Below are 144,179 nucleotides of genomic sequence, written 5' to 3'. Positions count from 1 at the left end.
TTTTGGCAAACAGAAATTGCCACACTTTGTTTCATGTGAAGGTTTCCTTTCGGTTTCGCTTTCAACCAAGCTTGCATCGATTGATGATTTTCATGAACAAAGACTAGCAGCAAATTAACGAAACCAAAGAGCCCTTTTTTGGTAGGGCTGAAAGATGTCGTACCCCTGTTATTATATAATCTTCAGAAATACAGAACAGTTATACGTTCCTCCTAGTGGCAAGTAAACTGTTGCCAGCTAGCCACACACCCAGTGGCCGTGAAGCAGTGTAAAACTATAATTTTCCGAATTATGCTCATAGCAGGCAAGTGAGGAGCGGCGATTTCGTACGTAATTTGAATTTCACGTTCGCTCTTTTTGCTCCCTTTCCATCTGGGTCGACTTTTCCCTTCCCATACAACTTTCATTCTTGTCAATCGGACAGCACACGGGGCAGAACGGAAAGAACGTGATCCCGGATTCACTTGTGCGGTTTGATGAGTTTGATTAATTCCCGATACGTGTGGGATTCGGCGTACGAACCTGACTGCAGGCAGACATGTCATTATGCGGTGGATAACCGGAGATCACGCACCCCGAAATCCACCTGATTACGGTCATTAGGGTTCAGACGGTTTTCGAATCCGATGCAATGCGGAGATAAACGATGGAAACTTCAAACAACGCTGCCCCTCTCCGTGTTGTTGTAACTGTTTCCGCTTGCACGGCTTGATGCACGGATTCAGTAGCGGAAACTTTGAGCTCTCGATTTAGCCGAATGGCGTATCAATCGTTCGGCTTAATCTGCGGTTGCAATCATTGTGCGCTTGTGATGCGCTCTAGCTGCATTCGTTTTTGGGGTGAAAGTAAACCGATAGGAAGAGAGATTGCACTTGAAATTAAAGTTTTACCTAGCACAAAGAAAAGTGGTTTTCCGTCGGACCGTATCTCCTATTTTTCTATTTTGACGTTGGAAGTCAGGTGCCTGAATTTTAAAATCTAGTAAATCAACCATAGTAAAAGTGGTCAGGGTTTGAGCGCTTATATAACAGTCATTTCTTGTCAGATTGTCGAAGTTTGACAGCTACCGATCAGTTTTTGTAACAAAAACAACCAATTGGTTAAAACACTACTGAAAAATTGGTAAGTAATGGAGTGTCTAGATCATACCGAGCAACCAATCACTTCTTTTCTTCCCCAGCACAGCCTACACTAATGTATCTGACTTTGTAAACGATTTGTTGTTGTTGTTGTTGTTGTTGTTGTTGTTATTGTTGTTGTTGTTTGCTTTTTTGTCCTCCCTAAGGAACAGCTTGGGTTCCGCAAGGGCAGATCCAACAACTATCAACTCAATCGAGTTACCAACATCATTCAGCGGAACATGTCGGTGTCCAAGACGACAGCAATGGCGCTCTTGGACATTGAAAAGGCCTTTAATAATGTGTGACTTTATGGCCTGGTGCTCAAGCTGCATCGACACAATTTTCCAATATATCTGAATAAGATCATCAAAAGCTGACCAACAAACAAAGCGGTAGCAAGGTAGCAAGGTTATGATAAGCGACTGAGACTCAATTCAATCTGTTCACACATTCGAGATCACCCAGATTTGTTTCTGCTGCCGATTGCAGGATACGGCTCGTTAGCTCCCTCATAGAGTGGTCTCTCGTGACGCTTTACCTTGGAATCATCCAGAACAGTAATCTGTAGTGTGTGTGTAAAATGTAGTATTCTAGCAGTGCAGCAAAATATTATTCATAACAAATTTTCCGCAATATTGTGTAAAGGGAAGTAATTACATATAATGAAACCTAATGTGAAATATAAGAGTGCGGAAGAAGGAATAGATCGTCGACATTAGACAGCAAATCCTTCGGTTGGAGTATGAGATCATGCTCAATTCTGTCGTGTTTGTTATTGGATTCATAAACATTATAATGAATGACATACCATACATACAGACCAGTCTTAGTTAAACTTTGTCGAGGACACTATACCGATCAAACAAACCGTTTTAGCTCTAAAAATATGTACGAGTGCCTATCAGGCTTCATCCATTCTCTTGATTTTTGCTCACGTTTCCTCCTCTACTTGTCAAACGCCTGGAAGAACTACACTTTCTCTATCACAGAGTGCGCAACTAACTACATCCAGTCGTCGAGCATTTCTGTCGCAGAGTTCATTTTCACTCACAATTATAGTGTGCGAGGAGTAAAAAATGTTTCTCTCTTAGTTTAAGATAATAGATTTTGAATACGTATACTGCAGAACGTCCGATTTTATATTGTTTTTGTCGCACCTCAGGACGATAAGAACAGTAACGCCATTCTCAGCTGTTAAGGTGAAACGGGTCTTTTCCAATACAATTTTGAGGTTAGAGTTCTTTTTACTTTTGTAGTTTGAGCGTAAAAAAATCGGCTTCCACTAAATAAACAGCACTCAAATTGCTACTTCAGGCATGCAACAGTTGTGAAAACAATTAATAAAAGTTTCATGTACGGAGTCTTCATAAATCAAGAGAAAATTAGACTGCAAAATTCGAGTTGATCGCGACCACGTCCCGTTTAACCTTAACTGAGCAATTCATATCACTTATCTTGCGTGTGAGGATGTGCTATTTGCAAGATTTATTTCAACCTTTTCGTTATCCACGATCAAACAACCATTTAGCCAATCTTTTGTAATTTTCATTAAAAAATAAATAAATGTTTTAATAAATGAGCTTTTTGAGAAGCTAAATTGTCTATGTTTTTAAATTTCCTAAAACTATTTTATTTTCATATTTTATTTTCATATTTTTCGGAGAAAAAAACAAGATTATTATGTACAACTTTGCTGTTCTGATTCTAAAATTATTGGTAATCATTTTCATTTAAAACTTTTTCAAAAAATAATCGAGATTAGATAAAATATTACACAAAATGACACCTTTAGCCCATAGGAACATAGGTTCAAAGCCAAATCACACATTCATGACATTTAGGACTCACTTATTTTAGAGATGTCCAGCTTCTTCTGTCTTGGGAAGCCGTTTTCCAGTCTCCTCGTACACCAGCAGATGCATCTTCTTCCACCGCGCACATCCACCGCGTGCGAGGCCTACCACGAAGCCGACGGCGAACTCCTGGTTCTACCGAAGATAGTTTTGGCGGCTCTCTCGTCAGGCATTCTGGCCCACTGAAGCCTGCCCCACTGTATTACCTTCACTATATCAGCATGTTTGTATACCTGGTACAACTCGTGATTCATGCGTCTGCGCCACACTCCATCTTCCAAGTTACCGCCAAGTATCGATCGCAGAACTTTACGCTCAAAAACTCATAGCACTCGTCGATCAGCTTCCTTCAGCGTCCATGCTTCATGTCCGTAAAGAGCCACCGGGAGTATCAGCATCCTATAAAGCGCTAGTTTTGTGCGAGTTTGCAAACTACGGACCTTAGCTGGTTACGTAGTCCGAAGAAGGCCCTGTTCGCGGCTGCAACTCGTCGTTTCACTTCACGGCTCATATCGTTGTCACATGTCACAAGTGTACTAAGATAAACGAATTCGTCAACCACTTCAAATCGTTCCCCATCTATCTTCACCTCAGCACCAATACCACGGGGACTTCCACGCTCTCTGCCAGCTACCATGTACTTCGTTTTGGCAGAGTTAATGACAAGCCCCAATCTCGCTGCTTCCCTCTTAAAAGGAACGAAGGCCTCCTCCACGGCCTTACGGTTGATACCGATGATATCGATGTCGTCTGCAAAACCAAGAAGCATGTGAAATTTCGTGATGATCGTAGCGTTTCTTTCCACGTTTGCTCTTCGTACTGCACCCTCAAGAGCGATGTTAAACAGTAAGTTGGAGAGCGCATCCCCCTACTTCAGTCCATCCAACGTTACGAATGCGGCTGATGTTTCGCCAGCTATCCGCACGCACGATTTTGATTCCTCCAGCGTCATACGACTCAGCTTAATTAGTTTCGTAGGGAAACCGTGTTCCAGCATGATCTGCCACAGCTCGTTTCGTTTCACTGAGCCGTATGCCGCCCTGAAGTCCACAAACAGATGGTGAGTCGGTAAGTTGTACTCCCAGAACTTATCGAGGATCTGTCGCAGTATGAAGATTTGATCCGTCGTAGAACGCCCCTGCCGAAAACCAGCCTGGTATTAGCCAACAAAGGATTACCCTAACTGTCTCAATCTGAAGAACAGGATACGGGAAAGCACTGTATATGCGGAGTTGAGCAACGTTATGCCTCGATAGTTGCCACAATCCAATCGATGGCCCTTCTTATAAATAGGGCATATGAGGCCTTCCAACCAGTCGTTCGGCATTTGTTCATCCGCCCAGATCCTTAGTATTATCTGGTGGATCGCATAGTACAGCCGCTCGCTTTCCGCTATAAGAAGTTCGGCCGGGATACCGTCCTTCCCAGCGGCCTTGCCGTTTTTCAGCTAACTTATCGCCTTTTTCACCTCCTCCTGTGTTGGTGGTGACATTTAGAACACTAATGATATTTATGACAATAATGACCTCAACGACATTTGTGACATTTGTGACATATATGACATTAATGACATTTATGACATTAATGACAATAATGACATTAGCGACATTTATGATATTTGTGACAATTCTGAAATTTATGACATTTATGACATTAATGACATTTATGACATTTATGACATTTATGACATTTATGACGATTATGGCATTTATGACATTTATGACATTAATGACATATGTGACATTTGTGACATTTATGACATTTATAACATTTATGACATTTATGATATTTATGACATTTATGACGATTATGACATTTATGACATTTATGACGATTATAGCATTTATGACATTTATGACATTTATGACATTTATGACATTTATGACATTTATGACATTTATGACATTTGTGACTTTTGTGACATTTATGACATTTATGACATTTATGACATTTATGACATTTATGACATTTATGACATTTATGACATTTATGACATTTATGACATTTAAGACAATTATGACATTCATGACATTTATGACATTTATGACATTAATGACATTTATGACATTTATGACATTTATGACATTTATGACATTTATGACATTTATGACATTTATGACATTTATGACATTTATGACATTTATGACATTTATGACATTTATGACATTTATGACATTTATGCCATTTATGACATTTATGACATTTGTGACATTTATGACATTAATGACATTTATTACATTTATGACATTCATGACATTTATGACATTTATGACATTTATGACATTTATGACGATTATGGCATTTATGACATTTATGACATTTATGACATTTATGACATTTATGACATATATGACATTTATGACATTTATGACATTTATGACATTTAAGACATTTAAGACATTTATGACATTTATGACATTTATGACATTTATGACATTTATGACATTTATGACATTCATGACATTTATGACATTTATGACATTTATGACATTTATGACATTTATGACATTTATGACATTTATGACATTTATGACATTTATGACATTTATGACATTTATGACATTTATGACATTTATGACATTTATGACATTTATGACATTTAAGACATTTAAGACATTTATGACATTTATGACATTTATGACATTAATGACAATAATGACATTAGCGACATTTATGGCATTTGTGGCTTTTGTGACATTTATGACATTTATGACATTTGTGACATTTGTGACATTTATGTTATTTATAACATTTATGACATTTATGACATTTATGACGATTATGGCATTTATGACATTTATGACATTTATGACATTTATGACATTTATGACATTTATGACATTTATGACATTTATGACATTTATGACATTTATGACATATATGACATTTATGACATTCATGACATTTGTGACATTTATGACATTTATGACATTTATGACATTTATGACATTTATGACATTTATGACATATATGACATTTATGCCATTTATGACATTTATGACATTTGTGACATTTATGACATTAATGACATTTATTACATTTATGACATTTATGACATTTATGACATTTATGACATTTATGACATTTATGACATTTATGACATTTATGACGATTATGGCATTTATGACATTAATGACATTAATGTCATTTATGACATTTATGACATTTATGACATTTATGACATTTATGACATTTAAGACATTTAAGACATTTATGACATTTATGACATTTATGACATTTATGACATTTATGACATTTATGACATTTATGACATTCATGACATTTATGACATTTATGACATTTATGACATTTATGACATTTATGACATTTAAAACATTTATGACATTTATGACATTTATGACATTTATGACATTTATGACATTTATGACATTTATGACATTTATGACATTTATGACATTTATGACATTTAAGACATTTAAGACATTTATGACATTTATGACATTTATGACATTAATGACAATAATGACATTAGCGACATTTATGGCATTTGTGGCTTTTGTGACATTTATGACATTTATGACATTTGTGACATTTGTGACATTTATGTTATTTATAACATTTATGACATTTATGACATTTATGACGATTATGGCATTTATGACATTTATGACATTTATGACATTTATGACATTTATGACATTTATGACATTTATGACATATATGACATTTATGACATTTATGACATTTGTGACATTTATGGCATTTATGACATTTATGACATTTATGACATTTATGACATTTATGACATATATGACATTTATGCCATTTATGACATTTATGACATTTGTGACATTTATGACATTAATGACATTTATTACATTTATGACATTTATGACATTTATGACATTTATGACATTTATGACATTTATGACATTTATGACATTTATGACATTTATGACATTTATGACATTTATGACATTTATGACGATTATGGCATTTATGACATTAATGACATTAATGACATTAATGACATTTATGACATTTATGACATTTATGACATTTATGACATTTATGACATTTATGACATTTATGACATTTATGACATTTATGACATTTATGACATTTATGACATTTATGACATTTATGACATTTATGACATTTATGACATTTATGACATTTATGACATTTATGACATTTATGACATTTATGACATTTGTGACATTAATGACATTAATGATATTTATGACATTTATGACATTCATGACATTTATGACATTTATGACATTTATGACATTTATGACATTTATGACATTCATGACATTTATGACATTTATAACATTTATGACATTTATGACGATTATGGCATTTATGACATTAATGACATTTATGACATTTATGACATTTATGACATTTATGACATATATGACATTTAAGACATTTAAGACATTTATGACATTTATGACATTTATGACATTTATGGCATTTATGACATTTATGACATATATGACATTTATGATATTTATGACATTTATGACATTTATGACATTTATGACATTTATGACATTTATGACATTTGACATTTATGACATTTGACATTTATGACATATGACATATATCTATGACATTTAGGACATTTATGCTATTTATGATATTTATGACATTTATTACATTTATGACATTTATTAAAATAGTTATAAATATTGAACCTAATAAAATAATTTGTATTGTTAAGATTGTTTTGAATTATTGAATTTCTTGAAACTGCTCAAATTGATAATGTTGTTAAAATTTTTAAAACAGCTAAAATTGTTTAAATTGTCAAATTCGTTAAATCTGTTAAAATTTTTAGAATTGTCAAAATTGTTAAAATTGTTAAAATTGTTAAAATTGTTAAAATTGTTAAAATTGTTAAAATTGTTAAAAATGTTAAAATTGTTAAAATTGTTAAAATTGTTAAAATTGTTAAAATTGTTAAAATTATTAAAATTGTTAAAATTGTTGAAATTTATAAAATTGTTAAAAATTGTTTTAAAGTTGTTAAAATTGTTAAATCTTTGATATTTGTTGGAAATTGTTGGATTAAAAAAACTAGAAATTTTGATGTTAAGTAATTTGCGCTTGTTGGGTTGAATAATTAGTAACCCAACACTTCTGTGCTAAAGTTAAGCACTTGGCATGCGGAACCCACAGATGCGAAATCTCAGCAGACCGCACACCAACGTTACGGACGCTTGTCAATCCTAGGAGGCCAATGTGTGAGACTTGTTCCAATTGCGTTCACTCATTAATCTATGATGTGAATTAAATCGGCAAAGCCTACTACTGGTTGCTTCACCTTGCTGCAGTTAAGGTGAGGCAGCTTCTGGTTGTCCATAAAGTAACCGCACGGAGGATGAAAGGTCAACAACTGGCTAGCATGGCAGTCCAAAAAATTGCACTGCTTTGACGCACTCTTCAGTTCGCTCTAATGAACCGAACCAACAAACGAACGCGCGGTCTGCTTCAAGTGCGTAGCGGCGGCAATTTTTCGGAGCAGATCCAGTTTGGGCCACGTTAATAATTGCCAAAGATCATCGCCATCACTCGCGAATTCCTTAGTGTGTACATACTCTACATACCGTGTGTGAATGTGTGAGCCTTCTCTAGAATGAGTCTTCCATCATGTTTACCATTGGTAAACAAAAAGCGTGAATTTGAATAATGAAATCATTATTACCCTCTCATTATTAATGTTTGCGGATTTTTTTTTCCCCGTTCCGACACTTCACCACTCTAGACCTTGACTAATCAATATTTCGCTCTAACGAAGTTTGACTCAACCCTACCACCGAGGGGGAGACGAACTTCGCCTAGGGTGGTCAGCTTTTTGTGTTCTGTGCTGTCAGACACCGATCGGACAATGTTTGCATTTCACGTGCTCCTCCACTAGCAGATAGCAGCGCGGGGTTGAATCGCTTAAGGTTTTATATTTCAAGGATATAATCTCGGATAGCGTTTAGCCGCGCGCACTGCTGGCGACGGTAGTGCTTTTGCACCAAGCTTAATGTTCGATTCTGAGCCATTTTTCATTCCTTCCATCTTATCTCTCGCTCGGTCGTAGTTAAACGACAAGAATTATATTACTTTACATTCCCATGCGCCGCACCAAACGACAGCGCGCGATCCTAGCAAGCCAGAGACGGCCAGTCTCGTAGTAACACATTCCACCTGGCGATATGTCGAACGATTGCCGAGTGCTGAAATTTATACCACCCGATTAGCTCTCACGCTCTCGTTCATGTCGCCATCACCATCGCAGCAGTGCAGCAGCCCAGCCAGCGCCAACTATGTTAAACGAGCCTGCAACTGACAGGTGTGAACTGCAGGCATTATCCACCCCGAAAGAGAGTGGTTCAATGTGCGCCTAGCAGCAGCAGCAGCAGCAGCAGGTAGCACAAAGTTGGGAAATTTTGTGTATTTTAATCCGAATTCCCTCGCCTATTCCGGGATGACCTAATTGAGTGACGTTTGGAGTCCATCAGCCGGAACGTGCAGAGACACACCATGAATCAACATCAATCATAGCCAATTCTGTACGGGTACCGCACCAGGAGCGGCCCGAATACAGTTTCTATATGGTCACATGAGCCAACGAAAACGCATCAAGCATCGAGAGAATTGATAGACTAACGTGTCGCAGGACAACACACTTCATCTGCATAATTTGAATTCAATCGAATTCCAATCCAAAATCAAGCACCGCGAAAACACTGATTGCACTTCGCTGCTGCTGGCAAGCAAGGAGGGAAAATTTGAATTGAATTCCTCGCGTACGCGAGATTCGATCGTGGAAACTCCACCGTGGATGGGCTTGCCGCTAGGGGAGGAACGAGTACAGAGGGTTTGCACGAAGAAATATTATTAGCCTACAGCTCAGCTGGACCCAGTTTTCGCTATCGTGAAAGAAAAGCTTCCCCTTTCCACTCTTTCTTCAGCCCACATGGAATGAATTGGTCTGTGCACAATACTGACACAGTAGCAACTCCTTTCAAAATGCAAATTTTCGCATTTCGTAAAACCTATGCTGATTTACTCGCACCATCCATCACTCTTCTCCTTTCATGGCGATTGCGCTCACCATTCCGATCGGTATTATAAACTCTCGCTCAACCCCGATATGAACTATTGGAATTTATAGCGTCCGTTTGACAGGTTGGCGTGCGAAACTTGCCCGCGCGATCATCGCAGCAAGCGCAGACATCTGAAGGGAACGTACAACAGTCCAGTATAAGCTTGATGTCACGCGTGTGCACTGGAGGTAATTCCCCCGCCCCGGTTTCCCGTTGTGTTGCCACCGTAAAGGCTGCGATGGCAAGAGACAAGTCAATCGGGCTGCAACCGGCGGCAGCATAATCCAGTTCCACGCAAGGTAAAAGACAAAGCCTCCCGGGCCGGCGAAGCAGACCGTAACTGATGACGATGATATAATACAGGAAGATTTCGCCCGGAGACAACGGCTAACAAGCCTCGGCTCCGTTACCGGGTGCAAATCACGCGAGTGGCCGGCGGCGGTGGGACACTAATAAAGCAGCTTTAACAAAAGATTAAAGACTAATAGTGACAAAGTATCTCGGGATGTTTTTATTACGCTATCGGGCGTTCTATAAATTATTGAGTGACCGGTCTGTTCTGTCTGCATCTGTCATTTTCGAACGCAATGGAATTAATCAGCTGTGACTTGCTGCAAGCTTTGGCTTTCCAAACCTCCGCGGATCAAATCGGATAATAGCTAAACTAATGTTAGGTTAGTTGTGCTGCCTGGTCCTGGTTCGATACACTCATAATTTCTCTGACCCCTCATCAAACCGGAATAACCTCGGACCGATGGGAAGCGATTGCTTTCAAGGAGGCAGCCATAGTCACATTGCCGATAAGAAAACCCAATGAGGTTGTTCCAGAAAACGAGTCCTCTTTTCCGATGAAGGGTGAACCGACCTTTCAGCGCATCATAAAATCGATGGATCCTGCCCTGGCTGGCAAGCGCAATCGTTCCGTTCCGCCACAGAATCAAGCACGGAGCAAAACTTATCCAATCAATTCAGCGTACCGAATCGTGCATTCACCGATCGTGGCTAGTCTCGTCTAGTTTCCTGCACTCGCTCGTTTGTCCCCACCAACCAACCGATCGCTGCACGCGAGGAGAGCGTGAATATCTGGGTACCGCTTCTTGGACGCGCACACATCTCTAGGATGGACTGTGCAGTACGGTCATAATCGCAATTTATTTCCAATATTAATTGTTTGACCTTAAACCTGTAACTTTCTACTGGTTCTTCCCCACCGGTTCTTTCCGTACACATTTCGAGATTGCTTCCTGTTTCTGACCCGGCCGCGGATCTACCGCCCTCATACAAGTCAGAAAGCTCACGTTACTCCTAAAATTAACACTCTCCAACGCAATGTATATTCTCAAGAAATCGAACGCCAATCGCCAAATCCGACGCGTACACATCTAATGAAATCAAAACCAATAAGGGCAAATCATCCGCTGGCCAGACCAGCGCAGCAACAGCAGCAGCACGCAAAGGCCAACCCAAGCAAATGACCCGAAAACAACAGAGGCGAACAACAAACAGCAAGCAGATCAGGGATAATTTGAAGCTTTGCTCGTAATGATCCCAAACAGATCTTCCCACTGCGCTTTAGGCCGTACGAGTGGCCTGACGGTTTGCGAAAAAATCACGCAAACTTCATCCTTGGGTGTCCATTAGCTCTAACTAATACTACTTCACCTACCGGACGCGAGTGACTACTAGAAGCACGACTTCTGCTCACTTCTCCGAGCACCAGGATCGACTTAGATCGATCAGAGCGTGGAGCGAGGAGCGAAGCGGGTGTGACCTGGTCGCGGTTGTGGTAAATCAAATCAAATCGAATCGAATATATTTATCTGAATGTTTTCGTTTTCCCTCTCTTTCGTCGTTGTTCTTATCGGCTGGGCCCTCTCACTCTTCCCTTCCAGTTGGCAGCGTCATCGAATTGCTGCCGTTGTTGCTGCTGCTGATGCTGTGGCTACTCTGATTGTGCTGCTGAAGCAGCCTCCTGAGAAGCCGGTTCTGACGTACGGGACGACGGCGTTGCTAGGGTTGCCAGTCGTGCTGCAACCGATTGAGACGGACGAACGAATCACCAACAGCCCTAGACGAAGCTTAATGACGACGCTGAAAAGATGGAACAAAGCGAATATACCGCGCGAGCACATATTTATGCTGGGTGGAAATAATACACTGACTCCAGACCATAAATACCTGTATGTTCACACGCACTCCGAGTAGCAGCAGCACAGCGGCGGCGGTGGCGGCGAGCGGCCGAACGAGAACACTCCGAACCTGAACGGACGCGACGGACAGTTGGATAAGAGTGAATCCAATCCGACGCGACGGAGTAAACGCTGAAAAGAAAGACGCAAAGAACTTGTTTTACAGTCAGTGTGTGTGTTTTTTTTTTCTTATTTTAGCTGTTTCTGTTTCAACTCCTTCCTCCATGCGCGGCCACTCTTGGCCGGAGTCCTTCGGTATCCGCTGGCTAAAGCTTGGAGGCAGGTTTTTGTGCTGTGTTCGGTCCGGTCAGGTTCAAACACGTCGGGCGAGCTCGGATCAACTTAACTTCCCCCCATTGAGAGCCGCCAGTTTATGGGCTTTCTTATTCACGTGTGTGCAGCAAGCACAGCATCTCCCCGGCTCTTGCCCAACCAGACCGGGGAGCCAGAAATCACGATCGTGATATTGATTCACCTCGATCCTAACCCAAATTGTAGAAGCACCACGAGTGACCGCAAATTTGCGGTTGCGAACGTTTAATTCGCGCCGATCAACGCACGTCCTTGGCGTCGTGTGTCCCTCAAGCACGATCCCCAGCCAGCGAACCTGATTGATTACATGGCACTCCGAAAAGTTCGAAATCCGATCAAGGAGTCGGGTACAGAAGTGATTACATACAAGTCATTCTGAAAATCGAAAGCAATTGAGTTGACGAAGTTTGATAGCCCAAAAAACTATTTCCTCTCGATGATCATCATCCGTTTCCCGCATCAAAGTAACCTTCGGTATAAATTCTTGTAAATATACTGCAACTCTACGGCAGCGAGTTTCCACATGCACCGCACACTACGATCGGTTAGCTTCCAGACTGGCTGTTCCGTGTGCCACATCAGGTGGTGTTCTGCTGTGTGGTGAAAAAAACGCTCCTGGCAAGGTAGACTAGTTTCCCTGTGACGAGAGTTAGTGGTTCTTTCAACTTTTGCTTACCAAACCCTCCCCCCACACGCGCACACACTCGCGCCAACAAAAACATACGCCTTTCAAGACGACGACAGCGATCGCGTGAGGGGGAGTATTTTCCCCCGGAACTGTTTGGGGCACATTCCATACCTGGATCGCGCGAAGATGATGCTCGAAGTCACTCGTCCGGTCCGGTGAAAAAATGTTGAATAATATTTTACAATCAAGCGCACAAACTTCGCCGATGAGAGTTGTGTTGCGCGGAGGAGAAAAAAAATCTAACCGTCAAACTTCGTGCATTGAACTGCGTGGATTTTTGTTAAATTGAATTGAAAATATGACAACTTTAAACCGCAAAAAAAATCAATGATATCGATGTTACTGAAAGTATAAAATTGTTAAAAAATCATCATCATCATCAAAATATTTATAAAATCTTTTCGATTGTTCCAGTCTACTTAGCATGAAATTTTTTGTAAAGAAACTCGAACATTCGCTCCCTTTACTCACACCCATAGCCTTGATGAAACGTCCGAAACGGTAACAATTAACAGCTCGACTTTCGCCGAGTGCGGCGCGATCGCCGAAATTTGTAGACGACGATTGCCTGCAGATCGTTTTGATTACTGCAAAAAAAGGTCCCTCGGTGGTGCAACGTCGAGGCCGCATGCCGTTTGCTGACGGGAGAATGAGTTTAATTTATTTCACGAGGCAAAACAAAACGACGACGACGACGATGGGTTGAGCGAAAGGGATAATCTTTGCGCAAAGTATCTACACCACAAAAGATGCAAGTCAGGGGCCTGGACTATGGCGGCCAGGGGTGAAGTGTGTCATTTGCAAGAGCTCCCTACAGCCAGAGCATCGCAAGTCATGTTAATCGGAGTAGGCGGTTCCGAATGCAGCAGCAGAACGTTACATTGTTGCTCGCGATTGTTAGCAAGTCACAAGGAGATGAAAAATTGATAACATTAATGAAGGGTGAGCTTAGTAGCTTAGTGCATGACATTCGACAGGAAAATATATTCCTTCGAAACCAGTCTATGGATTAGACCGGCAATTGGGCAATTAGGTAGCGGCGCACCAAACCCTTCCAAGTAAGCAACTACTAACGGAATTGACCTATCGGTACCCGTTATGGGGGCGTTTCACGCCAAAATGGCGGTGGCTGATTGGTTCGTGTTCAAAGGCATATTGAATAAACCGTTTCGTTACCCATAAATAGTTTCCATTGGACACGAACTTCGCCCTTCCAAAGCTGTTTGCTTCGAAAGGTTCGTGGCATCAATTGGTTAGCTCGAAAGTGTGAATATTCTTGCTCAAAGATAACCTAGATATTGCTGCAGCGCTTATATTTATTGCTTCCAATTCAGCATCACGAAATCTACAGACAGCGATCAGAATGACCCATTTTCCCACCACGTTCTGGGTTGATTCCCGTTGGCGGCGGTGGTGGAAGCCGGAGCAGTGTCCTTACCGTATAAGTTCGACTGGAATTCGCAACCGCTTCGCCCGCTTCGAGCTTCCTCGCGCAGGTGTGTGGCGTACTGAATTCGCGCAAACGAGAGACTCTCGAGTTGTATTGTTTTTGGTGGAAACTACGGCCACTCCATATTCGTGCTCCGCCTGTCATTTTCCCGTTCCCGTACAGAGCGGCTGCGGGTGTCCTTATATGGAACTCGTTGAAGCGGAGTGCATCAAGCGCGCTCCCTCGCACTCCCTCTGAACACTTGACTACGACTCGACCATAAATCATAAAACCGCAGATGGACGGGGAGGGTGTTACGGTGTCCGCGCAGATAAGGGTTTATCGTTGCATCAAAAACACGGTACCAGGCTGGAAAGATTCACCGGGATATCGTTTCGGGCGGCAACCGAGTGTGCAAGAAAGGAAGTGCGTGATTTTGTTTCCTTTTACGAGTTCCTCCCGCAAACTGCAACAACAGTGGCGGCAGCAACAGATGGGCTTGATCGGATTGTTATTTCAGACCGAGGGCTGCGCGACCAACTGCGATAATTTTGTGGGAAAAGTTGTTTTGTTCTGTTTGTAATTCGAGTCGATCATCTAAGGATAGGAAAATTTAGTCGAGCATTTTTTATTCGAATAAAGTTTTGCACACTATTTGACCTACTGGGAACCCTGGGAGAAAAAAATTGTTGGCCTCAGAAAAAAATTCTAAAAAAGCAACTTTCTAGGAACGAGTTTATATTGCAAAAAAAAACTTTTCCTAATTTTTTTTTTCGAGTTTTCTTATTTTCAATGATGGTTAATTAATGTGAAAGAGAAAAAAATCGGATAAGTTGATGATGATGATGGCCTCACCATTAACCTCCGTACATGGGAATTTAGATTTGGCATAGTTATCTTTTTATATAATTTATAGAATGTTCTTCACTGTTTTTGTCCTTGCAAGTGATTTTGTTTCATTCCATGTACGTCTATCATTATCCTTTTGCCGTTATGAATTTTGAGACATCACAGAGTACTGGGATTATTTCGGGATTTGATCCCGTCCCAAACACATGAGTCCAAAATAGGGATTTACCGCGACCATAATCGCGTACTTTTATTGCAGTGTCATATGCGGCCCAGCGAGTTTGTTTCGTTTGACTCCATTATCACCTGAAAATGGATAATTTCACAAAAACACTTAAAACTAATAAATTTTTCTATCTACATTATTCTTCACATACGACACACACTGACTGTTATGAATATTTACATTGTTTTCTTCACTTATGTCCTAGGTAACGTGTTATACAACTTAATTCCTTTCTTGTTCTATACACGGGGCTTTGCGTAGATGCCTTGGAAAAAGATGCAACTTGAACATCAATTCGTTTCATAATTCTGAATGTCTCTAGCACGTTCAATTCTGGATGAGAGATACTCGGACACAAGCCCTTTAACTACTTTATGCATTAACTGTTACACGCTGTTTTACCGAGAGCCATTTTAAATTTGTTATATTAGTTTTCTCCTATCATTTTTTAAAATCAGTCACTTTGTTTTGCAGTTTTGGAAGGCCTTTCATCTGTTGGTCACTTGCCAAGTAAATAATTGAAGGGCGAAAATCGAAATGTGGTGAAATCAACGCTTTGTATAGGTATATCATACTCCATTGCGTTAGTTCATCCCCAAGTCGACAAATTACACCCAATTTTTTTGCTATCTTACTGTATAGTTGATGTGTTTCATAAAATTCAAATATTCGTCAATGTAACGCCCAAATATTTGAACTCTTTCACACGTTCCAATGGAAGTCCATTTATTTTCACGTTTACGTTATTTACTAGTTTATTCATATCATATACTTTGTCTTCGTAATGTTCAATTTAAGTCTTTCGTACTCAACCATTTAGCTAAGCTGATCAGATCATAGTTTAAATTTTCTGTAGCATTGTCGATAGCAATATATATCACAGTATCATCAGCAAAAAAATATTATCACAAAACTTAAGGCTTTCTTCAAGTAGTTGAAGTATAAAATAAATGAACTAGGCCTTAGTACACTGCCTTGCGGAACACCAATTTTTGTTTCTCTGGCACTTAACATCACATTTTTTAAATTTTGTTCTTTGGCATCTGCAGTTTAAATACGATGAAAACCATTGTAGCTTTCACCAACACCATATTTAACTAATGTTTTTTTTAACTCGTATCTACAAATAGTTTCAAATGCTCTTTTCAAATCTAAGAACACAGCTATCACTCCAAATCTTTTTTCTAAATGAGTTTTCCTCTTTGCAAGTTCAACGCACTTTCACACGAAAGGTTTTTCCTGTACCCCGATTGTTTGAGATTATTTTTTCCGCAACATACTCCGGAAGCTGCTCTTCTACCACCAACTCCAACATCTTTTCATACATTAGTAACATGTTCACTGGTCGTTACTCCTCCGCCTTGATAGTTTTTTTGAACTTTTACAATAGAAACCATCACTGATTCCTTCCATGAGTTAGGAACAAACCCCGTCCTTAGAGAAGCGTTTATTATATCTAGTAAACCATCTCTAACAGCTTCAAATGCGTCTTTCAATATCTGTGCGCTGATTTCGCCAGCTCCTGATATTTCTTCCAATGACCACACTATTGATCTCAATTTTTCTTTGGTAATTCGTCTGAATTTTGACCACTTTTTATCCGTAAAACTTACTGCAAGTTCTACATTTATTAATTCAATTTTTTCAATGTTGCTATGAAATATTCATTAAATTTTTCAGCAATTTCAGTTCCATTCTTGTCCTTGGGTTAATCATTCGTTTCCAGATTTTCCACAACTCTTTGGTGTTTGTCTCATTATTCTCGATTGACTGTTGCACAAGTTCGCTTTTCGTTCTTCGTAATGTATGAGCATATTCATTCCGGTAAACTTTGTAGACTTCCCAAGTGTAATTTGTAGTCAACTGCATATGATTTTTATATGCACATATAACCTTTCCACAACTTTGAAACAAGTTTGAAAAAGACTTTGAAAGCAGCTGAATAAAACTCGTGCGTTCAGTGTATCCAAAAGACTATCCAAAAGAAGTAAGTAAGTAAGTTAGAAACATAAAGTAAAAAATATCATTAATTTTTATTTCTCCGAGTTTAATTAGCTGTAATCGGTGAGCTTACAATGTGTGGTATTCGTAGACAAAAAATCAGATTCTGAAAAGTTTTTTGAGATATTTAATTCATAATTATGTTTTTTTTTTTCAAAAAAATATGTGTCACGGTTTTTTTTGGATAACAACATTACTGTTTACAACTTTACTGAAGACGTTATATCAATTAAACAAACCGTTCAGATTTTTTTTCTTGTTTCTTGAAAATTCTAACTTTTTTGTTTCTCCATGATCCGACAACGATTAGTTTTTTTTATTCCGCGTCGAAGACTCGACAGAAACGGACGTGCAAACTTATTGTTCCATTATACTTCGGTCTGTGTGTACGAATAACCAAACGAAATAAAAGATAATCCGTGTTCAAGGCCAGCTTGCTTGTGTGTCGTGTAGCTACGTGAAGTGATTCCGTACCCGGCGCACTGCAGTGACTGTATTGTTGTGAATCTAACGGCTGCAGATCTGATCTTAGTGTTGTAGATAATATTGCGGATAATATATAGGGCGGTTAGTTAAAAAAGAAGGTACGATAAAATGTTTTAAAAATCGGCATAATAAAATTAGGATTAAACGTTTTCGATAAGCGTGTATCGGCCCTACGATTGAATAAATCAATCGTGTGAAAGTGAATGAATGGCAAGTCGCGTTGACGGCATTCAATCGTCTCGCTCATATGCGAGTATGAATTAACTCATAAACTAAACTTTTCAAGGTGGCAGCACTGTATCCCTTCTTGATCATTGAGTGTCCTTTGGGTTTCTTCTTTACCATCAGAAGTCCTTTAAAGAGAGCAGACCGGAAATCCGAGTCAGTTTTGAGACAGACGTGAATAAGTGTAGACGCGTTGTGAAGTGACCAGTCGAAAAAATAAGTTATCAAAAATGGAGAAATCCGACAAGTGTGTCTTTTGAAAAGATCATCCGCGTTCAAGGCCAACTAACAAGTGAGTTGTGTCGCTGCGTGAAGTGATTCCGCACTCGGCTCGCTGGTGTTTGGCTGTATTGGCGCTGCTGCTGCGGCTGCAGCTTTTGCTACCGGACGCTTGTATGAAGGACTGGAAATTAACATCGCCCGTGCGCTGATTGTGGAGGAGAGCAGCTTCAGGAGCTAAGTAGTTTCGAAGTAGAATACTTCTCTCAGGAAGTTCGGCTACATAGGGATGTGAAATGAAAATCTAAAACCGAAAAAGTGAAAAATATGTCCAATTTCAAATGCTAATAAATCGGTTAGTATTCGATGGATTTCCTTCGTTCTTGCGGCAATAGATTGGAAAATCTTCTAAGATTCTTCCCAAATGCAGATAATTGTAATTTTATTATTCAAGCTATTGTTCTATCGAAAATAGTCAAGCCTTGTCAAAACGAAAAATTCGGCCTCTGATTAGGCGTTATACGATTACTTCCCAAGCACGGTCGACAGAATCATAGACCTTGCCATTTGAAATGTGCAATTTGGCCTATATAAGAGCCTGTTTCACCCGAAGCCGCTCATTATAATACAAGACTGCGACAACAGCAGTCCTCCCTTAGCAGCAGCAGTAGCAGTGCAGTGGATACAGCAGTAGGATCAGCAACGATAGCAGCGGATAGCGGTCACAGCTGTGGTATGGCAACGAAAAGCGCAGCGCGTCTCAGCATCGATTGCAGTGCCAGCTGATGCAGGGCAGCGGATACCAATGGCAGCGAATAGCGACCACAGCTGTGGCAACGGATATCACCATCGATAGCAGCAGGGCCAGCTGATGCAGTGGAGCGTTTTAGTGAAATGCTGTCTCTGAACAACGTGCACACTAGTGAATGCATCCAATAAAACGAACGATCTGGAAAGCTGGCGTTCAAAACACATGAGTCGTCTAGTTTTGAGTGTCAAGCTTTTCAGTGTTTATTTTCCCCCAAGGAATACTTTATTCGCACTGCCAGTGATAACGCAAAGATGTGATCGGCATCTTATCAGATATTAAATTAAACAACAAATTGTCCTTTTCAGGATTAAATAAAAACCTAATTGAAGAGTTGATATTTTCTCTAAAATCAATTTGCTCTTTCAAGAAATTTGGTGCAGATATATATTTGGCTTGATGTTGAAGCGCAAAATTCGACTGATCTGATGCTGATGCAGGGCAGCCGATACCAATGGCAACGGAAGCGTCCACTGCTGTGGCAACGGGGATAGCGCAGCGGTTGCAGTTAATCTCAACATCAATATTAGCAGGGCCAGCTGATGCAATGAGGCATTTAAATGAAATGCTGTCTCTGAGCGATTGAGGGCACACTAGTAAATGCATCCAATAAAAATAACGTTCTGGAAACCTGGCGAAATTTGGAGCAGATATATATTTGGCTTCATCTCCGTGTATCAGAACGTACTGAATTATCTTTTCTTCAGTCATGAGCACAACATCCAGGAAGCTTCCATTATCAGCATAAAAATTAATTTTTCGCATAATCAAAATTCAAAAATTGTCAAGTCCAAATCATGACAAGCAACTTACTATGTTATTGAAAATGGTCAATCCTTGTTGAAGTGCAAAATTCGATTGATCTGATTGGTCGTTACTATGATTGCTTCCCAAGCACAGTCGACAGAAACCTAGGCCTTGCAATTTGAATGTGCTGTTTGTCTGTATAAGAGTCAGGATGGGAAATATCGACTGAAATGGCTATCAATAGTTATCAATGATTTCCTACCACTATCGATAGGTTTTTCATCCCTATATAAGAGCCTGTTTCAGTCGAAGCCGCTCATAATAGTTCTAGACAGCGATAACAGCAGTCCTCCCTCAGCAACAGCAGTAGCAGTGCAGTGGATACCAGGCGGATAGCGGCCACATCTGTGGCATAGCAATGGATAGCGCACTAGTTGCAGCGAATCTCAACATCGACAGCAGCTGGGCCAGCTGATGCAGGGACAGCGGATACCAATAGCAGCGTATAGCGGCCAAAACATTGGCATGGCTACGGATAGCGTAGCAGTTGCAGCGGGTATCAGCATCGATAGCAGCTGATGCAGTGAGGCACTTTAGTGAAATGCAGTCTCTGCGCGATAGCGGGCGTGAATGCATTTAATGAAAAGTTGACTCATTCTGACAACACATGAGCCGTCTAGTTTTGAGTGTTAAATCAGCTTTTCACTGTTTATTTTATCACAAGGAATACTTTATTCGCACTGTCAGTGATAACGCCAAGATGTGATCGGTAACTTATTCGATATTGAACAACAAATGAAAAAATTACTGACACGCAAGCAGCCGGGTTATCTTTCTTGTAAAAGTATTCTACTTCATTCTTGCGGTCGTGGCTTTGCACACAACCCTCCTGTTATTTTATTCTTCGTTTTAGGTTTACTCTTTTTCATTGTCGGTTTTCATTTTCTATTTCTGTCTCAATTTCAATCATACGCTGATATTTTTTTCATGTTCTAAAATTCGAACAACGCAAAATTTGTAATTCTCAGTTCTAACTCTCAGCTAACATCTCAGTTTTCTTTTTTTTTTTTTTTGAAGTTCTCAAATTCGCTGCTTGAATCTGGCTCTAAACATCAGCGATTATATTTTCATTTATTGAATTACAATTTTCACTTCTGAAATTTTTGACATTTTTCACAATTAAATATTTGCTAGTTTTTTGGACTTTTTTGATCATGGACAAATTTGATGACCTTATCGATAGTTTCGACGCTGTTTGTCGTTTTTTATATGAATGACTAAATATTGAATGTTTTTGAGATTTCTGAAATTTTGACCGTTTTAACATTTCTTACACTTTTGATATTTTTATGCTTATTTATCGTTTATGTTATTTTTAAATTTTTTTTTGTATGGACCCCCACTGCGACCAGTAATGTTGATCTTTGCGGCATTCTTTAGAAAGAAGTTCTGGTGTGGAGGAACCTGAGAATGAACCCATACTCTAGTGCTTTGATGTCGAATGGCCTGATTCTACTAAGTTTCGAACCCATGACCATCCGCGTGTCAAGGCAGACTCTGTAACCTCGCGACTGCGGAGCTACCCATTTTTATTATTTGGTATTTCTGAAATTTTCGACGTTTTCGAAATTTTTGTCAAAATTACACTAATTTGAAATTTTTCACTCATGAGCTACAACCGTCCCACTGGTGACACGGGTTCTTTCAAAAACGGATTTTTTTTAAATTTAAATGATTGAAAGTAGTGATGAACTGAGTAAACCACTTTGGTTAGTTCATATTGATGGATCCCTCGATTATAACCAAATGGATTGACCAGAATGTTCCACGTTACAGCGTCCAAAATATGTAGAAAGACAACAACGTGGAAAAACAGTGCTGTTTGTTCTTGTAGCATTTTTATCTTCACAAAATTAAAATCGCTCAAAAAGCCGTCATGATAATTTGTTATAAAATTTTAAGTAAAGCTTGTCGATTATCTTTATCTTAAGAAATATTATTCACCAAATAAAATGAGAGCAATTTTTTTTTGTATGTTTGTGAAGATACGCTTCATTTCGCATCAATGTTGTTTTTTTTTTTGAAATTGTGGAAATTTGATTGTAACAAGTATTTTATAGCTTACTTTTTCAATGAAAATTATTTCGAAAAACAGTACTTTCTTTGTCTTGTTCTACATTTTCTTGAGTAAATTATGTTTCTGCTGTTGGAGACAAAACTTTCATTATTCATATAAACAAGAAGCAAACATGGGAATTATCTTTTATTTACAAAAAAAGCATGCGTTTTTTTAAACATTTTCTCCTTAAGAGTGTGAATTGTCTATCCAAAAAATTAGTGTCTAAAAAATCTGAGATGACCTTTTTTTCAAATCATTTTTTAGTTTTTCATTATTTAAATATATCGATATATGGAAAAGAGGTTCAAACTTCATACTTTTTAAATGATAGTCTGGATGAATTTTCAATAAAAAAGTATGCAAAGTTTTCTAGTGTAGTAAGGCCTACACACTCACAAATGTTCATTAAATTCTAGGAGAACTTTAACAGCCTCTCAGTCGATTAGTCAAAAATGTGTCATATATTGTATGTATGTACACTAGTAGAGAACTATGAAGATTAGTTTTGAGCCGCCAATCACTCTAGCAGCACTCTATCTTAGAAGAAAAAATATTCTTTTCAACATTCACAATGGTCCAGAAACCTAATTTAGGAGGAAATTTGGGTCTAGAGCTCTATAGCAATGTTTCAGAGAAAAACTTTTTTTACAAAGTTACTTGAAATTATGGAGTTATAAAATTGTAGAACAAGGTTTTCTATCTACAAAAATAAAAAAGTTACATACTTTATTTCCCCCTAAATTTGGTTTCTGGTCCATTGATGAAAACCTTTCATTCTAATACAGCGCATTTTCTTTAATACGCGAAAAGGCAACCTTCTATATTATATTTAATTGAGTACGATTTAGAAGAAATTAAGCTTCCTTTTATATCTATTTGTCTTGTTGAAGTTGGCTCACTCACCGATCACAAAGCGGCAAAAATGTCACATAATTTTTTTTTCTGCAGTTACAAGCTCGTGAAAAAAATATCGATAACGAAGTACAGTTTTAGTAGAAAATGAATATTCATAGAAAATTTGAAATTGACATGGAATTTTATGAACATGTTAACATTCAATTCAGGTCAATTTAAACATTTTATCAGTATACAGAATTAATCAGAAAAAAATTGATCAGTTTCAAGACACCAAAGAACAACGAAGATACCATACTTGAAAGTTATATGTCCGTTATCTTCGAAAATAAACTTGGCTATAGTGATGCACAACATTAGCCTCAGCAATTGATGTTTGCATAGCGTTGTTCAATTACAAGTAAGGTTATGGAAAGTAATATTTTCTTGCAAATGCTAATTAAAAAAAATTCAATTGAAAAATACAAATACTAATGTCGGAACTCTAATATCATGATGAAATGAATTTGGTTTTCCTCTATACCGCCACCGCGGGATGCAACTAGTATTGTCATATTGGACTAAATTCATTTAGCTAGTAAAATATAATCATCAGTACAGCTCGTTGAACTACCTATTAAAAGATCTGTACGGAGCATTTTAATTTCTATTGTCTTTTAAATATCCTATATTCAGTTATTTACTTATCTGAAAAAAGCAGAGTGTAGAGTTCAAAAATAAACTGCGCATTTAGTTGTCCCCGGAGGCGCAGCATATTTTGCGGCACCCGAAAAATCATATTGAATTCTGATATTTGCTGCTATACGAAACAAGAAGAAGAAGAAAAAGAAGAAGACAATTCAAACGGCAATTCGATTGTGTTCCACACCCCACTGTGTGTTTCAACAGCGGTGTTATTAATATTAACATATTTATTAACAGCAGAACGTAATACTGTCTGATAGTGGAGGTGGTTACGAACTTTCCGAAAAAGCTTCACCTTCAAGACATCAAAATAGTCTAGGCTCATGGAAGCTAACATCAGTTGACCTATTGGGACGGGGAGATTCTGTCAATTTTTTTTGCCACTGCTATACAGGATATCACAGCAGGCAGTTGGTGTCTTACTATATGTTGTGTCTTACTATATGTCCACTATATGTTAATTTACCCTACTAGAACAACACGGAGAATGGTGAAAAGTGCATGTCTGATAAAGTGTTAAATAAACGACAAGTTTTATGTGAACATCGCAGCAACCTGGAATCTAAATATTATAATAAGGTTAAAAATAATATTGTTTATAACTTGGGATAAATTTGATAATTCACTGCATTCGCCAAAAACCTGTAATTTTTGAGTGCAAACCAAAACTATGCTTTCGCTGTCAAATCTCATATATTTTCTTCGTACCAAACATCTCAATGGTCCGCGGTTTCCCTGATAAATATGGAAAAATATCTGTCAAAAATTCCATTTAACTCAAAACAGTTGCAGGAATAACTCTCACACAGGGTGGACACCCAACCGGGAAAACCGGGAAAAAACCTGGATTCGTTTGGAACCGGGAAAAACCGGGAAAAAACCGGGAATTTCACTGAACATTACAAGCCGGGGTGAGATTGTGCCAGTGGGGGTGGGATTGTGCCATACAAACCCATTTTTTGTCAGCCATCTCATGGCGATCACGAGACCAAAATTTCTTAAGTAAGTTTCCTCGAATACTTAACCAAAAAAAGACTAGTCCTGTGACCCGGAGAAGATGGCTGACATATCTTACAGTGCATAAAACAGTTTTTGTTGTTATTCATCTTCCTCTTGGAAGCTAACTTGACCAAGGTAAGCTCCCCGGAGTACATTCAAATGGCTCGAATTTTGTCTAGAGCAAATGGTTCACAACGATAATCTCGCGGGAACTGTAGCTGATAGATGTCGCCAAGAATACTCACAACTATTGAGTATGCATTCGACGAAGACATTGCTGACTTCCTACCTTGATACTTTTTGTAGAGATCTGATAGATGCTTCAGGCAAGAAACTTCCTAACTTTTCTGTGTTTATTAGGAAGATTCTGATTCTATCGCATAGCAATGCCACGTTGGAGCGAGGTTTCTACGTGAACAAGGAGTGCGTAGTCATGAATTTGGAAAAAGACAGACTTGTAGTACAGCGCTTGGTGTACGATACAGTACAGATTGCCGGAGGAGGACACGAAATTGATATTGATGAAGAAATGCGTGAGCTGCTGAAGTAACGTGTTTTAAGGTTTATGAAAATACTCTTTTATATATTACTCTTTTATATATATTGAATCTTATCTGGTTGAGGTAAAAACGATTCCTTCAAACTTAATTTGGCCTAGAATTCCTCGGTAATGAGTATTATATGCGTTGTTTATAAGATCATCAGACATCTCCTCTCGGAAAGGTGACATCCGTCGCATTTTTCGATTTTTTTGCGACTATATCTCTTGATTTCGATAAGGCTGAACACGTCAAGAAGTGACTTAGAGCTTATTGAAATGTAAATCGAAAGCCACGCTTTTTTATTCCTCAACTGCATGGAAAACTACAGAATTCAAAAGTACAATTAACCAGGAAAAATATTTAAACGAACCGGGAAAAACCGGGAGAAAACCGGGAATTTAATTTCGGGGTTTGAGTGGCCACCCTGCTCACATTTACTCTCAAATTAAAAAGAGATAGCATGTTTGCAGTCTTTTGGTGCAAACCCTGCCGTCAACTGTCAGAATAGACATTGGGCGATCTCTTGTTGAGTGAGAATGGGCGATTTCTTCTCCCATCTTTCCGATTATCGACATTGAGAAAATACCTAGGCTTGAAATGTTAAAAATTTCTCTATTTGCTATTTTCGATTCTTCAACAAGTTGAATTTGATTCTATCTAACCCAGGCGCGTTATTGTTGCAGGATAGGAGGGCAACTGAAAGCTTTGCCATCGAGAAAGGTGATTCTATCGCGTCGTGGCCCGGAGACGTATCGCGAATAATGTTTTGCGCTGGGACAGAATCCGGACATACTTTTCTGGCAGATCAAATATCCACCTACTTGAATACTCCTCGCTTTCGTTGACCGTTACGCGATTCCGCATTCTTCGGGCTGTGTTCCAAAAAGTGCTCATCGATGTCTCCCTCGACGTCTCGGTCACGAACCGACGCTAATATTCGCGTTTCTTTGCCCGGACCAAGCTTTTAAGCTTGGTATCAAGCTCCGAATACCGCCTAAAGTCGTCGGGTTTACCTTTCTTCCAAAAGAAGGCCCCTAACGCGTCGGTTTTTTTCTCGTGGACATCAGAGCACTCGGAATGGGATGCCATTCTCTGATCATCACGCCGGGATATTTTTTCGTTTGGGCTTGCAACGCGGCGTCGAGAATCAAGCCCGCGAGGAGGTTGTATTCTTTAAGAGATGGGTGATGTTGAATCGACGCGACAGCTTCTGAAATCATTTCCTCGTAAAACTTCCAATCGATATTCCGTGTGAGGTCATACGGATTATCAACTGATCGCGTGTGAGTTGAACCATTATCAATTGAAATTTGAATGGGCAAATGATCGCTACCGTGAGGATCGAGGACTACCTCCCATATGCAATCCAGCCGTAGCGATGTTGAACATAAAGATAGATCTGAAGCACGCTGGAGGTTTTGAAACGCGTGTCATGTCCCCGTTGTTTAATATTGTCATTTCGAAGTCGTCGCAGAGGTTATAGATCAAAGAGGAACGGTTATCGTTGAAAGGGGAACCCCAAGCCACGCCGTGAGAGTTAAAATCTCCCAAAATCAAACGTGGCGATGGGAGAAGTTCTATTAAATTAAAGAGCAGCCCATCTGTGCTCTGGGGGGAATATACATTGAGGCAATACAAAGCTTTTTACCTTGTATTGTCATTTGACATGCGACAGCTTCGACGCCTGGGACCGTGGGGAGGTTAATACGATAGAAGGAATAGCACTTCTTAATCCCTAGAAGTACTCCTCCGTAAGGGGTGTCTCGGTCGAGGCGAATTATATTAAAATCTTGGAAGCTAAGATCTACATTTGAAGTGAGCCAAGTTTCACAGAGGGAAAATGCATCGCATTTATACTTATCAATTAAATTAATTAAATTAATTAAAATTAATTAAAATTAATTAAATGAATCAATTTGGGGGATGATACTTCTACAACTCCACTGTAAAATAGAGATAGAACCCTTCATCTCAGCCGATGAATTAGCCGTAGAAGGATACGATCGCTGCGAGGAGAGGCCATTTAGCAGTCAACTGCTTCAAAAACGTTTTAACTGTTGGTAGAAATGCCAGCAGAAGACTTTTAAGAGGATCAGTTATGTTGAAATTTTCAAAAACCCAGTCCACAATATCTGAAGTTCAGCAGTTCAGATTCTGGCTGAATATCGGACGAAAAAGAAGGAACAGTTGGGTTTTCTGATGTTCCTGGAAGTGCCGGAAACTCCTTGCTAGAATTCAATCTTGCCAATCCCGGAGGAGTTTGTTTCGGATTTTCTACAGCACTTTTTTGTTTCCTAGTATTAGCCATTTCAGATAGAGACCTTCTCTGTCTTTTCCTAGGAAGTCTAGGAGAAAAGAAGTCTTTTCTCTTCCTAGACTTCCCGGGTACAACAAAAGAAGGTTCCCCAACTGAATCGTGAGAATCAGACTCATCGGATGACAAGACCGCGAAGAGATTCAGGGAAACCAGTCTGGTGGCAGTGGCCTCTTTGAGCATTTCTACGAAAGTGCGCTTAGAGCGCTCTTTTAGAGTCCGCTTGATCTTCTCCTGGCGCTGCTTGTACGCCAGACATGCAGACAGCTCATGCGGAGTCTGCCCACAATAGAGGCACTTTTCAGCACCCTTATCACAGATGTCATCCGCATGTTGCTCTCCGCACTTGCCACAACGTGCTTTATTGCCACAGTGGGAGGCTGTATGGCCCAACTGTTTGCACTTGAGGCAATTCATTACCCGCGGTAAAACAAGCGCACGGGTAGACGCACCTTATCCACGAGCACATAGCTCGGCAGAGCAGACCCGGCGAAAGTCACGCGAAAAGAGTTTGATGGAGTGTAAGTTTTAACCCCTTGTCGAGCGACACTGTATGTTATCGCTCACATTCAAGTATCTCAGCTGGTTCAAGAAGGAATCCTTGAAAAGGCCTTATCCAGCCTTCAACAGGTCCTCGACGGTCAGACTCGATTCGCAGACCACACCGTCAATCTCAACTACGCGAGCAGCTTGTTCGGGCGTACTTTTGTAATAACAGTCACGGCTGAAACCCGTGCCAGATCCCTACAAATTTGCATTGTATTCAATGCTTTTACTTTCGACCGAAAAAACACAACCCCAATATCGCCCTCCGGATACTGCTTCAGCCGATGGGTGGATTTCTGCTGGGCTCCATTTTCACCCTTGGAACTTTGTATCCGGTAGGGCTAGGCGGTGGAACGAGCGGGTTTCCTTCCCGCATTCGGTCATGCCACCATCGTCGTCCATGTTTGACGCGAGAGCCACACACACAAAATGCCAATCAGCAAATAATATTGCAGAAAAAAAAACAGGAAAAATAACAGGAGGGTTGTGTGCAAAACCACGACCGCAAGAATGAAGTAGAATACTTTTACAAGAAAGATAACCCGGCTACTTGCGTGTCAGTAATTTTTTCATTTGTTGTTCAATATCGAATAAGATACCGATCACATCTTGGCGTTATCACTGACAGTGCGAATAAAGTATTCCTTGTGATAAAATAAACAGTGAAAAGCTAATTTAACACTCAAAACTAGACGGCTCATGTGTTGTCGAAATGAGTCAACTTTTCATTAAATGCATTCACGCCCGCTATCGCGCAGAGACTGCATTTCACTAAAGTGCCTCACTGCATCAGCTGCTATCGATGCTGATACCCGCTGCAACTGCTACGCTATCCGTAGCCATGCCAATGTTTTGGCCGCTATACGCTGCTATTGGTATCCGCTGTCCCTGCATCAGCTGGCCCAGCTGCTGTCGATGTTGAGATTCGCTGCAACTAGTGCGCTATCCATTGCTATGCCACAGATGTGGCCGCTATCCGCCTGGTATCCACTGCACTGCTACTGCTGTTGCTAAGGGAGGACTGCTGTTATCGCTGTCTAGAACTATTATGAGCGGCTTCGACTGAAACAGGCTCTTATATAGGGATGAAAAACCTATCGATAGTGGTAGGAAATCATTGATAACTATTGATAGCCATTTCAGTCGATATTTCCCATCCTGACTCTTATACAGACAAACAGCACATTCAAATTGCAAGGCCTAGGTTTCTGTCGACTGTGCATGGGAAGCAATCATAGTAACGTCCAATCAGATCAATCGAATTTTGCACTTCAACAAGGATTGACCATTTTCAATAACATAGTAAGTTGCTTGTCATGATTTGGACTTGACAATTTTTGAATTTTGATTATGCGAAAAATTAATTTTTATGCTGATAATGGAAGCTTTCTGGATGTTGTGCTCATGACTGAAGAAAAGATAATTCAGTACGTTCTGATACACGGAGATGAAGCCAAATATATATCTGCTCCAAATTTCGCCAGGTTTCCAGAACGTTATTTTTATTGGATGCATTTACTAGTGTGCCCTCAATCGCTCAGAGACAGCATTTCATTTAAATGCCTCATTGCATCAGCTGGCCCTGCTAATATTGATGTTGAGATTAACTGCAACCGCTGCGCTATCCCCGTTGCCACAGCAGTGGACGCTTCCGTTGCCATTGGTATCGGCTGCCCTGCATCAGCATCAGATCAGTCGAGTTTTGCGCTTCAACATCAAGCCAAATATATATCTGCACCAAATTTCTTGAAAGAGCAAATCAGGCTTTGTTTTGCTCATCTTCATCTTAAAAAGAAAGAGTTTTATTTCCTCTTAACAACTGCGAGCTTACATTCAATGTGCATCACACCATCTGCTGTAGAGAGAGCGCAGAGTAATAGTTTCTCTGACGAAAAAACGCTCCTAATTTGACAGAGCATCCGCGCACGCAAGAAAAACGAAATAAATTGCTCGGCGACCAACTGAGCATTGCGTTACCGTTCTCATCGCTCTGGGGTGCGGCAAAAACAGTATGAAATCGAACTTTCTGCAGAATACGCACCCATGGTGAGTTGTGAATCTTCCTATAATATTTAATTCGAAAACGGTTAGGATGTGGCTTCAATATGAACCTAAATGTTTTGATATTTGGCCAACTTCTCTTCTAGTAAAGGAGAAGCTAACGAAAACTACTCCCTCTTAAACTGAGAGAGCAAATAAAGGTTTATCCCTAACACGTGATGATAAAGAGTGAAAAGGAACTCTGCGACCGCAATACTCCACGCCTAAATGTGGATAATTACTCACTCTGTGTGAGAGAAAGTCTAGTTCTCCAAGGGGTTTGGCAGGTAGAAAAGGAAATTTGGGCAAAAATCAAGAGAACGGAAGAAGCCTGGAGCAAATTGATTTAGGAGAAAATATCAACTCTTCAATTAGGTTTTTATTTAATCCTGAAAAGGACAATTTGTTGTTTAATTCAATATCTGATAAGATGCCGATCACATCTTTGCGTTATCACTGGCAGTGCAAATAAAGTATTCCTTGGGGAAAAATAAACACTGAAAAGCTTGACACTCAAAACTAGACGACTCATGTGTTTTGAACGCCAGCTTTCCAGATCGTTCTTTTTATTGGATGCATTTACTAGTGTGCACGTGATTCAGAGACAGCATTTCACTAAAACGCTCCACTGCATCAGCTGGCCCTGCTGCTATCGATGGTGATATCCGTTGCCACAGCTGTGGTCGCTATTCGCTGCCATTGGTATCCGCTGCCCTGCATCAGCTGGCACTGCTATCGATGCTGAGACGCGCTGCGCTTTTCGTTGCCATACCACAGCTGTGACCGCTATCCGCTGCTATCGTTGCTGATACTACTGCTGTATCCACTGCACTGCTACTGCTGCTGCTAAGGGAGGACTGCTGTTGTCGCAGTCTTGAATTATAATGAGCGGCTTCGGGTGAAACAGGCTCTTATATAGGCCAAATTGCACATTTCAAATGGCAAGGTCTATGATTCTGTCGACCGTGCTTGGGAAGTAATCGTATAACGCCTAATCAGAGGCCGAATTTTTCGTTTTGACAAGGCTTGACTATTTTCGATAGTACAATAGCTTGAATAACAAAATTACAATTATCTGCATTTGGGAAAAATCTTAGAAGATTTTCCAATCTATTGCCGCAAGAACGAAGGAAATCCATCGAATACTAACCGATTTATTAGCATTTGAAATTGGACATATTTTTCACTTTTTCGGTTTTAGATTTTCATTTCACATCCCTATGTAGCCGAACTTCCTGAGAGAAGTATTCTACTTCAAAAAAACACGGCATAAATTAAGAATTCAAATTTAAGAATTGATATTTTTTTAATTAGAAGAGTAACTTTAGAAAATCCAACTGATTGCCTAGAGAAACAATTGCCAATGAATTAAAAATATGACCACCAAACGCATAGTTCAGGAGCGGCCCTTCGGAGAATACTTCACGGCCAAGTCATTGACAGCCACCGCATAGTGCCACGTCATCAGTGGTAACAACTGGCCAAGAAGGAACAGGGCACTGATTTTCTTCCATTTCGTTTCTATGAATCATTCTACTCTACTGCGTTGCTAGTTCGCAGGAAAAGAATGTAGGGAGTCCGAGCCGATATTCAAATTGGGCATCCAGCCAATAGAACCGATCCGTCCGGCGCGCATCAAATCGTGTCAATTAAAATGACAGTGATTCGGTCGATCGGCAGATTCTTGCTACTCCAATAAAAAAAGCACAGCATTATTGTCTGCGGCCCCTTAGTATAGGGCGAAGAACGGCAGGAATTTCACACGCATCTTCGGTTGAATCTAATTAAGTGAGATATAATTACCTGAGAATTTGGTTTTACTTTTTTTCTTTCTCTTATCCACCGGATTAGCCTTCGCTTTCTCAATAGGAATCTCTGTTTCTAAAATAGATGCTAGAAAATCCACTCGACTCGGCGCGGGTCGGCAGGGCTTACGCCCAATAAACCGATTCGCGTGTGTTTGTGAAGTGCGATTGTGTGATCGGATCGGTTCGAATCGGATAGGTAAGTTGGTTAGCCATTTCCTGTGCACTCCCTGCTCAAAGGTCAGCAGCAGCGCTTATGCATCCTTCGCAGTCGGTGTGATCCATCTAATCTGCGATTGCCATCTGGCTGGAGCTTTTGGGTACTTTCCAACTCTTAACCGACAGTCACCGGCAGGCAGTTTTGCCTTTAAGACGTGGTGTAATTTAAAGTCAAAGGTTGGCAGCGCTCTGATTCGCGCTAAACTCTATTGGAATGCCCCGACTAGAGAGACACCACGTAACACTTCATTCATTCATTCATCCAATCAGTCGGTTCTAATGTCTTGCACCGCTTGGATTGGACCCGGTGAACGGGACAGCATTCAGCAGAAGATTACGATAATTAATGGTTGGGGCTACTCGCAGTCAGTCCATCCGAGGTGAGGTGTCTGACGGACGATGCATGCAGAGTTGGATTTCGGTTTCATCCGGACAACAAGTCAACAAATTCGCACTAAAGAAGCGAAAAGATACATGTGGTCTCCTCGGTACGACAGACAGACAGAAAAAAAACGGCCTGCTAAAGTTCATCACAAGAGGCCTTTGCCATGATGGTTTCCCTAATGAATGATCGAAGATTCGACGCTGTTTTGGCGTTTGCAGCAAGAGCCAATCAGAAGGAGATCAACATCGAACAACAAACGAAACCGTTCACGGAAAACACCAGCATCGCGTCACGAACGCAAACTATTTCCTACGTCTTTTTCGGTGTGGTCACTTGGAGGGCCTACACCAGTGCCAGTTGGTATCAACCGAAATCCCAAAAAAAAAACACATCGCATTCCTTCTGCACACGGTGGAGATGCATGAGCAAATTTAACATTTTTAACAGACATTAATTTCTCATACTGGCCTGCCGAATTTTTTTTTTTTTTTTGTAATTTCCGCCAATAAACTACCGGACCATAAAGAAAGTTGAAAAATTTGTCGATCCTAATCTCAAGTAAACCAGCAAACGAGAATGTGCAACAAGAGCTTGTCCAGCGGTGAACCCGAAAAAAAAAACAGCAAAACTTGGTGGTATTCATCTTGCTCCGATACCAGCCGCCCACCTTCCCCTGTTTCTCCACGAATGTAATTGCTTGTTATATTTCCCTTCATTTTTGTTGTTTCCTGCAAAGACGTTTATGTTGTGGTCCTGGTCCCAACCAGCAACAGGTTCACTTTTTACGGTTGAAACTTTGTTCTTCTGCAAACCTGACCCCGTCCTAGGCCCGCCACCCTGCCCAACGCTTTACGATCCGTGCATTTTTTTAAGCTTTGTTGTTGAATCATTATTAAAATTATACGTTTGCCGCTGGATAAGACCCAGGAAAATAATGAGAAGGCAAACGGGGCGTCATGGACCTCGGTGCTGCGCAGCCCCAGAGTTCGATCGTTCGGCCCGAGTGCGATGGACTAGCTGATCTTTGGCCGAGTCCTAGGGAACTCGAACCAAGTGCTGCCGCAGCTGATTACGGCTCTCTACTGCTAGGACCAACAGCACCAGCCACCAGAAAGTGCGGAGTCCTTCAGTAATCCGATTAAAATATAATAATCATACTTTGCAGTTGTAGTCGTGCTCTGGCGTGATCTTTTCACCGCGAGGCGGTGCTGCAGCTGAGGAAGTTTGTTGCAACAAGATCGATCGGTTGCGCGTGAGGGTGCTGCTGCCACTGCTACGGTATCACTGCGATGCCGATTCACGCGTTTGATGCCTTATTTCATCGTAACTACACAGGATGAAACATGGCCAACTACGCGATGGCCGACAGCGTCGTCAATGATTTGTTTACAGTAACCGACGAAGAACAGGGTAACCCGTAAATGACGGGCAGCGAGTGATAAACAGCGCTTCGGAGCCGTTTTTTAGCACACCCTGCAGCAACAGCCAGACAGCAGCTTGTACAGCTTTACCGACAGTTTGACTGCTGTTGGGCAGACTCCAACCAATGCACCAAAATCTAGTACCTCTCAGTTTCTCGCGCACACTTTTGATTAATGGTTTCGGTTTGGCCATTAACGATTCACGATTCCGACATTTCTCTCAACTACCTACCGACCGGCAATGTTTCAGCCCTTACACTCGTAGCACACATGCTTCGTGCCGCCTGTTTTGAAACGACCATTACAGCTCACCTTCTTCACTTTTTTCCCCGGGAGTCTAAGCGAAAAATTAAACTGCAACCGGAAAAATGTCGGATCTCCCGGTAATAAAATCATCGACCGAAACAAAACTCATCCTGGCGGTAAAACACATCACTCTTGACTTGACGATCCTGCTCGCTTCAAAACCGTAACCAGGGTAAAAGCGAGCGTCCGGTAAATTAGGCTCGTTAATCCGGTGTTGAAACGATTAAAAATCGTTTCACTCATTCCGGTCACTTTATCGGTTCGAGTGCATCAAAATGTGATCTCCCTTCGTTGTTTTTGATGGTTTTTTTTTGTTTCGATTTTATCAGTTTCGTGGAATCAGCCTCGAGTCGAGTTCTTTTGGTCGTTACATTTTTCTTTGGGAGGAAATTAATAAACTGCTTAACATAACGTAATTGAACATCGGCGAAATGTGAAATCCGACACGGTTGACCCCGCCAGGTCACATTGGAATAACAACTGTTCCGATGGTGATGCATTCTGGGTGCATACAACAGGTTGGGACGATATAAATCAGGTGAAATTTCGACCCAATTTGGTGTTTATAATTTTTGAATAGTTTCAGAGTCGTTTTAAAGTCGATTTACAATCAATTAAGAATTATTTTGAAATCATTTGACCATTTGACACCAAATCAATATTAAATCATAAAAGAATCATGTTATTATTACTGCCGAATCATTTTAAAAACGTTTTAAAATAATTCAAGAATCACGTTAGAATCATTTTAGAAACATTTCAGAATTATTTTATAATCCTTTTAGAATAATATTTGAATTATTTTAGAATCATTTTAGATGCATTTAAGAATCATTTTAGAATCATTTGAAAATCATTTTCAAACTACTTGAGGAATCACGTTATAATCATTCTAGATTCATTTTGAAATAATACTAGAATAGTTTTAGAATCATTAAAGAGTCGTCCTAAAATCATTTTAGATTCAATTCGAAATTGTTTTAGAATCATTATTCAAGAATTTATTATTATTTAATAATTTCATTTTTTCCTTTTGGAATCATTTTAGAATCAATATAGAATCATTTTAAAATCATTTCAGAATTATTCTGGAATCATTCCAGAATAATTTTATGATCGGAATCGTTTTAAAATGATTGATATTTCTAGAACCATTTTTAAATCATTTTGGAATCATTTTAAAATCATTGTAGAAGCATTCAAAAATAATTTTGGAATCATTTCAGAAACATTGTAGAACCATTTTCGTTTTGTAATTATTTTAGAAACATTTCAAAATCATTTTAATGTAATTTGAGAATTATTTTAGCATCATTTTTAAATCGTTTTGGAATCATTTTAAATCTTTTAAAAATCATATTGAAATCATTTTAGAATCCTTCTAGAATTATTTCGAAATCATTTTTTTTTAAATTATAGACGCTTTAACCTTAAGGGTCATTCGCGTCTTAATTTCAAAATCATTCAAGAATCACTTTGGAATCGTTTTAGATACATTTAAGAATCATTTTCAAATCATTTTCAAATTAATTGCGAATCATTTCAAATTAATTTTGGAATCTTGTTATAATCAATTTAGATTCATTTTGAAATAATATTAGAATTATTCTAGAATCATTTTAGAATCGCCCCAAAATCATTTTAGATTCAATTTGAATTGTTTTAGAATTATTATTTAATAATTATACAATAATTTCAATCATTTTGGAATCATTTTAAAATCATTCGAGAATCAGATTGCAATCATTTTAGAATCCTTTTAGAATGATTTCAAAATCTTTTAAGAATAAGTTTATAAATTATTTTAGAATCATATCATAATTATTTCAAAATAATTTGAGAATAATTTTAAAATCATTGAGAATCACTTAAGAATCATTCTAGAACCATTCTTAGATCATTTTAGAATCATTCAAAAATTATTTTGGAATCATTTTAGAATCGTTTCAAAATCATTTTTGAATCAGATTTCAGAATTATTTAAGAATCCTTTTCAAATCATTTTAGAATTAATATAGAATCATTTTAATTCATTTCAAAATTATTCTGAAATCATTCCGGAATAATTTTAAGATTAGAATCGTTCTCGAATAATTTTAGAAAAATTCTAGAACCATTTTTAAATCGTTTTGGAATCATCTTAGAGTCATTTTTAAATCATTGTAAAATCATTCAAAAATAATTTTGGAATCATTTTAGAACCATTTTAGAATCGTTTTAAATTTATTTTAAAAACATTTCAGAATTATTTTTGAATCATTTTAATGTAATTTGAGAATTATTTCAGAATCATTTTTAAATCATTTTGGAATCATTTTAAAATAATTTTATAATTTTATGATTATTTCAGAATAATTCGATAATCATTTTCGAATCTTTATAGAATCATTCCAGAATCGTTTTAAAATAATTTAAGAAAAATTCTAGAATTATTTTTAAATTATTTTGGAATCATCTTAGAATCATTTTTAAATATTTAAATAATTTTGGAATCATTTTGGAATCATTTGAGAATCATTTGAGAATCACTTAGAACCATTTAAGAATCATTTTGGAGTCACTTTAAAATCATTCAAAAATCATATTGGAATCATTTTAGAATCCTTCTAGAATTATTTCAAAATTATTTAAAAATAAGTTTATGAATCATTTAAGAATTATTTTAAAATAATTTTAGAATAATTTTAGAATCGTTTAGAATCATTTTTGAATTTTTCTAGAACCATTTTTAGATTATCTTATAACCATTCAAAAATTATTCCGGAATCATTCTAGAATCATTTCAGAATTATTTAAGAATCCTTTTCAAATCATTTAAGAATTAATATAGAATCATTTTAAAATCATTTCAAAATTATTCTGAAATCATTCCAGAATAATTTTATGATTAGAATCGTTTTCGAATAATTTTAGAATAATTCTAGAACCATTTTTAAATCGTTTTGGAATCATCTTAGAGTCATTTTTAAATCATTGTAAAATCATTCAAAAATAATTTTGGAATCATTTTAGAAGCATTTTAGAATCGTTTTAAATTTATTTTAAAAACATTTCAGAATTATTTTTGAATCATATTATAGTGATTTGAGAATTATTTAAGAATCATTTTTAAATCATTTTGGAATCATTTTAAAATAATTTAAAAATCATATTGAAATCATTTTAGAATCCTTCTAGAACTATTTCGAAATCATTCAAGAATCATTTTAGAATCATTTAAGATGCATTTTAGAATCATTTTAGAATCATTTGAAAATCATTTTCAAATTATTTGCGAATCATTTCAGAATAATTTTGGAATCTTGTTATAATCATTTAGATTCATTTTGAAATAATATTAAGATTATTCTAGAATCATTTTGAAATCATTTCGGAATTATTCTGAATTCATTCCAGAATAATTTTATGATTAGAATCGTTTTCAAATAATTTTAGAATAATTCCAGAACCATTTTTAAATCATTTTGGAATCATCTTATAGAGTCATTTTTAAATCATTGTAAAATCATTCAAAAATTATTTTGGAATCATTTTAGAACCATTTTAGAATCGTTTTAAAATTATTTTAAAAACATTCCAGAATTATTTTTGAATCATTTTAATGTAATTTGAGAATTATTATAGAATCATTTTTAAATCATTTTGGAATATTTTAAAATCATTTAAAAATCATATTGAAATCATTTTAGAATCCTTCTAGAATTATTTCGAAATCATTCAAGAATCATTTTAGAATCATTTAAGATGCATTTTAGAATCATTTTAGAATCATTTGAAAATCATTTTCAAATTATTTGCGAATCGTTTCAGAATAATTTTGGAATCTTGTTATAATCATTTTAGATTCATTTTGAAATAATATTAAGATTATTCTAGAATCATTTTGAAATCACTTCAGAATTATTCTGAAATCATTCCAGAATAATTTTATGATAAGAATCGTTTTCACATAATTTTAGAATAATTCTAGAACCATTTTAAATCATTTTGGAATCATATTAGAGACATTTTTAAATCATTGTAGAAGCATTCAAAAATAATTTTGGAATCATTTCAGAAACATTTTAGAACCATTTTAGAATCGTTTTAAATTTATTTTAAAAACATTTCAGTATTAATTTTGAATCATTTTATAGTAATTTGAGAATTATTTTAGAATCATTTTTAAATCATTTTGGAATCATTTAAAAAGCATTCAAAAATCATATTGAAATCATTTTAGAATCCTTCTAGAATTATTTCAAAATCATTCAAGAATCATTTTAGAATCTTTTGAGATGCATTTTAGAATCATTTTAGAATCATTTGAAAATCATTTTCAAATTATTTGCGAATCATTTAAGAATAATTTTGGAATCTTGTTCTAATCATTTTAGATTCATTTTGAAATAATATTAGAATTATTCTAGAATCATTTTGAAATCATTTCAGAATTATTTCAAAATCATTCCAGATTAATTTTATGATTGGAATCGTTTTAAAATAATTTTAGAATAATTCTATTACCATTTTTAAATCATTTTAGAATCATCTTATAGAGTCATTTTTAAATCATTGTAAAACCATTCAAAAATAATTTCGGAATCATTTTAGAAACATTTTAGAACCATTTTAGAATCATTTTAAAAATATTTTAGAAACATTTCAGAATTATTTTTGAATCATTTTAATGTAATTTGAGAATTATTTTAGAATCATTTCTAAATCATTTTGGAATCATTTTAGAATCATTTAGAATCATTTTGGAATTATTTTGGAATCATTTTAAAATCATATTGAAATCATTCCAGAATTCTTCTAGAATTATTTCAAAATCATTCAAGAATCACCGTAGAATCATTTTAGAAACATTTCAGAATTATTTTAAAATCCTTTTAGAATAATTTTTGAATCATTTTAGAATCATTTTAGATTCGTTTTAGAATCATTTGGAAATCATTTTCAAATTATTTGCGAATCATTTCAGAATAATTTTGGAATCATTTAAGATGCATTTTAGAATCATTTTAGAATCATTTGAAAATCATTTTCAAATTATTTGCGAATCATTTCAGAATAATTTTGGAATCTTGTTATAATCATTTAGATTCATTTTGAAATAATATTAAGATTATTCTAGAATCATTTTGAAATCATTTCGGAATTATTCTGAATTCATTCCAGAATAATTTTATGATTAGAATCGTTTTCAAATAATTTTAGAATAATTCCAGAACCATTTTTAAATCATTTTGGAATCATCTTATAGAGTCATTTTTAAATCATTGTAAAATCATTCAAAAATTATTTTGGAATCATTTTAGAACCATTTTAGAATCGTTTTAAAATTATTTTAAAAACATTCCAGAATTATTTTTGAATCATTTTAATGTAATTTGAGAATTATTATAGAATCATTTTTAAATCATTTTGGAATATTTTAAAATCATTTAAAAATCATATTGAAATCATTTTAGAATCCTTCTAGAATTATTTCGAAATCATTCAAGAATCATTTTAGAATCATTTAAGATGCATTTTAGAATCATTTTAGAATCATTTGAAAATCATTTTCAAATTATTTGCGAATCGTTTCAGAATAATTTTGGAATCTTGTTATAATCATTTTAGATTCATTTTGAAATAATATTAAGATTATTCTAGAATCATTTTGAAATCACTTCAGAATTATTCTGAAATCATTCCAGAATAATTTTATGATAAGAATCGTTTTCACATAATTTTAGAATAATTCTAGAACCATTTTAAATCATTTTGGAATCATATTAGAGACATTTTTAAATCATTGTAGAAGCATTCAAAAATAATTTTGGAATCATTTCAGAAACATTTTAGAACCATTTTAGAATCGTTTTAAATTTATTTTAAAAACATTTCAGTATTAATTTTGAATCATTTTATAGTAATTTGAGAATTATTTTAGAATCATTTTTAAATCATTTTGGAATCATTTAAAAAGCATTCAAAAATCATATTGAAATCATTTTAGAATCCTTCTAGAATTATTTCAAAATCATTCAAAAATCATTTAAGAATCTTTTGAGATGCATTTTAGAATCATTTTAGAATCATTTGAAAATCATTTTCAAATTATTTGCGAATCATTTAAGAATAATTTTGGAATCTTGTTCTAATCATTTTAGATTCATTTTGAAATAATATTAGAATTATTCTAGAATCATTTTGAAATCATTTCAGAATTATTTCAAAATCATTCCAGATTAATTTTATGATTGGAATCGTTTTAAAATAATTTTAGAATAATTCTATTACCATTTTTAAATCATTTTGGAATCATCTTATAGAGTCATTTTTAAATCATTGTAAAACCATTCAAAAATAATTTTGGAATCATTTTAGAAACATTTTAGAACCATTTTAGAATCATTTTAAAATTATTTTAGAAACATTTCAGAATTATTTTTGAATCATTTTAATGTAATTTGAGAATTATTTTAGAATCATTTCTAAATCATTTTGGAATCATTTTAGAATCATTTAGAATCATTTTGGAATTATTTTGGAATCATTTTAAAATCATATTGAAATCATTCCAGAATTCTTCTAGAATTATTTCAAAATCATTCAAGAATCACCGTAGAATCATTTTAGAAACATTTCAGAATTATTTTAAAATCCTTTTAGAATAATTTTTGAATCATTTTAGAATCATTTTAGATTCGTTTTAGAATCATTTGGAAATCATTTTCAAATTATTTGCGAATCATTTCAGAATAATTTTGGAATCTTGTTATAATCATTTTAGATTCATTTTGAAATAATTATAGAATTATTCTAGAATAATTTTAAAATCATTTAATAATCGTTTTAGAATCGTCCCAAATATCATTTTAGATTCATTCCCATTTTTTTTAGAATTACTATTTATTAATAATTAAATAATTTCGTAATCATATTAGAATCATTTCAGAATCATTTCAGAATTATTCTAGATTCATTCCAGAATAATTTTATGATTATTTCAGAATAATTCGATAATCATTTTCGAATCTTTATAGAATCATTCCAGAATCGTTTTAAAATAATTTTAGAAAAATTCTAGAATTATTTTTAAATTATTTTGGAATCATCTTAGAATCATTTTTAAATATTTAAATAATTTTGGAATCATTTGAGAATCATTTGATAATCACTTAGAACCATTTTAGAATCATTTTGGAGTCACTTTAAAATCATTCAATAATCATATTGGAATCATTTTAGAATCCTTCTAGAATTATTTCAAAATTATTTAAAAATAAGTTTATGAATCATTTTAGAATTATTTTAAAATAATTTTAGAATAATTTTAGAATCGTTTAGAATCATTTTTGATTTTTTCTAGAACCATTTTTAGATTATCTTAGAACCATTCAAAAATTATTTCGGAATCATTCTAGAATCATTTTAGAATTATTTTAGAATCCTTTTCAAATCATTTTAGAATCATTTCAAAATTATTTCAGAATTATTTTTAAAACATTTTAAAATAGTTTCAGAATCATTCCGGAATTGTTTTAGAATTATTTTAGAATCATTTTAGAACCATTTTAGAGTTATTTCAATATCATATCATTTTAGAATGCTTTTAGAACTATTTTAAATTTTTTTTAGAATCATTTGAGAATCATTTTTAAAACATTTAAGAATCATTTTAGAATCATTTTAGGATTATATTACAACTATTTTAAAATCATTTTAGAACCAATCAAAAACATCATAATCATTGTGCAGCATGAGCTGTCCGACTGTTCGGTCATGTTTTCGGTTGCTTGTGGATTGGTCTTACACTACCTAAAGCTTCAAAATGTGTGGTTAGTGACAGTGCGTTTTTAAGGCTACCCGAAGGATAGTTTACATCAGTCTTTCTCAAGACTATCAATTGATATCGAAAAAAAAAAACAAAGCACCGCTACGAGAAGGAAAAAGAAAACTCTCTTTCTGACTATAGCGATTGCAGTGAGAATTTATTTGATATTTAGCCTGAGCAAAAAACTGGCGAAATTGAAATGACTGGTAGTAAAAATTTTTAAACTGAAACTGCTTAAAAAAAAAGAAAGTTCCATATATTGTTGAAACTGACTTTTGCAGTGAAAAATGTTTTTTTTTTGAGTTTGATACATTTTCCATAAAAAATTCCGAAAAAAATGCCTACCGGTAGTTAACCAAAACTTTCGCCATGGCGGTCAAAAACATGCGTGTATGCATGTTTTGAAGTTCTTTTTTTATTTCATTCATCAATTCTTTCTCTGTTTTCGCGACAACATTTTGGGAGTAGTTCTTACGCTTCAGGCTTGTTCAGAAATTCTCGATGGGACGCAGCTGGGGGGCATTGGACGGGCTCGGCTACTTGGGTACCACATCTCCTCCAACAATCAGAACACCGCGTCTTAGTACTTAAGGGATTTCTTGATGAACGACGCAACTTCCGGCAGACACTTCGTCCTTTAAATTTCCCCGTTGATGACGAGTCCAGAGTGAAAGTAGAGCGACTTTGACATCTTTGAATACGAAGTGCCCTGCCAGTCATTGCCATCCATGGTGAGATAGGTCTCGTCGTCCATCACCACCACCATATCGCGATTGACCGGCAAAATCGACTTAACCATCTTATTCAGCCGATGCCGCTGCGTCATAGCCTGCAGCTCCGAGATCAGTGGACAAGACTGCCACTTCCTGACGTGCATATCTATGTTCGCCAGGTACTTTTTCACTGTTTGGCCAGTTGTACCGACCTTCCGGCCAAGCGCACGCAGCGATGTAAAAACTTTTCCCTCGGTCTTTCTCTTCAGCATCCTTTGGAGCTTGTTGTCGCTCAGGGTCGTCGGCCGTCGGGAACCCGGCTTTCTTCGAAGCCCTGATTGTTGTAGTGTCAATAGTGTCCGTTTCGACGCGACGGGGTTCCGTTCTTTGAACGCGCACACTTCTGAACGGAGTAGCTTCACCGTTTTTGCCATCACGGTTAAAGCTCGGCTAATAGAGCTGTCAATTTTTTTTGCTGACTCATGAGTTACTATGATTGATGCTGCATCGGCAGCTTCGTTAGCAAAAATCGGCAATTTCAATTTTGTAATGCAAACGTTATTGCTTCTGAATTTAATATTTTCAAAAGCAACCTTTAACGTTTGGTGTTTGACTTCAATGGTGCCTATCAAATTGACCGATTAGACAAACGCCGGAGACAGAATCGTGTTATTCTATGCTATAATAATGTGCGAGTAAAGTGTGAGTTGTATAGGAAGTTTGGCGGAGGTAAAAAGCATATCACCTAATGCCATACCTGTCAACGTTATGGCCATGGATCTGAATTCTGTAACATGGATCAAAATTGCCTTACACTGGGGTCACTTTTTACGCGGGTTGTTATTATGCGTTTTATTAAACGGGACATTTTTACAATAACGCGAATTATTTTTACTCAACAATCATCATCAATTCGAAAGATTATTTGTACGCGGTATCAAATAAGTTCAGTATAAGTACAGTCATGGAGAAAATACTTATCACACTTGCAGTGGTATGTTAATTTTCCATATTTGGGCACTGATTTTAGTTGTTATATGATGTTATGTCACGTCATTACGATCTGCAGACACTCTCTTTCGAAGAGGAACGGAGAAATAACTGGAATTTTTCTGTGTCGGTGATTTCGAAATTTTTTTGCGTGAGTTTTTGTTTTTATGGTGGCGAAAGAAATAAATACACTATTGAAATATATATACAAAACATTCCAAACAAGTTTTTTCTCTACAGCAAACAGCAAAGTAGCAAAGTGACCTTTTACGTTACAAAACTCACTTTTTATATTTTGTGGCTTGCCCTTTGTTTTGTAGAACCATATTCAATTTTCGTGGTATGTTTATCACCATGTTTTCACGAGTAGAAGCTGGACTAGCATTTCACGCTGCCTGTACGACGTTCCATAAGTCTGTTTTATTCTTTGGATGATGCTTTGCAACGTAGGACTTAACAATCAAAAGTTCAAGTCTTGTAGTACCAATGTGTCTTCCCGATTCGCAAAAATTTTGTACTAAAATCGCTCAATAAATGTGCGAAATGCATAACGCAACAGTTGTACTACGAATCCACTGATAGAGATTGAAATCAGAATATATATCATATCCAGCTTTCCACGAGAGGTAATGGCGGATGGATTTGACATATAATGGAGGTTGTCATACTACTAGCTCAATGAAAATATCCAATGAACTATAGTTTGACAACTCACATTAAATGTCAACTCCATCCGCCATTACCATTACACGAGAATCGTGATGTTCCAGTAAACTTCAGTTCCGGGCGAACGATCGTTTTGGTGCGCCGGTTCACATGAACGACTTGCTCATCCCTAAATATACTCTGCAGCCAAAACAGCCTTCAGCGATTTATGTTCCCCCACACAACTTAATACGCTGGTGCCAGTAACGTGGAATCTTATGCATATGAACAAAACCAGAGTCATAGTTAAATCGTTTAACTATGTAAAAAATGTTTTGAACAAACTTAAGTCTCTTCAATTGTTAATGATTCAATGATGTTTTTAAATGACCGGATTCATGAAAGTTAATATTTTCATTAATCTAGTCAGTACCCAGATTATCAGAATTGATTGCTGGTTGCACTGTTTCAACAAGAGCAACCTTCTAAAAAAACCTTATCAATACCAGTACAAATCAACATGACGATACTAACACCAGTGCAAACTTTTTAAGTGTAGTAGTTTGGAGCTGCCAAATACACTGAATAAACACTAGAGCATGACTTGCGTTATTCCCAACACGCAATCATTGTACTGGTTCCAAACTACATCAACAATTGCGCTAAAAACACACAATTTTGTACTGGTTTCGCACCTTTCAACTTTTGCGTGCATAGAAAACTTCGAAATAGTCCATTTAAATAGGCAGATGGAAGTATGGAGTCTTCGACAATGCTGTTTCTCATAAAATGTGCCAAAACATTGGCAAACAAAGAATTTTCATTTGCAAAAATGAAAAAAATTAAAATTCGATTCTCACTTTTAGCTGAATGAATCACATAACTGTAACTTCTATGAAATAATTTCGTTCACGTTTCTTAGACTCTCGAAACAGTGTGCATTGATTGGAAACTTTTCTAATCGTAATTGTCGTTACTTAAATCTCTTCAAGATCAGTTATTTCACGTTTTCTGTCCAAAAACTGATACTGCAGCTTGACAAATTTGCCTATTAAAGGCAGAAAATACATTGTATGGTTAAACGCGCAAAGTCTCTCATTTGTGCTGTCACAAAAAAAGATATTTACCGTTCTGACGTGGGACTACGTCTTTCTTCACTATACTAAGGTACATTCTGGGAAAACTGGATTAAACATGTAACGTTTTTGGTTGGCGGAAGGAAGATTTTAGATGCTAATAGCGCTCAAACGACTGTTCCGATTTCAATAGTTAATATACCGTTGGAAAGCTAAAACATACAAGATTTGTATAACATGATAATTTTAGTTACCATTTTCTTATTACTTCGTGAAAATTGCGGGAAAGTTTGAAGGTCGAATATCTACATACATTTTTCATACGATTGGTATATTTCCCTAACGCAGACTTCAAAAACATAGACGAAATGATTTCACGCATTCAGTCATTGGCTAGCAATGCCAGCCAATTGGCATCGCATTCATCACCCAACGTAAGCGACAAAGAAAGAAAGCGGCAATGCTTCCACGTGATTGGTTCTTCCCCCAATCACCCAAGTTCCTTACACTGAGTGACGCTATAAAAGGACATTTCGTGTTGAGAGAAGCTCATTCCCTGGTCGACCGTCAAAGCGAACAGTTCGGCTTCCCTTCGATCTGAGTTGGACCCCACCAGTGGTAATCTAATTCAGATATCGTTGTTGGAGTACAGCCCGAAACTGGACGTGATCGGCACTGGGGACCATTGTAAGCCGTTGGAAGGGACCATTGGAAGACTTGGAAGCCGTTTGGATGCTGCCGATAGTAATTTGTGTAGGTATAGCGTGTCGTATACCAAGCGTGTTTATGTGTATGTGAGTAGCGTGTGTATGTGTGTGTGAGTAGCGTGTGTATGTGTGTGTGAGTAGCGTGTGAATGTGTGTGTGAATAGCGTGTGTGAATAGCGTGTGTGAATAGCGTGTGAATGTGTGTGTGTGAGTGTGTGAGTAGCGTGTGTATGTGTGTGTGTGAGTAGCGTGTGTGTATGTGTGTGTGTGAGTAGCGTGTGTATGTGTGTGTGTGTGTGTGAGTAGCGTGTGTAAGTGTGTGTGTAAGTAGCGTGTGTGTGTGAGTAGCGTGTGTGTGTGAGTAGCGTGTGTGTGTGAGTAGCGTGTGTGTGTGTGAGTAGCGTGTGTGTGTGAGTATTGTGTGTGTGAGTATTGTGTGTGTGGGAGAGTAGTGTGTGGTTGTGTGAGTAGCGTGTGTGTGTGAGTAGCGTTGGTGTGTGGGGGTGTGTGGGTAGCGTGTGTGTGGGTGTTATTTATTCATTTGTTTATTTGATCGGCCACTAGCACATTCCAAGGCTATCGGGCTGTTTTTTTTTTCTTCATCTATAATTTATTTGGCACGGCACAAATACAATTCAATGTTTAACGGCGCCAATTATATCTGGTAGCTTACTTTCTAAAGTATCTTAATAACTAAAAGCAAATTTTTTATCCTCGCTGCCGACTACGAGCTGAAACTAAATCTAACTTAAAGCTAGAATGTTTTGCATTAAAAGCACTAATTTGTTGTTTGATGGTTTTCCATCGCCATAGGTAAGCAGCATATTGAATATGTTTCGCTGCTGGGCCAAGATATTACGGACTGGCATATTGGGTTGTCTTCCTCGGGACCTGAGAGTATCGTGCGGGTCTAGTTGCTGTTTCCGGATCCGGGGTCTTAACGTGTTCTTGTCGTTTGGTTGGATGTAGGCGGAAGGGAATAGGATTAAACTGGGGCGTGGATGGATTTCAGGAAAACGTATATAAGGGACATGTAGGATAGGTCACGGCTCGCCAAGACATCACGAACAGGAACAGCCGGCTGCCTACTTTCGGCCTGCAGGGAAGCTATTAATTTAGACCTGGCGTCACGGTGTACAGGGAATGACCAAACAACGTGCTCTATGTCGTGATAACCTTCACCACAGGCACAGATACCACTTTTCCCGAGCCCAACACGCCGGAGATGCGCGTCAAATCTATAGTGATTGGACATAAGCCGGGACATCACGCAAATGAAATCCCGACCTACATCCAACCCCTTGAACCACGGGTTCGTCGATACTTTGGGGATTATGGAATGTAACCACTTTCCCAATTCCCCACTAGTCCAAGCATTTAGCCAACTGATGATCGTATTCTGACGTACAAGTGCGAAAAATTCATTAAAAGCAATTGGTCTTTCATAAATTCCACCGTTTGTTGCGCCCACCTTAGCCAAAGAGTCCGCTTTCTCATTGCCCGGTATCGAGCAGTGAGAAGGGACCCACACTAAGGTAATCTGATACGATTTTTCGGATAAAGCACTCAGATGTTCCCGTATTTTCCCCAGGAAATACGGAGAGTGCTCAACATCTTTCATCGATCGGAGAGCCTCAATGGAACTGAGACTGTCCGTAAAGATGAAATAATGGTCCGTGGGCATTTTTTCGATAATCCTTAGGGTGTACTGAATTGCAGCTAATTCTGCGACGTAAACAAAAGCAGGATTTTCGAGCTTATGGGAGACGGTTAAATTGTTATTGAAAATACCGAAGCCAGTGGACCCATCAAGAATTGATCCGTCAGTGTAGAACATATTGTTGCAGTTGATGTTTCGATATTTATTGGAAAACATTTTGGGAATCTGCTGCACGCGTAAATGATCCGGGATTCCACGAGTTTCTTCTATCATGGATGTATCGAAAAACACAGTAGAGTCAGAAGTATTTGATAAGTCGACACGATTTGGAATATTCGAAGAAGGGTTAATATTTTGGGACATGTGATTGAAATACAATGTCAGAAAACGGGTTTGAGAATTAAGTTCGATTAACCTTTCAAAATTTTCAATCACAGGACGGTTCAAGACCTCACATTTGATAAGAATACGAGAAGACAGGCTCCAGAAGCGGTTTTTCAATGGTAGTACTCCAGCTAAGACCTCCAAACTCATCGTATGGGTCGACTGCATGCAACCTAAGGCGATACGCAAACAACGATATTGTATTCGCTCCAGTTTGATCAAATGTGTGTTTGCTGCGGAGCGGAAGCAGAAACACCCGTATTCAATAACAGACAATATCGTTGTTTGGTAAAGCCTTATAAGGTCTCCTGGGTGGGCTCCCCACCATTGTCCGGTTATTGTACGAAGAAAATTCACTCTTTGTTGACATTTTTTCATCAGATACCTAACGTGACAACCCCAGGTGCCTTTAGAGTCGAACCAGACACCAAGATATTTGTGCACCAAAACCTGAGAAATCGTTTTACCCATTAATTGTGTTTGAAGCTGAGCAGGTTCATGCTTCCTAGAAAAAACTACTATCTCAGTCTTCTCCGGAGAGAATTCGATACCTAGCTGTAAAGCCCAAGCAGAAAAATTGTCCAAGGTATCTTGCAATGGTCCTTGCAAATCGGCAGCTTTGGCTCCTGTAACAGAGATTACACTGTCGTCTGCAAGTTGTCTTATCGTGCATGAATTTGCCAGACATTCGTCGATGTCATTTACATAAAAGTTGTAGAGAAGGGGGCTTAAACATGAGCCCTGGGGAAGACCCATGTAGCTAATGCGAAAAGTTGCCATATCACCATGCGTAAAATGCATGTGCTTTTCGGACAACAAATTGTGCAAAAAATTGTTTAAAATTGGAGAAAATCCTTGTCGGTGAAGTTTACCCGAAAGAATGTTAATAGAAACGGAATCAAAAGCACCCTTAATGTCCAAGAACGCAGACGCCATTTGTTCTTTGCGAGCATACGCCAGCTGAATATCTGTTGAAAGCAACGCAAGACAATCATTCGTCCCTTTGGCACGGCGGAAGCCAAATTGAGTATCTGATAGTAGACCATTTGATTCGACCCAATGGTCTAAACGACGGAGTATCATTTTTTCCATCAATTTCCGGATACAGGATAGCATTGCAATCGGCCTATAAGAGTTGTGATCAGAAGCTGGTTTCCCTGGTTTTTGGATGGCGATCACCTTCACTTGCCTCCAATCCTGCGGTACAATGTTTTGCTCCAGGAACTTATTGAACAAGTTCAACAAGCGCCTCTTGGCATTGCCGGGTAGATTCTTCAACAAGTTGAATTTGATTCTATCTAACCCAGGCGCGTTATTGTTACAGGACAGGAGGGCAACTGAAAATTCTGCCATCGTAAAAGGTGATTCTATCGCGTCGTGGCCCGGAGACGCATCGCGAACAATGTTTTGCTCAGGAACAGAGTCCGGACATACTTTCCTGGCAAAATCAAATATCCACCGACTTGAAGACTCCTCGCTTTCGTTGACCGTTACGCGATTCCGCATTCTTCGCGCTGTGTTCCAAAGAGTGCTCATCGATGTCTCCCTCGACGTCTCGTTCACGAACCGACGCCAATATCGGCGTTTCTTTGCTTTATCCAAACTTTTAAGCTTGGTATCAAGCTCCGAATACCGTAAAAAGTCGCCAGGTATACCTCCCTTCTGGAAGGCCAAAAACGCGTCGGATCTTTGCGTGTAGACATCGGAGCACTCTTGGTCCCACCACGGAGTGGGAGGCCGTTCTTTGATCGTTACGCCGGGATATTTCTTCGTTTGGGCTTGCAACGCGGCGTCGAGAATCAAGCCCGCGAAGAGGTTGTATTCTTCAAGTGGTGGATGATTTTGAATCGACTCGACAGCTTCTGAAACCATTTCCTCGTATAACTTCCAATCAACATTCCGTGTGAGGTCATACGGAATGTCAATTGGTCGCATGCGAGTTGACCCGTTATTAATTGAAATAAGAATAGGCAAATGGTCGCTACCGTGAGGATCGAGGATTACCTTCCATGTGCAATCCAACCGTAGCGACGTCGAACATAAGGATAGATCCAAAGCGCTTGGGCGCGCTGGAGGTTTCGGGATACGTGTCATTTCACCGTTGTTTAAAATAGTCATGTCGAAGTCATCGCAAAGGTTATAGATTAAAGAGGAGCGGTTATCATTGTAAGGGGAACCCCAAGCCACGCCATGGGAGTTGAAGTCTCCCAAAATCAAACGTGGCGAGGGAAGAAGTTCTATTAAATCAAAGAGCAGCCGTTGCCCAACCTGTGCTCTGGGGGGAATATATATTGAGGCAATACAAAGCTCTTTACCTTGTATTGTCATTTGACATGCGACAACTTCGATGCCTGGAATCGAGGGGAGGTTAATACGATAGAAAGAATAGCACTTTTTAATCCCCAAAAGTACTCCTCCATATGGGGTGTCTCGATCAAGGCGAATAATATTAAAATCATGGAAGTTGAGATCAATATTTGAAGTAAGCCAAGTTTCACAAAGGAAAAATGCATCGCATTCGTTTTTATTTATCAAAACTTTAAACGAATCAATTTTTGGTAAAATACTTCTACAATTCCACTGTAAGACAGAGATAGAATCCTTCATATACGCAGTTGAATTAGGCATCGAAGGATACAATCGCTGCAAGGAGGGGCCATTGGGCAGTCAACTACTTCAAAAATGATCTAACTGTTGGGAGGAATGCTGTAAGAAAAATTTTAATTGGATCGGGTACATTGAAAGTTTCAAAAATCCAGTCCACAATGTCAGAAAATTTCACTAATCCAGAGTTTGTTTCTTCAACTGGGAGTGCAAAAGGAACAACTGGGGTTTTAGATGTTCCTGGCAGTGCTGGGAACTCCTTCTGGGACTTTAAATTTGCAAGCCCAGGAGGAGTTTGCTTCGGTTTTTCCGCAGCAGTGTTTGGTTTGCTTGTAACTTTCATTTCACTTTGAGAAATCTTAGGACCTTTTCTGGGAAGTTTAGGAGAGGAAATATTTTTCCTCTTTCTAGACTCCCCAGGATTGGCGTAAGATGTTCCCGCTGGTGAATCGTCAGAATCGGTTTCATCAGAGGACAACAGATCATAAGGGTTTGGTGTAATGGGAGAAGTGGTAACGGTCTTCTTCAGCATCTCAGCGTAAGAACGCTTCGAACGCTCTTTGAGAGACCTCTTTATTTTATCCCTGCGCTGCATGTACACCGCACATGTCGAGAGCTCATGCTGACTCTCCCCACAGTGAATGCATTTTTCAGCATTTTTACTGCAGGAATCATCCGCATGATTCTCCCCACACTTGCCACAACGTGCCTTATTGCAGCAGTAGGCGGCGGTGTGACCTAACTGCTTACAATTCAGGCAGTTCATGACGCGAGGCACATATAATCGCACAGGGAGACGAACCCGGTGGATCGAGACGTGGCTTGGTAGTGCTGACCCGGCGAACGTAACTCGAAACGAGTCTGACGGAGTGTATACTGTTTTGCCGCCAATGATCGATGCTGACCGCAGTTGCTTGCAGTCGAGCACCTTTACATCGGGACATGTGTTGTTCTTAAAGCACCCTTTGGCATTTTGCAATATACACTCGACGGACAGACTCGAATCGGTTATGACACCGTCGATCTCCACGTCTCGTGCGGGTATGTAAACGCGATACTCGCGTGTGAAGAGCTCAGAGCAAGCTATATCGTTGGCCTCTTTCAGGTTACTGACCACGACACGGAGCTTGTTAGGCCGGACCTTGGAAATTTCGGTCACGCCCTTGTACTCTTTCGTCAGGTCTTTAGGAATCTGCAAGATGTTCAACTGTTTCGATTTCGGTCCCGCCTTTGGCCGAAAATAGACAGTATAGCTGCCCTGGGCTCCGTCTGGGTAAAGCCTGGGGCGAGGGGGTACTGAAGAATGAACAGGGGAGGGGGTAACAGAAGGGTCAGGGTCAGAGGGGTTCGGGGATGGTGGCGCGGGAGGCGAGGGATCTACATCCATCCCGCTAAGTCTAGCGCACTAGCTCCGACAAGAGCACGTACCTTTTTACTTCTCCCTTCCAGTAAGGTTGGTTGTCCGCTCGTTCGAAGTTGCAGCCGTTACAGCCAGCAGCACCAATACAGCAGCACCAAACAGCCACCAGCAGCGAGCCAGGTGTGAGATCACTCCACACAGCGATACAACTCAACTGTCAACTGATGGCTTCTTCTTTTTCCTCTTTTGTGTCTCGTCCACTGCTGTAGCACAATTCAGCCAGCAGCCAAATCGGCTTACGCACCAGCTGGCAGTCACGATGCGAAACAGTTGCACAAAGGCGCGACCTTGAACCCGGATTTATTTCACTCGACCAGGCAAACAATGCCAACACTTGTTCACACGTCTTTTGTTTTATATTCTATCGGAGCGATCACCAAACACGTCCGATACTGATGCGTGTTCGGCACAGAATGCTATCGGGCTGTTGGTATGTATACATATTTGATCACATTTATAATTTATTTTTATACACTTTATAATCAATGATAATTATATTCTTAACGTATGTGGGTGTGTGTGAGTAGCGTGTGTGTGTGTGAGTAGCGTGTGTGTGTATCTGTGTGTGTATATGTGTGTGTGAGTAGCGCGCGCGTGTGTGTGTGTTAATTTTGGTGTGTGTGTTAATGTGTGTGTGTGTTAATGTGTGTGTGTGTGTTAATGTGTGTGTGTGAGTAACGTGTGTGTATGTGTGAGCGGCGTGTATGTGTGTAAGTGGCGTGTGTATGTAAGTGGCGTGTGTATGTAAGTGGGTGTGTGTATGTGTGTAAGTAGCGTGGGTGTGTCTGAGGGGCGTGTGCTTGTGAGAAGCGTGTGTGTATATAGTGTGTGTGTAAAACGTGTATGTGTGTATAACGTGTGTGCAAAAATGCATTCATTCGAGGTAAATTTATTTATGACAGAATACTTTTATAGGCAACAAGTTAATTATTTTTCCTATTCGTTCGTATGCTATGGTTTATGACAGGTGTCTGTGTTTTTTTTTTTTTTTTTTTTTGTTAATGGATTGTTGTGGTATTTGTACGTTTGGTGTGTGTTATACACTATGGCTTTGGCAGAATTAAATCTTTACACCCACAATAGTCCCACGTCAAGCCTTCGTTTGTGCACTCAAGCACATACCCTTTAACTTTTTCCTTACGTCACACGGTAAAAGTACATGTGACGAGTGACTAGAGATGTCGAATCGAAGAGAACTGAACAAGTTGATGAAGCGTAACAAGAATATTCAAAAAATACTGTGGGATTTCAGGCCTGTGATCTTATTCCAATCTCCAGTTTATCAAAAACTATGCTTGATTGAATTCTACAACACAGAAAACTGTCCAACATTTGCCTTAAAAGTAAGGTAAGTATGCTAATGAATACAATTCCTTTCCGTTTCTCCATTTTATTCTATTTGTTTTCAAATGATTTACATTCTTTTTAACTAGATGTTGAAGCAAAACCATTGACCTGTTAGCATTTTCGGCTTATTAATTTATTTTGGTAGTTCTCCCAATCCGTTAGGTGTGTCATTGACTGACATGAATAGTACAATTTCCGGAAGCCTAATGTTTTTTTGGAATAATAACACAATGCTTCCCAGGGTTCCCAGGGATAACATAATATTTTACCGGCAATTTCCAACCACACTTAAAACCCCGGATAGGTATTTGTTTGTTGCGGTAGCAAACGACAACCGCATCGCTTACCGAACTGAAGCAGAAGATTATGGACTATTATTGTTCGGAAATAAAAATTCAATTACCATTCACTTCTGCTATTCCAGTTTTCAGCCCCCGCTAATCGGCGAGAAACGTGTTGAAAGCTAACTAGATTTATTATTTCACTAAATGTTAATCTACCATCAGACCATCAGAGTTACCGAAATAATATAGGGGAGCGAGGGGGAGGGAGATCGAAGGAAAGCATAACTGTTGCTAGGCTACTACAATGAATGGTGACGGTGCGTGGCACGCTAGAGTAACGAGGCACGAGATGGGAACTGACCGAATTACACCGAATGACAAGTTCATTTTCCGTTCGTTCGCTCGTTTGTTTGAACCCGCAATTTTTACCTCACCTGTCAATTATTTAAATTATTTTCTATTCTCTATGCGTTATTATTTTGCAAATAATTAGCTTTTCTCCCATAAACACAACCAGTATGAATGATTCATAAATTTTGGTGGTTTTTCCCTCTCTCTCTCGGAATCGCTGTGGCTTTCAGGATCGCATCGTGAATTTTCTTAGTGTTCGCAACAACATGTATTGTTTTCGATTGCCCCCCGCGAACGGTTATTCTCTCACGCTGATTCAGATATTTCTTCCCCCCTTTTCTCTTCTTTCCTTTATCCACCTTTTAGAAAAAGCATGCGCAGGCGGATCAAATGCGACTAAATAGACAAACGAAGCTAAAGGAAGCCAGTGTTTGTTCTGTCCAAACTAGCCCCAAATTGATTAATTTGCATTTTTTTGTCTCTTTCCGTGGTGCGCGCATTTCATGAGCCTCTTGGCTGATTGATTGATTTGACGGATGGTCTGCCGTTGATCGCCGCGCGGTCAACCCTCGTGCCGCGTGTGTGCAAGCTTGCGGGGCTCTGTCGCAAATAATGAACTAAGATGTCTCATTCACCTCCAGCAAAAGGTGGTGTCAGAGATCCGCCGATTTGCCGCAGCCAGCCGAACTGATCGTGCCGGGATTGCTGGAGGCGGTGACAAACCCGGCTTGTGTGTTGCTGCCGGTACCTGTCCGGCCTGTGGACGATAATCACACGATCGCTAGGCGGTGGCACTATTTGAGTAATCCGCATTGCGACCGATTGGAGTCCGAAACGGGAGAAAAACTTTTGCAGGTCTTGTACTTCGGTGGGGTAGCATCATAATCCGGTTATTGACATGCGGTGCGCCGAGGACCAGCGGGTTGCTTGCGGTCAGTGAAGATTTTAAAACAATTCTCTTGGGCGGACAAACGGAGATTTTAATGTCAATCAATAAAAAAAAAACACCTACGAAGTAAACAGCAACAAAACTGGCACCGTTGCCCTTTTCGCCATTCGCAGTAACACAGCAAGCGCGGTGTTTATTTTATTCAAACTTTACATGAAAATATCGATTCTATTGGATGTCGGTTTGATGAAAACTTTCAAGAAAAAGAAGTGATTGCAAACTTCCAGGAAACTGTTCTGTTGTTGGTAGTCATCTTCTCTTCTTTTAGGTCAGATCACAATCAAAATCTTAAATCCTTAAGTTAACAGGCGGAAGTTGTGAAAGTTTATCAAGCCAATAGAGAAAATTTTGAGGACGTACGTATTCAAAGTTGAGAGGAATTTGAGTTGAGAAAGAAATTTTCAAATGTTTGAGAACTGCGAAAACACCCAAAACAATAAAAATGGTTTACCAAAGAACAAAAAACAGTGTGGGAACCTATTTCCACTGTCTGGCAGTGATGTTTTCAAAATAATATCAAAAATTAATTTTTATTATTATTTCCAGACTTTCAATTCATTTGATACATGATCATCATTATTTAATGATCATATTCTGTTTAATTTATTAGATAGAGGAGTGGCAAAATGAGAAGAAAGCCAGGAATAAATAATTGAATCAACAAATAAATGAATAAACCTTGCAAATAATAATAATGCAATAGAAAACAGAGGAAAAAACTTATCAACATTCAGTACCCGATTTGACATTTGACAAAAAAAAAATCGATATTTGTTTCCATTGCATTTGCACCTTCTACGGTGGAAACAGCAGCACTGTTCATCCACTTAGCCTTACATCCAAGCTTGTATGCAAGACCCCATTTGACGTTTCTTTTATTTGTTACTTTGAATGCATATTATACGAAAAAAAATCCTTTTACATGTAGGTACACTGAACTTATCTTTAGCAGCAGCAACGGTTTAATGTTCGCTTCCACTATCACACGTTATCTGTATCCTTTCTCCGCTACTTAAATTAGTTCTATTTGTGAGTTGAAGAAATATCGATTGTGCACTTCGAAAAGCAGTGTTGCGATCACTAAACCTTGTCTTTGTTTAATAAGAAAATCTCTTATTGTAACTGCCTGGAATGATGGTTTGAATTGTCATCATAATCGATAATATGGAAGAATTTCAGCTCTTATCTCAACATCAAGAAGTTTTAGCAAGATAATATTGTTTCGAATGCAAGTGTTTTTACGATTTTAACATCTAGAGTTTTACCATTTCAAAAAATTAATTCAACGGCACTTTTGCTTTTTGTTTGCTTTTGTCAACCAGTGTAATAAAATAAATCCTTAGTTCATATTACCTTTGATTTCTGGCAACTAGCTTAAAACGAACGAATACATCTACCTCGCAAATCGACCTCAGACGCCATTTTAACAATAAAAATTGCTTGATGAGTAGTGACATACAGTAAAGTTTTTTTCGCAGGCTGCTTTTCTCCATTTCTTAAAAACGGCACAAGATCAGGCCCGGATTCGAGGAGGGGGGGGCAAAGGGGGCCAGACGGAAAGACAAAGTGAAAACATTTTTTTTGATCATCACCTTCGAAGCGAAGCGTTAAGTCATTTCAAACCAAAAATTGTTCAATTGCTAAAAAAATTTAAGAAAAAAGGGCCCCACGATAAAGTCTGCCCCGCGCTCCCAGCACCTAAATCTGGCCCTGCACTAGATATCGACATCATTTCAAGCACGTTTTCCGTTTCCGTTTTCAAAAACAAACTCACAACTATTGCATAAATACTGAAAATTTAAAATATTGCATTTTGGTCACCAGATTGACCGCTATCACAGTCAAACGAGGTTTAAGCCAGATAGGATGGTTTTCTTCGTTATATTTTTTAAATTTGGAACACATGCCCCACCTAAAAAGAGACCTTAGTGTATTGTCTGAGCATCTGTTCCCCATGTTAAAAGCGGCTCAAACAGCGGCGGATCAAACAAACGGCTGAACCATGAAATACGGTGTCTCGCTAACTACACCCAAAAACCGGAAATCTTGAGTTCCGGACAGTAGACTTGATCACAAGCATTTCTTTCAAATACCAAATTTACTACAGTGGTGGTGACAGAGCGGAACGGGACGTCGGTTCATCCTACTCGGGATCCAAATGAAGCGTGTCATTAGGTGGAGGCCCATTAATGGCCCTCAAGGCGTATGGAGGATCAAGGGCAGGTTCTTCAAATACAGCCATATCAACGTATACGATAAACGATGAAACCAACGAAGTAATGGAGGAGTTCTACGAGCTCTTGAGAATTCGTATGGAGAGTGCCCACATGTCCATGTGTCGTGACATAAAGACGGAGACATGAACGCAATTCATTCGATCTGTTATTGGTAAGGAAATCCTGCACTCTACCACCAACGATCACGGCTTGAGAAAACAAAGGCCTACTCTCAGATCAACCATATCGACGGACGATACTTTTCAGACGTCATCGATGTGCGGTCCTTTCGGGGGCCAAATGTCGATTCAGATCACCATCTTGTGGTAGAGAAGATTCGCATTCGTCTGTCCAACTTATTCAAATTAAGATCAAAGAGGAAGATACGACTGAACATCCAGAACAGCCGGTTCCTACGATGTGTAATGACAGGAGAAGAATCTGATTACCGGTAAGTCGCAGGCGGTCAGGTGTTAGAAACAACACTTCGTGGTGCTGAACGGTGAATAAGGTAGGAGAGTTGTTGCGAGGGAAACAAGAGAGAAATTGGGAAGGATGGGCAAGCTGTGGATTCGCCAACCTTGGGACAGGCGAAAAAGCTTGCAGAGATCTGGAGAATCACAAAGCCGCTGGAAAGGACGGCTTATCGCAATTCACGACTTATCCTGAGAGTAACATCTGAAGAAAACTACCTACAGACTGGTTGGAAAGACTCTTAGTCTCATCTATAAGAGAGGACACAGACTCGGGTGTAGCAACTATCGAAGCATAATCTCAATTCCGCATATAAAATTCTTGACGATTTTCCGCGTTAGGACAACGGGTGGAATTTCGAACGCGTTTGTAACGTTAGATGGTCTGACGCAAGAAAATAGGCTGTTCAACATAGCCTTGGGAGGTGGTGTACAAAGGGCAGGTGTACAGAGGAGCAGCACCATTCTCACAAAGTCTCACATGCCTCCTGGCTTTGCGTACGACATTGATATCATCAGTGTTAATCGTAGAGCTGTGAGCTGTGTCTTCACGGATCTCAGAAGCGAAGCTGCGAAAATTGGACCCAGCCCAAGATCGAGTTTTATGAAGGCGTATTCTGGATTCGGCATAGGATCTCTTGGTCACTTTGTTCGCCGCAGAACGCCAGGCAGCCTTGCACTGCATCTCATTGGTGTGTTGGGAGGGATTATATCCTTTGGCATCATCTGGACGTTGTTCGCGGGCATGACTTTTGACGTAGAATTACGTCTTACGGCAACATATACAGGGGACAAATTTCATTACAGGGATCCAATTTCAAAAACCAAAAACATCGAGAGCGTCACAAAAATTTTCCATTTGCAACCGTTTTAAGCTCAGTCAGTTTCCAACCGATTATCGTCATTTTTGCAGTAATCGTTTGGAAAATCAACCAAGCACCCGTCCAAATGCAGAAAGTTGTAATCTGATTGTTCGGACGATTGTACTATTGAAAATTGTCAAGCCTTGTCGAAACGCAAATGTCGACCTCTGATTGGTCGCACAATGCTTTTTTCGAACGTTGAGGAATGGTATAACTGGAAATAATTTTTCCAGTTATCCCATTCCACAACGTGCGAAAAATCTATGCCAGAGCGGATATCGCTATCTGGACCATGAAGCATTTATGCGATAGTTGAATGAAATTTGCAACTGCAGCAACCAGTCTTTTTCAAGGCTACTAAATGTATTTGGAAGAACATAATGAATGGTTATTACTAAACTGCAACTTTGATTGCAGTTTGATGCTGCTGCAATCGCGCAGCAGTGTGATGTATATTACGATTCATTGATACTGTACATCACAAGCGGTATATGCGAAACAAATCCGATTTCAAACAGAAAAGTTCAGCAAGTTCTGCTCGCGCTGCTGAGTCCGTTTTAAAAAATTCATAACACTTCATTAGCAAGGATGTAACGTCTTGAAGAAGACGATTTTTGCTTGACATCACAACAGAATTTCCACCTTCATACTAATGTCTACCGTCGGCAGTATCAAACACGCAACAATCTGCTGCGATGCGACACGAGGAAGGAAACATTTTTTCCTTCCAAGCCGCGCAACACACAACAATACATGTTATTTTGTTGCCTTCATGAGAGTGCTATCGGTCCGGCTCGACAGAATGTCCACAAGAAATCATTTTTGTACATTCGTGCTGCGGAACTGAGGAAAAACTTTTAAACTAAAAATAAAGGTGGAGCTTATCAAATGATCAAATGATCGCTCTGAGCCAGAATGAATGAGATGTATTTTTTTTCGAACGTTGTAGAATGGTATAACTGAAAATAATTTAGTCACACCTATTTTTCCAGTTATCCCATTCCATTCCATTGAAGCAAAAATAATATACGAAACATATACGGAAAAATATATCGCTTCATACCATTAAAATGATTAACCCTAATCGAGTGTATTTCCAAAGCTATTGCACAAAATTATTGACATAAGACAGGCTGTCGTAATTCTACGTTAACCGTGCGGTCGTTTCTTATAAACAACCTCTTCCACTTTTTTCTGTAATAGTAAGATAACAAATTAGGTCAAAACAGAACGGAACAACTGTGTTGCTTGTGGAAAGGAAACAGATGTTCTTTTAGAAACAGATGCCGTAAAATATTTCTGTCCTGAAAGCTCTTTGAAGTCTGCCTAAACGTAAGTTTCATCATCCTGTACCACGCAATCAAACTTCGTAGGCATCTTCACGTATAGCTTTCGCGATCGTTGTCTGGTCGACTTGTTTTACTTATCGTCACGATTCGGAGTCACCCCTTTTCTGTAAGTCGACAGTCCGGCTCGTGTTTTAGCTCGATTCACAGTTGTAGACGACACTTGCAACTGCTGGTCACTCTTTTCGCCGTTTTTGCGGTCTTCGGACTTCGATTTTCCCCCGATCCTGTCTTCCTGGCAGTCGACAAACGTTGTTCAAACACTTTTTTTACGTTAGTGACGGTTGACTTGGCCACATTCAACAATGTTGTCAATTTGGCGTGCGAGTAGTTCGGATTTTCGCGATACGTGAGCAAAATTTCGATACGTTGCTTTTCTGACTTCGACGCCATTTTTACAACTGGAGAGCGAATGCCAAAATCAAACATAAGACATGAGGGGTGTTCAGGTTTTTTGATACACGATAAAAATAATACGGCGAATTGAAGTTGACCAATTTTTGACCGTAAAATCCTTTAAGTATGTAAATGAAATTTTGTAACGTAGTTGATCTTATTGATATTATTCCTGAAGTGCTTCCGACTGTAGAAATTCAAAATGGCTACTTCCGGTTTAAATTTTGTAAAGCGGGCAATGTAATTTTTTGGAGGTTGCGGTTCTGAACTATCTATAACAAACTACTAACTATAAAACATAATATAACAGTAACCGGAAGGATGTTCAGAGGCTGAAAATCAATTACAGACTTCATTTTGAAATCCGAAATTGTGACCTCTGGTTCCTGGAAAACATCCTAAACCCAACTGGTCTAGACACCCATGGCATAAGGATATGAAGCCGTTGGCACTGGTCCGTTAATCGCAGATCGTAGGTTAGGGTCCTGGGTAGAGTAGCCTCCCTGGGCGTTGTAGAAGCTCAATAAAACAATACTTGTTGGTTTGGTGTCCAAATACAGAATGCTTTTATTTTCTAAACGGGTTGCTATGCTCAACATTCTACTACATCTCTCCCTTAATGTAAATTTAAAAATTATTTATAATCAAGATTATTTCAATTTAATTACGTAAGGCGTCGTACACAAATTACGTAACGCTAAAAAACCCGGATTTTAGACCCCCTCCCCCCACATGTAACGATAAGTAACGTTCAGTATGACTCCCCCCCCTAAAATTACGTAACGCCTAAAACCCGAAAAATTTCGATTTCGAAGGAAAATCGCAGTTACGTAACTGTTTCAACTACCTCCCCCCCCCCCCCCTCCCCCATATGTCACAATAAGTAACTGTAGAGTATTTGGCTCTTCTCTTTTGATCCTCATATTTCTTTTCTCTCTCTTTTTTATTTTTGTCTGTCGCTATTTTTATTTTTGTCCGTACTACTATCGGGCACTTTGTCACTCAAATTTCGTCCGAATAAAAGCGTTTCAGGTGATAAATTAGTCACGGCATGAGAAGAGTTCCGATATGCTAGCAGAAAATCATACAGATCGTTCTTCCAGTCTCTGCCCATTGCTACACTTATTCTTACGGTCTTGAGTAAAGTCCTATTGTACCATTTTACCAAACCATTTTGGAATGGGGCATATGGAATCGAATGTTTCTGAGTTATTCCAAAAGCTTTGCAAAAATTAGCAAACTCGTCTGATCCAAAAGGAGGTCCGTTATAGCATAAAAGTTCATCAGGGCATCCGAATCTAGCAAGAATCGTTCGTAGCTTAAAAATTGTAATTTTAGCCGTTGTTGACGTGAGAATTTCTATCTTCGGATATCTTGAAAAATAATCTATTACTACTACCTTTCGTTACTCTCTTGTGAAATCAAGTGCCAATACTTTCCATGGTCCGTCTGGCAAGACTGTTCTAACCATGGGCCCCGTAATTGGTTCCGAGACCAAAAGACATCCTTGACATAATCTGACGAACTCATCAACCATAGAATCAATTCTTACCCACCACAGTTTTTCTTTCAAACGTTTTTTCATCGCAGAGCTTCCCAAATGAGGTTCATGTCCAAGTTGCAACACATTTTTCTGTAGTATACATGGCATGATGATTTTCTTATTTTTTAAACTAATGTCCCCATCCGTTGACAGGTCGTTTGCAATTGATTTGTAGCGTGAGAGAGTTTTCGGCCATCTACGAGGTGGATATGCCATCCAACCAATAAGTTCCATGAGCTCCACATCCTGTTTAGTAGCCTGAATAATTTCATAAATTGAAATAGCCATCGGACAGCAGTCTGTTGAAACTAACTGTACTACTCTTTCACATTCTTCATCAGATAGAGAACTTGATAGTTATATGACATCAACCGCAGTCTCCAACGTTCAATCCTTGCGGAAGCTTTTGATCTCTCACCGAATATTGAAACCAATGGTTTATGGTCTGTGATAATCCAAAATTTCATTCCATAAAGATAGTAGTGAAATTTTCTCTGGAGCCCAAACAACAGCTAGTGCTTCTCTTTCCGTCTGAGCGTAACGTCTTTCAACATCGGAAAGTGTCTTTAAAGCGTAACAGATAATATTGAATGTTCCGGTTTGTGTCTTTTGATATAGCACTGCGCCTAATCCATTAGTTTATTAGGTTATAAACTGAATAAAAAAATTAGGAACTATTACCTTTTATGACTGGAAATGCTTCATACTAACAGATCGCAAAAACTTCACCAATCCTAGACGTTCTGCACTCCTTCCAGAAAGAAGTGAATGTTTCCCATTTTTTATTACAAAAAATGTTGTTCTATATGACTTATCATTACCTGAAATAAGCGCATCGACTTCTCCCAGTACTGTCAAAGGATTCCTTGATCCGTAAGCTTGGAAAATCTTATCGTTTCCCTTCCTGATTTCGTAAGCTTCAAACCCAACTTGTTTTAAAGTATTCCAATCTTCCATACTGAGAACATCCTCATCGGCTCCCGTATCGATGATAAAGCGCAGATGTACTCCTCCAATTGCTGATTGTTGTACGCTTTCCGCTTAAGGGTCATTTACAAATTACGTAAGGGTTTAGGAAGGGAGGGGGGTATCCAAATTTCTTACGAATGCCTACGAAGCGGGAGAGGGGGATTCATGAAAATCTTACGTAAGATCGAAAAAATTAAAAAAAAACTGAAAAAAAAGTTTACAAAACTAAAAAAATTTAAATTAATTGAATTATTTATCGCTGCTATCTTAACAGTTGAACCTCGGGGAAAGCAGTGAATTTGCCGTCGCTGCGTGATTGCCTGCTTTACTTTATTTCTGCTTTATTTTGAATTTTGTTTACTTTAACATAGTATAAACTGTATTAACTTGTTTTGTTTTATCCTCTACGAATATGCTATGTGTAAAAAAAATGTTTTACCTTCGAAAATATTTTTTTTCCCTAAAAAGACAATCTTACGTAAGATTCGTAGGGGGGAGAGGGGTAATGCAAAATCTTACTAAGCCTTATTATGGGAGGAGGAGGGGTCGAAAATTTCGAAAAAGTCCTTACATAATTAATGGATGACGCCTTAGATGAAAGAGCTCTCGAATCTTTGAATTCTTGGTAACGTCGCACATAGGAGTATTTGAACCAAAAATCTGGCCAAAAGTCCAAGTCGCTCTATTTTGGTTGTGATTGGATAAATTTACATCAAAAACGTGTTATTTTCGTATAATCAACACAAAAAAGGTGATATCCATTTAAAACGACACCCAATATATTAAATATTACTTCAAACTCGCTTACTCTATTTTTTTAGTGTCTTTTTACCCATGATATAAAACAAAGATTTAGCAATTTCCATATAAATCTTCATTTAATAAAATGTCAATAAAATAAAAAAGAGGAACCAGGAGGAAGATTTTTCTTTTCGTATATTTTCAGAAGGCTTTGACCTTTCTGTCAAAGAATAAAGCTTCGACGGGACTTGCTCGGAAGGTTACTAAATTATAAAATTAATTACACAATATTATGGATTTTTCAAAGTCGGTTTTCACAATCACTTATTCCGTTAACAATCCATGATTATTTTATGCATTCAACGTTTTAAATATTGCAAAACATTTTATTTATCTTGAAGAATATGTCCTGTGAGAGAGAAAAACTATTTGACAAAATTTTTCAAATTTTTACGCCACCCGAGTAGTAGCACGTATTTTTCAAACTGTTCAATTTACTGTGGAATAACTTTGAAATATAACAGTTTGGTTTATGTGATAAAACACCAATGGGTTCTGGGATAGCATGAGCGTATGTTTTAACTGAAATCAATTAAAAATAATAAAAATCGTGTATTTTGTATGTCGGACTTTTGGCCAACTTTTTTGGTCAAATACTCCTATGTGCGTCGTCGACTTCCCTTACAAACTTAGGCTTTCGATCGCCAAGGTCGATTCGATCTCCATGATTACGTCGATCGATAGGTTTCTGAATTCGTTTGTTGTTTGTAAACGGCTTAGACTGTTGGAATGTCTTCTTTATACCCCGGCAACAGCGTGCAAAATGGCCCCACTTTATTGCACCGTGATGATCTGGCTGGACATTCCGGATCTGATGAAAGATGGTTTCCCATACACCTGGAACACGATAAATTGCCTTTAAACTTATTTCCGGTTTTCTGCCGCGTGTTGATCTCAGTTCGGTCAGCTAATTTGAAACATCTGATTTGCAGCATCTCGTCCAGAGTAGTGTCTCGTTCCAAGTACTTTGCCCTCAACTTATCGGTTTGTGTAGCAAAAACAATTGGTCCATAATCATGTTGTCCAATTGATTGTCGAAACTACACACTTCTGCCTGAGCTTGCAAGCGCAGCACAAACTGATCTACTTTTTCTTTCGGATTGAATGTTAGTTGTCGGAACTTGAACCTCTCGTAGCGTAATGACATGCGTGGCGTATAAAAATCATCAAGAGCTTGCTTGGCCACTTGATATGGATCTTCCAGCGCACCGTCACCCATTATATTTTTGGCAGTTTTCCTGACATCTGGTCCTCCAAAGCATACTAATGCTTTATGTTTTCCGTTTGTATCTTGTACTCCCTCGAGATCCAGGTAAGCTACAAACTGAGCTTTCCATTCTTCCCAACGAGAACTGGTGGATCCTCCTCCGAATTCGCAAAACGGAAAGATGTTGAAAGTTAACTGTGAAAATATGAAACGCATTCAACAGTGTGACCAACCGCGATTGTTTTGCTGTAACTATGGTAACCATGGCATATCTTGCAAGGTCCAAAACTGAGCAAACCTAACACTTTCCAATCAACATGATACCGATGTTTTGCTGTTTCTATGGTAACGAATTTTTTTTCGTCGTTTGTTGATTCCTTCCTAATAGATTTATGGATTTTTAAGTCCCGTAGCCGCAAGGTTACAGAATCCGCTTTGGTAAGCGAGTGGTCGTGGGTTCGAATCTTAGTAGAATCAGGCCATTTGGTTGTCAAAGGACTTTAAGCATGGGTTTATTCTCAGGCTCCCCACTACGTACCCTTCCTTCAATCTGGATTCTACAGTACCCCTGTTGACTCTCCTCCTAACAAAAATAAGTCCCTATTATAATAAAACTAGTGTAAGTAACATATGAAAGTTTTTTTTTTTTTTTAATAAGGGCGATTTGTTAGTAGCTTAAGTATTTATGATAAATATTAGTAAATAATGAGTATGTGTGTCCAATCACAAATGGTGACTTCTCAACACTGTTAGAAATTTGTAATTTTAATTGTTAGGATTTGTTTGCTTTCGCAATTAGGACTTATCATCCGTAGGGATTTAAACCTACTTGTCAGAAAAGGGGAAGTAAACTTACAACTAACTTAATTGCTAACTTATTGGCTATAAAGAGAGCTTATCGTAGCAATTGAGGATTGCAACGATTTTTGTCGAAAATTGTTAATAATTTTATTTGACATAGCTTCTAATGGTTCAACACCAGTAAGTCTATGTAATTCGAGTGTACCAAACCAAGGAGGACGCTTCAAAATCATTTTCAGAATTTTATTCTGAATCCTTTGGAGCGTTTTCTTCCTTGTTGAACAGCAGCTTGACCAGATCGGTACAGCATAAAGCATTGCTGGTCTAAAAAATTGTTTGTAAATCAAAAGTTTGTTCTTTAAACAAAGTTTAGAATTCCTGTTAATGAGAGGATATAAACATCTCGTATATTTGATGCACTTGGCTTGTATACTCTCAATGTGCTCTTTGAAAATAAGTTTTTTATCATAAATTAGTCCCAAGTACTTAACCTTATCGGACCAACTTAAAATAACCCCATTCATCTTGACAACGTGATTATTGTTTGGCTTGAGAAAAGAAGCCCTAGGCTTATGCGGAAAAATTATCATTTGATTTTCCACTTTTGCAAGTAGGAAGAAAAAATATCTAAACTTTTCTGCAATCGACTGCATATGACACGAAGACTTTTTCCTTTTACGGAAATGCTTGTGTCATCGGAGAACAATGACTTTGTGCATCCTGGAGGCAAATCAGGAAGATCTGAAGTGAATATGTTGTACAGGACTGGACCCAAGACTGAACCTTGAGGCACACCTGCTCTGACAGGAAATCTATCAGATTATGAATTCTGATAGACAACCTGCAGAGTTCGAACAGTAAGATAATTTTTTAAAATTTTGATTAGGAAAATTGGAAAATTAAAAGTTTGCAATTTCGCAATCAAACCTTTATGCCAAACACTGTCGAATGCCTTTTCTATGTCTAAAAGAGCAGCTCCAGTGGAATAACCTTCAGATTTGTTAGCTCGTATCATATTAGTAACTCTGAGCAATTGATGAGTTGTGGAATGCCCATGGCGAAATCCAAACTGTTCATTTGCAAAAATTGAATTTTCGTTGATGTGTGACATCATTCTGCTAAGAATAATTCTCTCAAACAGTTTACTTATTGAAGAAAGCAAACTGATTGGTCGATAACTTGAAACTTCAGCTGGGTTCTTATCCGGTTTTAAAATTGGAGTAATTTTTGCATTTTTCCATAATTTGGGAAATATGCAATTTTGAAGCAGCAATTTATCAATTTTCACTAAAAATTCCATTGTGCTCTCAGGGAGATGTTTGATTAGTATATTAAAGATTCCATCGTCACCAGGTGCTTTCATATTTTTGAAATTTTTAATAATTGATTTAATCTCATTCAAGTTAGTTTCAATTATTTCTGCAGGTAAAAAATTCTGGGAAGAAATTAAATCAAATTGACGTGTGACTTCATTTTCAATTGGACTCACAAAATTCAAATTTGAGTTATGAACACTCTCAAACTGCTGAGCAAGTCTTTGAGCCTTTTGTTCATTGGATACAAGAAAACGTTCACCATCTTTTAGAACTGGAATAGGCTTTGAAGGTTTCTTAAGAATCTTCGACAGCTTCCAAAATTTTGATTTCTCAGAAGAGTAAATCTATGTTTAATCTCTTTCTGTAAATCTTTATAAATAGTTTTAAAAACAGGGTCACGAGAACGTTGATATTGACGTCTGCGGACATTTTTCAAACGAATTAGAAGTTGAAGATTTGCGTCAATTATTGATGAATCAATTTTCACTTGAGCCTTTGGAACAGAATAATTCCTGGCATCAACAATTGCACATTTTAATGCTTCCAAAGCGGAATCAATATTCACTTCGTTTTGCAAATCAAGCTCATTATTGAAATTTCTCTCAATATGAGTTTTGTATCTTTCCCAATTAGCCTTGTTATAATTGAAAACAGAGCTCATAGGGTTTAAAACTGATTCATGTGATAAAGAAAAAGTTATTGGAAGATGGTCAGAATCAAAGTCAGCATGTGTGATCAAATCACTACATACATGACTTTGATCTGTTAGCACCAAATCAATTGTTGAAGGGTTTCTTACAGAAGAAAAGCATGTAGGACTATTCGGAGACAAAATAGAATAGTATCCTGAAGAACAATCATTGAATAAAATTTTGCCATTGGAATTACTTTGAGAATTATTCCATGAACGATGTTTAGCGTTAAAATCGCCGATTATGAAAAATTTCGAACGATTTCTGGTGAGTTTTTGTAAATCACCTTTAAAATAATTTTTGAGCTCGCGTGTGCATTGAAATGGTAAATATGCTGCGGCAATAAATAAAATCCCAAGCTCAATTTGAACTTCAATTCCCAAAGTTTCAATAACTTTCGTCTCAAGATGGGGAAGAGCACGATGTTTGATTCGGCGATGAATAACAATTGCAACTCCACCGCCGGAACCCTGAATCCTATCATATCTATGAACCACGTAATTGGGATCATATTTTAATTTTATGTTAGGTTTCAAAAATGTTTCAGTAATAATTGCAATATGCACATTATTTACTGTTAAAAAATTAAAAAGCTCATTCTCATTGGCCTTCAATGAGCGAGCATTCCAATTTAATATTTTAATTGTTTTATTTAAAATCATTGCTAAATTTTAAATTAGAAACAATTTTAATAGTAAAATTTGTGCCTATTTGAATGGCTTCAAACATTGATTTTGCCTGCAACATGGCGTTCATAAGATCGAACATTGCCTGTTGCAAAAAAGAAAGTTTACCTGCCGTAATAGGCCCCAGGCAGTTGACATTAGAAAAAATATTTTCGGCAGCAATATTAGCTGGAGTAATAGGTGTACAATTATTTTCTAGCGTGTTTTGCTTACCCATATTAACGGTCATTTTCGAACTACCAACACTAGGCGGTATAATGTTCGAACTACCTGTAACCTGTGCATAAGTTAAACGGGTATGCAAAGGAGTAGGTAAACTATGCGTCACTGGTACGCTTGGAGAATTTTGTTTTGAAGTTGGTTTTAATTGAGAAATTGAATTTTGTTTACCTTGCCTTGCCTTAACAATTGCTAAACGGACTGGGCATTGAAAAAAATTTGACATATGGTTGCCGTTACAATTCGCACAGCGAAAATTTTTACTCTCTTTCACAGGACATGTGTCCTTTTTGTGAGAAGAGTCTCCACAATTAAGACATTTTTGGTCCATGTTACAGAATTTGGAACCATGGCCATAACGTTGGCAAGTACGGCATTGGGTGATATGCTTTTCACCTCCGCCATACTTCCTGTAAATTTCCCACTTTACACGCACATTATACAAAGCATGTGCTTTTTCAAAAAATTTTAAGTTGTTAACCTCATTGCGGTTAAAATGAATTAAATAATTAACAAGGGAAATTCCAGTTCTCTGACTGTTTTCGCCTCGTGATTTTTGTTTCATTAGAATTACTTGGGTAGGGGCTATGCCAAGTAATTCTGTTAAAGTAAGTTTGATCTCATCAACGGTTTGATCGTTGGTGAGACCTTTCAAGACAACCTTGAACGGCTTGGCGTTCTTGGAGTCATATGTAAAAAATTTGTACATCTTGTCAGTTAAATACTGAACAAGACGATCACGACCCTTTACTGAGTCGGCTAATAAGCGGCATTCACCTCTACGGCCAATTGGGTAGGTACCTTTAACGTCAGAAACAAACGTTGAAAGTTCCTTTTTGAATATATTAAATTCAGAAGAAATAGTTACCACAATAGGTGGAACTTTCTCCTTTTTTAAAGATTTTATATTTTGTATAGTTTCATTATTGGTAACTTCCATTTCACCAGCTTCTTGCTCAGGCAAAATATCAAAAGGATTGTCACTACAGACACTCGAAGTGTCAGAAAGAGATGCCTCTCTTTTCCTCCCCGCAGCGATGCGAGGTTTCTTTTTCCGTCCAGCCATTTCAGGTGATACGAAAAAAGTTAAAACAAATGTTAAATTCAAAAGTAGGTAGTCTTGAGAAAGACTGATGGGAAATAACTTTCAGGTAGTCTTTAAAAGACACACTGACAAAACACAAACTGTGAAGCTATAGGCAGTCAAAGACCAGTCCACAAGCAACCGAAAAAACGTCTGATCTGTAGGACAGTTCAAGACGCACTGACATATGAAAGTTCTCTCCAGGGAATTGTAACTAGGCGATATTGTTAGGATGGACAGAGGCTCGGTATTGCAGAGCAGTAAGCTTGAAACGGAAAGGTAATTACACACAGGCACTGATATGAATGATACGTATCACTTACTTCAATAGTGTTACTACTAATAATATGAAGTGCGGAGTACAGAAAACACCTGGGCAATATCACAATAGATCTAAGCTCTGGTCGCAGCGATAAGCCACACAGAAAAAAAGTCCCCTATACTTGGTAACAGAAGTGAACTGGATTTTTCGTGTAATTTCCTTCGTTTTACTAAGGATCAGACTGAAATTCTCTTGAACTTTCTTTAATTCTTACAGCGGCCTGGAACCTGTAGGTCTCTTCGCCTATACTTTTATCTCAGTGAACTAGAATCTAGCGTTCCTTATACTAGATGCAATTCCGCTCATATCAACGGACTAGAACTTCACGTTCTCTACGCTCAATGAAATTTCTACTCTTTTTTTCGAAATTAATTCCTGAACCTGAACTTTCAATTCAACCAAACGCTAAGCAACTGTTGGAAACAAATGCTCACCCAGAGTTTTCTCCTTGTATGTTAGTCATAATTTACGGTGATATTAAATGCTTACCGTTGACATCCTGCTGAACACTGAATAGCTGCTGCTTCACGGTTCATCGGGTTCTTCCGAAAAATATTCACGGTCCAAAAAAAATCCTTTTCTTCTTGATCCTCGTCGCCAAATGTAGAAGCTCAATAAAACAATACTTGTTGATTTGGTGTCCAAATACAGAATGCTTTTATTTTCTAAACGGGTTGCTATGCTCAACATTCTTCTACAGGCGTCGGTGATTGGCGCAAAAACAAGACCGACGGAAAATAATCGAAAATAAAAAAATTAACACCGAAGACCCAACGACTGCGATTATGAGGAATTTCTGGAGAACAAACTCGCGAACCATGTAAATATAAAAAAAAAATGTACTGTGTCAATTGGCAACAAATTTTTCAAGACGAAGAAAATGTCAAAGCATATGTTGGCGTCTTAATCTCTCAAATGATTCCACCAAAAAAAACGACGTCGTGGAAATATTAAACATCCAAAAAGGCCACAAATCTGATAAAAAACACAAAAGCTCGAAAGTTTAGTAATTTACTTGGAGTTATAAGCTTGAAATCAAGTCCTGTCCGAAAAATTTCTTCAAATATGTTAAAACAAAACTAAAAACTAAAACTTAAAGAGCTTACATGTCTATTTAATTATCCAATGTTTCTGGAAACTGCAATTTCCCCAAAAATATGGAAAAACTCTTTTTTTGGTGCTAATTTTCAAATTTGTGCGGAAATCTAACTTACGTCATTGCCATGGAATCGCTATTATCCCTCGCATTCCCATTCCCTTTTGAAGTGGATTGAATCATATTTAACTAACAGGCTACAAATGATAAAATTCAATGAACAGAAATCAGGCCCCATTCAAGTTTCCTCAGGTGTTCTTCAAGGCTTCTATTCAGGACCACTCTTTAATTATTTTGTACGTAAACGACATTTCCTTCATCCTCAAAAATCTGAAAGCAAACATATACCGGCATCAGGGCTGGATTTACGATTGTGGGGGCCCGGGGCCCAGTTATAGTGGGGGGCCCAAAATAAAACAAAACTGTTTTTTATCGTACGAGCTAAAAGCATTTATTTGCTATTGAAAAATTACCAAAAATTTGTTAGAATTTTTTCTTAAGCTCTAATTAGAGCTCCAAGCGAAGTGAAAATCTCATACAACATGTTCATTTTTTCACGCTCGTGAAAAATGCAACCTGCAAAAAATTTCACTTCGCTTGGAACTGTAAACAGATTCGATCCAGCGAAATCGATGGTTGTGGATCTCATCTTTTTCACTTGGGTTTATTTCTTTCACGCATGAAAGCGCTAGTGAAAAAAGGAGCAGCAAGCGAAAACTTGCGTGCGTTTCTATTCTGTCAGTTGCAGCCAATTTTCACTTCGCTCGGAGTGTAAACTCGTGAGTTTCACTTCACTTAAGCTGTAAACTGCAGGGTGGTGAAATACCTGCGTGTTCCACAAACGGGTTGTCACGACAGATTTCGCAAGCGAAAATTTACGCTTTTTCACTTGTCAAATTTTTCACTTCGCTTGGAACTGTAAACTATGCTTTACGAGTTTTTTTGCAGAAAACTTATTAATTAAATAATCAACATTCAACTTCTTCAGTATACTCGTACTCGAAACTTAATAATGCTAAGTTTGACTGCCTTTCATTCTTCACAGTCGCACGCAACCTATTTTTAATAAGTTTCATTTTCAAGTTTTTTCTTGATACCTGAAAAAAAAACTACCGCAATTTGAAAAAAAAATGCGATCCACAGGCAAAAATATGCACACAATTTGAGAAAGACGGCGCAAATATAAGACGACTCTGACAATAATAGAAATTAGGAAAAAACTACACACATCTGCAGGTCAATAAAATCTGCACACGAGCTCAGAAAATCTGCATTTTGAAAAGCACATCTGGTATCCCTGATTCGGACAAGTAAGCAAAAGCAATGCATTAAAAAAACTTGTGGGTTATTTTCTTTCTTTGCTTTACCTCCCATGCGCGCTAAAGCTCTAGAGTTAAAGTTTGGCCGACTGTCACTGAAATGTTCCAATCAAACAGTCAACAGTTTTTTCATCATAGTTTTAACATTGCTGATGTTCGATTGGAACGAGTTTTGACAGTTCGATTGGCGCTTTTAGTGACAGTCGGCTAAACTTTAACTCTAGGCGTTTAATGCGCGCTGGTTCGATTCAAATGGTGTGTTAATGTGTGTCACTCAAGAGAATCCAAGGTGAACTCTTATGGATGTAGTTGTGATATTGGCGCTCGCGAAAAAATAACACTGAAGGAAAGTGTCAGATTGAAATGGTCTGTTCAAATTTTCTTACTGTAAATCGAACTTTTGATTAAATCTCATTTTTAAAGAGAAAAATCTTTTTGTCGATTTGTGGGGGCCCTAAAAATGTGGGGGCCCGGGGCCCGGGCCCCCTGGGCCCCCCATAAATCCGGCTCTGACCGGCATCATGAAGCTGTATTTGGAAATAAAAAACAAGAAAACATCGATATATTTCAGAATGACATCCACACATTCTACATCTGCTATAAGAAAAGTTTATTGAAAATAATTGTGAATTATGTAATTAAATAGCTTTTAGCAGAAAATTGGCAACGCCAAACTTTGTAACTGCCAAGTGTGCCAGCAGTGTCAACCAACGTTATATATCGGATAGATTTGTTAAAAAAAAACTTTATTCTTCAACATCATTGCTGTTGTCGATCACGTTTATCATTAATAACAATTTTCTATGAAGAATGAATAAGTAAACTTCTCTCCACGCTTCATTTAGAGTGAACTGGACTGTGTCGAATCTCGTGTCAACTTCATGGGAGGGATTCTCATTGTTTAATTATATATTATCTTCATAATGATCCTAAAAAATACTTTAAATGGTCGCTAGTCAGAAAAGTTCCCTGATGTATGTACTTCCCCCACTTATAAAATTCAATTGTGATGTAGCAAATAATTGACTACGACGCTTCCCAAAATCTACAACTACTTCCTGGTCAAAAGATTAATCGCTCATGTCATCTTGTACTCGGGGAAAGGGGAAAAAAGCCCACAAAAAAACCTGTCGCAAAATCACTCCGCATATGCCCTCTTATAGCCAAACTTTACCCTAATTTATTCGCGTATTGTTCTCACTGCGTCTACCTAAACTAACCGCTTACACTTGCCATCGTTCTCATGGCCTGCTTTTTCCCTGTTCGGCTGTTTTTTTTTTTTCTCTCCCGCTCATTTCTTCTCAAGTAGCCCTTTCGCATCTGCGCCCTCGAAGTTGGACTAATCAAGTTCCCCCGGTTTTCCGTCGACCAACATCCGCACTAGAGGCGAACAAGGAAGCGAAAAAAAATCTAAAATCCGACAATTAAATGAAAGTGAGACTTACATAAATCTCACCCAAATTCCCGATTCATCTGTTTTGAGGCTGCTGCGCGTTTGCTTGAGTTTCAGCAGCCCTCATTTCGCTTAAAATGCTTTTAAAATCGATTCCGAAACGACCGCTCGGTCAGCAGCCCTTGGCGGCGGTGGCGCATGAAATTCGCTTTCAAAGATGCGCAACGCAACGGCCTGCTGCATCTAGTTTAACTGTCAGACCTGCGTTTATAGGTTAGATTGTTGGGGTGGTGAATTATGAGAGAGTTGAATAAAAAAAACCAATCGCGCGAAAGGGCTGACGATGAAAAGGAAATGAAGAGAAAAGCTGTATACGCGTGTGCGTGTCTGTGCGGTTTATTTATTTAGATTTCGATTTACGATACCGGAGACGCCGTATAAATTGGAATTCGCGCTCGCCCCTCGCAGGATGGATGGATGGCTGGTTCGATGGATGATGGGTGATCGATGCTAATACGGCCTGAACAGGCTGACGAATCGCGCGCTGATTGATTGGCTGTGAAGATGCATAAGTGTGGTTTCGTCGGTGGTCGGGCAGCGGTGGCGGCAAGTTTCGAATTAGTTTCCGATTAGTTTCGCTTTTATCTCGCTGTTTTTTTTCTCGATTTTACGTCTCTCCTCCTCGCGGCCCCGAAGGGGTGTGGTGAAATATGCCTGCTGCCACCGGTACGATTGATTCGATTAAGTTTAGGTAAGCGATGATTGAATGGGCGATTTACGTAATATAGGTTAGGAGGATCAGCCGCCGAACGGTAGTTGACGTGGACGTAGAGGTTGGAAAGTTTCCAACAACAAACTAACCGAAGGGGATTCAAACGAAGGTCGATCAATTTTGTTCGATTCAGTGCGGATGATATTGGGCAATTTAACCAAATTCTCTTTTTTTGGTTATTGATATTTTCTTAATCACACATCTGGATCGTCAATCGTCGGTCCGCCGCAGTTGAATGAACTTTCCCGTAAAAGGTGTAGCCATTCGGAGCCCAGAAGAAGGCTCATTTCATTCAGGACTCGTCGAAGCGATCATTTCGTGTTTTCCAGCTTAAATTGCCTGTTCGGTTTGCTCTGTTTCCACCGCCTTCCACCATCATCCCCACCCGGCACAGAAGATGGCGCTCTCGTTCAGCTCCTAAACGGGTTCCTTCAGCAACGCATACATTTATTAAAATATTCATTTATTCACTTCACGAAATGATGCATGTCTGTTTCGCTCTTCTCATCGCAACAGTTGCGGCGGGAGCACATTCTGACATGATGTTCTGCCGAACCTGCCGAGTTAACCGTCTACGCGCTTCCCGCTGTGGCTGCAGCATCTTAGTAGCCTTTGAAAGCGGTGCACGAAGTGCGCATTCGTAGCGATAAAACGGACAGGAAGAAATGTCAGTCACTTGTTGCTTTGGTTGCATTCCCTCCGTCTCAGTGTGATTTGCATTTCAAATGCTCGGATTTTTCTATGTACTTCTTCGCGAAACGGCCCATCGCCAGGTCTCTGTTTCTAATTGAATTTTTATAGTCCATCATTGATTGACGTCACGCTTTGCCTAAAGGAAACATTTGGCAGCAGAGTAATGATATGCGTGACATGGCAATCGCTGAGATCACTTCGCTCCGTATACCCTCCGGGGGCCAAAAATTGATTATTAAGTGATTCACACCTGAAACATCGGGGTAGAGCGGACGAAATACGCAACTTCTACAAAACACCGGTTGGACCGCGCTGAAATCACCATAGCCGAATCCAAGGACCATCGTTTACGACACTCATAAAAGATGCACGCTAATTATAGTTCCGCGACGCGGCAGCCTGCTTCGATGACCCGGCCCGGTGCGACTGAGGAAGCTCCTGTCGTTCGATTCGCATTCTAATTCCCGATCTTTTCCCCGATGGGATCACTGGGGACTGGAGAGTATGGAAACCCAGCGACTTTTGCGTTTACCGCGCGCGTAAACTGAAAATTGATACCGCCCGGTTGTTAAATTGATAATTTATGGGTGGCAATGTTTTATTTATTTTATATTTATTTTTAATTGAAGTCTTTTTCCCCGGGTACAACAACGGTCCCGCGGTTGTTTGTGTGTGCCGTTGCTATCCCTCGAGGTATCAGGTGGCTGCTCTCTTTGCATGGCCATTCGTTCGCGATTTTGATTTACGTGTCTTTTTTCGCCTTGTTCGGAGGACCCCTCGCGAGTACTTGAAATCGTGTGCAGATATCTGTGTCGGTGTGTGCGCTAAGCATTTTGTCCTCTTGCTGTCGCCGCCTGCTGGTGTAGTGGAGGAGACTTTCTTTCTTCTCCCGGCACCAAAAGCAATGGTAACTGTTCCGCGATCCGTTCGAATCTGCAGCGGATGTGCAACCGTGCTTGCGTCCGAGTTGATAATCAGCTGCATCTACCCGTGTATAATTTTCGAGATTTCCATTGCTATCAACTCTTTGGAATCTTTGGATTGTTGGCCGCGATACACAAAGGAACGGCCCGAGTGGCGAGCGCAATTGCATGCTCTTTTCCCGTAGCAAGTTGTTATGCAATGTGCATGTGGTTTAACCTGTTTTGGGTCCTTTTTGGTGAGGATCTAGAGAAGGAAAATATGGAAAATATTGCCTCATATTTTCGTTGCGCAATCATTAAAGTACTATGGAACAGGCTCAAAAGTGTTATTGGGTATATTATAGTGATAAGCAAAGCTGCGTTTGACATCCCAATTAAGTTAACGCTTTCAGCATCGTCATCCAGGGGAACTACTGGAGGCTTGGCTGCGGGAATTAAGACCCATCAGGGCAATTATCTTAATGTTTGGTAGTCGCAAATTAGTACTTCTGTATTTTGTGAAATTTAATGTTATCCATTTAATAAACTACCGGTTTCGCCTTGTAGCTCATGGTTAAAAGCCATCAGTTTAGCCGTGGTTCGTAAAGATCCTAAGGCAAAGATGAAAACTTGATTGGTTTCGAAAACAATTCTATCATTTTTGACATTAGTGACATTTTTTACACAATATACAGTTCAATGATTCACAGTGTAAATTGACACTTACAATTCTGATGAAATATTTTACTAGTGACTATCGAATGAAACTATTCAAAACATCTAACAAACAAAAGTGTTACTTTTATCGAGTTTAGCCAAAGGCACGCTCTTTAGGCTGATCCTACATCATTCAAGTAACATTCTTGAAGTACTGTTTTTTTTCGCTTCCAATGTGAAATAGCCCGCCAGCTCCAAACAAACGATAACCGAAGGCATGGCAAAACGATAAAATCCCCCCATTGGATCGGAACAGAAAACGCAGCGAGGAAATGAGCACATTCCTCACTTCGCTTTATCGCGTCATCCAGTCCCGAGTACGCCGGGTTCGATTAGAATCGCATCCCATCCGAAAGCCAGTTCCTCTTACCCCTCGTCGCTCCTCGTAAGCCGCATATTCCCTGCACATAACAGCAAGTGAAGCTATATATGTTGCAAAAGGTAAACCGTCAACAGCAACAACAACAACAGTATCGGCAAAATCTTAGGGATCCATTTTTCTCTGCCGGCCAATTCTCGACCTCTCATAATCTTTTATCCAAGACAAACTGAACCGAACGAGCGAACGAACGACGACGAGACTGGTTTTGCAAGATTTTTACATTCTGCGCTTCTTTGCGTTTGTAGGCCCCCAATCTGCAGCATGCCTGACCGTACTGAGTGCTGTCTGAAACATTCGGACTGCAGGGAATAATAACGAGAGAAATGACCCCTCGGCAAACTGTGAAACCCGCATGGGAACCTCGCATTCTGTCATTCTCTCTCTTCGAGAGTTTCACAGAGAGCGAGAGTAAAGCACTTCATTTTACTCATGCTCTCTTTCTCTCTCTCTCCCGTTCGATCATCGAGAGATTGAGTTACCATCTCTTGAGTGCCATAGCTCCGCCCACTATGATCACCCACTTTATGAGGCCTAGCAGAAGAAAACACATGGCTTGCTAGGTTGAATCAGTGAAAAAGAAATAGTTGAAATTCTAAGCTGCCGGAGTGAATACCACGTGTGCCTCACGCCTCCGCGTTTCTCACCGACGACGATGATGTTGATTAGCATCGCGATGTGCGATGTGTCACCGCTAAATTACTCGTTGAGATCTGTGACCGGAATCGATTATTAGCTACGAAAGAATGTTGACAAGGTTACAGCTCAGTGTTCGCGCGCAGTGCCCGTGATCTTATCCGTCAAAAATTCACAAACACACACACGCAAACCGTGAACCCCGAAAACCGATGGTAATCGATACCCTGCGAGATGTTCGCCGAAAACCGCCTCTTTATCCGCTGAATGATCGCGTCGAAGCCATTAATCAATTCCTTTTCTAAATGTCAACGCAGCAACGTCGACCACGCATCCCCGCACATAACCCCAAACTAGATGACACGATGATGAGACTAAGCCAGCAGCTTCTCATTCGGAGAGATTCGAGTCGGTCCATCGAGACGACACAGTGGATCGCAGCGGATAATAAATTGAGAGCTATTTTATTGTTTTCTTATGACCTCCTCGGGATATTTGCTGAACTTTCGCCTACCCCTAGGGTGATGTCACCTCAGGAATGTACCATGCGCTTCCGAGGCCAATAGCGATCGCGGAGGTCTGCTACCTTTCTCTAGTTTAGGTTTAATTGGAAAATAAAGAAAAAAAAAACAGAGAACCGAACTGGATCGTAAACATCGATCATTCGCTCGGAGACTGTCCGGTCCGCTCAACCGGGCCAAGCACAATGCATTAATTAGTAGAGCTAAATGAAGCCGGGGGCATTCAACCGAGAGCCGTTAATTGGATGGACTGGGATGTGATTTTGGGAGGTTCTCTGGAACGATAAACAGGCCGGTCGATCAATTCTCCTTTAGTTATCATCGCTCGCTCGGATAGTGATCTCTTTTCTCTCGCTTTCCGTGCATTTGATTAGCAGTCTGATTATCATAATGGCTTCTAAACGGTGTGAAACCGTGTCATAGTCAAGATCAACAGTATGGTTTGTTGTTCATCTCGCAGCAATGCATACCAAGCAGCACACCGGACGGCTTTGATCCGGTGGACGGGCTTTGCACGATACCCCTGTAAGGCAGACCAGACGGAAAGATGTACTGCGATGGTATCGCAAAATTTATGCAAACCATTATCTGTCTGTGCACTAATTTAGAGCGTCATCTCCGTCGTTGTCGATCAGTAATCGTTCGTTTTGGGTTCCGGAGGTTTCAGTTTAGCGAACCGAAACTAGAGAAAAAAGCAATAGTATAACGATCGGAGCATCTGATCCCGTGATTCAACGATAAAATTATTTAACCTTTTCATTTGATGACAAAGACGTCGTCGTCGTCTTCGTCGACGACAGCCGCACGAACTGTTTACATGCAAACGTTTGTTTGCCTACCCAGCTTGGGAGAAGATTGTGGGAAATAGCAAGTAGCAAACGGAAGGTTTTGTATGTATGGAAAACCATTTCAAACAATTTCCTCCGGTTTCCGGTTGGCCACGCTCGATAATGGCTACTAAACAAAGTTTAATTTAGATCAAACCTCATGGGACGTGCGTTTGGTCAATTGTATCTTACAGTAGGCTGTATGAAATGAAAACAGGTTACTATTCTTACACACTTATGTCGTTTTCGTTTTTGCGGTGAAGCTACCCCGCGGACTACACTTTGTCATATCCCTGCACTTTTTTTTACATTTTCCGGACTATCCCGGACTACTCTTTTTCTGTCCCGGACAGTCCGCTCAAGAAACAGAGTGCAGTTTTGAAGACACCAACACATTCACACGTATGTATCAAAATCAAAAAAAAAATGTGTCAAAATCGGTTTGCTTAGATTATCGTTCTTCGCGTGTCAAACATCAGGTTGAATTTCATTTATTTTATTTTGTAACTAGTTGGCCCGTAGTGGCTAGCCACTTTCAAATGCATTTTGGACTATTAAAAGTTGGTGTTTAATCTAACATGATGAATCATTTTTTTTAAATATCGAGTTGAAGATCAAGATGTAACTATGATACTGTCGACAATTCGATGCAGATGGCCAGCGCTGGTTTAAAACTTAATTAATTATCTAAATTGCGATGAATTTTCGGTCAGTAGATCATGAAAACGCGTGGGTTGATTGCTTACTTGAAAACGAATCTGCACAGCTATTTTCTCCAATATCTAAAGACTTTTTCTCTTTTTCTTGATTATTTTCGAAAAACTGTTTTCTAACGATTTTTTTTCTAATATCATAACTTGAATAATAGTTGATTTTCTCAATTGTTTGATGTTACATATGTTATATTCAAACTAAACTTACAAAATAACTAAAAATGAATTGGATTGAAAAAAAAACTACAAAAACCATTGCTCATGAGAGAATACTGGATTGCTCAAAAAAATATTCACACATGCAAAAGTTTGTCTCTGCAATTTGTTATTAACAATAGCAAAGCTTGGAATAACGAAGTACTGTCATTGATGGGTAGTTCAAATCCCTCTCTAATACCCCGATATAACTTCACACATGATAAATGACGCGCATGAAACATCTGTCATCTGCGTTCCATCACAGAAACCTTTTATAGTGTTGCGTAACAACATAACAATCCTCATCTCATTACCACCACCTTTGTCTACTTCTTTGTTTTCGTCATCTTCTACATAAACAAACAAATATTATTTGATAAAAAATTTAAAAAAAAGTTGGCTTACTGTAGCGCATTTGCAGGATAGTAGATAAACCTATGTTTAATTTTTAAAACTTTGAAAATTTCATGTCGATATTCAAAAATATCTTGAATCAGAGTAGTAAATAATGTTTACAAATAATGACCAATAGCTTAACCTGATTCCGGCGGAGAGAAATCAGTTTTTACCACAAAAAATGTACTTCAAACTCTTATTACTTATCAACTCTATACACAATTAACACAAACTCTATTGCATATTGAAAATCAATCTGTTCTCTAACCTTACTGAATAATTTCATCGTGAAAATTTTCTAGTATAATTATTGAACTTGAATCAAAGTTTGAATGTCACCCGTCGGGAATGGGTTTATCTTATACTCTATTTTTTTTTTTTTTGTAACAGCTAAAATTTTGATGTATCAGCAAATAAATTATCCCTTTCTCCATACATCTTGAACATCGTAGTATACTTTAAAAATTAGTTTGGGGTACAATATGTGCAGTATGCCTTGTGTAGGTTAAATGTCTTTCCTATTTTTAAAAATATGAAAAAATTATATTGCTCTATCTTTCTTTTAAACTTCTCGGGAACATTTTTGTAAATTTTGTTAGAGCTTTGAGAAAGAAAGTTGGATAGATTTCAAGTGCGGCTTGTCACGCGCCATAAGCTTAACTTGAAACTCAATAGCATAAAATAGCTTTGCCGAATTACACCCGGTTTGCTTCAATTTTTATGAATACACTTACACTTCACACTTGAAAAAATACAAACTGCTTATTTTTTCGAGTAAATAGTTTATAATCCCCATCATGTTCTTGACTTTTTTATAGTGTATTCTCAATTAATTACAACAGGTACTGCCTTATTCCATAACTTGACAACCTAATGTTGATGGTAATGCCATGACATTACAAAACTTATTGGGCATGTAACTATAAAATAACGTTCATAATTAACCGACAGTGGTTTGGCTAACTTTAGATTTCATCTACATGCTTGATATCTTTGATACTATGTCTTTCTTACATCCTAAAATTGCCTCCGCCCTTTATTACGTTTTTGGCGGTTTTTGTCGATACGTCTGCATCAGAACCTATAGCCATGTGCTAATTTAACACGTGTGCCGAATATTAGTTAAGACGCAGTTAGCTTTGATTTCCTTACGACTGGCTCCATACCAGGCGAGAGGAGGTGAGTGGAGGACTAAAAGCAAAGGTAACTTGTAGTTAGAACAGCAGTGTTTGCGTTGCTACCCACAAAAAAATAACAAACTTCAGTGTACCTCAGTTTCAGAGTTTGCTTGGGAAAAAGGCAATTTGAGTAACTTTCGTTTGTCGTGCGCGTGACTGAAAGACAAGCAAACTATATATATATTCCGATTTGTCATTTTTCAGTAAATTGGCAAATTTTGCGTACAGTAGCACAAATGCGACAAAAGACAATGGCGATAATGACCAAAACAAAAGTGACAGTTACCTCTGGTATTACGCACACCATTGCAACTGCTCGGAAAGTGTTTTTTTTTTTCAGCTGCAAAGCGTGGTCCGGGACGGGATAGTCCTGCCGTAAAAACGAATTCGACATTAGTTTCTTTTGGCTGAGTTTTTGACAGCTGCGCTTTGAGTGTTCAGTAAATTATTTTTCTGGTGAAATGTTCTAAATTGGCTGATTTTTTGTAAATTGTGAAGGAACTACTGAAATAAACATAAACTCAATTGATGAGTTCAATGAAATTTTTGAAAAATATGTTTGACAAACCTTAGCTTTGCTGTTCTGACTGTCCATATCAATGGATGGGTCCGAGCCACTCAAGATGCACAATGATGAATCAACTAAAAGAACGACTGGTAGTGGTTATTCCTTCCCACTGTGCATCATTCAATGACCCGATTTTTTATAGACCAATAACGGCGCCGGCCACGTCCTTACAGTAAGGATATCGTTGATTTCATGCAACACCGGCACAACTCAAAAATTTTCCATTTTGAAATTTTGATGTCAAACGATGCCAAAAACGATAAGGTTTTATCTAACTAGGGGCCATCCACATCCAGATTTTCAACGATTTTGACCCTCCTCCCCCTTTCGTGGACAACAGCTCATATAAATTCCAAAAAATTTGTATGGATCGTGGACATTACACAGACATGCCCCTCTCCCTCCAAAGCGGTTCACGTGGAATGTGGATGACCCCAAAGACTTGTTTCAAAATTCTAATCAAAAACATTTTCCAAATATGGTAAAAAAGACAACATTGCAGCGCTTGCTTGAGCGTGTCGCTCCTTTCCACAACCATTCACCGCATAAAGTCATCCAAATATATCCAAACACGTGTGTAGGATACAAACCGTGTATCCTACCCTACCAGTTCCGTCGTCCGTCGAATACTTTTTACTGGGTATGAGCTCGAATATCAACACAAAGCAAAATCGAAACCATAATTTTTACTTAAATATCTTACTGGATCCATTGAAATTGTTGCATATTCGAGCGCCTCTACAGCCTACAGCGAACACACTAGTTTCAGCAAAAAAACTGATGAAAAAACACTTGAAATGCAAACTTTTACTAAGCAGACAATGCACGCGTACTGACGATAGCCGTGCTGCCAGGGTCCCTCTCGTTTGACAAACCATCGCTACAAGCGAAAAAAAATTGGCGAACATTTACCAAATTTCCAGCATTCCGATTCTCAAAGTCAAAGTATTAAGTCGCCATGTTGTAGCCTTATTGAAAAATGTTTGAATCCGTAACGAATGTAAAATTAATTGAGTAAAAGCATAGGAATTCATTCAATGAATTTTGTGTATTTTGGGTTTTATTTTTTCGTAAATTTTATAGGTAACTAGCTGAATGTATCCGGCCTTACTCGTGTAAAAATTTCTGCTTTTTTCCATAATTCTCTATATTTCCGTATATTTTTTCAACCCATCATTTCAAATAATATTTCTATTTTAGTAACAAACCTGCATGTATACCACCTTTTTCGTTGATTGACAATCGATGCGGAGGCATTCCAGCTGGGTCGAGTTAGTCAATTTTTAGCTCCTTGCATAATTCTGGATCCGGTGATTCTCATATTGGGTGGTATTTGGTCACTTCAGGCTTTTTTCAGAAACCGTAATTCGCCATCTTGGATTTTAAAATGGCATTTGGAGACAATTTCTGGCCCTTGAGCGTCATTCTGGTTTAAAAAACACTTATATTGGGTGTTATTTGGTCATATTCGGCTGTTTTTCAAAACCCGGATGTCACCATCTTCGAATTCAAAATGGTGTCTATGGTCGATTCTAGCTTCTGTGTATCATTCTGGTTCCGAAGATACTCATATTATATGGAAATCGGCCACTTTTTGCCGTTTTTTAGAAAACGGAAGTTGCCATTTTACAATTTATAATGGTGTCTGAGGTCAATTTCTAGCTCCTCTCATCATTCTGGTTCCAGAGATACTCATATTTGGTGGTAGTTGGTCACTTTAGGGTGTTTTCCAGACACCGGAAGTTGCCATCTTACAATTCAAAATGTTGTCTGAGGTCGATTTGTGGCTTCAGTGCATTATAACAATTCCGGAAATTCGCATGTCGAGTGGTATTTGATCATTTTCCGATGTTTTTCTGAAACCGGAAGTCGCCATCTTGGATTCCGAAATGGTATATGGAGACATGCCAGAAGAAGGAAGGGTGTTGAAACATTATGGACATGTTTGTTACACCTAAAAACATTCACTTGCCAAATTTGGTTTCATTTAGTTGGTTAGTTCTCGAGATAAGCAGAAATTTGGCTTTCATTTGTTTGAAACTCCTCCCCCATTGAAGAGGGAGGAGAGTCGAAACATTATGGACATATTTGTTACCTCTAAAACATTCACATACCAAATTTGGTTGTATTTGGTTGATTGGTTCTCGAGCTGTGCGAAATTCGTGTTTCATTTGTATGGGACTCCTCCCTTGTAGAAGAGGGAGGGGCGTAAATCCATTATGGATATATTTATTACCCCTAAAACATCCACCTACCAAATTTGGTTCTATTTACTTGATTAGTTCTCGAGATGTGCAGAAATTTGTGTTTCATTTGTAAGGAACTCCTCCCTTCCAGAAAAGGGAGGGGTGTCGAACCAATATGGGCATATCTGTTACTCCTTAAAACACCCACATGATAAATTTGGTTCCATTTGCTTGGTTAGTTTTTGAGATGTGCAGAAATTTGTGTTTCATTTATATGGGGGCCCTCCCTTCCAGAAGAGGGAGGGGTCTCAAACCATCATAGGAACCTTTCTCGTCCCCTAAAACCCCTAAATACAAATTTTAACGTTGATCAGTTCAGTAGTTTCCGAGCCTATATGGATCAGACAGACAGACAGACAGACAGACAGACAGACAGACAGACAGACAGACAGACAGACAGACAGACAGACAGACAGACAGACAGACAGACAGACAGACAGACAGACAGACAGACAGACAGACAGACAGACAGACAGACAGACAGACAGACAGACAGACAGACAGACAGACAGACAGACAGACAGACAGACAGACAGACAGACAGACAGACAGACAGACAGACAGACAGACAGACAGACAGACAGACAGACAGACAGACAGACAGACAGACAGACAGACAGACAGACAGACAGACAGACAGACAGACAGACAGACAGACAGACAGACAGACAGACAGACAGACAGACAGACAGACAGACAGACAGACAGACAGACAGACAGACAGACAGACAGACAGACAGACAGACAGACAGACAGACAGACAGACAGACAGACAGACAGACAGACAGACAGACAGACAGACAGACAGACAGACAGACAGACAGACAGACAGACAGACAGACAGACAGACAGACAGACAGACAGACAGACAGACAGACAGACAGACAGACAGACAGACAGACAGACAGACAGACAGACAGACAGACAGACAGACAGACAGACAGACAGACAGACAGACAGACAGACAGACAGACAGACAGACAGACAGACAGACAGACAGACAGACAGACAGACAGACAGACAGACAGACAGACAGACAGACAGACAGACAGACAGACAGACAGACAGACAGACAGACAGACAGACAGACAGACAGACAGACAGACAGACAGACAGACAGACAGACAGACAGACAGACAGACAGACAGACAGACAGACAGACAGACAGACAGACAGACAGACAGACAGACAGACAGACAGACAGACAGACAGACAGACAGACAGACAGACAGACAGACAGACAGACAGACAGACAGACAGACAGACAGACAGACAGACAGACAGACAGACAGACAGACAGACAGACAGACAGACAGACAGACAGACAGACAGACAGACAGACAGACAGACAGACAGACAGACAGACAGACAGACAGACAGACAGACAGACAGACAGACAGACAGACAGACAGACAGACAGACAGACAGACAGACAGACAGACAGACAGACAGACAGACAGACAGACAGACAGACAGACAGACAGACAGACAGACAGACAGACAGACAGACAGACAGACAGACAGACAGACAGTTATAACGCTTGGTGTATATTCATACCATGGAAATACATCCGAATCATGGAAACATGAGTCATTTTGCCCGTTTTCGAGATTTTATTTCTACCCGTGTACGATCGTGCACTGGATCCAGTCGCAGTTTTACGAAGGGTCGCACATGAATATATGTGCCAACAAAGTAGAATTCTGATCACATCTTCACGAGAGTAATGGCAAGTCAGAACTTGAAGGATAAGTTGTGGTGACATGGACAGTGTATTCTGAAGGACCCCGTTGGTAGTTGGCCAGAATGTCGCACGGTAGTTCTCGCAGTCCAGTTTCTTGTTTTTTTTTTTTTAGATAGGGCATATATCGCCGTCCCACGCAGCGTTTATCTCGTCCAACACTTTCCGACATTCTTCACCGAGCCACTAATTTCGTCGGGCTTCGTTCCACATACCCCAGGACGCCCTGCGCCGCGCTGTTGATGGCTTTTATCATGATGCTTCAACAGTCCTCGAGAGGTGTTCTACAACATGCTCAGAGTGAAATGAGAGTCTGTATATGTAAGCACTCTCTCTCCTCTTTATGGCAATATTTTTGTTTTGTTTATGCATGCTTGATTTGTTCAAAAAGGCGTCAAAACAAGAAGCATTGCACAAGCACAATGTACATTTCCATGTACTGCACAAAAATCTAGGCTAAAAGTTCACGGTAAACCTTCTTAAAAATGATAATATTCCGGTTTCAACTCTGAATGCAAACCTCAACAATAATTCACAAAATAGGTAGTAGCAGAAAAAAGGCGAAAAGATCAAGTTTACTCAACAGTAGTACATCTGTAAAACGTTGAAAAAAATTGCAATAAAGTCCCGAAATGAGTCAAGGAACATACTAGAAAACAATTTCGATGTTGAAATCCCGATGTGATTGAATGGTCATCAATTCTTCCGGAAAATATGTACAAAAACAACTGGAGAGCAATGAACCACAAACCGTTATTTGATTGATTGGAAGAGTTGCATTCGAAAAGTCAACGTGAAGGCGGTACACTTTCTTGTTCCGGCATCATGAAAAAACTTTGTTCATCAGCCGATTACGGTCCATTATTAAATGTTCCTATTTTCTTTCAACGTTTACGGTAAAAAGAAGCGGACAAAAGTTGCCGATTTTTCATGGGTTTTCCTCTACACGCACTGATGAAACTACACATGCAGCATCAATCATATAAACTCACGATTCAGCAGAAAAAAAATGGATGGCTCTATCAGTCGAACCGTGATGGCGAAAACAGTAAAGCTACTCCGTTCAGAAGAGTGCGCGTTCAAAGAACGGTACCCCGTCGCGTCGAAAAAGGACATCATGCGGCAGTTCGTGGACACCGGATACGCCTGTTTCGGCTTCTGCAATATCTTGGCACTATTGAACAAACAATCAGAGCATCGAAAGAAAGACCGGTTCCGAACGTCCGACGACCCTGAGCGACAAGAACCTCCAAAGGTTGCTGAAGGGGAAGACCGAGGAAAAAGTGGCTACATCGCTGCGTGCACTTGGCTGGGAGGTCGACGCAACCGGCCAATCAGTGAAAAAGTACATGGCGAACATGGACATACATTTCAGGAAGCAACTGTACCGTCCACTAGTCTCGGAGCTGCAGGCAATGCCGTCGATTTTTCCGGCAAATCACGACGTAGCGGTGGTGATGGACGACGAGACCTGTCCCATTCTGGATGGCAACGACTGGTAGGGCACTTCGTATTTTACTACCCCCACGAAGAAAGTGAGCACCGACGTGAAGTTTACTTCACATACCAAGTTCCCCAAGAAGGGGATGTCAAAGCAGCTCTTTTTTCGCTCCGGACTGACTATAAATTTCCCCGTTCAAATTTATAATACGAAGTGTCTGCCGGAAGTTGCGTCGTTTGTCAAGAAATACCATAAGGCTGAAAACGCAGTGTTTTGGTCAGATCTAACGTCGGCCCACTACTCGAAGCAATCGTTGGCTGTATAGCGGCCCAATGTCCCTAAGTTGTGGCCCATCGAGGATTTCTGGGCAAGCTTGAAGCGTAAGATCTACTCCAACAATTTTGTCGCGAAAACTGAGGAGGAATTGATAAATGAAACGAAGAAAGAAATAGAAAACATGCCTGCACGCATGTTTTCGTCCGCCATGGCGAATGTTCCGATTAAGGTGAAACGGTATTGAAACCGCAAACAGCCGATTTCGAGTTGTCACTTCGAATTTTTAGAAGCACAAGACTCGGATTCGGAAATAGATAATGTGTTTCTCTGTGAAAACGCTATTTTATGTTAAAATAACGTTTTCACAGGTGACGCATTAACTATTACCTAGTCTTGTGCCTTTGAAAATTCGATATGGTGGCTCGAAATCGGCCATTTTTGCCTTCAATACCGTTCGGCCTCAACTGCTGGAAAGCCACACGCAAGGGCGTAGAATTTTTTTGCGAGTAAGTTAACATAATTATCTTCCATGGGAAATTTAGCAAACTCAATTATCTTAGTTGTTTTTTTACCACCATCTGAAAAAAGGTCATTTGTTACCGCATACTTTAGTGTTGTTACATCTATCTTTCTGTGACATTAGTAGAAAAAAATCGTAGCCATTGGGCGTGGCCAGCTACGTCATTGACCAGTGAAAAAAAAGATCACCAGGAGTTGTACACTGAAAATGGCTTGCTACTCCTAGGCACCATTTTGATGGTTCACACGGGCGATCAAATATGCTATGCTATGCTATGCATTAGTAGAAAAAAATCGTTGCGTTGTTTTGTGATTTTTTTTTAAATACGAATTTCTTGTTTTGAATCTTTCTTCCGCCTGTGGGCTGAATTTCTTGTTTTAGAGATAAAAATAATGTTTAACTCCTTTAATTTATCTTGACGGCACTAAAAAGTACAGTTCACCATTTACTGATGGTAATACTAATCTCCAAATCGTTTACAGATCACCGTATACAAAAGGTTCAGCTGTGTTGAGAAAAAAAGGCACTGATTGGTTATTTGTGGATTGGAGTATTATTTTCTAATTTATCAACAGTGTATCTCTGAGTATTTTTCTTTCGAGAATCCAATCGTAGAAAAAAAACTGATCAATTGATGAACTTCGTTAGTTTGGTAAAAAAATTGTTGAGATACATATAGGCGCTCAAAATATTTTTAGATTTTAATTTAATAAAATTGTATTGTAATTGGAATAATGAAGCGTAAGTCAAAACATGGAGACTCACCCTCTCAACACTCGTTCATGTTTTTTCCCTCTCAATAACCACGTGAATAAGGAATGACAAACTGGGTTGCAGTTTGTTGCGAAAAGCCTCTACCCACCTAATTTACACTAGTTTGAACAATGAACGGAAAAATCTTGTTTTTAGAAAAAACGATCAAAATAAATGGTCATATTATTTAAAATATAGGCTTGGGGTTTCAAGCTAGATCTAAATTATTCTCATAAATAAATGGTAAATTCGGTAGAAATTTCAACGCTAATCGTACCAAAAAAAACATCTCGCCACCACTCAGGCAACAGCTGGATGCTGGTTCGAGCTGGAAAGTGATACGTACATAATTCAATCATCTCGCGGCTATTGTGCTGCTTATTCCCTCCGTCGCTTTACGCTAGTTTGTGAATGGCCTCTGGCTGGCATTCGGATTGTGAATGAAGTTGCTCGATCCAGGCTGGGAGCGAATTATGTTGAAGCATTCGCTTCCGGCCCTCCGTCCGTTTTACGGTGGCGAACGACGCGATCACAAGTGTGAGAGGATGACACTGACCAACCACCGAACAATGGCCGTCCAGATCAGTACCACAAAATACCTGTCCCACGGGGTGAACAGCAAAATGCGGACATTTTTTCTGCAGCTTGTTGACAAGCTATTTGTTCTCTCACTGTTCCATCCCACTCTTTCCCGAAAGCAAATGAAAGTCTGTCTAATCGGCACGTGCTGATAAGCGGGCCAGCACAGCCAACCAAGCAAAGCAAGCGGAAAAAAATTCAGCTGATATCGTCGTCAAGACAGCATCACGCCAAAAACCGCAGAAAGTGTGACCAAAGTTAGGCTTATCAATCGGTCACTTATTTAGAAGAGGAACTATGATATACTCTGAGACTGTGTAAACGGCGATTGAGTTTAGCGCAGGCTCAAGTCGGTCTGGGATGAAATGATGAGTCTTACGCTGTCTTATCATGGGTCTCCTTTCCTGTGTGCACTTTTGCATAACCACGGCGACGGACTGGCTACTTACCTACTTGGATCAGCTGAAGCACGACTTCTTGCGCAAAACTGTCCGCAGCGATAGGCGAATAGTGTCTAATAAAGTTCAAACAGTTTATCGTGGCTAATCTTAATCTAGTTGGAAATAATTGCATCACATTTTATTAATTACTGATTTACCGCCACTCTGCTTTGGAGCCCAAAAATTGGTCCCGCGACGATCGTTTAGATGTGTAACCCGAAAGAGTGTACCACGAAAGGGCCCGTCTATGGTAGAATCAACTTTCCACCAGGGTCCACCGACTGTGACCGAGCAGGAGTGTAGTAATCGGTCGATTAATAGATATGTCTTTCACGCTTTTTTTTCTCTTTCTCTCTTAACGTAACTTTCAGTTCCAGCGCGACAAGACAGATGGGGGCAGGTGATAATTGCTCTCCGAAGAACGCCCAAAAATGGCAACGGTATGCACGAGCGGGGTGTGGATCAGTCGGAAGAGTGCTTGGCCAAATCTGGAGTAACGCACCGTGCCCCATTTGGGCCCCACGGCAGTCCGCGGTGATGGTGAGGACCCGTAAAATGAGTTAATTAAGATCGGTTATAACTGATCTAGTTGGCCTAACGCGGGAACGAACGGTTCCCTCCCAGCAGGAGGTGGTGATAATAGCATCTGCTGCACAGCGAATGCTGGCGACTCGTACGCTTTCGTGGACTACTCGATTTGGATGCAGCAGCGCGAGTTCGTGACACTTTTTATATTGCACCACGCTCTGGGCCTACTGTGCACTCGCGAGCTCGCGGAATGTGAAGCAGCGCGACAGGATCGCAGAAAAAATGCACAATTTTATGTTTTAATTGTGGCATCGTCTAAAGCGATGTTGTACTCCACGCTCGGCTAGCGCGACGGACCAATAGCTCTTATCGGGAGCAGATCTGTAGCATTATAGCCGAGCAGGAACGGACTGTTTATTTTTTGCATGTACTGAATAAGTATGGTTTGGCGGATAGAAAAGTTTATTGGAATAATGGTGCTTAATTAACCTATTATATCCATCCGCGAGGGACGGCTGCTGCCAGGTTAGCGGGTCTTTGGTGCTTGGCTGGGGTCCAATATAGGATACGCGAAATTGAGATGTTAGCAGCTATTCACCGCGCGCGTCAGCAGAAAGAAAACAAACTGCTGCAGAGGTTTTTATCCGAATCAAGATATCTAAGCAGGCACACTGGATTACATAATTGTTTTTGTATGGGAAATATCTCACAAACCCTAAATGGCAAAGTTTCAGCGCTCGATGCCTGTAGTGACCTATTTTTTACTCACCGATATCATCTCAGAAGTCCGGTGCGCTTGCCGCGGATCAGAACTTTTTTGATTTCCCGTTCTTTTTCCTGCCCTTACTAGACTTCTTCTTTTTCTGCTTCACTGGAGGTGGTTCCGTAGGGTATTTTTCTAGATACTTGCTAGCCATTGCCCCGATGTCGACTAGCTTGCGATCAGCGAACGCGTCCATCAGTGATCCCATTAGACTTTTGTCCAATTTTATTCGGAACTTTTTCACAGCAGCAGTAAAGTCTTCCCTGGTCAAAAGTGGCTCGTCTAGATGCTGTAGCTGTAACATCAGATGCCCCAAATCCTTCTTTCGTTTCTTCTTCTTAGGTTTGAAACCGAGAAAACGGCACCGATCGAGTAACATCTCCGGCACGTCAACTGGAGCGGGGGGATTAGCTAGCAGAATGCCACCAAACGTGATTTGCTTTGAGGTATCACGATTCATGAAACGCTTCGATAACTGCGTTAAAAGTAATTAGAATAACTGAAAAAGAAAACAGAGCAAAAAGATTACCCGGGCAGTCACTTTCGATACGAACTGATATTCGCCAAGGGACAGCACCTTTAGTCCGGGGTTCTTTGCGAATGCTTTCACAAGTTCCTTAATTTCATCAACGGCGAAAAAGTTTCCACCAAGATAGATCTCCCGAAGCGTCTCGCACTTGCGGAACACCTTAAGTAAAGCCATTGCTTCCTCCGACCGAAAACAGTTCATTTCCAAATTTATAACCCCAACCGCACTTCCATTCAAAGCCTTGTAGAGGGCCTGCGCAAAGGACGCTCCCTGCAAAGCATTCCAAGCCAAGTTCAGCTTCTTCAAAGTCTCATTCTTTGTCAGCTCCTTCAGAAAGGGTACAATGCATTCCTTCTCCAAATAAAGTCGGTTCCCTTTCAAGATCAACTCTTGCAGGGTAGTATTCCCTGCAAGAAACTGACCGGCTGCGAAGCCAGCTTCATGTTCCAATCGATTCCAGCTGACATCGATCACCTGGATGCTGTCGGAAAGGGTCATCCCACGGAACAGGGCCGCTCCACCGGCGTCACCTAGCTGACAGTTAGCTAGATTTAGGCGCTGCACACTTGAAGTCGATAATGCTTCCGCCAGCACTTTCACCGCCTCCACATCGCTTAAACTGCAATTTGTTAAGCTTAGCTCGATAATACTACGTGATGCTTGTAGAAACCCTGCCACACTGAGAGTCAGTGCACAGTTCATCAACAAATTATGGTCAAGATTCAATGCAGTTAACCGATCCGGACAAGCTTGTGCCAGACAGTCCAATACTATCTGCACTTGAAGATTACTGCAACCGAAGCGCTAACCAAAATCATTACTTTCTCCTTATAATTTAAGCTTGGTAACAGTGAAACTCACATTCAAATCGACCTCCATCATCCCTTCAATACCCTCGTCCAACTTCAGCAGTATTCCACAAACGTACCCCAACGGGGTAACGCCATACTTGCGACACTCATCCAAGTATAGTCTCAGATAGCTACACTTCTTCTGGTCTGACGGTTCGTCCTCTTCCACCAGATGACCGAATGGATCGACTGGTTCCGGAAATTCCTCCGACTCGTCTACGATTGTCGACTTTGAGCTAACGCCTCGAAATGGACACAACTGAAGCCACCGAGTTGAGAAAGTACTTTCCTCATCTACCTCCATATTTTTTTTCTATTCTTTCGACGATTTTAAAATAAACATGAACACTAAAATTTTGACATTTTCCAACCTTTCAATTTCAACATTCAATTAATATTGACCAAACGGCCAGGCCTACTGACGTAACAAACATACAACTATGAGCTAATAATAGACTGAACTGCTGATTTACACCCCGGTTAACACGCAAAACCAAAATGACGAATACGATTAGCTTATGATAAGATATAAACTGTACCCGGCTTTATATCGTTAGCTGCACGGAACTCGATAAACTCGCTCGTACCACTGGCAGACATGAGGTCAGTGTATTTACAGAAGTCGATGCTTGAATACCGTGTAATGAACCTCACCGAGGTGCGGCGGAAAGTTCGGGAACAGCTTCGCCGAAAGTGGGATGCCTTCTACCTGCAGTGGGAGATCTACACGATGACGTACGTCTTCGAGCCGTGGGAAAAGTGCATCATCAGTATCCTTTTGCTCTGAAAATTGACGCAGATAGCCCCAGATCTGCTTGTAGATAATTGAATAACTATCTGGAGCAGTGATAATTATTTCCATCTAATTGATTTGAGCGCAGAAAATATGACTGTGTGATCTAGGTTAAATATTTTAGCTTTATGAGATGGGTGAAGTTGGTATTTGGAAGTCTGAGGCCACGAACAGACTGTTGAAATTGGCCCCTTCGAAAAATTAGCTTCAACTAAAACTTGGGTGAGTAAGTGATATCTTCAATTTTGTCTCATGATTTATTCCATCTACATAAATCCAACCGCAATCCAATTCAAATCAAATGCAAATCCAAATCAAATCCTACATAGTGTCACCGTGAAAGTGATACACTTCGTTTATGCTATATAATTAAAGTTTGATGAATATTTCTTCTCTGATTCTTTTTGGTGTAGAATTACGTCTTACGGCAAAATGTATAGAGGTATAAATTGAAAAACCAAGCGTTTAAAACTCAATCAGTTTCCAATCGATTTCTTTCATCCTTAAAGCAATCGATTAAAAAATCATCCATGCTCCCACTTAAATGCGGAAAATTATAGTGTGATTGTTTGAACTATTGTTAGACCTTGTTGAAACGCCGAATTCGACTTCTAATTGGTCGCTTAATGCTTGCATTTCCTAACAAGGCCGACATAATATACCATACCTACCTAACTAACTAACCGGGATTGCACTATTTTGGATATAATTTAGCCTGTTTTTGCTCAAACCTATCAGTTTGGACCACTAGTACGGTCCTAAATCAGTATCAGCGGGTAGCAACAGTAGCGGATAGCAGCAGCGCACTATGGGAAAAAATGAACCCAAATTCCCACTAATTAGAAGCCGCTGAGCTGGCAACATGAATTATAGCATTACTTATGTAAAATTGGTCGATAAATCGATTGGTGATATTCTCATTCTGTGCAGGGCGCGTGAAAGGGTCTATATTTCCAAAAATACGCAAAAATAAGGTGAAATGGGGCAAAATAGATCATTTCCGTGCCCTGCCCAAAATGAAACCATCTTCAATCGATTTGTTGACCAATTTTACATAAAAAATGCTATATTTCAGGTTGTCAGTCCAGCGGCGATTATTGAGTGTAAATGTGGATTCCGGGTTTTTTACTAAATAATCGCCGCTAGACTGGCAACCTGAAATATAGCATTTTTTATGTAAAATTGGTCAACAAACCGATTGGTGATGGTTTAACTTTGGGTAGGGCCCAGGAAATGGTCTATTTTGCCCCTTTCCACCCTATTTTTGCATATTTTTGGAAATATAGACCCTTTTCCGTGCCCTGCAGAAAATGAAAATATCTTCAATCGATTTATTGACCAATTTAACAAAAGAAATGCTATATTTCAGGTTGCCAGCCCAGCGGCTTCTAATAGGTGGCAAATTGGGTTCATTTTTTACCAGTGTGCAGTGGTATACACTATCAGTTGTGCTTATTACGGGAGTCACTTCACGGTGAAATATATTTCACTTTCACGCTCACTTCACTTTTTGAGACATATTCCCGATTCCACCTCAAGTGAGGTGACAAAAATCACCTCCGTGAAGTGAGATTGACAGTGAAGTGAAAAAGAGAATAGGACAAGGGAAATGAACGACTTTCCCAGCTCAAAAATTTCTAAGTCCCGGAAAGTCGATTGAGCTGAAATTTTGTATAAGAACATTTTTCGACAAGAGGAAAGAGAATGAAAAATGATTTATTAGAATTATAACCCGTGGCTTACCCAGGATATTGATCAATGAACGATCTCATTTGGTATCTGAAGAAAGTAACACGTCTAGTTGTTTTGAATTTATAACAGAGATATGATCTTTATTCAACATAACGAAATAAATGCTTACTCCACATCCTCCTTTGAGCGAAACTTTGTTTAACTTGAAACAGCTTCATATCTTCATACAGTTTTGAACTACTACTAACGTCTTCGTGAGGATGAAACCGCTATGTACTCGGCCGCTGTCGTCGATAAGGCAACTGTGGTTTGCTTCCGGGAACTCCACGATATAACACCACCGCTTTGGCTGAAAACGTAGCCACTGAATGAACGCCTCAATCCAGGATCGTAACGCTAATCTGTGTTGCTGTATCCGGATAACTTGAAGTCGTTTCTGTTGCGGTACAGACAACATGAGATCCTTGGTGCCCCGAAGATAGCGAAGAATTCGGTTTGCCGCCGTCCAGCGGCTAAATCCTGGATTGCTGCAAAAACTACTCCGGTCCCGTGCATTGCGTGATGAACTGAATGCCTTCTATCAGCTCACGGAATGGTATCTGCTTTATCTTTTCCTTCTCCTGTTTATTTTTAGAGCACATCTCCTCGACTGTCAATGTTGGTTAACGTCGAGAAGAATCGAAATAGGGTTGTAATCCTGTATTTTGAACATTTCAAGCTGCACCGTTGCACCGTTGCCTCTAGTGACTTGCAGACCGAGAATTTATTCCGCTGGTCCCAGATTGTTGCTTGACTTCATTGATTAACTACCGGTCGTTTAAAACTATAAGGAAGTCATCTACGTTCACTGCGACGATAATCAGCTTGCCATCGATGATACTGTAGTACACACACGGGTCGTAGTTGGAACGAATCAATCCCATGCGACGGAGCTTTTGGTCGAGCTTCTTATTCCATACTCTGTTTGCCTGCTTCAGATCGTAGTTTTTCTTGTTCTGGAATCCCTCTGACAGTTTTATGAATATTTTCTCATTATTTAAGTTACCTTGGAGAAACGTCGTCACAGCGTCCATTTGGTGTACCTGCAGATGCGCTGCCATTGCCAGAAGATAGCGGATTGTTGAACGACAGGCGAATAGGTTTCGCTGTAATCTACACCTTTGCGAGTAGCCTTTAATTACAAGCCTTGCCTTGTAGCGGTCGATTGATCGGCGTTCGCCTTCACAAAAACCCACTTGTTCTTCAACGCCTCCGGCCCTTTTGGTAAATTGACGAGAGTCCACGTCTCGTCATCGCATAGTGCCTGGTACTCCGTGATCTGAGGATTGAAGGCCAGCGAGAGGTTGCTGTCGCCATCGGGAATTATTATAAACTTGCCATGGACTGGGCGCTCTTAGGCACTGTGTCTAGAATCGTGTTGTTGGGACCAAAGCGCTGTGATGACCGAACTTCCGTTCGGTTGATGACGTATCTGTGAAGGGACAATTTTTTGAGGATGGACGCTGTGCGTCACATGGAAATCAGTATATTTGCCTGGACGTTTGCGCTCCCTCCCGCTGTGCCTTAGAATAAGATTTTGAAAAAGTGGCGGGGGGAGCGCAGTTGTTGTTGATGATTTTCTGGCCCGACTGGCGCACCACCAACGTCAAGTGCGACAAGATCTTCCTTTCCGCTGCAAACTGACTCTCTGTCGTCATTCGGAACATTCTCGACTTCCCTCGTATGCTCAGCGTTCGCACTGGTTCATCTGAAACTGGCATAGGTTCTTTCGTTGTCAGTCTATCATCCAGAATGCTGACGTCTCGACTTTCGAACACCTTAGTGTTTGCTGCACTGTATACTCGGTATGCCTTGGAATACTCCGAATAGCCGACCAAGACACACGGCATCGACTTAGCGTCCCACTTCTTGTACTTCACCTTGGGTACATGGGTCACCGCTTTTGACCCAAACACGCGTAAGTTTGATAAATCGGGCTTCTTGCCCGTGAATTTCTCGTAGGGAGTACCGGCAACACCTTTCGTCGAAGATCTGTTTATGAGATACACCGCCGTTGAAGACGCTTCTGCCCAAAACTTCTTGCCCAAATGGCCATCAAACATCAGACACCTGGCACGTTCCTGAATAGTACGGTTCATGCGCTCCACAAGACCGTTCTGCTGTTGTAGGGTACTGTTGTCTCGTGACGAATTCCATACGCTTTGAGATAAACTTCAAACTGCTCATCATCGAATTCCTTGCCGTTATCGGTTCGAAGGCACTTCCAATTCTCCCCTGTTTGTCTCTCCGAGTACGCCTTGAACTCCTAGAATACGCTGAAAGCCTCTCGCTTGGTCTTCAGGAAGTACGCGAATACCATCCTGCTGGCATCGTCGATGATGGTGACAAAATACTTACTACCACCAACCGACGCGTGCTTCATCGTTCCGCACATATCCGAATAAACCTCGTAATTGTGGACTTGAACGTTTGGATGCGTCCGTGGCGGACGTGGCAATCTATGTGGCATAGATGGATTTCGACGCTTGCTGCATTGATCAAATTGCATCTCCTAGTCCAGAATCGAGGATCCACTCTTCTAATGTACTACATGGCTGTTTCACTGCCAATATGCAGACTTCTTATTTCTAGGTCCATTTTCATCGTCTCGGATCTTGGATTTCTGATGCCGCTGCTGGCATTTCGAAGCGTAGTGTCCAAGACTCTCGCACTACTAACACTGGACTTCAAATTTGTACTTCTTCGTAGGCTTCGTGTGGTTTGGTGGTGTTGCTAATGCACCGCTTGAACGACCGGAACCTCGACCATCGATTGTGACGTCCTGAAGTTTTTTTCAGATTTCTCTCAATCTGCAGTCCACCGGCAGCTTGGTTCTTAGTGTTAACGTAGTTCACCACAACCGACCCATCCTCGATTGCGTCATGACCAAAGTTTGGTCCTCGGGTTATAAGCTCCATTCTTGACCATGTAAGTAGTCGATTGGTTGCCGCACAAGATTGGTATAACCATCTCGTCAAAAATTTACCTCAATGAGTTCTTCCAACATAGCGCTTCCTGAATCGTCGGATAACGCCATGTATTCAGCCCCACACGATGTTAAGGCTACCGTCGGCTGCTTCTTTACGTTCCAAGAAATGGTATCACCAAAATCCTCTTTACCGCCTCCTAATGTTCCTAATACTTATATTCAGACGCGTTGCCTGTGCCTGATGTAATATTTATTATTATTGTTCAGGAGGCTGAAGGCTTCTACATGGTAGACAATTTAATACTGAATTACCCCGCTATGCGGCGCTAGGGTGCATGCAGTTTTTCATATTTAGACTTCAACTTATCGCGTGATCATTACTACCCACAAAGTTGCGGTGTTCGGCTTGTGCCACCAGTTCTGGTCAAGCATTTTACAGTTACAGTTACAGAAATTTGCCCATTTTGAGTGATGCTAAACTTTTCGGCCTTACTTTCGTGCCTTACTTTCAATTTCGGGTTGTATTTTCCCAACGATATCTGAATCGGATTACCGCTGGTGGGGTCCAACTCAGATCGAAGGGGAGCCGAACTGAAAGAGGTAAGAACTGCAGCTAACCACTACCACCGCCGCTGTTGCTCGCTTCTGATCGCTGTTGCCCGCTTCTGGTCCACTTCGCCTACTGCCATCGGTGTTGATGTTCGCTGTTGTTGCCTGCTGTTAGTAAACTGTTTTGCTTGAGGAGAAACAGTCTCTTATATAGCTGGTGGTGGTGGTAATGGTGGTGGCGGTGGTGGCGGCGCTAGCGGTGGTGGGGGTGGTGGTTGCGGTGGTGGTGGCGGTGGCGGTATTGGTGGCGGTGCCGCACGCGGTGCCGCAAACATGCACACACGCGTTACAGGCATGCATACACGCCATAAACATGCACACACGCTTTAAAGCAAACCACACACCTTATATATTAGGGACACACGCTTCAAATATTCACACACGTTATGTGCATAAATCTGTATATGCATACGCTGGATGATGGTGGCTTCTCAAACCACCTGGCGGTGCGAGTCTCTTTCAGTTTCGGGTTGTATTTGCCCAACGATATCTGAATCGGATTACCGCTGGTGGGGTACAATTCAGATCGAAGGGGAGCCGAACTGAAAGAGGTAGGACTGCAGCTAACCACTACCACCGCCGCTGTTGCTCGCTGCTGATCCACGCTACCTTCGCCTACTGCCATCGGTGTTGATGTCCGATGCTGCTGCCTGCTGCTAGTCAACTGATTTGCTTGAGGAGAAACAATATATAGCCCAAAGAGTGCATACCCGGCTAACTAGGTACTCCATTCTTTCGTCCTATTTAGGGAAAGGCAGCAAGCGACCAATCAAAAATCGACATTTGCGTTTCGACATTGTTCAACAATTTCAATATTACAATAGTTTGAACAATCAGATTACAATTTTCTGCATTTGGACGGGTGCTTAAATGATTTTCCAATCGATTGCTGCAAAAATGACAGAAATCGGTTGGAAACTGACTGGGTTTAAAACGTTTGAAATTTGACAATTTTTGTGATGCTCTCGATGTTTTCGGTTTTGAAATTGGATCCCTGTATTGTAATTGGGTCCCTGTAATTGTTGCCGGAAGACGTATTCTACGTCAAAAAAATGTAATGCAAACACCCAATAGACAGGATGACAGCTTGCCATGTTGAATCTGCCTAGCACTTCTTCAATGTAGATCACAACTTTCTCGATCTCTGCTGATTTTGAATCCCAAACAAAACTTAGCATGACCCAAGTCCTTCACCTGGAACCGATTGCACGGGAACTTTTTCAATTGTTTCTTTATTTTCGCACTACTCGTGAAGATCAGAAAATGATACACATAGATAGTGAGGAACAACTTTCTATCTCCATTGATCTTGTAGTAAGGGCAGGTGTCGACCTTTAATTGTTCTAGTCCGAACTCATGTAACGCCTCATCCAGTTGCTGTTTCCAAACACGGCTGGATTGTTTAGATCAGCGGTTCTCAACCTGGAGTACGCGTACCCCTGGGGGTACTCGAAAGCCTTCAGGGGGTACGCAAAAGAAAAATCAATGATGGCGGACAAAGCAATTTTTCTTTAAAATACTTCATTTGTTTTTCAATCTTGCTCTTAAAACATGACTGTATAGACTGTTCCGAAAATTATAAATACATCTTCTTTCTTGAATAAAACAAAAAATACAGGATTTTCGGGTCATTTTATTCTGAAATATAGATAATAAGTGTTTTCTTTCCAGTTTCAATTCAAGTTGGGATTATTTTTCGTAGGATACGCGAGTTCTCTAACTTTTCTCTTAACACTACTCATAAGCTTTTGCACAGCCAATCGTTTTTAAATTTTTCAACATTGTCCGCTGGTTTGACATATTTCCTCAGCTTTGCCTTGGTCAAAGCCCAAAATGTTTCAATAGGGCGAATTTCAGGGCAGTTTGGAGGATTCATCTCCTTTGGGACACATGTGACATTATTTGTTTTATACCACCCTAGTGCATCCTTAGAGTAATGGCAGGAAGCAATATCGGGCCAAAAGATTGGAGGATTGCTATGCTGCTTAACCATGGGTAACAACCTTTTCTGCAAACACTCTTTCACGTAAATTTTACCATTCATTGTGTCATTCGTAATGAATGGACGAGATATTTTCCCACATTCACAAAAGGCCTGCCAAACCCTTACCTTCTTGCCGAATTTTTCGATGTAAATGTCTTTCAATGGTCCAGGGACATCCTTTCTCTTCGGTGATGTATAAAATTGCGGTCCTGGCAGAGTCTTATAGTCCAGTTTTTTGTAGGTTTCGTCATCCATGATAACACACCCCATTTTTTTGGTCAGAAGTTTGTCATAAAGCTTCCGAGCTCTCGGTTTCACAGATTCAGCTTGTTTTGGATTTCGTTTTGGCTGCTTCTGCTTCCGACGGGTCTGCAGACCTATTCTTCCCTTGGCACGCATAACGTTACTCGCCGAGGTTCCAAGCTTTTTCGCCACATCTCGTACTGATACTGAAGGATGCCGCTTGTAGTATTCCTTAACCTTTTTGTCCATTGTGGGATCAACAGGCCCAGGTTTTCTACCACGTCTTGGGGCATCAGTGAATGTGCACTCTTCACAATACTTCCGCAATGCGGTTTGAACTGCTCCGACACTTATACCTTCTTCTCTGGCTAATTTTCTTATAGAAAGACCACTCACGGTGCCCCATTTGTGCACAGTTCGCTTTCTTTGCTCGGAAGAAAGGCCACGCATTTTCAAAATTTCGCACAAAATGTTAGAAAAAATGACAGCATCTGTTTCGTTTGGATGTAAACAACAGGACGCCAACGTTTGGTTGAATACTGCACGTTATTTGAAATGACGGTTGATCGTAAGTGTATTTATAATTATTGGAACGGTCTATAGCAATCAAACAAACCATAGTGTAATTTTAATCTTAAACAAGACTACCACAACATGATCTACCACTACTCTCTCCCACTCAGCGAAAACATTACAGGCCAGGGGGTACAATCGATATGAAAAATATCGCCAAGGGGTACGCGAACAAAAAAAGGTTGATAACCGTTGGTTTAGACAGTAAAAAGCCTTTGAAAACCGGCACACCTTCGTTGTATCCTTCACAAATCCTTCTATGTGCTACATGTAAATTACTTCATCCTTAAGTTTACCTTGTAGGAAAGCCCTAACCGCGTCCATTCAGTCCACCTCAAGGATAAACTTTGTCGCCAACGCCATCAGAAATCTTATTATCGAATACCGGACCACCGTTACGTAAACCTCGTCGAAGTCGATACCCGGCAGCTGCGAACAATCCTTGATGACTAAGCGGGCCTTTCACCGCCCAATCCTCCCGTCTGCTTTACGTTTTGTTTTGAACACCCACTTGTTTTTAATTGCTTTCCCGCCTTTAGGCAAGTCTCCAAGCACTCAAGTCTGGTTGATCTCCAATGCTGCGATTTCCTCTCTCATAGGAGCTATCCACAGCTCTCGGTCTGGTCTATTCATAGCTTCATTGTACGTGGTTGGATCGCTCATTTGCTCGATATCCCGAGCCGCAGCATTTCGTATGCCGCTTGTCACCGACTGTTGGGAAACATTTTGGCCAGTAGACGTGCTATAGGTAATAAAGTTGTCTGGAGGCCAGCGCTCCCGACCGTTGCGCTTCAACTCTAGCTGCTTATCAGCCAGTGTTTCGAGTTGCGGTGCGTCATCCGCATCTTCAAATTCTTCCTAACCGCTGCTCACATTTATTATCGATTCAACAGTTGTTACTGCCGTATCACCACCTGGTTGTTCTGGTTGACTGCCAGTTGCCTCATCTTCGGGTCGTACTACAGTCTGCAAATCACGCTTCATTGACTGCCGCAACGGAAATCTTTCTTACTTACTTTGTTGGCTAACGGACCGTTCACCGGTCTAGAGCCGAATGAAGAAGAACTGTCCAGCTCGACGGCCTCTTCCTGGATCTCTACTGAAGATAGTTTTGGCGGCTCTCTCGTTAAGCATTTTTGCTACTTGCCACTGAAGCCTAACCCGCTGTATTACCTTCACTATATAAGCATGTTTGTATACCTGGTACAACCCGTGATTCATGCGTCTGCGCCACACTCCATCTTCCAGTTTACCGCCAAGTATCGTTCGCAGAACTTTACTCTCAAAAACTCCGAGCACTCGTCGATCAGCTTTCTTCAGCGTCCATGCTTCATGTCCGTAAAGGGCAACCGGGAGTATCAGCGTCCTATACAGCGCTAGCTTTGTGCGAATTTGCGAACTACGGGACCTTAGCTGGTTACGTAGTCCGTAGAAGGCCGTGTTCGCAGCTGCAACTCGTCGTTTCACTTCACGGCTCATATCGTTGTCACATGTCACAAGCGTACCAAGATAAACGAATTCGTCAACCACTTTGAATCGTTCTCCATCTATCTCCACCTCAGCACCAACACAACGGGGACTTCCACGCTCTCTGCCAGCTACCATGTACTTCGTTTTGGCAGAGTGAATGACAATTCCCAATCGCGCTGCTTCCCTCTTAAAAGGAACGAAGGCCTCCTCCACGGCCTTACGGTTGATACCGATGATATCGATGTCGTCCGCAGAACCAAGAAGCATGTGAGATTTCGTGATGATCGTAGCGTTTCTTTCCACATTTGCTCTTCGTACTGCACCTTCAAGGGCGATGTTGAATAGTAAGTTAGGTGCGCGTTCCCCTGCTTCAGTCCATCCAACGTTACGAACGAGGCTGATGTCTCGCCAGCTATCCGCAAGCATGATTTCGATCCCTCCTGCGTCATACGACTAAGCTTAATTAGTTTCGTCGGATAACCGTGATCCAGCATGATCCGCCACAGCTCGTTTCTTTTCACTGAGTCGTATGCCACCTTGAAATCCACAAACAGATGGTGAGTCGGTAAGCTGTACTCCCGGAAGTTATCGAAGATCTGTCGCAGGGTAAAGATTTGATCTGTCGTAGAACGCCCTTGTCGAAAACCAGCCTGGTATTCGCCAACAAAGGATTCCGTTAGCGGTCTCAATCTGAAGAACAGGATACGGGAGAGCAATTTATATGCGGAGTTGAGCAACGTTATCCCTCGATAGTTGCCACAATCCAATCGATGGCCCTTCTTATAGATAGGGCATATGAGGCCTTCCAACCAGTCGTTCGGCATTTGTTCGTCCGCCCAGATTCTTAGTATTATCTGGTGGATCGCATAGTACAGTCGCTCGCTTCCCACTTCTAGAAGTTCGGCCGGGATACCGTCCCAGCGGCCTTGCCGTTTTTCAGCTCACTAATTGCCTTTTTCACCTCCTCCTGTGTCGGTGGCTCCACAGCTTGTTCGTCACTCATAATCGTCATCCTGTTCCTGCTCTGCTCATCCGGCTCCTCACCGTTCAATAGCGCCTGAAGGTGCTCCTTCCACCTGGCTGCAACCATCGGTTTATCAGTAAGCAGGTTGCCGTCCTTGTCATTACACATGACTGGCACAGGGAAATTCCTGCTTCTGACTGTATTGGCAGTTCTATAGAATATCCGCACGTCGTTTTCAGCATAGCTGTCCTCTGCGCTGGCGAGCACCTGCTCCTCGTACTCGCGCTTCTTCCGACGGTGGGTTCTATTTTCGGCAGCTCTTGCCACCCTGTACCTCTCTCTGTTCTGACGCGTAGCCGCAGTGAGCATGCGGCTCCTGGCACGGTTCTTCTCATCTATCGCTCTCTGGCACTCAGCATCGAACCAGCCGTTAGGCTGTCTTCCACGCGTCGTACCTACCACCTCTCTCGCAGTCGTTTCGATGGCGCCGTGAATACTGCTCCACAGCCCATTTATGTCTTCCACTCCTTCCTCCTGCTGTTCTGCGATCCGTTGATCCAGCTCTCTGGCGTATTCTGCTGCCACGCCATCAGCTTTCAACCGCTGAATGTTGAAACGCGTCGTCCTCTCTGTGCGAGATTTCAGCACGTTCGACAACCGTGCGCGGATCTTACAAACGACAAGATAATGGTCAGAGTCAATGTTTGGTCCCCGAAAAGACCTAACATCAGTAACATCCGAAAAGTGCCGACCGTCAATCAGTACGTGGTCGATCTGGGAGCAGGCTTCTCCATTTGGATGCCTCCAGGTGTGTTTCCGAATATTCGAACGTGGAAAATAGGAGCTACATATGGCCATTCCTCTGGCCGCGGCAAAGTTTATCAGCCTCAGGCCGTTTTCATTGGTTGTCGAGTGGAGGCTATGCCTTGCAATGACCGGACGGAAGAATTCCTCCCTCCCAACCTGTGCGTTTGCGTCTCCGATGACGACTTTTACGTCGTGTTTTGGGCACTCGTCATAGATTCGCTCAAGCTTGTCATAGAACTCATCTTTGACTTCATCGGATTTGTCGTTTGTCAGTGCGTAGGTGTTTATTAAACTGTAGTTGAAGAATTTGCCCTTAATCCTCAACACGCATATACGGTCATCTACGGGCCTCCACCGGATGACTCTTGTTTCCTGATTTCCCAGCACTACGAAACCGACGCCCCGTTCCGCTGCTTTGCCGCCACTGTAGTAGATGTGGTACTTGAAAGAAGTGCGTGCAATAGGGTCTACTGCACGGAATTCCCTTTCTCCGGAATTTTGCCACCGAACCTCCTGAATCGCTGCGATTTTGACTCCCTGCCGCTGTAGTTCTCGAGCAAGCAAGCCAGCCCGCGCCGGTTCATTGAGAGATCGGACGTTCCAAATACCCAATTTCCAATCGTTCACCTTAATCTTTTTCCGTGTTCGTAGCCTAGGTCTTTGCCGATTGATCCGTTCCGTATTTCTAAATTCGTTGTTCATGGTTGATGAAAGGTTTCGGTATGCTACCTTACCAGGGTCGCGATACCTACATCCTGCTGATGGGGCTGCCATCTTAGGTGTACCTGGCGGGATACAGCATTCCATAATTCAGCCGCCCGCTCCGGGTCAGACGCTGTTGTACGCCGCCCCTATGGGAATACATCCGCGTACGACCCCCTTCCCAGTCAGCATACGACCACAGTTTCCACCGGGGTTGGTTACCCGATCTCCGCTAAGGTCACTCGTTTTCCGGTCGGCACCACGTGGAGGTTGGGATAGGAGTTGCTGGACAGAGGTGAATGGCCACATTAGGGTCTCAATTTACACGTGTCCAGCCATTTGCCAACCCGCTCGGAGTCTAAACTCGTGAATTTCACTTCACTTAAACTGTAAACTGCAGGCTTGTGAAATACCTGCGTGTTCCACAAATGGGTTTTCACGAGAGATTTCGCAAGCAAAAATTAACGCTTTTTCACTTGTCAAATTTTTCACTTCGCTTGGAACTGTAAACACCATAAAAAAATTTCGATTTTTTGGAAACTAAAAAGGTATATAACCCCTTAAAGCTATATCTAATAAAACTATTACCAATTACCAACAAAAATCGTTTCAAGCCTCAATTCTAGTGTTGAAAATACACCATTTGTCATTAGCCACACAAAATTGTTAGCTGATAATTCATTTAAAAAAATACTTCAGTTGCAAATCAAACTCCGTTGTTTAAATAAATATTTTTCGATTGATTTAAATGAAAACTATCAAAACTATGCATCAAACTGTACCGTGCGCTCCGTTACTCAACCCTTAAACGTGTTCAACACGAACGCTTTGGATTCCTTTTTTTGCCATCCGTTCGTGCATCGTTTCGGATTCTTTCGTATTGGAAACGTCAAACACTGGTTGTGTTTGCGCATTTTTTGTTTTTATTTCTCGTTCGCCCTTTCCACCAACACTATGGTGTAGTAAGACCAGTAAGACCGAATTTGTTGTTGTACTCTTCATTCATACTTCACTGAACATTGTTACTTTGTTTCGTACCCATTCAATACGTTCGGTTTCGTGTAAAAATGCAACAGAGCCAAGTGTGAATAATTCGAAAACAATTACTTCCTCGTTAGTAGAGTGTAGCGGCCGCAACGAGTGTAGAATCGTAGAGGGGGACAGTACTCGATAAATTTGCCCATCGTCCGTTTGATTGTTGTGTAATTGACTCCCAAGCGTGTGTTTTCCACAAGCGACATCGGGTCACATTTCGTCTAGTCAATAAGTGAATCAGAGGAGACTCGAAATCCAAATCTCATTCCTGAAAAGCAAGGTGGTTTCCAGTTTCTGCGCGATATCTTATCGCTGACTGGCAAAGAAGAAAAAAAACTTTCATCATCACAATTAATCGCTGGGCGTTTCGTCAACTAACGAATAGCGTTGATAAGGGGGCTGTATTAGAAACACAATAGATAAGAACAAGCGAAAAGGATCAGTCGTAATATACCTGTTTGATTGAAATCATCTCCACTGTGGCTTCGGAAATCTCCTTCATCAACATGCTAAACTCGATCAAAAAGTCCATTTCATCCATCTATCTACTGTACGAGCTAAACACTTGCATCTACATGCTGGATCCGTGGGAGAAAAAGTTTATTAGTAATTATCAATCAGTTTAGAGTGCTCTGCAAATAAATTTTCCTTACATTACTTGTCCTTCCCAAAGATGGTGTTATTTTCAGTATCCTAGCACTACTAGTATTCTCCAGTTACGTTTACCTGCCCAGCTACACGCGGAGACTGATCGGTGCTTTCATGCCAGCGGTAGGAAGCGAGCAGCTAACACTGGACCGAATTGACCACCAGCACCCAGCGATGGACTTCGGCGTCAATTGATCGGAACCAGCAGCAGCGCAAAGTCTCGCATTTACACTAACTAGTTGTTTAAGGTTATCTGGGAAGACATCACTTTAAAAAAAAGGACCATGTTTTGGACAATTTTCAAACAGCATCCGTTCTCTTACACTTCTAAGAAAGCTTTTATCTCTTCTTCTCAAAGCGTAATGTGCTTGCATTAGTGGTTAGGTACTTGCCAGTTCCAGAGCTAGCTGTAGATATGATTAGAAATCGCCGAAAAGCATTTAAAATTTGTTATTTCTGAAATAATCTATTGTTCTCTATTTAAATTATTACTAATATCTACAATTCCGTTAATACTAACTTTTTATATGAATTACAAGGGATAAGAATAAAACTTTTTACAGCATATTTTTTCTTTCTATTGGGGACGCCTAGCATCGCAACTTAGTTTAATAAAAACAGCTCCCGGGTCATAGCTGGTGGCTAAGCGTTCGCAACATGTCCTAGCCAACGATTGCAACTCCCGTCGTTGGTCCGGGTGACGACGGTGCAGATACAGTTTAACCACTTCCAGCACCTGATCAAGCTGGCGTTCGTTCAACCGTAGCCAGATTACCAGCTCTGGTGTGTAGGTAAGAATTTTTCGCTGCAGTTTGAACGCCTGGAGAGCACTGCTGTCCGCAGAAAGTGATTCGCGCATGAAAACTACCAACCGAGGCAGAACATCACTGGGAGAAGAAATAAGGAATTATTAAAAAAAAACTTAAACACGACTCTAGGGGGCACTTACTCTAGTGTCCGTTTACGGATGAAATCTTTTGCCAACTGCGCCAGAGTAACTAGCAAATCGAAAGCTCGCCCAATCACGACCACGCTGGAATCGGCGAACCGTTCCGCAAAGTTAAACCAAATTTGATGCACCAGAGGGAGTAGCTGATTTTCATAGTCTCTCAGCAACCGAACGCCCTCGTCTAGCGTCCCGAGAGCGATGATCCTCTCATTTGCAACAGTCGATGACAGGTACTTGAAGCAAACCGTTAGAATTTTAAGCGTTATCCGAACGTGCGCTGGGAGTTTATCTTCATCGCTTTGATAAGGACCTTCCGTTTCGTCCTCAATTGGTTCACATTTCTCTTCACCCTCATCCTCGCTGAGTTCCTCCAACGTAGCGCCAGTCTCTTGTGCAGGGAGCTTGTTCTCTACCTCTTCCGTTAGCTGGGCTAATTTCTTAGCCAACTTTTGTCGATCATCAACTTGCTGTCGCTGGACATCCTCCTCGAGCGTAGAAGGTGCGTAGCGAAAACGAATAGCGCGGATGAAGATTTGAAGCACTCGCAGGCAGAGTATCCTGCCGGTCCCAACTCGCTGATCATGATTATCCAAAATAGTCATCACGATTGGACTGACAGTGGATTCCAGCACGACTGACGAGTCATACGGAACAAAACGCAGAACAGATTCGAGCATCTGAACTCCCGCCGCGAATGTCGCCGGTCGCTTTAGACACCGGCCAATGTGCTGAGAAATATAGTCCAAATTATCTGAAATCAGCGCATGAATTGAATCGAACCCGAGACTGTTAGCGATACTGTCCAGTGCTATTTCCGCCGCTTCCGCCAGACAATTTAGACTGCTGCCCGAGAAAGGAAGAACATTGCGAAGCACATCGTACAACTGCCAGCAGGCAAAGCCTTCTCGAAAAAGATGGCAAAAACGAGCAACCAGCCGAAGCGCGAGACAGATGTGTAGCACGTTGAATTTGAGATCTGACACGTGCGCCGTATCGTCTAGTTCCAACTGCCAATGGTAACTTTGTAAGATTTCCATAAACACATTCCGGAATCCACTCGAAAGAAAGGAGTTGCTCACTTCTGAAGGAATCAACTCGGACAACAGAAACAGATAGCCGTTGTTATTTAGCTTGGTGGTGAAAAGATCCTCCAGAATGTAGTTAAGCACCGTGCAAAGGCTTTCCGGATGGTTCGCCAGACCGTGGACCATTCTCAGAAAACTTTCCCCGCTTCGATTCGTTCCTTGAAAGTTGCGCAATATTATCCATCGGGATTCTCGTTTTTCCCGGCTCAATTTATCGCCACCGGGGGCGTACTCGAAGCGATAGCACACGTACTCGCGACGAACAAGTTCGTCTGGTTGATCTAACTCAGCGCCCGCTACAAACACGACCACAAGCTGATTAAGAATTTCCTGGTTAGACAAGATAACATTCAGCTGGGAATCGGACAAAAAATGTATGTAGCCCTCGATTAGCTGGAAATTAGCTATCTGGTCTGTCTCCTCAGCTCGATAGACACTTCGTGCTACAGGTTTTAACGCTTCGTAGAAGAGTTCATCTAACCTAAACGAACCAAAAGCAAGACTCCGCTGATCCAAGCGTGATTCTAAGGCAGTTCGACAGATTGCTTGAATCCGATCGGAACTATCCTGTCTTAGAGCTAATAATGTCTCCAAAAAGGGTACCGAGCATGTTGGCATATTTCTGCAAATAAAAAGTTACAATTACTCTTCGCTCTAGCGTGAAAATAAACTCCTACTAACGGTAAACATTTATCCAGCAATTCAGCGTTCATTCGTGCAAACTCTAATCGTACCGTATTTTCCTCCACACCTCGTAGATAAGCTAGTGTTTGTAACACTTTGTGCACTTGCTTGTCCGCCTCCAGAAGCCAGAGTCGACTCCGCGTCGTACTACTAAAATACTCCTCTCTAGCCTTCGGATCCTTTAACCCCATTCCAAGTACATTCTGCTGGCTTTCGGTGGAACTTTTAACCTCTCTCGAGAGCTTCACAAAATCTTCCGTCGTTCCCTGTTGCTCCCACTGTCCTTTATCGTAGTCTTCGAAAACCAGCAGCAAAATTCTACCCAGAGCTTTCACTCCTGTCCGAATAACCGTAGCACCTTGTTTTTCATCCCCAGTAACAACCATCACTAAAGCGACGAGCAGCTTCGGAAGTACAATGAAAAGCAACTCCGCTACCTGATGCCGGAGCACAGAATCTGCCACGTCGAAATCATCGTGAATTTGCATGGTCGCCATTATACACTCGATGGATTGAATACGTAGTTTCCGGTAGCGCTCGGTTGCTAGTATTGTAACGCACACAAACAAAACCTGCGAAAGCAGGTTTAGATTCTCTTTAACATAAACCTCTTCCACCAGTTCCGACACGATGTTCTTCGACGTCAGTGTAAGGGCCTTCAATGTGGCCAATTTGATTTCCTCAGAAAGCCCGTCCACCAGGCCTCCCTCACTTACATCGTAAATTTGCTTTAACAGCACAACCAACGTTGTCTTCATAGCCGCAGCTTGGCGCAACTTACACTTCACCATAATGCTACAAAGACACTCTAGCAGGCAGGTCTTGATTTCGTTTTTATTCCTGGAAGATTATTGTGAACAATACTTCTTTATTCCAAAAAATAAACGATAGAAACTTACCCGCCGGATACTTTATCCACTAGAATCACCAACTTATGCATCAGCACGCTTTGCAGTATCTGCATGCTGGGCCCATCGATCTCGTTCAGCATCTCATTCAGCCGCCGGATGTCCGCCACATTGGGGTTGCGCAACACCGTCTCAAACAACGGCTTGACCCGGCCAAAAGCGTCCGCCAATGTGTTCATGATACGCCCTAAAAACAGTCACCCGCCGGTTCAGTTTGTTTTGGTTTTATTGATTTCTTTTTATCCCTCTTTCCACACACATTGACAGCATTCAAGTTTTGTTCTTTTTTCACTTTTCTCGCGTTCGGCTGTACACGCAAAAATTGTGCCAAAGGATACTTTATAAATTGTGCTTGCACAGGCAAAATTTTGCATATCCGGACTACTTCGTGATAAGGGCGAATCCTTGCTTGTTTTCCTATCTAGTTCCGCCCTAATCACGAAGTAGTCCGGATATATTATGAGTAAATCTGCACAAATGCAATGAGAATCTGAGAAAATTTTGAGGAAGCTCAAAAAAACTTCTTATACCCATCTGCAAATCAATAAAAATCTGCACCCGAACTCTAAAAATCTTCATTTTACATACAGATCTATCCACACACTTAAAATTTTTTGCAGGGTCTCGGTAATTTATTATTCGGAAATTTTTGCCGAGAACGGCACCACTGAGTGCTCGGTTAGAAAAATCACAGGAAGGTTGTATGCAAAGCCACGACCGCAAGGTTGAAGTAGAATACTTTTACAAGAAAGATAACCCGGCTGTTTGCGTGTCAGTCATTTTTTCTAGTAAATAAACGTTGACCGTTCATTGGCAGTATTGTAACTTCTTTTTGTTTGATATTTTGAATGAAGTTCATTGAATATTTTCAAATTTGTGCAAATGAAAAGTGAAGTGCTGCCGAATTGTAATATGCACATTTCATACGACATCATTAAACGGGTACGGAACAAAGACTACGGTTATGCAGAACGCGAATAACGGCGCGATGCGATTCGCCTTACCGTGGTGAAATGTACAGCTTTTCTTAAGGCGAAGTAGAGCTATATATTTCAACACATTTCGTCTTGCCGAATCGCATCTCGCCGTTATTTGCGTTCTGCATAACCGAAGCCAAACACTAAGCGACGCAAACACGTAATAATAGTCCGAGTATTCATGTAGATGAAGATAATTAACTATGGATTATAGCGCAAAACGAGAAAATATTAACTCTTCAAATATTCATTTGTGTTCTTCAAATTTTAGTTCTTCTATTTAATATCAAATGAAATGTCTGTTTATAATCTGATGAAGCTCTTATATAGGCCAAATGATGCATTCCCAATTTACTAGGTCCATAACTATGCCGACCGTGCTTGGAAAAGCAACCGTGTAACGACCAATCAGAGGTCGAATTTTGTTTTTTGACAAGGCTTAAGAATTTTCAATAGTACAATAGTTCGAATAATGAAATTGCAATTTTATGCATTCGGTAGGAATCTTAGAAGATTTTCTAATTGATTGCTGCAAAAACGAAGGAAATCCATCGAAAACTAACCAATTTATTAGCATTTGAAATTGGACATATTTCTCACTTTTTCCAGTTTTAGATTTTCATTTCACATCCCTATGTAGCCGAACTTCCTGAGAGAAGTATTCTACTTCAAAAAACTGACAGCTGTCACATTTTTTCGAAAATCTCGGTTCAACCTAACTGAAGTTTCGGCACAAAATATTAACGAGCCGAAGTATCAGTTAGGTGAACCGAGATTCACGAAAAAATGTGACAGCTGTCATTATTTTTTTAACCGAGTACTCAGTGGTGCCGTTCTCGGCAATAAATTACCGAGACCCGGCAAAAAATTTTAAGTGTGCAGCTTTTTACGCGCCATAATGGCGGACGCTATAATGCAAAGTTCGCAATAAATTACAGCCGAAATTCGTTGGTTGGAACACAACTGCCACCCAACTAGCGAATCGCTTTCGTTAGTTGGCTGAACTGACAACTGGGCAAATTTTTCAAAGGGGAGCGCCGATTGTTTGTTTTCTTCCTGCTTTGAAACAATTTCCTAATGTGATTGCAGTAAATCTATGTCAAAGAAAATGAACTTTGCTCATCTGTCTTGCTGCTGAAGTAAATATTTTATGTTTTTGGGCAATACTTTTGAAGTAAAATACTTCTCTCAGGAAGTTCGGCTACATAGGGAAGTGAAATGAAAATCTAAAACCGAAAAAAGTGAAAAATATGTCCAATTTCATATGCTAATAAATAATGCTAATAAAGTTAGTATTCGATGGATTTCCTTCGTTCTTAAGCAAAAGATTGGAAAATCTTATAAGATTCTTCCAAAATGAAGATAATTGTAATTTTATTATTCAAACTATTGTACTATTGAAAATAGTTAAGCCTTGTCAAAACGGAAAATTAGACTTCTGATTGGTCGTTATAAGATTGCTTCCCAAGCACGGTCAACATAATCATATACCTTGCAGTTTAAAATATGCTCTTTGGCCTATATAAGAGCCTATTTCAGCCGAAGCCGCTCATAAAAGTTCTAGAAAGCGACTACAGTAGTCGTCCTCCCTTAGCAGCAGCACTAGCAGTGCAGTGGATACCAGCGATAGTGGATAGCGGCCACAGCTGTGGCATAGCAATGGATAGCGCACCAGTTGCAGCGGATCGATAGCAGCTAGGCCAGCTGATGCAGGGGCAGCGGATACCAATGGTAGCGTAGAGCGGCCACAACTGTGGCATGGCTATGGATAGCGTAGTAGTTGCAGCGGATATATCTGACCATGAAGCATTTATGCAATAGTTGAATGAAAGTTGCAATTGCAGCAATCGCCCTTTTCCAAGGCTACTAAATGTATTTGGAAGAGCATAATGAATGGTTATTATTAAACTGCAACTGAGGTTTGATGCTGCTGCAAATACACAGCAGTATGATGTTAATTACGATTTGTTGATACTGTGCTTAACAAGCGGTTTATACGAAACAAATCCGATTTAGAAATGACTGACACGCAAGCAGCCGGGTTATCTTTCTTGTAAAAGTATTCTACTTCAACCTTGCGGTCGTGGCTTAGCACACAACCCTCCTGTGATTTTTTATACAAAAAATCCAACGAGAAGCCAAATGATAAAGCCCAAGCACATCACTCTGCTTCTTGCCCAGAAAATGGAGGATCGCTACGCTGGATATTTCCGGTGAAGGCGTTGAAGAAATAAACAACAACCGAACAATTAACCTCTAAATTACACACAAAATGTTGTAAATGTATAACATGTACTTTTCAAATTACGCGATTGATTATGCCAGAGATTATCTGCATGAAGTATCCAGCTAATGGCGCCGAGAAACAAACTTATCAATGCTGAATGGATTAAGCGTAATGACTAAACATATTTACAAATTTTTTATTACCATACATAATATAATTTTATTTTAGTAATATTTTTTTCACCTTTTGGACCCCTGAAATGCATTTGAATGACGTTGAATTCTGACTTTAGAGTGCTTTTTAGTTGGGTGACAGCCCAACTAGCGAACACCCAACTAACGAACACCCAACGAGCGAATCATCACTGTATATAAATAGTGTCTTACCCCTAGTACCGGTCTTTATTCAGGTGATATCAAAACATTCAATATTTCCGTCACATATACAATAACTTACCTTGTCAAGGGATATTTCTTTGTATGGAATAGTTAGATGAATCGTCAACCATTTCATAAGGTGAGTCAATAAATGCATTGAACGAACTTTTCGAATAACTGCTTTCTAGCTTTTCTTCGATGATGATACCATTTAAAAATTCTTTCTGCATTCGTTCAATTTTTTTTATAGTTTTCGTTTTCAATTTTAGCCGTATAAAATCTCTCTCCTTGAGATCTAAAAACGTTTCAAGGTCATCGACTCCTTCAGCAACTGGAATAAATGAAAAAGGCTGGTTATTTTTAGGTCGTATTTTGTGTGAAATGTAAAGTATGTACTTATAATACCTACTAATAATCTTGATTAAAAATTCGTCGCGATATGAACTTCTTATCATTGTTCTCTACTGTCCATAAGGATAATGTAGTATGCTGATAAAAATCATGAAGATTTAGGAACCTCTTTCTGCTAATATTTCTACTCCATATGCTTGTAGAAATTCATCGTAACCGACGGTATTACAGGTTTGAAGCAAGAGGCAGACTACGTTATCAAATTGCACCAGTTCTTGTATTATACCGTAAGATGGAAACAACATATTGTGTTCAGGGCTATAATCAGATTTTTTCGAAATTCTATTCCATTCAAAGTAATAGATTTCGGACAACTTACAACTGCAATATGTTGTGGTAAAAATATATGGGTTTGTGTATGTTCTTTAAGCTTCACTGGTCCCGATAAGAAAGTGAGTTTATCGCGGAAAGGATTATCGATCACATAAATCACACATTCTAACGCATTGTCGCGCTCCTATGCTTTTGCAGATGTTTTTGAAATTCCAACAAGTCCGGAGTGATTTGCGATAAGAGCGCAACTGGCAAAAGATAAACATTGGGGAATATCAGTTTGAAAATTTGCAAGTACATTTTCAAATCGTAATTTCAAAGGAAGTGACTAACATTAACATCAATACCAAAAAACGACGTAAAATATACCTGGCTTATAGTTTCCTAACAATACTACAATAAGTTTGTGCATTTATGGCTTAAATCAGCATTTTTCTTCTAACCTTTTTCTAATGAGCCTTAAAGCATTCTGACAACGAGATTCGCCCACCTCTATTTCGCCTCAAAGCATTCTGACAACGAGATACGCCCATCTTTCTTTCGCCTTGTTTTTATTTTTTCTCCAGTTGCGCCTCTCAAATGCGCCTTTATTTTGAAAACAAAAGTTGATCCGCCCTTTGCTCTCGCCTGTTTACGAAATATTTCGCAAATAAGCCCGTTGCTTCAAAACAATGTAAAGGGCCTAGTTCCAAAGTATCTTTTGTTTTGGGTAAACTGCTTTATCGCCCTTCACTAAAAGCTTGATTTAAATAATTTTATCGATTTATACAAAAGAAAGGATTCTTCTCATTAATTTCGTAAGTCTTTTCAAACTCAATAATGTAATAAAACCATTTGTTTACATTTTGTTAGTTGAGCCCTAATCGCGAATCACTCCGGAAGTAGCTGCCTGCCTTTTTAGTGGTTTATTTTTTTGTTCAAATGTTAAACAATTATACTGCTTCATGCTTCCACTCTTGAAGTAGAATACTTCTCTCAGGAAGTTCGGGTACATAAGGATGTGAAATGAAAATCAAAAACCGAAAAAAGTGAAAACTATGTCCAATTTCAAATGCTAATAAATCGGTTGGTATTCAATGGATTCCTTTCGTTCTTGTAGCAATGGACTGGAAAATCTTCTAAGATTCTTCCCAAATGAAGATAATTGTAATTTTATTGTTCAAACTATCGTACTATTTAAAATAGTCAAGCCTTGTCAAAACGAAAAATTCTACCTCTGATTGGTCGTTATATGATTGCTTCCCAAGCACGGTCGACAGAATCATATACCTTGCAATTTAAAATATGCTATTTGACCTATATAAGAGCCTGTTTCAGCCGAAGCCGCTCATAATAGTTTCAGACAGCGACAACAGCAGTCCTCCCTTAGCAGCAGCAGTAGCAGTGGATACCAGCGATAGCACATAGCGGCCACAACTGTGTCATGACTACGGGTAGCGTAGCAATTCCAGCGGGTATCAGCATCGATGGCAGCTGATGCAGTGAGGCACTTTGGTGAAATGTAGTCTCTGTGCGATAGCGGGCACTAGTAAATGCATTCAATGAAAAGTTGACTCATTTTGACATCACATGAGCCATCTAGCTTTGACCAGTGTTGTTAGTCTCGCTCGCAAGCAGCATACAACACCTCATGTGAGGTTCTCGGTGTCGCCGCTTTCACACAGTAGAGAATTCTCCATTCAAGCTATTTCTCGTTCTTTCCTGCTTTCTTTCTTACTCCCGAGATCATATGCACACACTCCCGTCTACTCTTCTCGTGTGTACTCGTGTATACCTACTCCCCAACTCGCGAGAACGACCAGCCGAAGACATGATTCAAGATGCTTTGCGATGATAGGGTATCGGACTACTTCGGCAGCGGTTCGCTGTGGCTGGTTTTGCATTAGACTGCTGTAAAAAACTTACCGAAACAGTCCGATACCCTACACGTTGCCCCACTGTCGGCTGTCGGTGCATGTCGGGAAGAAAGCATTTTCGTTTTCGAGCACAGTTTTTCAAGCACTCCTCCTAGTCAAGCAATTTTAGTCGAGTACTCCTACTCACTAGCAGGAACTCGCGTACTCTTTTACGGTAGCTGAGAAGCAATACGAAAGAGTTTGTTCGTGTCGGTACGTGCTTGCTGCCACTCAGGGGAATGCATGAAGAAGAAAGAGTATCTCCAAAGCGTGTGTGCAAAAGACTTGAGAAGCGTAGCATATGTCTCGTTCTCAAGCAGATAGGAGAAGAAAGGTTTTGCTTCTCGCTCGATTTGCAACGCTGGCTTTGACAAATGACTGACACGCAAGCAGCCGGGTTATCTTCCTTGTAAAAGTATTCTACTTCAACCTTGCGGTCGTGGTTTTTCACACAACCCTCCTGTGTTTCTTCTGATTTATCGTATACATATAACATAAGGCAATAGATGATGACTTTTATTAATGCGTTTTTCAAAGTTTTCGTAGTATACATCGTTATAAATACGTATATATTCATCTAACCATATTAACATGTCTTCGGATACTGTTGGAGATAACAAAGTTCTGCTAATATTAATTAAATGGCCAATCATTTGCATTAGTTCGCATTCCGATAAAACTTTATGGCCAAATAAAAAAGGAAAGGCTCTGAGGAATAAAAAATACTGTGCTGCCGTTTGCCTTATTTTGTGCAGGTTGGGTTTAAAAAGCATATCATTTGTGACATTGGCTGAGGGGCGATTTTCTCGGTCTACGTAGCCATAATTAAATGTACTAATGCGATGATTTCGCATTGGTTGTGACGTGGAAATTTTCGAGTTCGTTGAAAATACTACCATTTTATTTCAGGCCACATTCAGCAGGTTGAATAAGCATTTTGCACAGCATATAGATTCGCATCATACCATTCAATTGTACGATGTGAGAACTTCGTCGTGGGAGTTTTTTGAAATGAGGGCCGATCAATTGTACAAATTCTTGTAGCACTTGGTCCTAGCAATCCGAATATATCGTGTGCCGGCAGCGTATCTCCACAAAATATAGTCACTGTGGCTCTCAGTTGAAATTTCAAATGTGCGATTAAAGGTTCCATAATTTTATTAAATCCATGCTTTTTTGTTGTGCTGGACAGTGCATAAATTACCGGGAAAATAGTACTATTCCATTTATCTGGAAAATTATGGATTTTAAAACAAAAATTGAAAATTTTGTTTTTTCCAGCTCTTGAGCTGAATGCATTCCCTCATTTCACGTCATCCTCGTATATTGATTAAAGATACACGATCCAAAAGTCTCTCCCGATTCAAATGAACCATATTCTTTTATGCATGAGGTTTCTGTGTCATGATTCTCGCTCAGAATGTTGCGAGTCTTAGGGTTTCTGAATATCATTTCCAGAGTTTCTATAATAGGAATGTATACAAAGGTGTCATTCACTGTAACAGCCTTCGATATCTCGTTGGAATGGCGCACCACAGTTCGACTTCCCACACATTTTTCAACTGGTCGTGGTAAATTTCCTACTAATGATTTTAGAAACTTCTGCTGCGACATTTTTGATTTGATATTTTTGAATAAATTTAAACAACGAAATTTATTAATGAAACTCAAAGTAGTTGAATTACGCAAATCGACATTGTTACATTGAAGAAACGAGACAGTACACTTCTCTAAATAAGTGGTTAGGTGATTAACAACGTTTTCGCAAATCCAGAATCAGCAGCAGGACGACATATGCTGACTGAAATAATTTGCATTATTTCTTCTATCGTTTTATTATCGTCGTCTTCAAATTCATCGTCATGAATTTCTTCAGCCTGATATTCTGGCGTTTCATAAAAATGTTGTGTCGAAATGTCGGCAGAAAGAATTTTTGTACTTATTAATCTTTTGTGTTTCTCAGTTACATTTGGTTTTAAAGAAGTGAAATGATGGTATCGCATGGTACACACGGGATAAGTACAATCGTAATAGATAGAATCTGGGGTGAAATCATTGTTGCGGGTGTGTCATGATACATGACGCCCAAGTTCTTCTACATAGCCGCTCACTTTTCTCCCACGAAAAAAGGCAAGCAATGGCATCAATAGCCAAAACATTTAACTAAAATACACACACTTAAAATTTTTTGCCGGGTCTCGGTAACTTATTGCCGAGAACGGCACCACTGAGTGCTCGGTTAAAAAAATAATGACAGCTGTCACATTTTATCGTAAATCTCGGTTTAACCTAACTAAAATTTCGGCACAAAATATTACTACCGAGATTTCGGATATTTTGTGCCGAAATTTCAGTTGGGTGAACCGAGATTTACGAAAAAATGTGACAGCTGTCGTTAATTTTTTAACCGAGCACTCAGTGGTGCCGTTCTCGGCCATAAATTACCGAGACCCTGCAAAAAATTTTAAGTCTGCACAAATACGTACATATTTAATAAATAATAACTTACTGAATAGATCGTTTACCTCCACGTCGTTTTCTTGTAGATTAGATAGCTGGATATCCATTTTTATTTTATTTGAAAATCACACGCAGAACACTTTGAAAACTCAGCTTCAAAACTCTTTGAATATTTGAAAATGGCGGACTTTTGATGTTTCGTTTTGACAGATGCAGAAAAATTGCCGAACAGTATAGTAAAAAACAACAAAAGTTCAGTAAAACAATTGAAGGGTTTTAGCAACACCTAGGTAGGTGCTGACAGATCGTTGAATATTTACCGAACTTTCTGAAAGTGCAGAACATACTTTAGTTTACAGAAAAGGTCAGTAATATTTTTTGCTGACCTCGTCAAGTACTTTTTGTATAACGGTAATCCGGTGAAAACTTTAACCGACATCAGTTATTTTTGAGGAAATTACAAAATGATCAGTATTTTTTCAAATTTACTGAGCATGACCGTGATAAAAATTATTGAACAATCAAAACGAGGATCAGTGTGTGATAAAACTGCTGAAACAGGATGTATGTCTTTCCAGAACTGTTTGAAACTGTGAATCAAAATAATGAATCAGGTTACTGATGACTAATTCACTAAAAGTAAGGCCGAAGCACAAGAATACCCAGCAGAATAACTTGGAAACTTGTTATAAGGAAATTCAAACCAAACTGAATAATATTCGGAAAAAAATAGTAAGAGGTTTGGAGGAGTATAAACTTTGTATAAGGCAATCCACGGGTGACGTTTTTTTGCTTGTACGTTTGTTATTGTTGCTGTTTTTCAAGCTGCAAAATCAAAACACGACCAAAATCGAAATCATTTAATGTCGGCAATAATATCAAAAGTGATTTTATATTGTTGTATTTAGGATTGGCACTCGCGATACTAGAGCTACCGATCGGATAACATTTGTTTTTCACGCTTCTGGATCCGGATTGCATCCAAGTTGAGACCGATCGAACGGATCGAACATACATAAAGCTGTCATAAGTTGAAAACAGACTGAAATCAGCTGATCGCAACTGTCTCGTGGATTGCCTTAAGCCTGTATTACACTATTTGACCAAGCGTCGAATATTTGGCACTTTTTGACAGATAAAAATTTGGTCAAAGATAATTGTTTGTCATTCTCCAATTTTAACATGGGGCAAACACGGGCAAACAACAACCATGATGTCAAATAAATTTGACCATTATGTCAGAAGGTCAAATATTTGACCATTAGACAAAGCCTGTACTACAGGCTTTATTATCACGCAATTAAATGAGTGAATCAGTACCGTAACGACAAATCAATTACAATAGTAACATTGGCGGATCTGATACTATTTTATTTTTAGATTTGGAGGTTTGATTGATGGCAAAATATTTACGAACAGTCTCACTGTTATTTTTTAGCAAAAACTACCTGCGGGCCGTATAATAGAAGCTTCGACGAGCAACTCGTCTCATTTGAATTTCATTGTTATTGTTAATACAAGTCTACTCGACTTCTGCAATATTTTTTTTAAGTCGACGTGATTCTGCTGTATTGCGTCGACTAATATTAAGCACTCACCGAATTAAAAAAATAAGACGTAATAAAAAAATAAACATCTAGGCATTTATTTTTTAAGCCTCAAACACATAACTTATATCCAAAGACCAATCTTACCGCGCAGCGGTTTGTTGGTTGCCCATCGGGAAATGATTCAAAGCGCTGCAAAATCAAAATCAAAGCTTCGAAATCATCAGCAACGGATTTTCGGTCCATCCCAAACGCTCCCGACAGCGGGAAACAAATTGGTAAAATACGCGAGAGACTACAAACCAACGGTTATCCAGCAGCTCGGTCGCTAGTAAATTAACGCATACTTGCAGAACGTTCAAAATCGGGCTCAGATTTTCTCTAACGTTAATTTGTTCCGCCAGTGCCGTTTCGATGATGTTTGAAGTCACAGCAAGGGTCTTCAGTGAGGCCAAATTGATATCCTTCGGAAGCCCGTCCACCAGTTTTCCCCCGCTAATATCGTAAACTATCTTCAGCAGTACAATCAACATGATTGTCATGGCCACAACTGGGTGCAATTTACACTTTACCACAATGCTACAAAGACACTCCAACAGGGACGTCTTGATTTCGTTTCTCTTCCTGCGAGGAGTATTGGTATTTATTATTATTTTCAAAACAACGACTAGAACAAACCTGTCGGAAAGCTTATCCAAAAGAGTGACTAAGTGCTCCTTCAAAATGTTTTGCTTTAACTGCATCCGGCGCCCATCGATCTTACCGAGCATCTCTTTTAGCCGCCGGAACTCAACCACGTTCGGGGTGTGCAACACCGTTTCGAATAACGGTTTGACTCGGCTAAAAGCATCCGCCAGTGTGTTCATGGTACGCCTTTGCTCTATTGATTTCGTTTTATCGGTCTAATCACGCTCGCTGACAGCTTGGGCTTCTTTCGCGCTAGACTGCATACGCAGGCCAGATTGTACACGCGAAATTCGCAGCCAACGTTGCTTTTAAAACGGTGGATGGTCAAACTTTTCTCGGATAATGGATAAGGTGAATTATGAGGAAAATTTCAAATTGTTTAATAGAATTTCAAAAATTCTTATCCTAAAACTGAAGAATGATGGTAAGAGTGGTTCGTGCTTCCGGAATTCACAAAAACCCACGAAATGTTGCGAAAGTAATAAAAAAGTAACTTTCTATGTCAGCCATGAAATATTTTTACATCAAACCTACGGAATTCATGAAAACAAACAACACGGGCAAAGCTAAACAATAATTGGCACCTGGATAGCAACGGGTGGCCTCCTCTTCCCGCAAAGATTTTGGCAATTGGTGACCTGCAGAATGAAGTTTCAGAGTATGTAGCCACAAAATCGAAGTTTAACGATGAACTAAAGGCAGTGGTGGGCACCGCTAACTGAAAATTTAGCGACGCTAATCGCTAATCCGCCAACTGGAAAATTTAGCTCGATAATCGCTAAACGCTAAACTTATATTAGCGGAACTTTCGCTAATCGCCAGTGGTGGGCACCGCTAACTGAAAGTTTAGCGACGCTAATCTCTCATCCGCTCACTGGAAAATTCAGCTCGATAATCGCTAATCGCTAAACTTATATTAGCGGAACTTTCGCTAATCGCTAACTTATTATTACATGGATTGTCATACGGATGAGTTTATTCTCATAAAAACAAACAAAAATAATTACTTTCGAGCGCTATTTACGATAAGAGGCTCAAAATTCACAAAACAGTCATACCTAAGCATTTTGTGAAAATAGGAAGCAACAAAAGTGACTCTGTTTGTATGTAATATAAATGCTCTCAGGAATGTTTTTAAAAATTCAAATATTATCTGAGTCGAAAAAGTAGAACCGAATTTGCCGTAACTTCTAGCGCATTGCAATTGTATGTAGAAATTTTTGACGTTCCAAAAATTTAATCTAGATCACCTTGAGTTTGTTCTCCAGAATGCTTCTGTGGCTTATACGATAACTAGAACCCTATTCTAGAGTAAAAAGACTGACTTGCACTTGTGTCGTAAAGAGAGGAATTCTAGACAATTAAGACCATTGAACCACATACATAAGACATACGTAACACTGGCGTTTTTTCTGGTACACTTTGTCTCATAGCACTCCGTACCTCGTCCTGTCAAACTGCTCGATAAATAATGAACAAAATGAATTTTCTTTTTCTCGGTTTTATCGAGCCCCAAAGAATATCCCATAAGGAACTGTCAAAAAGTTATTTACAAAATCAATGCAGCATTTTTCGAGTAGGAACGAGACAAATGCTGGGGTGCGCAGGTACACTGCCTTCAAAAACAACTCAAACAGTGATTTTATTGAGAGTGTGGTACCGTTCGAGTAATTCATTTTTTACCAACTTTTTTGGAAGATTTCTTTCTGAGTGTTACGTATGTTTTATGTATTTGATTGAAAGTTGTTTGAATGAAACATATGTTCCAAAAGTAACTTTTGCAGTAAGGTATGTTCATCATTCGAAGTAATTTATGTACACCATCAGCGACTCACACTTTTTGAGAAAAGTAATTTTTTCGCTTCTCTCAAAATTAGCGATTAGCGTTCCTAAGGCCTAAATTTTAGCGACGCTAACAGTCCGCTAACCAGCTTAAAAGTTAAGGAAATTGCTAAATCGCTAACTGAATATTAGCGTCGCTAATTAGCGATTAGCGAATTTGCGGAATAGTGTTCACCACTGACTAAAGGCGATTGTACCGATTCGTATCATTTTCTGGATTGTTCGTAGTATGCATGCTGCCTTACTAGGGATGCGGATACCTATTCTCGCGACGTGGCTGCCGTCTTGGGTGTGGCTGGCGAAACATCGCATTTTATAGTTCAGCCGTCCGCTCCGATTTAGCCGCTGTTTGTGCCGCCCCTAACCTGGAGAAAAACTCCGTCTTCTGTGTCAACATACGACCAAGTTTCCATCGGCTCATCGATTTTCCCTTGGTTGCTTGTATCTCAGTCGGTATTACGTGGAGGAAGGGATAGGAGTGGCTGGGCATGCTGCTTTGGATCACACTGGAGTTCATTTTATGCCAACTAGTATGGGTATACTGCTGGTACGCGCTGCACATTTTAACCATTATGGTACCCCTATAACCAGCGTTGCCACTAAGTTTTAAATAAAATCTGGCAAAACGAAAATAAAAAGTCTGGCGAAAATCTGGCACACATTTTTTGATAAAATTCCATGCAGAATTGAAAGTGATGACCTTTTTTTTTGCTCTCGCCGGGTGTAAATAGATAAAGGCCAGGCACGGTCCATCTCGCAGTAATGACCTTTTTGCGAGACGACGCGGATGAAATCTGGCAAATATCTGGCTCATTTACAAATATCTGGCAGATTCTGAGGTTTATCTGTTTGTCTGGCGCGCAAACAGAAATCTGGCAAAATCCAGATTTATCTGGCATACTAGCAACGTTGCCTGTTACGGATAACTTTTAAGAGACTTGAATGAGTTTTCTTGTTAACATAACGTCAGAGTGACGAACCCGGCGAACAATAAGGCAATCCACGAGACAGTTGCGATCAGCTGATTTCAGTCTGTTTTCAACTTATGACAGCTTAATGTATGTTCGGTCGGTCCCAACTTGGATGCAATCCGGATCCAGGAGCGTGAAAAAAAATGTTATCCGATCGGTAGCACTAGTATCGCGAGTGCCAATTCTAAATACAACAATAAAAAATCACTTTTGATATTTCTGCCGACATCAAAAGATTTCGGTTTTGGCCGTGTTTTGGTTTTGCAGCCTGAAAAAAGCGCTACGCTGCCTTAAAGCTTCTTGGTCCATGTATTCAATCGATTTAATCAGAAATGAAATAGAACCAATGAAATTCTCTTAGTAAAAAACACGCCACTCTACCAAACCAATCTGATTACCATCATTCGTGTCCAATATCCCATCCAATCTGTCTTCAGTTTTATTATTAAATATGTTTGTTATAAATGTTCTTAACGGTAATTTCTCATTTCATTTGTTTACGTGATTTACTAGAAAATATTTATTTATGTAATAAAATATTTGTATGAAAGGACACGGATGTTAGCTAAATATGGACGACCCTTGAACATCTTCTCCCACAAATCAGCTGCCCACTGGGCTGTCCACTACACATGCCGCTTTGACAGCTGTCGGCTCCGAATATTGTGTTTTTCTTTTTATTTCATTCGGTCTCGCAGCTGTCTGTGGGTGTTTGAGGTGATTGATCATACCACACATTCAGCGATTACGGAAGCAGTACTGGAAGTGTATAAATTGGTTCCTTATTAAAATAATTTTAGTCAATTTGTCGAAGTAGATTAGCTGCCCGTCGGTCCGTCTCAGTTGGGAACACAACCAAGGCCAATTCTACTGCACGTGCACGTACCAGTGTATCATTTAGCTGAGAACGAAAAAACGAGCGTGAAGTAATGTCGGAAGTCGCCGCAACACCGGAAAAAGCAACACCAGTCGCGGAGGAGCCCAACAGGAATGCAGAACCGGACAAGGCACAAGCGGAAGAACTGAAAAATCGGGCTAACGAGTACTTCAAAAGTAAGTACAGTCAAGAGCGGAAGGGTTTGTGGCTTTGCAGGTGAATCATTGCAGCAGAGGAATATCCTCAGTTAAATTGTATGTGTATGCGTGTGAATTTATGTGTTGTGTTGTGTTGATGAAGAGGGTCCTTAACCTAGAACATTTCTACGAGTTCTCTAGAGAGTTTGTCTATATTTCGTACTAACAAAATAAAGGCTGCAAATATCCTTGAACTAAAAATAACTGCGGAGGGCTGCAAGTGACTAATATTGTTGTTTTCGTGCTCTTTCAATCTACCCTTGATTTGCTTTGTAATTTTCAAATGTATTCACAGACAAAGACTACGAAAATGCCGTCAAGCTGTACTCGGAGGCCATCGAGGTGGACGGAACAAACGCGGTGTACTATGCGAATCGCAGCTTCGCCTATCTACGACAGGAAGCATTTGGTTATGCCCTGAACGATGCCGTCCAAGCGATCAAGTGCAATCCGGCCTACCTGAAGGGTTACTACCGGCGGGCAGGAGCGCACATGGCACTGGGTAAGTTTAAGCTGGCCCTGCAGGACCTGGAGTACGTCGCCAAACGATGTCCCAACGACAAGGACGCCCAGCTTAAGTACACCGAGTGTAACAAGATCGTAAAGAAAATGGCTTTCGAGCGGGCGATCGCCGTCGATAAGCAGGAAAAGAGCCTGATGGAAATGTGCCGTGATTTGGAGTCTGCCAGTAAGCTTGCCTCTTTCATATGATGGCATTTTTTTGCGGTAACTGACGTTCTATTCCTACTTGCAGCTATCGAAGCGGACTACGGCGGACCAAAATTGGAGGATGGCAAAGTCACGCTAGAATTTATGAAGCAACTAATAGAATGGTATAAAAACGAGAAAAAATTGCATAAAAACTTTGCCTACCGGGTAAGATTTACATTCTATTATAAGGCAGCTGAAAAAATTGATTTTTTTGCTTCGTACGTTTGCAGATTTTGTGCGATGTTGAGGCTCTTTTCAAGAAGCAAGCCTCTCTAGTAGACATAACCGTGTCGGGTGATTCCAAGTTTACAGTATGTGGGGATATCCATGGCCAGTACTATGATTTGCTCAATATTTTCGAAATTAATGGTCTACCTTCGGAGACAAACCCGTACCTTTTTAATGGTGACTTCGTTGATCGGGGTTCGTTTTCAGTGGAGTGCATATTCACCTTGTTTGGATTCAAGCTGCTCTATCCGGATCATTTCTTTCTGTCACGGGGTTAGCTTGGCACATTTTTGTCAAATAAATACCATTTCAAACTTGAAAATCTTTTCCAGGCAATCATGAGAGTGTTAATATGAATCAAATGTACGGATTCACCGGTGAAGTGGTAGCAAAATACTCGCAAACCATGTCGGAAATGTTCACGATTGTCTACAACTGGCTACCGCTAGCACATTGCATTAACGGAAAGATTCTCGTCATGCACGGTGGCCTGTTCACCAAGGACGGAGTATCGCTGGACGATATCCGGGCCATCGATCGCAACAGGCAACCACCGGAAGAGGGGCTAATGTGCGAATTACTGTGGTCTGATCCGCAGCCACAAAATGGCAGAGCACCTTCAAAGCGCGGCGTCGGTACCCAGTTCGGGCCAGACGTAACGAAACGATTCCTAGAGTTTAACAAACTTGACTACATCATCCGGAGTCACGAAGTCAAAAACGACGGCTATGAGGTGGCGCATGACGGCAAATGTATTACCGTGTTTTCTGCGCCAAACTATTGGTAAGTTCATTAACTGATGTTCGAACAAAAAGCTAACTTACAATCTTTCAGCGACGCAATGGGCAATCTGGGGGCGTTCATTAACCTGAAGGGTAATGACCTTACACCTCAGTTCAAAACCTACGCTGCTGTGGTGAGTTCACTTAATTTATTAGTGGTAAACATTTTAAATTCATACTCTTATATATTTTAGCCCCACCCGAAGGTGAAGCCAATGGCTTATGCTAGCACCTTAAGTCTTTTAGCGTAGCAACTTTGTTAGTGTAAATGACATCACAGGAACTGCACATGTGGTGTATGGTAACCAAAAAAAGAGGGAGGGGCTGGAGACACTAATTTTTGTTCTACATTTTTATTATTGATCGCTTGTTTTCGAAAAAAAATTGGTGTTTAAATCATTTTTTGAAATGCTGTTATCATAGCTACGCGATTTCGTTTTTTTATCAGTTTGAGCCCAACATGAACTAAGTTCCGTTAGGGTTTTCTTTTTTTATAGTGCTGAACTAGATTGTTAGGTCTGGCGTAACGCGAGAGATGAAACTGTAGATACTTAAGTAGAAGAACAAATGTTCGAAAACCCGTGAACATAGCAAAACATACTAGAGTAGTTTTAGTGAATTTACATGTACAATCACAGCCCCCACGTTCACAATTAAAGATAAACTCACAACTTAATTAACAAACAAAAAAATGCGATCAACTATAGAGTAAACATGTTCGAATGGTCGAAATCTAAATTTTTTTACACCTAGCGCTATGCAATTGCGAAAATAAGCAAAAACAAAAAAACGTAGCCCTTTCCGAAGGCGGCTCTAAAACACTTTTAGGCGAACACACTTAGGGAAAATAATATGTAGTTAAAATAAAAAAAAAAAACAATACAATTCTTATATCACAGAATTTCGGCTGTTTGTGCGCCGGAACGGAAAAAAAAAGGTTTTGTTATGGTAGACTAGAATAATGCATCTCGCCGAATGCGGTCAGAGAAAGCGTTCGAAGGTTCGCGACGAAAAAAAGGATCAAATTGTTTTAAATTTTAGGTTGAAGTTAGATCATAGCAATAAAGTAAAACCAATCTATACGAACGGTGTTTGAGTTATTTATTTGTCTAGTCTGGATTAACTCCTTTTCATAGAATTTCATACCAGGAAAATTTGATAAAAAATTCAAATATTTATGTACATTGGTTATTCTGCAATGTCTGCAACCACTCTCTGCTATTAACTTATGTACACGACGGTCAGCACCAACATATAACTTTGACAGCCACAGAAACCGTACAAAAAACAACACGGAAGGAGTACGAAGAAGTAAATCGAAAATGCGGAAAATGCAGCTTGAAGAAGAGCAAAACAAATCCACCCCATACAGAGCATACAGAGACTTTACACCACAGGGCCGTCAAGACGCTCACCGCGGGTGTGAATGTCATCAAAATTGCTATGTGGTTCTGTGTGCGAAGTAACCGGATTGGTGTAACATTTACATTAATAGTAAGTGGCTTGTCGGCTCTGTGTATGCCGAGTACAGTGTGTTTGAGAACCGAAGTAAAAGAAGGAGAGTTTGCATTTCGGAATGAGCAGTGAGCACAAACTAAACTGTTCTGTGTAACCAGAGTTACCAGTTTCGTCTGAATTTTATAGATTTGCATGCTTGGTCTTGAGATCCGTGGTGCAGATTTAAACCAAATATTTGGATGCGCTTCGTTAACATAATATTTATTTGAAAAAACCAAGGTTGTGTTCATGGTCGAATGTATTCAATGTATTCAAGTTGTCAACAATTGATTTTTAACAAATAAAACTGGCGAGAGCAAAAAGCTTTATCTCCCGCAGGTCCAGGTGCGTCCGCGATTAGCTGAGAGAAGTTTCGCTGCCGCTGCAGCATCCCGCCGCATTCGTTCGGTCGAGAAGTCGAGTTGACGAGAGCCGTATCCGTATCAGCAGATCACAGAGTTGCAGTGGGCACAGTCGGCACGACAAGAAAAATAAGAGCATCAGCCGAGAAAAATAAAACAACACCTATATTATTAAAAGTGGAAAGGTAACCGACTTCGATCCGCTCTCATTTATTTGTATACGATTTGATGCATTCAGTGTAATAGAATATATATAAAAAAGTGCAAATTATGCATCAGCTTCGAGTGTGCGGTTTCAAAACAAAGCGAGCAGAGAAATTATAATAAAAATCAGTATGGTAATAATACTGGCGTGCTACGTTTCACACCTCTGAAAAACGAAAACGGGGCACACGTCCGAGTGTTGTGGCTGGCAATTGCGTCGACAACTACAACGGGAAAGTCGGTCGTCGCGGTTTGCAGTTTAATTTTTAATCAATTAGGTACTATCGGTACCAATCAACGCACAGCTATCTTCGAGAGCGACAGCATCATTTATTGACAGTCTCGAGGAAAGAAGGAAAAAGAGTTACAGTTATTGATCGTCGAGATCTAACATAAAAAACAACGCTGGTGACAAAAACTCTGAAAACCGGATAGGCTGGTTCTCGGGTTCTTATTCTGCACAAAGTAAATAACTGGAAAAGTTACAAATACTAAGACTAGTCAACGGTTGAGGCAATGGCATCCGGTAGTGGTGCAGGAGCAGGAGGAGGAACACTAGGAAGTGGTCACAATCTAACGGTAGACCGAGAGTTCAGGTATATCGTACAGTGGTTCACGGAGTGGAGCGATTTTCAGCGCGAGGACTTCGCACCGGTGCTGGCATCCTATCTAACGGCGAAGGCCAGCCCTGGCCGAGGACCGATATACGTGAACGGCATCATCAGCGCGATGGCGAACATTAGCGGACAGGACAAACCGATGAGTTTGTTTCAATGCCGGGTGAGTACGCGATTGTTTGATAGATAAATAAACATAGAAATAAGATAGATAAGAGACGCTGGAGTCGAAACAGGCAGGTGCAAAAAGCACCTCTTGTGTGTTTTGTAGCTATTTGCGCCTTTAGCGGTTTGTCAATGTGACCGACTGTTTGATAAATGGCACATGAACAAATTTTAAGCTATCTTGTTGCGACCGGAGGTAACGTCGGAACTCCTTTTAGCAGCAAGAAGTTTGTCTACTTGTTATGTTGTTCTTGTTAGTTTTAAAATCTGTTCCGATAGTATGACGTATTGCAAACTTTGATGCTAGGTTCTAAACGCACAAGGGAGATAAATTTGGAATTTTTATGTATATTCGCCTTCGGAATTACTTTATGGGACCCAGAATAAAACTTCGAAAAAGGTGGATGTGTTGAAACATAATGACTTCGTCTGTTTTTCTAGAAACATGGGCAGAGTTAGAACCTTCATGAATCAAAAATAAATAAACGACATATAGCAGGCCTGTTTAACCTTTATTACGCGCGGGCCAAATTTCACGGTTCACAACAACAGTCGGGCCAAAATTTGGAAAACTTTCAAATTTCAGCTGATTTTAAGTTTTTTTGTAATATAAGAAAACATCATGCTGGTTAGCTTTGATTTTGATAGTGAAGCAGTCCGTTATAAATTCAATAACCAAGGGTGATATCAGTTGAAGCTTACCATAATAATGTCAGGTTTTAAAATAACAAATAATTTGGAGAGATGATGATGAGTGTCTTTTGCAAAGTTGTTAGGCATCTAAAATACTATATCTAACATAATGTAGTGCATTATTGAGCTCTTTAGAATGGAAAATGCGAATAAGTTGGTTTTTCCATACAAATCTCCATATAAAATTAAAATGCAATGCGCCAAGCGGAGATAAAACCAATCAAATTTCGTTTTTTCCATATAACGATTCCCCACCCTAATAAACAATCTCTTATATAGCCCAAAGAGTGCATTTTTTAGGGAAAGGCAGCAAGCGACCAATCAAAAGTTGACATTTGCGTTTCGACAATGTTCAACAATTTTCAATATTACAATAGTTTGAACAATCAGATTACAATTTTCTGCATTTGGACGGGTGCTTAAATGAATATACAATCGATTGCTGCAAAAATGACAGAAATCGGTTAGAAACTGACTGGGTTTAAAAAGATTGAAATTGGACAATTTCTGTGACGCTCTCGATGTTTTTGGTTTTGAAATTGGATCCCTGTATTGAAATTGGGTCTCTGTAATTGTTGCCGTAAGACGTATTCTACGTCAAAAAATTCAAGTCCTCCCCATTCACCCCCTTTATTACTATATGAACACAGATAATCTATGCGAAACTAATATGTTCTTTCGTGCGTTTCCAACTCTGAGAATCCTTCAAAGTGCAAGCTTTCGAATTCGACTGATTTGCATTACACGATTCTTATCCAAGAATCCTGGTCCCATAGACAGGGCAGTGTTGCAGAATTTATTCTAACCGGGACGTCAGTCATGTCGAATAATCTGTCCTCTGAGAAGCTGAAGCAACTTTTGCTTCTTTTTTTCCTGTATGCCTGAAGGGCACTGGGTACTGAAATGCCACTGCGACAGTCTTGCTGATTGTCTTTTGTGGATGGTCCCGATTGCTGTGCACAGGTTACGGATTGCTCGTACCCATTGATGGAGTAGAACTGTTTTGTTGTAAACCTGTACCCCAATTAAGTACAACATAGTTGATGAAACTAATGACATGCTTGGGATTAGAGCTCCCTAATTGGTATGGAGTTAAAAAGTAGCTTCCTTAGAAGTTATACCTAGAATAAGCAAGAGCTCCGCAAGAGCAAAGCAAATGCTCTGAACTCTCTGGTTCAGATTTGCGGAATTGGCAGGTGTCGTTCAACACTACACCGATTTTCTTCAAATGATAAAGAGCGGGACAGTGTTTGGTAAGGAGTCCCGTGATTATCCGTAGTTCATTACGATTTAGACTAAGTAACTTTCTGGCGGTTCCGGGGTTCGGATAGATTAACTTTTTAGCTTGTCTACAACCCTGTACCTGTTGCCATTGGGATGCTATTTCTAGCCTTTCCCGAGTTAGTAGTTCGCTTTTGATAGCGGAATTGGGCGTACCCAGAAACGGCTTGGGGCCAATAAACCGCTGAGCTGATCCCTGTCTTGCTAGGTAGTCAGCTTGTTCATTACCCTCGACTCCGCAATGTCCAGGCACCCAGAACAGAAAAACTTAGTTCTGCCGTTGGCAACAGAAGGTAGTCCCGCACTCTGTGGCGGTTTTTGACTCCGGGGGGTGCGACTGTTCGGTGGCCGATGCTTATCCAGAACTAGCTCGACCAAGGTCTTTACCAATTTGCGGTTACAGACTCACCACATTTTGGTAGAGAGATGGTCGTTCTGATTCTGGAGTGAACGAAGGATCTTCTCGTCTGGGGAGTTCGCACTGTCCGCGAAGTAACCGACATAGCGTCTGGCCTTCGGCAGATCCTTCATGTGGTATACACGAAGCTGTGCTCCCTCCCACGGTACGAGAGCAGGTACCTCCCTTTTCAACCACTGCACTGTGTCGGCACAGGCAAGTTGCAGGAAGCCATTTTTTAGATGGCAACCGTTAAACTTGGGCTTGGTGGTTGGATTGTCCTGATCAGCAATGTGATTGAGGATGGAGGTCCGGACAGTCTGAAGCTGGTCCGTTGAGAATAGGGAGCAGGGGTGGGTAGCAGAAGTAACCGCAAGGCTTATAGCTCCCGCCATGTCCCTAATTGTGGCCGCCGGGAGCGGCTTCGGACCCGAAGATCCCAAACCAGTGCCGTTCCGCAGTTTTTTGGGCTGTGCACACTTAGTACTAATGTTTGGGACACCAAGTCGTCCGACTGCTGACGCTTGACGGCGACTTGGTTTGTTTGAGCAAGCTGCTCTGTCGGAAGGAGGGCCAGCTTCCTGGCTTCTTCGTACGAGAGACCGGAGCTCTGTTGCCGCCTTTGTGCGTTTGAAAGTCGCTTGACAAGGGGTGCTGATGATTCGGCTTTCCCTTCGTCATTGGGCCTTGTCTCTGGACCGGGAAGTAAGTCCATTTGACTTTTGTCATTCCCTTGTGGAGAACGTAGGATTAAGGATGAAGCAGAGGGTCCTCCGTCCAGCGATTCGCTGTCGAGGTTGAAGTCGTCCTCATGCTCCATTTCCTCCGTTCTGCCCGGTGCGTTTGTTTTTATGGGACTGCGCTCATGGGCGTAGCCAGAATGTCAAATAGGGGGGGGGGGGGAGGTCAAGGTCTTCAAATTTTTAAGGTAAAAAAAAAATAGTATTTTGAAAAATAGAAATAAATACCTGTGTTTAGTGATTGTTACATCAAGGCAACTAGTGAAAAATTGTCCTTGACATCAGAGTGGAAAATTTGTTTATTCTTTGTCCAAACTCGAAAATAAATAGATGTTCTTTAGTAAAAACTCTTAAGTTCATTCAAACCTTTATACATATCATTTCGGCGACGAGGATCTCAAGAATCCACGAACATGGCAGAAGATAGAGTTGATCCGCAGCCGGGAATTCCAGATATGATTCTTAAGATGGCGCAACTTTTACAGCAGATGACGGCCCAGCAGCAGCAGCCTCAGTATCAAACCCCCAAGCAAATTTTGGAGTGCCTCTCACCGATCATCACCGAGTTTGCCGTCGACGAAGAAAACGGAGTTACGTTCGGACCCTGGTTTAACCGCCAACAGGACCTCTTCGAGAACGATGCAGGGCAGCTGAATGATGCGGCGAAGGTACGTCTACTTCTCCGGAAGCTAGACACCCATTCGCACAGCCTCTATCTCAACTACATCCTGCCAAATCTTCCCAAGGACGTGAAGTTTGAAGACACAGTCAAGATTCTCAATAAAATCTTTGGACATCAAACGTCAACGTTCCGGAAGCAGTTCATGTGTCTGCAGTTAGTGAAATGCGCATCTGAGGATATTATCAGCTACGGCGGTAACGTCAATCGAGCCTGTGAAGATTCTCAGTTCCAGAACCTAACACCGGATCAGTTCAAGCGCCTCATTGTCGTCAGCGGATTTAAAGCCACAAAATATGCGGATGTCCAGGCAAGACTACTTTTCTTGTTAGAGAATGTCCAATCGTTAATTGATGAATTGATAAATTAACGCCTTGTAAACTTAAAGGAAGACGCCACCAACATTGAGCAACAAAGCAGCGGCTCGAAATCTACAGTTCACGCCGTCAGGGTCATGAAGAGTGCGCCGTATCAGCGAAATTCTTTGAAGCAAGAAGGTAAAAAACCGAAGACACCGTGTTGGCAATGCGGTCAAATGCATTTTGTGAAGGACTGCTTTTTCAACAACCGCGTTGGGTACAAAGAAGGATACTGTTCCTGTTCGAAGAAGATGAATCAAACGATGTAGATATCCTGAAGGCTCCTGCTTCTAAAGATCCACCAGCTGAACATGAAGAAGTTCAAAAACTCCCTCCGCCACCATTAAAAGCTCCACCGCAACTCATGGCTGAAGAACAACAATCCCTCGATACTGCTGAACAGCCACTAGACAATTGAAAAATGTTCCTGAGTAGTTTGACGATGAAGAACCAGAAACTCCTGATCGACCTAGACGGCTCGTTTCGCTGCCTTCCAGATTCCAAGGGTATCGGCTGTTTTAAGGAGGGACATCAAGGCAACCAGTGAAAAGTTGTCCTTGACATCAGAGTGAAACATTTGATTATTCTTTGTCCAACCTCGAATGGAAATAGATGTTCTTCAGTAAAAACTCTTAAGTTCATTTAAACCTTTGGACATATCAGTGATCAACACTAAGGGAGGGGTTTTTCAAAATATATTAAAAATAGCATTGTTCGTTCCGAAAATCTGCAAAAACAATACTAAGCCTGTTTGTCCCATCAATGATTTTCTACGTATATTTAATCCACTTGACATTTTCTAATCAAATTCGTCCCACTAAACACTCGTTTGTTTGATCTAGAGCATGGGACAAATATGCGTAGAACGGGTTATCATTATGGAATTTCGAAATGGTATCTGGTAAACACCGGTAGCGGTAGGTTCGGATGATCGAAAGCAAAATCCTACGAATTGAGACCTCAACACGACTATGCACAATATAAGCTCGAAATTTTTGAATCCACTTCAACCAGGAGGAACAGTTGATTTGAGACAAGCAAATCAAACTACAAACGTAATTTCATGCACAACACTGGTTTGAGACGCGAGTAGCTTGTAGAATAAACCTTTACATTCCTTTGCAGCTCTTAGACAATTCGTTCGTAACTATTCTGCACTGTTCACTTCGATGAGAAATTTGTAAACATTGCCTGGTATGAAACTTCTATGATGGAAAAGTTAACAAAAATGCCTTACAAACCGAACTGTCCAAATATTCTGTAAATGAGAAGCAAGCTTTCTAAAGTATGTTGCAATACAACAATAGTTAATTTATACATTTAAAGCTAAAAAAGTGACTTTAGTGACCATTTTGTCGTAAAATAGTGACTTTAGTGACTTTTTAGTGACTAGGCTCAAAATAGTGACAAAGTCAGTAAAAAGTGACTCGCTACTAGCCCTGCCAGCGCTAATTCAGTAATTTTTTCACGATTGTTGCTAACCATCTGCCGATGAACACACAGCAAGCAGAGAGCACTCAACCGCTGTTCAACCATTGTTGACTTCAGTCCGTGTTAGCTTTTGCCAAGCAGTATATAATGGGCATTAAACTCCTTTGAACCTATGACTCCTCCAGGACCAGATAGACCCTGGGTTATGTTCAAATGAGCTGGCGAAAAGTCAAGGTGATTTTCTTACCGAAGGCAGGAAGAAAAGACAAAACACTACTTAAGACCTTCAGGTCCATAAGCCTCACATATACACTCCTGGAGTTAATGGAGAAAATTGCAGACAGCCATATTAACAATGAGTTCCCCAAGAACACGCCACTACATAAAGATCAGCACGCTTACCGACCTGATAAATCGACAATAACTGCTCTTCTTTGCATAGTGACTCTTATCGCTATGCGCTTTTCTTGATATAGAAGGCGCTTTTGACAATACAACCTATGCTTCGATCAATACAGCTCTTCTGAATAGGAGATTTTAAAACACTACAATGAACGAGAATCAGAATATGCTCTCGAGCAGAAAAGTCGCAGCTACGAAAGGCTGTTCACAAGTGGGAGTCCTCTCCACCCTGCTTTGATCGTTGGTGGTCGATGCACTATTAAGCAAGCTCACTCAGGTTGACATAATTCGCGGAAATAAAGACGCAGCAATGTCGAACCGTCTTCAGACGGCACTAGACATTACCCTGAGTTGGTGCACTCAAGAGAGACGAACATGAATCCCGCTAATACAGTTCTTGTACCCTTAACCAAACGGAGGAAACACACTTTGTCTCCTCCTTCACTGAATGAGGCTACTGACCTTCTGTAAAGAAGTTAAATTCCTGGGTATTATTCTGGACAGTAAACTGAATTGGACGGCCCAAACTGACTACGCAGTCAAAAGAACTACAACGGCAATTTGGGCTTGCCCTGGGGATTGAAAACAACTATTGGCTTTCTGGTCCTACATAACCATTACACGGCCAAGGATTACTAACGCCGCTCTTGTGTGGTGGCCAAAGGTAAATGAAGTGACATGCCAATCTTCGAAGGCGATCAGGTTGATCATTTTCGCATTGTGAGGGAGTTTAAATTACAACCTTAGTCACCGCAGTATCATACTGCATGGCGGTTCAGAACAATCTCAACGTTCCATATAAGAGGCCAACCACATTCCCCGTGGACAGATTTTTAACGATTTTGACCCCACAACAGATTCTGTCCGTATCGCAGAAACGATTCCGCCACCGAGTTGTAGGTATCCTGAGAATTCTTACTCAGGATTCTCTGTGTGTTAGTTAGTGCCGATACGTTTTGCCGCCGTTCCATGATTGATCCGTCCTCTACGTTTTTTAGGAAAAAAAAACATATCCATCATCATGCCACCCACTAGGAAAACTATTTAACTATCAAGGTTATCAAGGTATTAGTGATCGAAATGCGTTTAGGGCTAGGAAGGTTATATGCATTTTAAAAAGGCGATTAAAAACGTATTTTAATTAAGTCACCGTTGGTTACCAATTTTTAGCATTTGTCAATGATTTAGTGTTAACCTAGTTAAAATAAAGAATTTAACTCGTCCTTTACAACTTCCAGGTTAAATTATTCAACGAATGGTCCAGTAAATGGCCGGAATCTCATCGTGACAAACTACTGGAGCGGCTAACCGAAATCGACCCGGATTTCGGCCGTCTGGTCCAGCAGGAGCTTTCCGGGTGCGCTCCCACGATCGATGCTGCTTACCCTGGAGACCCAGCCGCCACAACATGCAACACAACCACAACCAATGATCTGTTCCATAGTAGCACCGCAGCACCACATGACACCGCAGCGACCGACATTGAGTCGACCACCATCGTAACGACCTCAACCACCGCCAACAATAACAACATTCTACTGGTCATTGGGGAGGACTGAACACCTCCGCACTAGCAGCTGTAAACAGAATGTATGGATCTTCATTTATTTTGAGATGAAGAACACTCAATAATTTCCCCCACTAAAACATTCCTTAATCACTTTTCCGCCGTCGGTAGCTGTATAAGCTACTGACTACATATTTAATTAATTTATTTTCACAGATTAACACTAGCACAACCAGAAGTAGAAATTTCTTCCACGTGTGAAGTAAAGTTCGCTTCTGCTACATCTAAACACTGCTATACAAACAAAGAACCCGACTTATCAAAAAGCACGTCGAAAGATATCATTAAACATATGAGGGATACAAAAAAAGATTCAAATTTATATATTATGTACTATTTATCGAGTTGATAGTTGGTTAAGATATAAGCAGCAATTTTAAATTTGCCATACAATTAAAACAAAGTTCTCAATTATGGAAAAGACATAAGTATTTAATAAACGAAGCAAATTGAAACGATTGTCCTACAAGGAAGCGAAATTTATTTTAAAATCCTAAAACGAAAGCGGTACAGCCGCTCGAAAATCTCATTCCTATGCCAATCATTTACAAGTATTAAGAGTGTACAAAAAAAAAAGAACATGCAGTTTCGAAATAAAACGTAGAGGTGTTTCCGGGTACGGTTCCGCCATATACACTTGTACCTCGAAAGCAAATCTGTTGTTTGTTCCTTCAATGACCCTTCGCTACTGAATACCGCAAACGATCATTGCCATGGTCAACTGAGCGGGCACGCGGCTAATCTCAGCTTGTCTATCACAAAGAGAAGTTAAAAAAACACGCCTGTCGGTTATTCCTTGCGACCAAGTCCACCAAGTGCAGCAACGCGTTAAATAAATAGGCTGAAAACCGATTGTGGCGAAGTAAGCGGCACGCGTGTGAAAAATTCGTTGCCCGTGGTGATCCCCATCATGATAGGTATGATGGGTATGATGTAACATTTTCGCAATTCCAGCCCAAAAACAAAACGAGGACAGGAAAATAAATCGTTTGCACGTAGCAGCAGAGAATTGCGAGAAAAACAGTCATACCTACCCAAAACCAGATCAGCGATCGAACGAAACAATAACGTGATTCGTTGGCGGGTTGCATTTTTGGTTCATTTTTCTCTGTTTTTTTTTTTTTCATGTTTCGCCAGAAATGTGATTTGTGTGGAAGGCTAGGTGTCTTAAAGTTCTGGCCTAACAGATACTGTAGCACGGATCACAAATAGCAAATACTGAATTTATCAGTTCTTGCTATATCTTGTCTGTTTTTTTTTCATCAAGTGTCAATATTGTTCACAAAAACTGTATTGATGTTATTAATTAAATCGCAAATCATTCACTTACAACAATTTACTCGTCTTGAGAAAGACGGTTTGTTTCGATGGTGACGGTGGTTATAACGGCCTGAGCCGGTATAGATCATCTCGAACTAGAGAAGGTATTTGTAGACTCCAGCACAGCCCGAATGCGAACGCTAAACATATCAGTGTATAACTTTTGCAATAACAAATGACTCATTTTTTCACACGAATCGCTTAAATTCGGCGTAGACGTTGTTGTTTTTCCAAAAAACTATTACAACAAAAGGCTTAACCCTTTATAAGGCCGTCGAAACTGCGCTAGGAACCGACACAAGTTCAGTAAAACGTAAATAAAATGTGAGAATCATCTCCAAATAAACATTGCACATTTCTAGCAGTTTTAGAAAACTTGGAGTGTTGTAAGATACCCTTAGAAGTCAATATATAAGAAGCAAAATATATAAACAATACTTATGGTGCAGCGAAAAAAAATTTCGTTGGTGGCAATATAGTTGCCACTGCCTCATAAAGGGTTAACAACGCAGTTCCACGCAGCATAGGGCAACCATTTTTGATATGGTTAAAACATTCTATTATATGTTTCTATGGGTTAAAGATGATATTCTGTGCTGTCGGTATTTTGAAGTAGAATACTTCTCTCAGGAAGTTCGGCTACATAGGGATGTGAAATGAAAATCTAAAACCGAAAAAAGTGAAAAATATGTCCAATTTCAAATGCTAATAAACCGATTAGTATTCGATGGATTTCCTTCGTTCTTGCAGCAATAGATTGGAAAATCTTCTAAGATTCTTCCCAAAATAAGATAATTGTAATTTTATTATTCACACTATTGTACTATTGAAAATAGTCAAGCCTTGTCAAAACGAAAATTTCGACCCCTGATTGGTCGTTATATGCTTGCTTCCCAAGCACGGTCGACAGAATCATATACCTTGCAATTGAAAACATGCTATTTGGCCTATATAAGAGCCTGTTTCAGCCGGAGCCGCTCATAATAGTTCTGAACAGCGACGACAGCAGTCCTCCCTTAGCAGCAGTGGGTACCATCGATAGCGGAAGGGGCCACAACTGTGGCTTGGCTGTGGATAGGCCAGCGTATAGCGGCCACAACTGTGGCATAGCGTAGCATCAGACAGCGACAACAGCAGTCGTCCTTCCTCAGCAGCAGCACTAGCCCTGTGGTTGGTCACCACGTCTCAGGAGCAGCGCGGTTTTTCTCAGCGTGTGTCGCCAGACAGCCATTATTCCCCCCGTGTTGGGGCAGCATAATGATTGCCATCAGGAAATCCAGTTTCGGAAATCAAAATGCCTTTTTGAAGGCAAATAAACAAGTCATTGAAAGTTAATAATTTTTGTCAACGCAAGCAAGCATTCTGTGTTGCATCCTAGCAATTTAAATTTGTCGCACCCGTTTAATTTACTGAATGTGAAATAGCTTCCACAGTGCATGTTGTCCGTGTATCTTATTTCCCCCAATGTTAGGGCAGCTCAAAGGTTGTAATTAGCAACCGATTTTGAACCACACCATGCTTTTTTCAAGGCAAATAAAAAATAATTGAAGGTTAATAATTTTCTGGCATCAACACAAGCAGACATTCTGTGCGGGATGCATTCAAATTCTGTTGTAGTTGTCTAATTTTTACTTTCACTTTATTTAGTAAACCCCCCACTGTAGGGGCAGCGCAAAGGCTGCGATCAGCATAACCGACATTGAATAATAAATTTCCCTGTTAGTACGCCTTCACAAAAGCAGTTAGACCGACTATGCAGAGCTAATATGAAGTCGATTCAATCAATCAGCATAAACAGAATTTCGTCATCTCCCAGCTGCCAAGTTGCAACATGATGCAACACGCAACAGCGAGCAAACGAAATCGCTTGATGTTACAAACCGCAATAAGATACGGGTTAAAACCGTTGCGTGTGTGAGAGCACCATCGGTGTTTATTCGCTGGATACACTATCTACTGTCTACTGAACGCAATAATCTGCTTACATGCGACATGGGGACGGGAACATTTTCTTCAACCAAGCTGCACAACACGACACAAAACATGTTATTTTGTTGCTTCAATGAGAGTGCTATCGGTCCGGCTCGACAAGAAATCATTTTTGTGCATCCGTGCTACGAAACTGAGGAAAAACTTTAGAAACTGAAAAAAGAGGTGGAGCTTATCAAATGATCGCTATATCATTCCACCACGTACGTGAAATAATTCATTCCTATTTTCATCCCTATATAAGAGCCTGTTTTAGTCCAAGCCGCTCATAACAGTTCTGAACAGCGACGACAGCAGTCCTCCCTTAGCAGCAGTGGGTACCATCGATAGCGGAAGCAGCCACAACTGTGGCTTGGCTGTGGATAGGCCAGCGTATAGCGGCCACAACTGTGGCATAGCGTAGCATCAGACAGCGACAACAGCAGTCGTCCTTCCTCAGCAGCAGCACTAGCCCTGTGGTTGGTCACCACGTCTCAGGAGCAGCGCGGTTTTTCTCAGCGTGTGTCGCCAGACAGCCATTATTCCCCCCGTGTTGGGGCATAATGATTGCCATCAGGAAATCCAGTTTCGGAAATCAAAATGCCTTTTTGAAGGCAAATAAACAAGTCATTGAAAGTTAATAATTTTTGTCAACGCAAGCAAGCATTCTGTGTTGCATCCTAGCAATTTAAATTTGTCGCACCCGTTTAATTTACTGAATGTGAAATAGCTTCCACAGTGCATGTTGTCCGTGTATCTTATTTCCCCCAATGTTAGGGCAGCTCAAAGGTTGTAATTAGCAACCGATTTTGAACCACACCATGCTTTTTGAAGTAGAATACTTCTCTCAGGAAGTTCGGCTACATAGAGATGTGAAATGAAAATCTAAAACCGAAAAAAGTGAAAAATATGTCCAATTTCAAATGCTAATAAATCGGTTAGTATTCGATGGTTTTCCTTCGTTCTTGCAGCAATAGATTGGAAAATCTTCTAAGATTCTTCCCAAATGAAGATAATTGTAAATTTATTATTCAAACTATTGTACTATTGAAAATAGTCAAGCCTTGTCGAATGAAAAATTCGACCTCTGATTGGTCGTTGTATGATTACTTCCCAAGCACGGTCGACAGAATCATATACCTTGCAATTTAAAATATGCTATTTGACCTATATAAGAGCCTGTTTCAGCCGAAGCCGCTCATAAAAGTTTTAGACAGCGACAACAGCAGCAGTCCTCCCTTAGCAGCAGCAGTGGATACAACAGCAGTAGCAGTGCAGCGGATAACGACCACAGCTGTGGTATGGCAACGGATATCAAAGCGCGTCTCAGCATCGATAGCAGGACCACGTGATGCAGGGCAGCGGATACCAATGGCAACGGAAGCGTCCACTACTGTGGCAACGGGGATAGCGCAGCGGTTAACGTTGGTCTCAGCATCTATATAAGCAGGGTCAGCTGATGCAGTGTGGCATTTTAGTAAAATGCTGTCTCTGAGCGATAGCAGGCACACTAGCAAATGCACCCAATGAAAAGAATGTTCTGGAAAGCTTTTCAGTGTTTATTTCCCCCAAGGAATACTTTATTCGCACTGCCAGTGATAACGCACAGATGTGATCGGCATCTTATCAAACATTGAATCAAAAAACGAATTGTCCTTTTCAGGATGAAATAAAAACCTAATTGAAGAGTTAATATTTTCTCTTAAATCAATTTACACTTTCAAGAAATTTGGAACAGATATATATGTATTTGGTTTCATCTCCGTGTCTCAGAACGTACTGAATTATCTTTTCCTTCAGTCATGAGCACAACATCCGAAAAGTTTTCATTATCAGCATAGAAATTAATTTTTCGCATAATCAAAATTCAAAAATTATCAAGTCCAAATCATGACAAGCAACTATATTATTGAGAATGGTCAATCTTTGTTGAAGCGCGAAATTTTACTGATCTGATTAGTCGTTAATATGATTGCTTCCCAAGCACGGTCGACAGAATCATAGACTTTGCCATTTTAAATTTGCTATTTGTCTGTATAAGAGTAAGGATGGGAAATATCGACTGAAATGGCTATCGATAGTTATCGATGATTTTCTACTACTATCGGTAACTATCGATAGGTTATATATTAGCATGGCTACGGATAGCGTAGCAGTTACAGCGGGTTTAGCATCGATAGCAGCTGATGCAGTAAGGCACTTTAGTGAAATGCAGTCTCTGTGCGATAGCGGGCACTAGTAAATGCATTCAATAAAAAGTTGACTCATCTTTACAACACATGAGCCGTCGAGTTTGAGTGTTAAATCAGCTTTTCACTGTTTGTTTTATCACAAGAAATACTCTATTCGCACTGTCAGTGATAAAGCCAAGATGTGATCGGTATCTTATCCGATATTGAATTGAACAACAAATTAAAAAATGACTGACACGCAAGCAGCTGGGTTTTCTTGTAAAAGTATTCTACTTCATCCTTGCGGTCGTGGCTTTGCACACAACCTTCCTGTGATTTTTTTAATCACTTGTCTTCGAAAAGGGTTTTTGTAAAAATGGTGTTGATGATAACATATGTTTTTAGAACAAAACATACCTTGCATCGTAAAAAACAAAAAAAG

At 40.0% G+C, this 144,179-nt stretch overlaps 5 protein-coding genes across 7 annotated transcripts; 2 read left to right on the top strand and 3 right to left on the bottom strand.

The window, feature by feature from the left end:
* Nucleotides 1-91,612: 91,612 nt before the first annotated feature.
* LOC129733988 (uncharacterized) lies at nucleotides 91,613-93,711 on the bottom strand. 3 transcript variants are annotated; one of them, XM_055695647.1, is made up of 4 exons: nucleotides 93,319-93,711; nucleotides 92,458-93,261; nucleotides 91,935-92,403; nucleotides 91,613-91,823 (listed from the first exon to the last, which is right to left on the bottom strand). In XM_055695647.1, the coding sequence occupies exons 1-3, from the start codon at nucleotides 93,610-93,612 to the stop codon at nucleotides 91,972-91,974; spliced, it is 1,530 nt and encodes a 509-aa protein (XP_055551622.1). In that variant the 5' UTR covers nucleotides 93,613-93,711; the 3' UTR covers nucleotides 91,613-91,823; nucleotides 91,935-91,971. The 3 variants fall into 3 exon arrangements, with proteins under 3 accessions (XP_055551622.1, XP_055551621.1, XP_055551620.1); XM_055695646.1 differs by having other exon boundaries at nucleotides 91,613-91,880; nucleotides 93,319-93,710; XM_055695645.1 differs by having other exon boundaries at nucleotides 91,613-92,403; nucleotides 93,319-93,710.
* A 14,380-nt stretch (nucleotides 93,712-108,091) lies between these two features.
* LOC129717764 (TELO2-interacting protein 1 homolog) lies at nucleotides 108,092-111,662 on the bottom strand. Its single transcript, XM_055667908.1, has 4 exons — nucleotides 111,414-111,662; nucleotides 110,512-111,354; nucleotides 108,746-110,452; nucleotides 108,092-108,683 (listed from the first exon to the last, which is right to left on the bottom strand). The coding sequence occupies exons 1-4, from the start codon at nucleotides 111,599-111,601 to the stop codon at nucleotides 108,374-108,376; spliced, it is 3,048 nt and encodes a 1,015-aa protein (XP_055523883.1). The 5' UTR covers nucleotides 111,602-111,662; the 3' UTR covers nucleotides 108,092-108,373.
* Nucleotides 111,663-121,660: 9,998 nt separating this feature from the next.
* On the bottom strand, nucleotides 121,661-122,513 carry LOC129717454 (uncharacterized). The gene is made up of 2 exons (XM_055667354.1): nucleotides 122,268-122,513; nucleotides 121,661-122,213 (listed from the first exon to the last, which is right to left on the bottom strand). Exons 1-2 carry the CDS (start codon nucleotides 122,453-122,455, stop codon nucleotides 121,796-121,798), a joined length of 606 nt encoding a protein of 201 aa, XP_055523329.1. The 5' UTR covers nucleotides 122,456-122,513; the 3' UTR covers nucleotides 121,661-121,795.
* Nucleotides 122,514-125,756: 3,243 nt separating this feature from the next.
* LOC129726346 (serine/threonine-protein phosphatase 5) lies at nucleotides 125,757-128,970 on the top strand. The gene is made up of 7 exons (XM_055682985.1): nucleotides 125,757-126,142; nucleotides 126,459-126,851; nucleotides 126,918-127,039; nucleotides 127,105-127,375; nucleotides 127,435-127,885; nucleotides 127,937-128,018; nucleotides 128,079-128,970. Exons 1-7 carry the CDS (start codon nucleotides 126,019-126,021, stop codon nucleotides 128,133-128,135), a joined length of 1,500 nt encoding a protein of 499 aa, XP_055538960.1. The 5' UTR covers nucleotides 125,757-126,018; the 3' UTR covers nucleotides 128,136-128,970.
* A 601-nt stretch (nucleotides 128,971-129,571) lies between these two features.
* Nucleotides 129,572-138,933, top strand: LOC129726362 (uncharacterized protein C14orf119). The gene is made up of 2 exons (XM_055682986.1): nucleotides 129,572-130,727; nucleotides 137,950-138,933. Exons 1-2 carry the CDS (start codon nucleotides 130,464-130,466, stop codon nucleotides 138,268-138,270), a joined length of 585 nt encoding a protein of 194 aa, XP_055538961.1. The 5' UTR covers nucleotides 129,572-130,463; the 3' UTR covers nucleotides 138,271-138,933.
* Nucleotides 138,934-144,179: the final 5,246 nt, after the last annotated feature.

The sequence above is a fragment of the Wyeomyia smithii genome, chromosome 1 (assembly GCF_029784165.1).
Source record: "Wyeomyia smithii strain HCP4-BCI-WySm-NY-G18 chromosome 1, ASM2978416v1, whole genome shotgun sequence".
NCBI classification, from domain to species: domain Eukaryota; kingdom Metazoa; phylum Arthropoda; class Insecta; order Diptera; family Culicidae; genus Wyeomyia; species Wyeomyia smithii.
Note: the sequence above shows the minus strand (reverse complement) of the source record. Positions and strands in the feature narration are given on the sequence as shown.

Bases quoted from the DNA above. Each gene is read 5' to 3' on its own strand.
- LOC129733988 (XM_055695647.1), bottom strand. From the start codon at position 93,612: ATGGAGGTAGATGAGGAAAGTACTTTCTCAACTCGGTGGCTTCAGTTG. The intron at 93,262-93,318 runs GTGAGTTTCACT...GATTTTGGTTAG, and splicing joins TGATGGAGGTCGATTTGAAT to CGCTTCGGTTGCAGTAATCT. The intron at 92,404-92,457 runs GTAATCTTTTTG...CTTTTAACGCAG, and splicing joins TATCGAAAGTGACTGCCCGG to TTATCGAAGCGTTTCATGAA.
- LOC129717764 (XM_055667908.1), bottom strand. From the start codon at position 111,601: ATGAACACATTGGCGGACGCTTTTGGCCGGGTCAAGCCGTTGTTTGAG. The intron at 111,355-111,413 runs GTAAGTTTCTAT...ATAATCTTCCAG, and splicing joins GTGGATAAAGTATCCGGCGG to GAATAAAAACGAAATCAAGA. The intron at 110,453-110,511 runs GTTAGTAGGAGT...TTTTATTTGCAG, and splicing joins TTGCTGGATAAATGTTTACC to AAATATGCCAACATGCTCGG.
- LOC129726362 (XM_055682986.1), top strand. From the start codon at position 130,464: ATGGCATCCGGTAGTGGTGCAGGAGCAGGAGGAGGAACACTAGGAAGT. The intron at 130,728-137,949 runs GTGAGTACGCGA...TACAACTTCCAG, and splicing joins TGAGTTTGTTTCAATGCCGG to GTTAAATTATTCAACGAATG.
- LOC129717454 (XM_055667354.1), bottom strand. From the start codon at position 122,455: ATGAACACACTGGCGGATGCTTTTAGCCGAGTCAAACCGTTATTCGAA. The intron at 122,214-122,267 runs GTTTGTTCTAGT...TACTCCTCGCAG, and splicing joins TTGGATAAGCTTTCCGACAG to GAAGAGAAACGAAATCAAGA.
- LOC129726346 (XM_055682985.1), top strand. From the start codon at position 126,019: ATGTCGGAAGTCGCCGCAACACCGGAAAAAGCAACACCAGTCGCGGAG. The intron at 127,376-127,434 runs GTTAGCTTGGCA...AATCTTTTCCAG, and splicing joins TCATTTCTTTCTGTCACGGG to GCAATCATGAGAGTGTTAAT. The intron at 127,886-127,936 runs GTAAGTTCATTA...ACAATCTTTCAG, and splicing joins TTTTCTGCGCCAAACTATTG to CGACGCAATGGGCAATCTGG.